Source organism: Pteronotus mesoamericanus, unplaced genomic scaffold, assembly GCF_021234165.1.
Source record: "Pteronotus mesoamericanus isolate MK-2021 breed Mesoamerican mustached bat unplaced genomic scaffold, CSHL_Meso_final contig_20, whole genome shotgun sequence".
In the NCBI taxonomy this organism is placed as follows: Eukaryota; Metazoa; Chordata; class Mammalia; order Chiroptera; family Mormoopidae; genus Pteronotus; species Pteronotus mesoamericanus.
In genome coordinates, this window is record NW_026555085.1 from 73,538,175 (window position 1) to 73,644,458 (window position 106,284).

A 106,284-nucleotide genomic window follows, 5' to 3' on the forward strand; every position below is an offset into this window, starting at 1 on the left:
TAATCATGGACAGAAATCATAGTAAATCTGAACTGAGAAAAATATCACCATCTAACTTCTTTCTCTCAAATATTACTGGGACTTTGGCAAAACTAAGTGCAGGATTCTGGGAACATAGTATTCCTTGGGATCACTGCTCTCAGAGATTGGAATTCACCCATTTTCTAAACTGGGTGAGTATAGGATTGGTGCTCAGATAATGCTTTGTCCTACTAACTCATGACACTTCTTAAGGTAAAGTATATGAAAAATTTAAATGATTTAACTGAAAGACATACGTGTATTTTAGTGAAAAATCCTGGTCACAAATACTTTAAAAAAAAAAAAAGCTGACCCTACCCAATCATAGAGTTAAAAATTGGGGAAGATTTGAATTTCTTTGATTTTAATTTAGCTTACATAATAGAATTTGATTTGAAACTTTAATTTTTTAAGATATTCTTGGAAATTTTATAACTATAAGGCATTTACACACAAATTTGTAACATCTCTGTGTTGATAGCAGTTAATTACAAGAGTATGTTAAATTTTTCATTCAATCTCATTGCAAAACTCAAATACATGATTTAGGACATTATAGTCAGTCAGCCTTGTATGCAAAATGTTGACATAATTAGTATACTGATTATAATTAATATAATTATTTCAGAGCCTCTCGGTGCTAAATCTATCCTGGGAACTAGTGGTGGTAGATGTCTCAATAATTGGTAGGAGGGGAGTGGCCTCATGAAGTGGGAAGCTATCCCAAGAAGTTCATTTCCTCCTGAATAAGGGAGAGCCACACTTCTGACTGACCATAGGCTGACCATAAGTGGACTCATGGGTTAAAAAGAACAAAAGCAATAAATCCATGGAATGTGGCAAATAGAAATTGGGAAAACTCTATGTATTCAAGTAACAAATTTGGGAGCAGAAACCAGGTAGGCAGAGCTGGGAACTTTCCCCTTCCCTCTTCATTTTTGGGAACAATTTGCCTGCATAGAGCACATCCTATCTTCCATCCTTAATACAACCAAAATGTTACAACTCTGCCCTGGGGGAGGAGGCCTGCCAGAGAGTCCAGAGGGCCTGTGGGTGAGAAAGTCTTCCTATTTATGGGATTCTAGGATTTCCGCCCCACACCCAAAATGAGTGTCCCAAAAATTCTGGCAATAATAAAACTTACATTTATGTCCTTCTTGTCTATCTCAAATGAATGGGAATTAAGAGGAAAGATTCAGATGGTTGTTAGGTACTGCTCCTCTGTAAACTCAAAGTCACTCTCGTTCTAAAAGCCCAATCAACACCCTATTGCCCTATATCACCTAGCTCTGCTGTCAGACTCAAGTAGATATTTGAGTGTGCCTTCCGGAGGAAAGTTTATTGAATAAATATGATGGAATTGGATGATAGATTGGTACCGGATTGATAAAAGGAAGGGAACTTTACAAATAACACCAAACTTTTTTTTTTTTTTTTTTTTTTGGCAGGGAGAGTGAGGGGAAGAACCTGAAAAATGATGGTATTGCTCTTAAATGAGAAAGCAAAGCATGGCCTGATATTACTGCTCTCCAGTGTTACAAACATTTACTGAGCACATACTGTGTGCCAGGTACTGTGTTATAAGTTAGTGTTACACAGATGAAAGAGCACAGAAGCAGCTCTTTGCCGATCAGCCCACATACCCCATGGTCCCTTGCATGGTGGCAGCAGCAGCATACAACAACATACAGCAAGACGTAAAGCTTCCTGCCCCAAATCCGTTATTTACATTCATCAAATAACATGAAAAGGAGATCTAAATGCAAAGTCCACACAATACAGTAGAATCCTTCTCTTCTCCCCAATTCTCTTTCTCCCTGCAAGGTTTCCAGAAACAGTCCCCAAACTCTGATTTGAAAACCCAGAATGTATTTGCCTTTGGTTCTTCTCTCTTTGTTTCCTTCACACCTGATGCTCCTGAACTTCTTCGACAGACTGTGACTTTCTGAAGAATATCTTGAACGCCCATGACTTTTCTCCCTAAAAATCAGCCACCAACTTTATCCTCCCATAGCTGCACCTGTTGTCATGTGACATCACAAACAAACTAAAATCCTTTCTGAAACCATCACAGTCTTTTAGGTAGGTGGTTGAGGGAAAGAGGCTAAGTGAGCCTAACCAGATTCCTGTTCAGGGGAAATTACAGGGGTAGAAGTAAAAATCTTTATATAATTGTATTCAATCATAATTATAATAATAAACATAATAAAATATTGAATTTTTATCTTATGCAAGGTGGTATGTTGAGCACTCTTACATGGACTATTTCATTTGATGTACCAGTTCTTTGAGATAATTACAATTACTATTTCTGTGTTAGAGAAGTTAGAGAACTAAGGCTTAGAAGTTAAACATTCATTGTCCAAGGTCACTAAGCAAGAAAGAATGAAGTCAGAAGCGGAGCATGGGTCTGCCTGACTTGGGAATCCTTAATTTTCTCATATATTGTTTGCCATGACAACCACATCTTGCCCTTTTCTTCCCATCACTCTCCCCCCCCAAAAAAAAATCTAATTATTTCCAACATTTTTTAGTGAAAAATAGCAGAAATCTTAAAATAATTGGAGCAACATGATAAAAAAATTATGTACACAATGCCAGTACATTGTCAGCACGCATTGCTCATCCCATTTTTTTCAAGGCCCATTGTGAGACTTCTTTTTCTACATGAGGTCTCAACAGAATGCTGAACCTCAGAGGTATTTTACTTATTGTCTGCACTGTGTATTTTTCACTTAAAAAGTCTTCCTTGAAATAATATGCCCTGGAATGACAAGTTTCTCCAGAAATGTTTATCATAGTAATACCAATACCTCATATTTGTTGAAAGTGGTTTGTTCACAAAATAACTGTACCACATTATCTACATTATAAAGAGAGAAATAGAGAAGATTATAATTTTAGAAACACAAACCTTAATCAAATATTGTCTAAACTTCTGGGTCAATTAGTCATCCAGAAGGAAAAAAAATGCAACCTTAAAGAATTATTCAAATTTCATCTGAAAGGAAGACTTTAGGATTATTTAAACATAGCTACTTCTTTTAGAGAAGCAACCTAAGTTTTTTTTTAACTATTAAAACTCATATTAATAACTAAAAAGTGATTCTGTCCAGTCATACCAGTGCTCATCAATCCACTGTTGTACCATTTTCTGCGAAATGCCTGCCCTGCACTCTCGCTCTTTCAAACAGACATGGAGGAAGGATAGTCCAACCTACAGACGCCACCACATTCAGCCTTCCTGTACCTTCTATTGTTGTGAAGGAAGAGAGGGAAATTGCTTAATGTATGTGAAGTCATGGCAGCAATGCACACCCTTAAGAGCTAATCTTCAATATAGACCTGTTTTCCATTCTGCATCGATAGTTGTATAGTTGATGATGGTCTTGATATTTTGATATTTATCATTCACTTGAAGTAACTGAGAGAAATCTATGTGATGCATCAGAATTTTTTTACTGAGGGCTAAAAATTAATTTTATAATACCAAGAAAAATATACCTATATACCTGCATTTTACAATACTCCAAGCAATTCTTGTATACATGTCAGTATCTCAAAAATATGACATAACTATTACAGTACAGTAGGTAGGTAGAAGATATCTGGTTTTATTCAGATGCAGAATAAAATGCAGGAAGGTTTTAGGGATTTTCTATTGATTTTCCAACGATTTTCTAACATAAATGTGCCTTGTGCACCACCTAGAGGAAAAATGCAGAATTTATATTGAACATAAACACTTGTTTTGGTTATAAAGACAAACTGAACAATCTCATCAAGTGAGTTATAAATAGAAACTTTTTTATCTGATTGAGATAATTTTCATATAATCCTGCTAAAATACAATTTCCAATCTTACATTACTCAAGTCAAATGCCAAATGGAACCTAGCAAGAGTTCTTAGAGTTGCAATTAAAATCCTTCTTGAACAAAACTTAAACTCTGATTTCCCTTGCAAATTGGAGAGCCTACAGCTGGATTTTCTTCTAACATTAAGCTAAAGTCTAGTTATTTGTAGCACTTGTGTTACCAATAAATAATTTAATTGACAAGAAAAAGCATTTTTCTCTTTTGTTCTCCATACCCCCCCACAAAAAAAACTGTATTACTGTCAAGCAAACAAGAAAACTAAAACATAGATCATAAAAAACTCCCAAACCTAAGTGTTTATTACCAGGATAAAAAAAAGAATCAAACTTCATCATCAAACATTTTTACCAAGTATCCTTCTGGGCCTAATAGCATTATGTAGCAAAGTGAGTTAAATTAACAGTAACACTACCTTTCTAGGAGTAAACTTCTTTAATATGCAACTCTATGTAAGCTGAGGCAGATGCTCAGCTTATTTTTTAAAAATAATAATTATTATTATTTATAAACATTTTTTAAATGAGAAAAGGCTTCTTCCTTTTACTATACCATATTAAAAGCACTTAATCAGGACTAACTCTCTATACTTTCATTTCTTCTCACTATATGCTCTTTCTTCTTAATTAGTCTCATTAAAAAATAAGGTCTGTTTGGAGAAGTGTGTATTCAGGTTCTTTGCCATTTTTTTTTCATTGGGCTGTTTGACTTCTTGGTATTGAGTAGTATAAGTTCTTTATGTATTTTGGAAATTAACCCCTTATCAGATTAACAATTGGCAAGTATCTTATCCTATTCAGTGGGTTGTCTTTTCTTTTTGTTGATGGTTTCCTTTGCTGATCAAAAGCTTTTTACTTTGATGTAATCTCATTTGTTTGTTTTTTCCTTTGTTTCCCTTGCCCGAGGAGACCTATCTCCAAAAATACTGCTATGAGAAATGTCTAAAATTTTACTGCCTGTTATCTTCTAAGATTTACCTGGTTTCATGATTTACATTTAAGTCTTTAATCCATTTTGAGAACATACAGATGACCAAAGACAAATGAAAAACTATTCAATGTCACAAATCAGAGAGATGCAAGTTAAAACCACAATGAGATATCACCTCACACCTGTCAGACTGGCTATCATCAATAAATCAACAGACAAGTGCAAGTGAGGATGTGGAAAAAAAGGGAATTCTCATGCACTTTTGGTGGGAATGTAGATTGGTGCAGTCACTGTGGAAAGCAGTATAGAGACACCTCAAAAAATTAAAAATGGAACTGAATTTTGACCCAGCAATCCTACTTCTGGGAACATGTCCAAAGAAATCCAAAACACTAATTCAAAATAATATATGCACCTCTATGTTCATTACAGCATTATTTACAATAGCTAATACCTGGAAACATCCCAACTGCCCATCAGTAGATGAGTGGATTAAAAACTGTGGTACATTTACGTAATGGAATACTATTCAGTGGTAAAAAAAAAAAAAAAAAAAAGAGGAGGAGGTGGGAAGGGAGAGGGAGAGGAGGGGGAGGAGGAGGAAGAGAAAATCTTTCCTTTTGCATCAACATGAATGGACCTGGGGAGTTCTTGCACTAAGTGAAATAAGCCAGTCACAGAAAGACAAATGCTGTATAATCTCATTTATATGTGGAACCTAATGAACAAAATAAACTGACAAACAAAATACAGACAGAAGCACGGATACCTGAAACAGACTGAAATCATATATATTTATATATAGGGAGAGCCAGAGGGAATGAGAGTGGGAGTACGTGAAAGTGAGAAAAGGGTGGGGGAGAAAATGGGGAAGGAAAGGGACTTTGCCTGGGGCCACGGGCAAGCCAGGCAGCATGCATGTGATGTTTCGTTGAGTTGTACATTTGAAAGCTGTAGGATTTTGTGAACCAGTGTCACCCCAACAAATTCAATTAAAAAAATAAAGCCTCAGTTAATAGTTATGTGCCATTGACTTTGTATTAACAACTGAACATAGATCTTACATCCACATATTCAAAAGCCAACTCAGCATCTCTATTTGTTTATTTCAAAGGACGTTTCAACTTAACATGTTCAGAGCCATTTTGTTTTTCTCCCAAAATGTGTTTCCCTTTCAGATCTCTTTTGTTTAGTCTATGGTACCAAGAAACTTGAAAGTCATCCTTGCAAGATTGCTTCTCTCTCTCTGTCCAAACATAATCCATCATCCAGACCACTGATTTGGCTTCTAAATAACTTGTCAATCAGTTCACTGCTGTTTATCTCCACTTCTGAAACCCTCGTTCAAACAGCCAGCACTTCTTACTTGATCAATTGTCATAACTTCCAAACTCATCTCTCTTCGTCACTAATGCCCATGCTCAGTTCATTACATATCAGCCCGTCTCTTCACATTGCCCACCCCCTAAAAGCCCTCTTAGAACCTTTCAGTGGCTTCCCAGTGCTTTTACAGACCAAGACCCCAGTCTTGAGTCTACCTACGAAGGCTCTTTTCAGCAATCTCATCTGACCAGCACCTGCTCCACCTACTTCATGTCACATCTCTCTTCCCTTTGACCTCCATGCATTAGCCACCAGAATTCTTACAGTTCCTCTTCCAAGGCACCTGTGGGCCCCACTGGAAAAAAAAAAAAAAAAGTTGTCTTGGGCCACACAGTAAACATATTGTAATATGTAATCACCAAAAAATCTCATAATGTTTTAAATAAGTTTATGATTTTTGTGTTGGGCTGCATTCCTAGCCATACTGGGCCCCATGAGGCCCACGGGCCGCAGATTGGACACCTCTGACTCTATTCTTTTTTTCAGGTCTGGGACTTTGTAAATACTGTTGCTTTTTCCTTGGAACACCCTTCCCCCCACCCCATTTTAATCTTGGTCCTTCATTTTCAGTTATTTCTTAAGTCCCAATTCAAATTCACTTTCTCAGGGAACTGGTTCCCTGAGATTAGGTCAGCCTACCCTCTCTCATCTGCTCTTTTTGGTGTCCCCATGAGCATATGAATATTCTCTGTTTTTGCTAGTCTTTATATTTTCAGTGCATGGCACAGAGTTAGGAAGCACTTGATAAATATTTTCTGAATAATCAAATATTTTCATGAATAATAATGATCATTTTGTCTTCATTCCAAGGGGAAAAAAAATCAAGGTGAAAGAAAAACAAGCTATGTTTATCTCCTCTCTTTCCCAGTACTAAATGAAAATGATAGGAGAGGTAAACACAAAATGATATGTATAAACCAAAGTGAGAAAAGGAGAAAGCAAGGCAATTGACAAATGATTTCAACAAAATGTTAGGAAGACTAAAAGCAGATGATGAATTAGTGACAGTCAAGTAAGACAAAGTAAAATGCTATAAAATATACATAGAAAGGGCTATAGTAGGAAGCTAATCTTCCCAGTGCCAACTACTGTACCGTGGAGAGTAGAAGTGAGGGTGAGGCATGGGCTAAAAACAGAGAGATTCATTGAAAGATTGCAGAGAAAACACGTTGTCTCTCCCCACACCCATCTCTCTCATCCAACATTTATTTCAGTACATCCAACTGCCTAGCATTTACCCTTATTCAAATGCTGGGTGAAAGAAGAAAAACCAAAAGAGTAAGTGGGGTGGATGAAGGCTAGGAGAGAGGAAAGGAAGGATGGAGGGAGGAAGAGAGGGAGGTTGGAAGGGAGGGAGTGAGAGTGGAAGGAAGGAAGAAAAGAAGGGAGGGGGAAGGGAGAGCAGAAAAGTAGCCATTCTTTTGGATAAAAATTGAATACACTGCTTGGGAAGAAGTAGTGCAGCTTGTGTGGGAGTTGAACGTTGACATTTAGGAGTTGCAAATTATAATGTTCAGCTCCCCTCCCACACACCTTAAAAGAAAGCTTGCCAGTGCAGTAAATGCCTTTGACAGAAATTCACGCAGCTTCTCTATTGCCTCTTTCTTATATATAAATGGACAAGCCAGAACTGCCAAAAAACTGAGGGGAGAAAAAAACCCTGAAATATGAATGAGAAAGATCAAAATAAGCAAAAATAATTTGAAGAAGAGACAATTTACTAACAAAGGGATTTAAAGTACACTTACAGCATCCACAAAGATAGTCAAGAAGATATTCTATCTGTTGCATGTATAAAACAAAAAATAAGAACAGGATGTCATTAAAATATAAAAATCAGAAAGCGTGTGTGTGTTAAAGTGTCAAATTAAAATATGAAGAATAAAAATCTTCCAGAATAATAGAACTAAATGACAAGAAACAGAAAATACAAGAAAAAAAGAAGACATGGATCATTACTCCAAGATATTTAACATTAAAAGAGAGGATTGAGACAATGGAAGAGAGGTTATACTAATAATTATAGAATAAATTTCCTAAAACTGAAGTCCTTCTGTGAAAATCCACAGACTGCAAAAGCCCATGGTGTGCCTGGCTTAATTAATAAAAGAAGGACACACTGAGCCACATCATTGAAAAACCTTAAAACAATAAAGATAATATATTTAAATTTTTCAGTGTGGAAATAAAAACAATTCCTTAAAAAGAAATAAATAACACTCTTATCAGAATTATCAGCAGTACTAGATGACAGAAAATAATGGAAGCATTTTTCAGAATTCTGAGGAAAATGATTTTCCACCTGGAAGTCCGTGTACAGCAAACCCACCAAATGTGAAGGCAGAAAAAAAATACTTCCAGACATGTAAGCAATCCAAAAAAGTTTAGCTACTATGGTGCTTTTGGTTGAAATTCCTTTAGGATATACTCCAACAAAAAGAAGGAATAAACCAAGAAAGAAAACACCAGGAAAGAGTGGATTCTACTCAGAAGAGCAGTGAAGGCAAGTCACGGGGTGGCAGCAGGGCACCCAGCCAGCCACACTCGGTGCCCAGGAGGAAGGAGGGCTCTAAGCAGGAGAACATGGCAGGAAGAAGGTCCACAGTATCATGGTATGCACAATAAGAAGTTTGAACAAAATGTAAAATGTAATGAAGGCAAACGATGCAAGAAAAGAAGAAACCAATGCATATAATGCCATGTACTACTTGACTCTGCAGGAAATAATATTTACATGATCATAATAACCATTAACAGTGTGTTTTAAATTTCATATTTTAGAAACAACTTATAGACAAAACATGAAAGTATTGTGTAGAGTAGAATTAAGTGGTGTGGCCCTCAATAAAAGTAAAAGTACAGTGACAAGAGATGACAGGTAGAAGGAAAAGTAAGGGAGAACTGAAGGGACGTCAGGGCTCCTACCTGCGTTTTACAGAGTGGAGTCAAGAATTACTGTCTATAGTTGGAGAAACAAACCAAGGTAATAAAATTATATTATATAGTAAACTAAAAGAAGATAAAATTATATAGTAAACTAAAGAAGATAAAATGTTGATAGAAATATATTAGGAAGTAGGGAAATATTGAAAAGCTTGGTAATGAGCTATCTATCATAGCAAGAAGTCAATATTGTAAAGAATACCTGAAACTGATGAATCTAGAAATAGATATATAAGCACATTTTTTAAAATATCTCAGAGATTTACTAACTGTGTGACAGCTAAACTAACTTAATCCCACTGTATCTATTTCCTCATTTGTAAAATTAGAATAATACTAGTACATACTTTCTGGTATTTATTTTAATGATTAAATGAGTTAATATATGAAAATCTCTTATAATACTGCCTGGTACATTGAGTGTCATATACAAATATATAAATACTGGGTTAGCGAAAAAGTGTTTTTTGTAAGATTGCTCTAGTAGTGCTTACTTGTCTTTAATTTCATTCAAGACAATTTTGTTAGACTGTATTGTGACAGCTGTCATACCAGTGTACATTAAAAAACTTATCAAAATTGGTGAATTTTTGTGGAACCATTTTAATATTGAATATGGAAGGAAAAAAGCAACATTTTCAGCATATTGTGCTGTGTTATTTCCAGAAAGGTAAAAATGCAACTGAAATGCAAAAAAAGATTTGTGCAGTGTATGGAGAAGGTTCTGTGACTGATCAAATGTGTCAAAAGTGGTTTGCGAAGTTTCGTGCTGGAGATTTCTCACTGGACGATGATCCGCAGTCTGGGAGGCCAGTTGAAGTTGATAATAATCAAATTGAGACATTAATTGAGAATAATCAATGTTATACCACGTGTGAAATAGCTGACATACTCAATATATCCAAATCAATAGAGTTATTGGTGAAAATTAAAAATGTGTCTTTTATTTTATCGACTTTTTGGCCATCCCAATATATATTTGATGCCTCTTGATGAGTAATACGGGTGGAGATGGGGGAGAGAGCCATAGGGCTCTTAATTTTAATTATTTACCCTCCTTATTTTTTATTTTTTAACAAAAATAAGTACTGCTTTGATAACAAAAAATACTTAAATGACTTTTAAAATCATGTTTTACAATTGAATAAGGTCAATTCAAAAGACTAGAGAAGACAAATTCAAAATTGTACAATGAATTCTTTAGCTCTGCTTTAAAAGTACTAAAAATCTATATAAAATCAAATTGAATTAAAGGATTAATGTGAATGCAACTAAGCCAAATTTTCGTTCTTCTACAATCTTCAAAGGAGAAGTGTTTGGGTGCTCTGCTCCTGTTTGCTGTGTACATGGGTTGTTCCTTTCATTTTCTTCTTTACTTTCTTTCGTTCTCCTCTTACCTCTTCTTCTCTTTCATTGTCTTCTCTCCCTCCGGACTGGTTGCCCGGCCTAAGCTTTAGTATGTTCATGGCCTGTATTACAGTGCTTGCTTTTCCCTGCTGGGGTACTAAGTGGATTGGTGACCATGGAAATAGATATTTAAAAGATTAAAATTTGTTGGTCTCTATAACATACTCATTACTGTAAGACATATAAATGCAATTTATTTATTTAATATCATAAATAATGGTGTATGGTTTCCTAAGATCCGAGATTACCACACTGTTTATATTTAAGAAAATTACTTTTTAAAAATACAAATAAATATGAACCATGTTTTAATGTATTCCAAAATTCTATTGGCTTAATTAATCATTGAAATTACTCAGAGAAACAGTGTGTCTTTAACATCATCTAGACGTTTGCTTAGAAAACCATTCCTGCCAACAGAATCACTTGCTGTGCATTCATATCTTATCATTAATTTAAAAAAATACTGCTATTAACCAAAGGGGGGAATCTCATCCTAGATAATACACCTCTCTGCAGTATATTCAGTGACGTAGTTTGCTAAGAACGAGCAATTCTAGTGCTTAGAGAGTGGGCCTTAGGAAAACAAGCATAATAAACACCATTTTTGCTCTTTTTTAAATGATATTCGGGTTTCTTTAATGACATGTTTCTAATATTTTTTTTCCTGCTTTTTTTTTCTTTTTTTTTAAACTCAGGGATCGAAAATAATGCATTTACAGGTCGCAGCAGTGACGCAGCATGAACAGCAGAGGGAGCAAGAGGCACAGGCAGGACGGTGAATGTTCGTGAGGCCAGTATTTCACTCCCTCCAAACCACACAGGAATTTGTCCCAGGCATTCGTGTGCAAAACTCTGCATCGTGAGGGTGTGCAAAACATATTGATTGAAGTAATTGGGAGGTCTCTTTATTCTCAAAAGTAGTATGAAAATGTCAATTCCATTCTTACTAAATATTAATTCTTGGGTAAATAAAATTTAAAAAGATCTCGATTTATTTTTCAAATATTTTAGAAACATCATTTTCAAATATTTCAGCACCTCCATGATCCCTGCTAAGAGTATTTTTGCACCAATCAGCACAGAGTCTGTGCTCCTTACAGGAAGACTTTCCTTCTTGGGGAAGAGAAGCTAGGCCAAAACAAATCATCTCACTCATGACTGACACTAAGAAGGACTTGTTAGGGTGGCCCAGTTAACACACGTATGCCCACAAAAGAGGCATTTTTAAATCCCTATTCACTTCTGTCTATGGTCTCATGTTTTCTCACTTCTTTTTTTTCATATATTTCCTTTCCTTTGTATTTTGTTTTTCCTGTTTTCTGTCATTTCCACAACTCTTTTCCTCCAAGTATTTTTTATTTGTTCTTTCTTATTTTTATTTTATGATCCAATCACATTGTATTTCAGCCCCTGCTTTTTAATGTTCTTTATTTTCTTTTTAATAATTTTCCCTTTTTCCTGCCATCCATCTTTTTCATCTTTTTTCTTCTATCCATAAGTTTTTCTCCTTCTGTAGTCTTAACCATTGCCTCAAAAATTGCTCTTTCTTTTTTCACATTTATTGAAAAAGCTATTTCTTTTCAACTTTCGTAAAATGGAAAGAGCAATGTCTGTGGCCATATTTATTAATTTTCTTGTTTTATAAATGTTTACCACATGTCTATGGCACATGACAAGTACCAGGCACCAGAAGTGGGGTAACAATAAGGAATGAATAAGGACGACAAAAATAAAAATGACATGATTCTCTTCCTCCGTTGCTCATAATATAATAGGAAATAGACACAAATAACTATCAAGGGAGCATAATATCAGTACCATGAGAAAAACATAGTATTTTTCTCTAAGGAGAAGGGATTAAATGTGAAAATCCTTAGATATCAATAGAGAGAACAAGATTAATAATAACATGAGATGAAGAAAGGAATAGTTTAAATATGTTAAAGCATGGATGTATATGGAAGAATAACTGAGAATTTTGCCCATTATTTGTCAAACAATAAGGATAGTTCCTCTGCAATATTCAAAACAGACTGCTTGTCAGCAAGTCTTCTTCACCTTCTGTAGACTCAGTGGGAAAGACTGAGTATCATAATTACTAATCCTCACCCTTTATTTCCCTCTGTCTTCCTTTGTAAAATGGGATAAAAATGGCACTGAATTCATAGAGGTTTTGTGAGAATTAAATGAATTAATAAATATAAAATATTTATAATGGTTCCTGGAACATATTAAGTACTGCGAAAAGTATTTTCTTATTGCTGGCATTGTTATATTAGAGGTTCACTGAAGCCAATTCAAACACTCTATATCCCTTCCATGAATCTTTTTTGAATCTCTCCAACCTACTCTGGTCTTTTATTTCACTGTACTCCAGTCAGTGTTACCAGTTAACATTAATTACTCTCCAATTATTTTGTGCATTTTCATTATGTGTCTTCATCATAAATGTTTTTTTGACAGGGACCATGAAACATTATTGTATATTTATTTGATTTGTCTCTAGAACTAGAATGCATGAGGACAGCTCATAGGCACACATAAAACATTAGCTAATCAATATAGTTCATATCAAATAAGTGAATGAGTCACTACTATGGAATGTACATTTACTAGTGAATAGTAAAAATTATAAATGAGCTGAAAAGACATCTGAGAAGAACTGCTCAAATAAATAGCTCTTTACTGATTCAGGGTTATTTGACAATATCAAAGGACATTTATTGGCCAATCACTATTACACGTCTATTAATTCACAATAAATTAAATATTTAATTAAAATTTTAAACAACTTAATGAGATTTTGTACATGAGTAAGGCTCAGAGAGATCCACAGTTACATTGTTGTCAATAATGACAGAGTTAGGGTTCTAACCCATGTCCAACAAATCCCATGTGCTCTTTCTTCTATAACATCTTCCATTAACATAAGTAAGATAACTTAGAGAAATCACTTGTTTTTTAGAGTGAACAGGTATAATTACATAGTCAGAACAATTATAGAAGCACAAATAACATGATAACAAAAATCAAAATGCAGATGGACCTGGGGACTATTATGCTAAGGGAAATAAGCCAGTGAGAGAAAGACAAACACCATATGATCTCACTTATTTGTGGAATCTAATGAACAAAATAAACTGACCCCCAAAAATAAAAAAGCAGAGGCATGGATACATAGAATACAACAGCTGTTGTGGGGAGGGAGGTGAGTGTGGGGGGAGGTGAGTGTGGGAGGAGGTACTGGATGAAGGAAGGTGAAGAGATTAGCCAAAGAACATGTATACATAAACCATAGACACAGACAACAGAGAGAAGAGGAAGCAGGAGCTGGGGGAAGGAGGACAAAGAGGGGGAAATGGGGATATTTATAATAATGTCAACAATAAAAATAAAGTTAAAAAATTAAAATGTAAATTATCCGCTATCCAAGGAAACCTAGCAAGAGTTATTAAATATTGAAAACTGATTTAAAATGCTAGAATTCTATAAATTGTAATGTCACCAAAATATTAATATTTTATGTTTTTAAAGTTCAGCCTAAATTCTCTCTTGACCCCATGAGTGGGTTATTTCTTTGTTAACTTGGAGTAAAATTAATGCATTACTAAACAGAGCCTGCCTTTATGACAAGTCCTTCAGCCAGCTCTGGCTATCAACATATTTGATAGGGTGTTATCCAAAAACCTGCTTCTCTCATTCATTCATTTATTCATTTTTCAACAGATATCTATGAAGCACTTACAAGCGCTGTTCTAAAACCTAGAGATATGTCAGTGAAAAAATAAAGATTCCCTACCCTGGCAGAAAAACCAAAAGGGTTAGGAACGATGCATGGAGAGGTGATGGCGAAAACAGCTGCAATTTTAAGTAGGCTGTTCAGAAGGGGCCTCATGGAGAAGATGGCATTTGAGCAAGGACTTGTAGAAGAGAGGAAGGAGCTATCCCTGAGGAAATGTAGGAAAAAGCATTCAGGGGAGACACAGCCGTCAGTGCAGAGGTCCTTAAAGTGTGTCTGAAGTTGAAGTTACAGTCCAGCACATCTGGAAAGAAACGAGAGTAGCAAATTGATAAGCTCAGAGGTAAGTGCTAACTGGCTTTTACTTGGAGGGAAATGGGGAGATTTTGCAGGGTTTTGATGAATGTATTTGCAGTTAAAAATAAGTAGCATAGAGCCATGTAATGACTTGTTAAAAGATAATTTAAAAGCACCAGGCTAGCAAAGGGGAGAAGGGGTGGGGATGGTTTGGCTACATCCAAAATATTGATGGTCAAATTCTTTTTTAAATCTTTTCCAGTTAATGACAAATACCACAGAGAAGAAGTAATTTAAATTTAATTTTAATATAAAGGAATTATAATTCATGTAAACAAAGAATAGTGCCTATCTTATCAATGTTTGATTATTAAAAATATTAATAGCCATTAAAAATGCTAGTCTGTTTATCCAGTCATAAATGAACTAAGTTTGTCAACATTTTTAGTAGATTTGCTTTAGTATGCAGAATGGGTCCACTTTTGGGATGACCTGAGGTTTCTGTGGCTGAAGGTCACAGACATCTCCCACAGAGAGCACTTCAGCAGCCTCCGCTGCAGGGCTTCCAGCAGCACCCGTGCTAGAAGGGAAGAGCGCACCGAGCGAGCCAGGGTGGGAGAGGTCGCCTGGCTGCAGGCCAGCTGGGAGCGGATGCCCAGCAGGCCGAGTCACAAGGTTCGATGAGCATGGGGAACTTCTTCCCCACCTGGGCCAGTACTGATACCCCAAAAAGAGAAGCCAAGGAATAGCTGGGTTGCTGCAATGCTCACCTAAAAAATTACAATGGGTTTCCAAGGCTGCTATAACAATATGTCACAGACTGTGCATTTTAAATAAGAGAAATTTATTTTCTCACAGTTCCAAAGGCAAGAAGTTCATGATCAGTGTGTCAATAGATCTGGTTTCTCTGAGGCCTCTCTCCTTGGGTTGCAAGTGGCGGCCTTCTTGCTATGTCCTCACATGTTTACCTTTCAGTGTGTTTGTTGTCTGTGTCTTAATCTTTTCTTATAAGGACACTGGTCATATTGGCCTAGGGCCCATCTATCTGACCTCATTACCTCTTTAAGGTCCCTATCTCCAAACAGTTACATCCTGAGGTCCTAAGAGTTGGAATTTAAACATATGAATTGCAGGGGGTTGGGGGGTCGGGAGGGTGTTAGAATTCCAGCCCATAACAACTAGCATCAATAGCTGAATGATCTATCAGGCTGAAGCAAAAGTCAGGACCAGAACACCTAACTGCCTAAACATCAGGCAAAGCAAAAGAACCTAAACATGTTTTTGTATGTATTTCTTACAGGTTTTATTGTTGTTTATTGCATATTTTTATATTTTCAAAAAGCATCAAAGAAGTCATCATGAAAGAAGAACTTTACTATACTTTCTTATATTTATTATAATAGTCATTATTAGTTGGTCTCTAAAAGTCTTAACTGGCCTATGGCCAACCCTAAGTGCTAAGTAAGCAGCCCAGACAAGTGGGTGCGTATTTGAGTCAGACCTCCGGACCTAGCGTGGAAATTGAAGTGTAAAGCAGAAAGCTGATTGAATCCCATTTATGGTGTCCAGAGGAGTAAAGAGAGTCAAAAGAAGAGCCTACCACTGTGGACTGGAAATGCTACACACTCACTCCAGACATATCAGGTATGAGACTTGGGATACCAAGTGTGATTAAGATTCTTTTATGGTCCTCGAAGGGTGAATTCCCGGTTAAGTGGTGGGAAGACATGGGCTTTAAAGTGAAAAAGTTCCAAATGAAAAAAAAAATATAGATCATATTGGTTGTGAAAGAATGAGAATGTAATCAAATTTCCTCAGAATGGAAACATCTATATTTCAATTAATATCTCTATAACACGAGTTCCTTTTCTTTATTCTTGTTGTTCAGCTGGGGAGGGTGGGAGGAACTAATTAATGATGATTATAAATTTAATCCAGTGAAAATATACCAGAATTCAATAAGGCCAGAAGAAACACGGAATATATTTTCAGCCAACAGTGCCCTTGAAGTCGCATGTAATAAAAGCTACAGTTTCCTGACTTTGCATTAATGTGTTGTGAAAATATCAAAAAAAAAAATAATAATAAGGCATTGCCTTTACTTTTTTATTTAATAGTCAAAACTCCCCCGAGCACCAAATATTAGATTTGATTCTATCAAGCTGACACATTTGCTATTGCCAGAGAAGCATGATGTTGACATTCTGGTTGCTAGGAGTATCACAGTATCGGATACGTATATGATAACATCCTGTTGGTACAACTGTGGGGCTTTTTAATCGGCTGACCATACAGTAATGGAAAGTACCAATTTACCATGTAAATTATACATGAAAATCATAATTCACTAACCTGAAAAAATAAAAGCACAAATATTTAAGGATTATGTTTAAAGTTTTTTTTGCAGCATCTTTCATAGTGAAAAAATAAATAATTACAAGCCTTGAAACAAAGCAGATGCTCACCACCAGTAGCAGAATGGCTGAATATTTTGTGCTGCACAAGCACCACAGAGTACCATGGAGTCATTAAAAGAAGTAAATTATAGCAATGTCAGTTGACTTGAAAGAATTTCTACCATGTGTTGTCAAGTAAGAAAAGCATAATGCAAAACATTGTGTGTATTCAGCAATGTTTATAGCAGCATTATTTACAGTGGCCAAAAGGTGGACACATTTCAATTTTGAAATTCATTAATTATAGTTTATTTTTAATTTTAAATTATATTAGATAATTCTGAATAATTTATACTTAAAAACATAAGCATATAACTTTTTCAAATTTTACAATTATTTTAAATAACTTTTAATAAAATATATTCAATTTGGACTTTAAATACAATTATGCCTTGGATACAATTGCATTTTTAATACTTTGATCACTACCATCAATAGGACACAGATTATGTGAAAAGCTTGATGACAACCTAATAGTTTTGTTAAAATAAAGGCAAGAAAAAAACAATTTTATAGAATAAACATGATTTATGAATTATATATGTCTTTATTTCATTAGTTATTTAAAAAAAAAACACTTCCTAATCAACAGGACATCAGATAATTAAATTTGATCTTTTTGGATATTTTGCAAACTTAATGTCATTTAAAAAATGTAGCTTGACACACATCTTCCAAATTTGTTATTATGAATATATATTTGTCAAGGTATAAAAATAGAACATTATATTCAATGCTTGTTAGCCTGTTTCATGATCTTTAAACATTCTAAAATATGCATGTGAGCCTCCGTTTTTACTTTTGACCCAGGCTACAGAAGTTTTCTGGACTGGCCTGAAAAGTGCTTTGAATAAAGGGCCTGTGAGAATCTAAGGTTAGGGTACCTACAAAAGAGCTTAGGCGACTGGGCTCAGGATATCTTGATGGCCAATTTGGGGAAGAATGAGAGCTCCAATACACTGTTTCTAGTCAACACACATTATCAGGAACTTCATTCATTTCACCAAAGAAACATTCTTTCCATTTCTACTATCCTCTTGCAAAACTTCTAAGATAAAGCCTTCACAGAGTAGGCTTTTGATGAGTTTTTCAAATGTTAACTAACTACTCCTAAAGAAAGCATTCCTAATTAGGGTATTTCAAATGTTAACCAACTGCCCCTAGGTTGTAAATTAAAATGAACTGTCAAACTATGTACCGCTGTTTAAATAGCTGTATTTAAAAACAAATTATAGCAAATGTAACAATCACCATGTATAAGAGCTTTATAAATAAAGACTTTGTTGTTCTTTCAGGTCTTCTTGCGGGTCCTAGATTCAAATGAAGCCAGACTTTTCTCTGAAAGGTCAGAAGTCATCCACTGCCATAGTCTTGCAGTGCTATATTGAACTGCACTTGGAGCACAGAGATTAGGATGTCTCTCTTTCCAGCTGGTCCCTAACTGTTGCTCACGGTACTTGGCTAAAGTTTAAAGAGGTCATAAGCGTTCCAATCATTGCCACCTCTCTCAACACACCTCTCAGATCATGGCACACATCTGAGACAGTGGCTACCTTCTCGGTGAAGCCAATTTCTCCAATTTAATTTTATATTTAAGATACGTTTAAGCCATATGACCCAGTTCATTTCATCTTTGAGGAGCTTTCATCTTCACCATTGATATGAATAAAATCACCTAACCCCACCATACAGAAAGAGTAAGTCCAAAAGTCATCTATTTTGGCAACAACCTCCACCTAGAGCAAGACTAGTCCCGGGGGAATGGAAACTAGTGCTCTAGCATGAGGCTATTTTAGTGGAAATAACAGAAGGCTTATCTGACAGTCTCTGTCACTGATCTGCATTTTTCTAATGCTTCCAGTCCTTTTAAGTTTTCTAACTTTGAGTTTTCTTTCTTATCAACATCTGTTTGCACGGGCCTGGGCCTCCGCCAAGATCTTGATTTGTGGGGTATGTAGATTCCTTCCATCTATCAGCTGGCTGTTCAGGATGCCTGTGAAAATGTACCTCCACCTTGCTTCCAGAGAGGCTAAGAGCTGCATTAAAGTTTTAGTTCCCTCATGTGCACTAGTTGCTATAGAAGTTACCTGGCTTAGCTTAGCGTCCCTGCTTCTTGTCCAACATCAGTAACTGGAAGAGGCTGAAGTTTGGGTAGTCAATCACCCTGGTTTGCTTGGGCTGAGGTAGTACCTGGGGCAGAGAACTTTCGGTACTAAAACCGAAACACCCTGTGCAAACCTTGACTGCTTTGTTACCCTTACTGGGTGAATTCTGGCACAAAATAGAACTTTCGTGTGAGGTGGTCCCAGTGCAAGTCTAGTGCAAGTGGTACTAATACATTTCCTAACTTAGAAAGATCCCCGAGCTAGTGCTGTTTGCATCCAGGCTGTAGCCTTGGAGAAAAATAAAGTACTTTGACCTTAAAAATTTTAAGAAATTAACTTTCACAGCCTCCCAGCTTTCTACTTACTCAACAGCCTACTATAGGGTATTTAAGCACTTTGCTGCTATCACCAAAGAGTTGTTTGTTCAAAGACAAATGACCTCAAGCCTGGAACTCTATGACTTTCCATTAATGCCTGGAATTAATGTCAGGATTCTCATATGTGCTCCACTAATAGCTCCTCAGTCATATGCTTCTTTGTTAAGCTCTCCTTATGCACTCCTTGTCTTCATTTTCTTCACTTAATAACTAAACATTTTATATGCATTGAGACTTAATAAATTGCAAGGAGTTTCCCTAATAGGTAAAAACCAGAGTTTCAAAAACTAAAATTATTCACTCAACAAATATTTATCAAGCAGTTCCTATATCTTTGCTGCTAAAGATAAAAGAGTGAATAATGCAAGCACACCCTGTCAGGCTACAGAGGGATTCTGAGGAGTAAATGGGCAATAGCAATGTGGCAAATACCATGAAGGTCATGTTTCCCTTGCTATGGGAGCACACGGGAGAAACAACTAGTCAAATTTGAGGGTCCTGAAAGCTAAATGAATGGGTAGCACTCAGGTTAATGTATTCATTGATTAATTCAATAAATGTTTATTGAGAGCCCAATGTGCAGCAAGCACTGTAATAGCCATTGCATATGAGCATGACTATAAATATGACTGGTCTTTATGTGGGAGTTTCATGGTCTAACATTAAGAAATACGTACAAATGAATAATTATAATATGATTTAATAAGGGCGGTAATAAAGCTCTCCAAGGAAAGTCTCACAAATAAAGGTGACTTCTGTATGGAATTGTACTTGACCTATAAATTTAGGGAGGAACTCACAGGATAATGGAGGAAAAGAAGAGCTCTCCAAGCAGAGGCAACAGCTTGCAGAAGTACGTAGAGGTGTTAAAGAACATAGCCAGTAAAGCAACTACACACAGCTGGGCGTGGCTGTGGGTAACGTGTTGGTGAGGTGCGGTAGGCAGTGACTGGAATAGTAAGTGGCATAAGGTCACCAAAGGTCTGTTATGCCACATTAAGGGGTTTGGATTTATTCTGAAAATTGTGGGAAGTCACTGAATGGCTTTAAGTTGGACGGTGACCTTTTGAGATTTGTGTTCTGGAAAGATATCTGCAAAGATTGTGGACTGGATTGAAGGAAGAAGTAAATTATCTGACCCTCAGAAACACTCTATGAAGTGAGTATGGCAGGTATTTTCACTCATATTTAATATAGGAGGGTTCTAGAGGTCAAGTGATTTGCTGAAGTTCCCCTAGGTCATCCCAAAATTGAACAAAATCAACACTGCCCAGAAAGAAATGTAGTTGGAAACCTCTACACCATTTACCTTTGGCTTCAGCCATGTTATCCTTAAAAATGATCTTTAAAAGTTCTGTTTGCACTGTTAATTCCAACTATATTTGCATTAGAGATTAGACAGAATTTGTACAGTCTGAATTAGATGCTTTGAAGCATCAAAGTGTTCCATAATATTCTTTTCTATTTTCTAGGCAAAGATCTGGGTCACTCTAATTTTCTAAAGTTCTAAGTTTTCTTAAGTCTTGCACTCCAGGCTACAAATAAGCCATTGAAATATTCCAACATTTTTTATTTGGAGTCAGCAGGGGGTAATTTGCTTTAAGAAAGTGATATTTGTATCCTCTAATAGTGTAAACATTTCAAAATTGTTGTCATGGGCTCAAATTTATGTCTTCTGACATTTGTGGAATAACGTGGATGACAAATAATTTTGACTTAATACGCTTGATTTGGTTTTGCTTCTCAGTTTTATAAATAAGTGCCAAAGAGCCAATAATGATTTTTCTCTTCCCTCCAAAAATGTTTCTAGTCAATAAAGTTTTCAAAAAGTTTATTAATTACCATCAATATTAGGATTAAGTCCATAGAAAAAGGAAATACAGTAGTTTAAATTATTCCTAGAATGTCTGGAATTGTTAAGGGATGAAAGGTAACAACAAGTCTGTATATGTTTTGCAAGGGAAGGTCAGTTTACCTTTTTCCTTAGAACTTGGCTCTTAGTGTGGTCCCAGGGCCAGCAGCATCTGTGTCACCTGGTAACTTGTTAGAAACACAAATTCTTAGTCTGAACCCCAGACCTATTGAATAGAGTAAGGGGAGAAACAGCAATATGCTTTTGCAGAAGCTCCCCAGATGATTCTGACGTATGCTAAAGGTTGAGGCATGATGGTATAAGAGAACAAAAGCTTATGTTTCAGATTACAAAGAACATGGTTTCAATTCTAATTCCAGTCATGGAATTTTACACACATCATCTCTTTCCTGGTGTCATCACCGGATTACCTGGCTATTGGCTTAGCCCCTTAGCTTGCCTTATTAGTATTGTAAATACTACCCGAGTTATTCTTATTCACTTGCTATGTCGGCAGTCTTCCCTCTCCAAGTCATTCGGATGCATGCTTACGTTTGAAAACTACTGATGTATAAGGTATAATGCACTGGAAGCACACCAGCTACATAACCTGCAGTGCCCAGTGCAAAAGGAAAATGCAGCATCCCTTGTCCAAAAATTAAGAATTTCAAGATGTTGACAGCAGAGTATTAAACAAGGAATGGGCCCTACTGAGTATAGGCCAATGCTTGTTCAGGTTAAATGCCCAAAGAGGAGTTTCTGCCTGTATCTAACCACACTTTTTTTTTTTTTTTTTTTTTACAGATGGGAATAACACAATGCAGTGAAAGCAGGCCACATTTCCCCCTCAGACACCACCAATCTTATCCCCTGGGCTGTATCTCTTCAGAGACGGACCATGCTCATTAGCCTCTCCATCTTTGCTCACTGATGTCTGTCTTCCTTTCAGCTGTACAAGTATATTTGTACTTCACGAGCCAATCTAAAGTCTTCATCTTCCCTGAAGTCTTCCCTTCCTACCTTAATTCACTTAACTCTTGTATTCCTAAACTTTTCAAGTACTTGTTTTATATCATAAATTTAGCTCTTATTTTTAAATATTAATGATTGGCACTCATCATGTTCATGTTGTCTCTTGAGTTAGAATATAAGCATCTTACAAAAGGAGATGGTGCCATTATCATACAATGGAAAGAGCACAGGCTTTTGAGGTCTGCATGTAAATATACCTGTCTGATAATCTAATTGTGATGAGAAAAATTAATTCACATTGATCCTCAGAATCTTCATTGGAAAAATAAGGTTAATTGGGCGTTTATGAGGATTAAATGAGATAATACACATATGTAAAGACCTGTGGAATACATAAGCGTTCATCAAATATTAGTTTCTCTATCAATTGTACCCCATAATACATCTGATTTGCTTCAGCAGACAGACCAGTGCTGAACACAGAAATCAGTATTCAATAAATTTTGCTCATTGGAAGTTAAATATATCTTTTTAAAATGTATTATTCTACATGTATCCAGGAAGTAAGCCAATCTTATATTAAATTTTGTATGAAGTGTTATTAGCTTTGACTTGTTATAATTTTATTTTTTTATGTTCAATATTTAAAAATCATGTTTATTCTATTATAGTTGTCCCAATATTTCCCCCTTTGCCCTCCTCCACCTATCCCACCCCCTCATCCCCGCCCCCAGTCAATTCCCACACTGTTGTCCATGTCCACGGGTCATTCATACGTGTTCTTTGTCTAGTCCCTTCCTCTTCTTTCTACCAGCGTCCTCCTTCCCCATCTCCTCTGGTCACTTTGGCATTTTCACACCTACTATGTTATTAATAATACTTTACATGGCTGAAAATAGAGATATTCTTATTCCCAATGAAAAAGAAGGAAGAATGGCATCAACAGATTCAGAGATTACTATAATTTACAAGGTACTACTGCAATTTAATACACACTAAAGTGTCCTTGAATCTGGGACTAAACTCAAATAATGCTAGGTCCTTGTCCAATATTTCTTTCCCCACTGTAAGCAATTATCTCCAACAAATAAGAATATACCTGCAAAACAAGTGTAGGAACAATTATTTTAGTTGTTTAAAATAGTGTAAGACTATTTCTTTTTGTGTTGAGTATATAGTGGGCATTCAATGTCTCTTGAATCAAAGTATCTAATAAAGATGCTGATTCACAGTAGCACATGCTTAGTAAAGAGTGTTATTTAAATTCCTTTTTTTGATACACGTATTTTAAAGGGCCCACTCTCTACTACTTAAAATTTAAGAACAAGGCTTATTATTTTTAAGATAGTTTCAAATTGGGGCCTAACCCATCATGCTTGAGAACTGCTTCCCTCTCCTATCTTTATTATTGTACTCTTTCCTGCTAACTGGCACAAACCACACATGCTTGCCAAACTTATGACTCAGGCTTGTGAAGACATTTTGAGGCCTCTCAGTCACAGCCCAGGAACCCAAAACTGTTCCCACGTGAAACAGCCAAACATGCTCCCTAGGCCAAAGGTCCGCTACAGTGAGGACTCTTGTATAAAAGGCGAATGAGAAAGCAGCACCCCCTTCTGCTCCCACCCCCTTCGCGTCGTAGTATCCAATCGCTTTTCTCTATCGTGTGGTCGGAGCCCAGGATTGGCCAGGAATGAGAAGGGCGCGGGGCCAGTGTGCCCGGGCGGAGCGCGGAGACTTGTCCATCACGTGCGGCCTCGGGGCCTCCCCTACTCGCTGCGCGCACGGCGAGGTTGGGGGGCGGGGCCCGGGAACTGCTGCGCCTGCGTTGTGGGCGTTCTCGGGGAGCAGCTGCCGCCGCCGCCAACGCCACTGCTGCGTTCTGGTGTAGAATCTGGAATCCCTGCGCCGCCTTAACAATGAAGCAGAGTTCGAACGTGCCAGCTTTCCTCAGCAAGCTGTGGACGCTTGTGGAGGAAACCCACACCAACGAGTTTATCACCTGGAGCCAGGTACGGGGTTGGGGTACGGCGGCCTCCGAACCCCCTGACTAACCGCCTCCTTTCTCGCTCTCTCCCGCGGGGTTGTCCCTCGCGGCCTGTGGCTCGACGCCTTGTGCGAGGCCCGTGGGGTGGCGGGACGCCGCGGGCCTCGGTATTCGGTCTCCTAGAGGACCCCTCGTATTATTGTCCCCGCAGGGAGTTGTGGGGAGCTGCGGGGAGCTGCTGGGGTCCTGACTGGCGCCGCTAATCCCAGGCCGCGGTGGGGGAGGGGCGGCCCGCGCGGGGCGCCGCGGCCGAGGAGGCCTCGTAACGGTCCAGCCCGGTGGGCTTTCGGAACCTGCCGGGCAGAGCGGGGGGCGGCCGATGAGCCAAGGGCGCGGGAGCTACCTTACTGCACACTCCTACTCGGTGCTCCCGCTGGGCTCGCGGGTTATGGACAGACAGCCCTGGGCTTATCGTAGGAAATCTACCCCAGCGACCGGATTTTCCTCTCTAAACATAACACTGCACTTTATATCTGGGATTTTTATGAGACGAGCAGAGAAGGAGGCAGGTGTTCAAATGCAGGCTACTGCTTATCAATAGGTTTTTAAAATTATGTAAAAAATAGGACATTTTGAGCCATTTGTGTACACGTATTTTTGTGATTATTTTAATCAAAGTGCTTATAGGTAGGTATTCAGTAACTTAATAAGGAGCTATTTAAAATGAATCACTAAATTTCATTAACAGTTGACTCAGAATGATAGGTGGAATGCCTTGATTATTGTTCTGATCCCAACTGTGCCACTAAACAGAGATGACCTTAGTCAAGCTCCTTATTTTGTGTGGCCTATGCTTCATGTTGGTAAAATGAATGGGTTGCCTAGGTGATCCAAGACCACTTCAACTTACAGACACTAAGATTCTAAGCAGAGTGATTTTTACATGAACAATGTGTGTGCGTTAGAATTCACTTTCAGGCCGTTGGAATTGTTTTGCGAAGGGCAGTGGATGTACCCTGCTTACTATAGGTGATCATCTGTTTGACATATTTTCTTGTCTAGAGGTGTGGAGAAGGGAAAACTACCTGCACAATGCCTGGCACTTGTTAAATGCTGAGTAAATGTTATCTCCCCTCTTTCTCTCCTGTTTCTTGCCTATCATAGGAATTCTCAGTTATATTGTTTACTTTTGTCTTAACGGGGGCACTATGTTGAGTACTTGAAGTTTTGACTGTGCTAACACCGTGTTCTGTCTTACATTACTGTCATTTGTTCTTTTTTTAAAATCTTCCTTCTAGGACTTAATTTTTCTTGATATCATCAACCGAATGGTATTAAGCATTTGATGAATTCTGTACAGTTGTACAAAGAAAGGTGAAAATAGGGAAGCCAGCTGCCTGCATACACTTAAAAATAAACAGATGCCTCATGCTTTCATCAGTCAGAAGGATTAAAAGTTGACAAGGATGGATCAGCACAGGCTTGGATCAGTAACAGCCTTGTGTTCATATTGGATATTGGACGGAGAGTCTCCCTCTCACACGAGCTGATTTTATCATACTTTTTTGGCTTGGAGGGGCTTTCTTGTTTTTATTGCCTAGAAATGGTACATGAATACAGGGTTAAGCACAATAATGCCTCTTTTTAATTATAAAATCTTTTACTACAAAATCATAAGCATGTATTTCTAGTACAGTGTCACATGCAAGCGCACCATAAGACGTTTTAGGTGAAATGTTCAGATTAAACCTGTAAATTATTACACACATATTATTACCCTACCAACCATACTCAAGGAGGCATTATTTCTGCCAGACCCTGTATATTGGCAATTGGTTTTAATTAAAGGGCATTATGTTGATGATGGGTCTAATAAATTCATATTAGCCAAAACATTTTAACATTCTTATGGGCAGTATCAAATGTAGAGAGTTTCATATTAATCCATAAATGCATCATTTTATGAATTCTAAGCCAAATAAGCAACTTAAAATCAGTCTCATTTTTCCCAATATTAAGTCTAAACTGCACATTTTCTAATACATAATGGGACAAGTAAAATACAGATCGAGAGCAAGGACAGTATCTATGCCAGGGATACAGTAGGTACTTAATAAATGTTTGATGAATCAATGAAATTCTTGAAGTATATAATGGGAGTGATAAGAATGATGATAAAGATAGAGTTATGCCTGAACAGAACCTTAAAAATCATCTAGTTTAGACTTACATAGTTAAGGATTTGAAGCTTAGGTTAGACTATTTATTCATAATTACAAAGCTAACTATTATTTGAGGTGGAAATCTAACATAGATGGCTGACCTTCTAGATGTGTTCCAGCCACACCACAACACTTAATACAGGTTGGCACAATGTTTAGTTACCAAAGTCTTAACTTTCACAAGTCAGTGGACAGTTGTGGATTTAATACTGTTTAGGGCTAAAGCTTAGTGGCTTAGGGAAGCTGTCTCACTCTCCCACAGATTTTTCCAAATACAGTGGCAATGAAAGGTAAAACTTTAATTAAACAATGATGTTAGATGGAAAAACCAAAATAAATTACTCTCATGTTTTAAAAGTTGCTTTTTAAAAACAAAAAAGTTATTATTTAAAAAAAGTTGTTTCTGGTTTCCTTCAAACTTTTTTTGCTGAACTTTTGTTGGGTAATTTAACATTTGTACTATTTCAGTGAAAATCATATTAAGACCTTTTAGAAGCAGCAGATGTTTTGGAAAGGCAGTATTTTATGCATTTTTTTTTCACTTGTGGAAAATAATTTATTCCTTTAGCTTGAGTATAAGACAAGGGGAGAAAACTTTTGCCAACTAAAGTTTGGCTTAATATTCCTAAAGACTCATATAACTTTAGTTGTTTTTTTTTTTTTGAAACTTGTAATATGACAGAAATTAAAAATGAAATACTTCCATTTTCATCCTTAATTATAGAAATGTAATATTCCAAGCAATCAGAAAGAAGTATACTAAGTGTATTATTGATTCAAATAATTGAAATGTCTTGAGATCCAGGGTGTCTCTAAAACTTACTGTACTTGTTTTATTTTTCCTATATTTTCCCCATGGAACATTCTTTTTACTTTCCTTTTTGGTTCCTTCAGTTCCTGTAACTTCAAAATTTTATTTAGGTATTTTGGCTCTGGTAGGTAGTCTATTGCTGAATGAAAGACAGATAATGCTATTGGACGACCTAAAGCTGTTTCAATTGTAAAAGAGTTCTAAACAGAGGACACAGATTTAGCTTGGAAGCCCCTGGGGAAACTTGAAATTCAGAGATGAGGTTATGGAAATTGAATGGAAGTTCTTTTCATTGGTAGTAAAAAGCAGCCCTTACTGCTATTGATATTTGATACTTTGTTGATGTGAAGCAGTATAAAAAAAGGAAAAAATTGGAAAGTCATTGTTTTGCCAGTGTTACTACTTTTGTCTCTATTCTTTAGATTGCTCGAGAAGACCAAGAAGTGATTTCCATTGAAGACTTTATATCCACCTTTTTTTGTGTGCCCTTTGGCATTCTGTACATCTGTATCCCTCTCAAATCAGCAGAGATAAATCTGGAAATACAAGGGAAAGAGTGCAAAAACAGAGTGTATTCAGTGTTCCTAGTTTTTTTTGGTTGAGTTTGTTCTGTAGGCTCTTAAAACTTCCAGTGTTCTGGTACTGTTTTGAACTTCTCAGCAACCATTACATTATGGCAGTATTGCCAAGTGAAAACAAATGCCACAAATGTGGCAGAAATCCACCTTAGGTGGACCGACAAATAGTGGAAAGATTCATTGAGGAGTGTTTAGTTTGTATATGTAAGAGGAAGAACTCGAGACTCAGAAGGAATGGTTGGTGAATATTAAGTTGTAGACTGATGATTTAAGAAAGCATTGCTAATTTTTATTCTGAAAAATGTTTTAAAGTAATGGGGCTGAAGTATTAGATTATTAATAAGTACATTTTAGATGTTTTTGACCAAGAGGACCAATCTGAGCAGTAACAACTGTTGCTACTCTTTGGAAACTTGTTAACATTTACGGGCGGGGCCTAAAGAGAAGCTACCCATTTCTCCCACCATACTCAGTAATGGCTTTCTGCACCTTGTAAAGTGTGTAGGGAGAGTTCGGGGTTGTATTGCTTGAGCCTTACAGGTTTAAAACATCAGTAAGGTGGAATGTTTGCATTCAGGTTACTTACTGTAAATTTTAGAGTGGAGACTGCAGGAATACCATAAATGGAGAGACACAATATGAGTGAATGAGGGTTGAGTATGCATGAGAGAGCAGAAATAACCAAGAGGCATTCATTTTCTCATTTATAAAATCCAGGAGTTAAAATTCTAAAAATAAAATTTGATGTACTGTGACACAAATTCATTTATTCAGTCCCTCACAAATATTTGTTGTGAATCTGTTATGACTAGATAGTGTGCCAGTACTACATTCAGTAGTGAACAAAATGCCTTCATAGCGCTTATATTCCAGTGAAGGATACTGATAATTAACAAGTAAGCAAACACAAATAATATAATTAGGGTAAGTACCATAAAGAAAAGAAAGCAGGATGAAAAGAGAATGTATCAATATAGGATCCATTTAGGAGACAAGTAGCACAATATTTTGAATAAGGAAAGTTTAATAGAATTTTAACTATATTAGGTGAACTGGAATAAAGAAAACCCTATAGAATGTAGGAATAGCAATTAAAAGAAGCAGCCATCACTGCTAGGGCTAAGATAGAGTGCCCAAGTTAGAGTGCCCAAGTAAAAGCCCTGCTCTAAGTTTTTGTGGCCATTTTGGAGAGTGTGACCATGTTTCACTGAATGGCAAAGGAGTTATTGGTGCCACACTGATGGAACTTATTGGAAAAGCATCCTTCAGAACTTGTGGGGAAATGTAAGCTCTAGGGTAGAGGTTGGCAAACTATGGCCATGAGCCAGCCATCTGTTTTGCAGATAAAGTTTAATTGGAACATAACCATGCTTAGTTTATTACATATCGTCCATAGAGTTGCTGTTTTGCTGCAGGGGTAAAGTTATGACCCTGTGATCTGCAAGCTTAAAATGGTTACTGTCTAACCTTTTAAGAAGATGTTTATCAGCCCTTGCTCTAGAGCAGGGGTCCCCAACTTCCAGGCTATACACCAGTACCCCAGGCCACACAGCAGGAGGTGAGCTTGAATGTTGCACTTGAATCATCCCGAAACCATTCCCCCCATCCTGGTCCATGAAATAATTGTCTTCCTCAAAACTGGTCCCTGGTGCCAAAAAGGTTGAAAACTGCTACTCTAGAGTACCCTAAAAAGCTGTTCATGGGGAGATGTCTTGTTAGAGATACTCTAATTTGAAATCTCCAAGGGAGAGGGAGTGTCAGGCGAAGCTACCAGCCTTGGGGTGCTCCATGTACTGCAAGAGCTACTAGGTGCTGAAGAACCTTTATGCAGTAAAGATGCCTGTTAAGGACACACTGGAATCAGGAAGAATTTCTTTTAATGTCCCTCTAGTATCTTTTACTGACAAAGCTTAACACCATGCCAGCTAGAAAAAGAAAGATATTTATGGGACCCAGCTCCACATTTGCAGAGCAGACAATGAATTAATTTGGAGTAGTACTTTGATAACTAGCATGTAAAATGACAGATATTTGTGGGTATTTTAGGTAATGAGGAAAGCCTCTCTGAACAGTTGACTTTTGAGCAGAGACCTGAATGATTAGAAAGGATGAGCCAAAGGGAAATGGCAAATGTAAAGTCCTTGAACATGGCATCTTCATATGATTTGAAATGGCGCATGTGGTTAGAGTACCCTTATAAAATATGAGTGGCCAGAAAGGTAGGCAAGAGCAGATGGTTTGTATAGGGCCCTAGGACTATGGTGAGGAGATTGGAGGTGAGGGAACTGCTTAGAAGACTATCACAGTTTTCCATTATGGTTTTGAATATAGTGTGGCTTAGACTAGGATAGTAGCAGTGAAAGTGGTGATAGTTGGATTTGATACCTGCTTTCAAGGCAAAGCTGTAGAACTTACTGGTAAATTGGCTGGAGTTGGAGGAGAGACAGAAGAATTAGTTTGGGTCTGAGTAGCAGGATGAATGATGTTACCATTTGCTAAATGTAGGATGATGTGGAGAAATGCCAGGGAGGGGGGTGCATATTAATTTTGAGATTACAAATAGATCACTAGTATTACTTGAAAGTTATTTTATTTTGATTACATTTTCATTGATTACACCTAGTTATATGGCCACACCTAATTTTAAAGGAGGTGGAAGGAGAACGATATTTCAGAACAGCCTAAATGACTCTACACTCAAAGACATCCACATGGAAATGTTGAATAGGATGTTTGGATGTAAGACTGGTATTCAGGGTGGAGTTTGGATCTTGTGAGTGGTAAAAGCCATGGGAGAAGATGAGATCATCCAGGGATACAAAAGAAGATAGAAGGAACTGAAAGATGAGGTATTGCAACATTTAGAGGGTATTAAGAGAAGAAAAATCCAGCCAAAGAGATTGAGAAGAAACAATGAGAGGAAACACAGGGACTGAGGTCATAGAAGTTAATGGAAGAAAATGGTTCAAGAAAGAGAAGAGATGTAATATGCTGTTATGAATATTCTTATACACTTTTCCTGGTGTATATAAGCAAAATTTTTGTAACATATATACCCCTACGTTAAAGGGTAGAATTGTTGGAAAATAGGGTATGAAATATTCAGTCTCAAGATAGTACAAATTGTTGTCCAAAGAGATCAAACTAGTGTATACTTTTTTAGCCAGATATGAGATTTTGCATTAACACACATCTTTAAAATTTGACTTTATCATTTTTACCGTTCAACTGGATGTGGATGTAAAGTATTATCTCAACAAAGTCTTAATTTATAATTCCCTGATTATTAATGAGTTCAGACACCTTTTTGTATTTATTGACCATTTATGTTTCCTATTCTGTGAAATATTTGACCATTTTTTTCTGGGGTGATTTTTTTTTTATTGTTATTTGTAGGAACTCCGTGTATGTTCTGTATATCCATTTTTTGGATATATCTTCTCTCAGTTTATGGCTTATTATTTTACACTGTTTTGATGAGCAGAGGTTCTTGATTTTAATATAATTTAAAATGTCTTTTTTGTTGTTAATGCTTTTTGTTTCTTCAGAATGTTTTCCCTTACCTGCCCCAAAGGGAGAAAAATACTTTCATCTCCTTTCCTTTTGAAAGTATTAAAGGTTAACATTTCATATCTTAATCACCTTGAATTGATTTTTGTGTCATATGAAGGACCCAGTTTCATTACTTTTAATATAAATATTTAGCTGTCTTAGTCCCTTTATTGAATAGTTTCTTTTTTCCCCAGTGATACATATTGTTACTTTTGTCTTATAGGAAAATGATATATTATGGTTTTGTTTTAGATTCTCTGTACTGTTGCATCAGATAATCACGTATTACATGCCCTTATCACATATCTTAATTACCGTAGCTTTATAAAAAGTCTTGCTTTTGGGAGGGCAACTTACTCTTCAGGGGTATCATAACTATTGTTGGTCTTCGATCTTCTGTATATGTTTTAAAATCAAATTCCATTAAAAAAAAGTATTGTTTTTTTAATTGGAATTGCATTGAAACTATAAATCAGATTGGGGAAAATAGATGTCTTTATAATACTGTGTATTCCCATGTACAAGATCTATTTCTAAATTCATTTCATTATCTAATAAAATTTTATAATATTTTGCGATTAGATCTTGCACATTTTTGTTAGATTTCTTGCTAGGTATTTTGTAGATGTTGTATCCTTTAGTCTAAAATATATCTCTGTTGCTGGTAATTAGAAATACAGGCACCATTTGTACATTTATAATAAACCAGCGAGCTAATCATTTTACTGATTTGGGTTCTCTTAAATGAACATCTGTAAATAACAACATTGTGCTTTCTTTTAGAACCTTTTGCTTTCAGTTTGTTTTCTTTTGCAATGGCTAAGACCTCAGGAAGGGTGTCCAAATAGAAGGAGTGATCATGGGATTCCTTTTCCTTATTTTTAAAGGGAACATTTTTAATATTTCCCTTAAATCCTAGCTGTTAAAATTGAAAGTTTTTAATTTATTTTTTTGTTGTTGATGTCAAACTTAATTGGATAACTTAAAGGGAAAGGAGGAATGCCAGGACGGAGGATACAGGAAAAAGGTGACATTGGGGGAATAGGAAGATATATTTGAAACTGACAGTAGGATAGAACATAGTGAGTTAAAGAGCATTGTGTAAAAATGTTGACAGTAGGAAATCCACATGTGAAATATGAGATGGTCAAGGGCAGAGGTATAGATGTGATAATCATCATACATAATGAAGTTAGTACTTAGATACACTACTGTGGATTAGATTGCTTAAGGAAATAGTGTAATAGGTACCATGGTCAAGGATAGAAACCAAAAACACATTATCTCTTGGAAGGTGGAAGGGAGTTGAAAGGAAATTTAAGAGATAGGATAGCCAATAATGTATAGTTTTAAAGCCAAGAGTAGAGCATTTCAGGAGGGGATTGTTAGTAATGCCAAATGAAATGCCACAGAGAGGTGTAGGAAGATCGGGATTGAAAAGAGGACATTGAATTTGGCATTTGATATTTTTTTTAAAAAAAAAAACAGTTTCAGTAGAGTGAGGGAAACAGAAACCAATTTTTAGTGAAAGTTAGTAGATGGTCCTGAATTGGTGAAGGGGACTTTAAAATGTTTGTTAAATTTTGCAATGAAGGAAAAGGCAAATGGTGGTGGGTGGTTAGATTGAAAGGGGAAATCCTTTAAGGTAGGGAAAAAATCATGCATTTTTAAGTTACTACCTAATAACCAATACTAGTTATTAAAGTTTTTAAATTTTGCCAATCTAATAAGTGAAAAATCATTTGTTTTGCTGTACATTCAATTATGAATGAAACAGAGTCTCCATAAAATTCACATTGTTTTTCTTTTGTTAGAAACTTTAACTAATGCAGTTAGTCTTTTGTCATAAATGTTTAAAATACAGTTTTATGTTAATAGTCTTCAGCTTTATTGAACTTTTTAAAATAACTCTATTATCGGCCTAAACAATATAGGGATGTATTTTTTTAATTATATCTGAAGTTGTCCAGACTCCCTCTGGTTTTTTCAGCCGTACGTAGTTCTACTTCACTGGCTTGCTGGAGCTCTGGCCATTTGCTCCAAGTTCTAAGCAGGGCTATGGAATGTAGAGGTTTTACAGTATGAATCACTCCCCCCCTTTCAGAAGCTTTTCTGAAAGCCCCACTGAATATATTCTACCTTTATCTTACTAGTCAAGTGTGTTTTTTGGCCACCTCTAACTGCAAGGGAGACTAAGAAATGTAATTGCAGCATCAAACAAAATTGTGATTCAGCTAGTGAGAAAGTAGATCATCCTTGTTGTTGGATATGGCAGGATCCTTTTCTCGTTTTAAAGCTGAATACTGTCCAATTGTGGAACATAATGAGGTCTGTCCTGAAGGTACCCAGCCATGCAATAAGAAAAATAGGGACATTTATTGAAGAAGATGCAAGATACAAGAAATGTTACACATGGGACAGTGACACCTCAGTCCTCTTTAAAGTAGGCACCTTGGGATTTCACACAGTTCTCCCAGTTGCCATGCCATCAACTCCCCTGTCATATTTTCCTGAATCTCATCTGTGTTCTGAAATCTCTTCCATTTCAAGGGTGATTTTAGTTTTGGGAAAAGACAGAAGTTACAGTGCACCAAATCTGGGCTGTAGGTGGGCTGAGTTACCTGGGTGATTGGATATTTCACCAAAAAACTGCAAGAGATGTGATGCATGAGCTGGTGCTGTTGTCATGATGAAGCTACCAATCACCAGTTGCCCATAGCTGCGGCCTTCTGAATCATCCAAATAGTTTCCGCAGAGGAATGTTCAAGCTTAATGTTTTCAACTCTTTTGGGTATACCCATAGAAGTGGAAGTATATGGTAATTCTGTGTTTAATTTTTTGAGGAACCACCATACTCTTTTTTACAGTGACTGCAGTATTTCACATTGCCATCAGCAGTGATGCGCAGGGGTTCCAATTTCTCTACATCCTCACCAGTACTTATTTTCTGTCCCTTCTCCCCCCATGTGTTTTAATAATGGCCAATCTAATGGCTATGAAGTGGTAATACTGTGGGTTTGTTTTTCATTTCTTTAATGATTAGTGACGTTAGGCATCTTTTCATGTGTTTCTTAGTCATTGTGTATCCTCTTTCGAAAAATGTCTACTCAAATCCTTCGCCTGTTTCTAATCACGTTTGTTTTTTGCCATTGTTGAGTTGTAGAGGTTCTTTATATATAATGGATATTAACCCCTTGTAAGATATATGAGTTTCAGATATTATCTTCTATTCCATGGTCTGCCTTTCCTTCCTCTTTACACAGAGGTTAGTAAGTCTGAGGTAGCCCCATTTGTTTGTTTTTGCTTTTATTGCCTGTGCTTTTGATGTTGTCCAAGAAATCATTGCCAAATCCAATGTCATAAAGCTTCTCCTTATGGTTTCTTCTAAAATTTTTATAAGTTTAGGTCTTTCATCCATTTTGAGTTAATTTATATATATGATTTAAGGTAAAGGTTCAAACTTCGTTCTTTTGCATGTTAGTATCCAGTTTTCCCAACGTCATTTGTTGAAAAGCGCTCCCTTTCCTCTTTAAATGGTTTTGGAACCCTTATCAAAAATCTTGGAACTGTGTATGTGAGAATTTAACATTTCTATTCTGTCAGTTGTTTTGTCTGTCTTTATGCTAGTACCTTGCTGTTTTGATTACTGTATTTTTTCTAGTAAAACTCAAGTTGTTTATTTTTTATATGGAAGACTACTTTAAATATTATTTCGTAAAGTATCTTATTAAATTCTCTTACAGTTTTTCAATTAATTGTACAAAGATATAATTATTTTTCTTGCAGAAAGGATTCTACTTTATCCTCTCAAATTTTATTTTTTGTCTAATTGTGTTGGCTTTAAAACAACATTAAATATACTGGCCACATATTGTATTTGTTTTTCTTGTTTCTGATTTAATGGAAATTTTTCTAATATTTCATCATAGAGTATGATATCAATTTTACTTTGAGACACACTCGTAAGCTTTTGAAGTTGACATCAAAAGCTTAATTGTGGTTAGACACTTACTTGAAACTTGTTTCTTGTTGCCATTAACAGAAATAAGTTGTTGGTCTGAAGTTACTGTAAAATGATTGCCCAGTTTGGGGGTTTATATGTATCATGTAGAGTCAAGGGACCATAACTAATTGGCTTTTTAATTTTTTCAGAATGGTCAAAGTTTTCTAGTGTTGGATGAACAAAGATTTGCAAAAGAAATTCTTCCCAAATACTTCAAGCACAATAACATGGCAAGCTTTGTGAGGCAACTGAATATGTGTAAGTATGGATAGCAATTTATTTGGACTAGTGTCGTCAGCCACTGATTAAACCATCCCCCCACTCAATTAGGGTGATAAAGAGGAAAATATATTGCATAGCAGTATCATTCATTTTTGAATTTCCTCTGTTTTAGTCATGTGAATTTTGAATGTTTTTCAGATGGTTTCCGTAAAGTAGTGCATATTGACTCTGGAATTGTAAAACAGGAACGAGATGGTCCTGTTGAATTTCAGCATCCTTACTTCAAACAAGGCCAGGATGACTTGTTGGAGAACATTAAAAGGAAGGTGAGCTGTTGTTAACATGATTTAATTAGGGCATTGCCATGTAGCATAGTAGGCCAAGACATATTTCAGCTGTTGAAATTAAGAATGTATAAAAATACACTAGTGCTGTTTGTTAGGATGCCTTAGACCAGTAAAGTTTTAATTATTTCGTTCTGTTTTTCTTTCCTGGTGCTGAACTATACTAAGGGCCCAGACACCTTTACAGGGAACGAAAATGTTTACTTTCTGACAAGGTAGAGGAGTCATTCACATTAGGAAACTCCTTTTATTAGCTTAAAAAATGTAAGCTCCTGCTAGAATATAAGTTTCCTGGAGGGATTATTATATAGTTTATTGCCAAATATCAAAGGCCCAGAATAGGTCCCTTGCATATAGTAGACATGTAACTTAACCTTTTTTTTTTTGCTGAAAATAAGATATTTTTACCAAATCTACAAAAGGAAGCGGGGTGGGGTAAAAGAGTAGTGGACCATGAAAGAAAATGGCCTAGCATGAAGCTATTACTGCATAAATTTAATTAAACATGGAATGTGATAATAAAGAGAGGCTTGGGAAAATTACAGGGAGTTTGACAGAAGGAAATGAAAAATTAAAAAAGCCCCTTAGGTGTTTCTGCCTGTGGAAATTTCCCACATTTAAAAAAAAAAAAAGACTAATTATTTATCCTCTTTCTTTGAGCTGTGAAGTTTATTCTTTTCCCAGAATCCTATCCTGGGTTTTTTGGAACTACATCTCACTTCCTGAACAGACTATAAAAACCTCTTATAATAAGGAAGCTTTGAATTATAATCATGGCATTTAGTATTTGTTTGATATCCTAAATTTGCTTTTTGAAAGGTTTCATCTTCAAAACCAGAAGAAAATAAAATTCGTCAGGAAGATTTAACAAAAATTATAAGTAGTGCTCAGAAGGTTCAAATAAAACAAGAAACTATCGAGTCCAGGCTTTCTGAATTAAAAAGGTAAAGTATTATTTTCAGATATAATTCTAATATGTAGGTGGGTGGGTGGGTGCGGGGTGGGTGTGTGTGTTAGAGGTTGGTCCTTTACTTTTAGGTCATGTTGAATCCAAGATCAAAGACCATTTTTCAGTAAATATTGGTTCCCTTTGTTTTTGATTTGTGGCTGTAGTCTTTACCCCAATATTGTATTTTCAGGATGGTGGTCAAAAGAATATAAAAACCTGGGCATTCAAAACAATGTGATGCAAAAGCCTTACTCATGAAACAGTAGATCTTTTATTTTGTTGTTGTTTTTTTAAAATTTGATCTTTATTGTATTTTTTCCCATTATCATTTAGTCCCCTTATATCCCCCTCCCCCCAGCAGTCACCATACTGTTGTCCATGTCCATGAATCCTTTTATCTTTTTGCTCAATCTCTCCATCCTCTCACCTCCCTCCTCCAGCTGTCTTCCTATTCTCTATCTATGAGTCTGTCCCCATTTTCCTTGTTTGTTCTGTTTGTTCATTAGGTTACACATATGAATGAAATCATATGGTATTTGTCTTTCTCTGTCTGGCTTATTTCACTTAGTATAGTGTTCTCCAAGGCCATCCATACTGTTGCAAGGGTAAAATTTTCTTCTTTTTATGGCCACGTAGAATTTCATCGTATTCATGCCCCATAGTTGTTTTATCCAGTAATCTACTGATGGACATTTGGGCTGCTTCCATATCTTAGTGATTGTACGTAACACTGCAGTGAACATAGGGATGCTTATCTTCTTTCGAATTAGTATTTTAAGTTCATTTGGATATAGTCCCAGAAGTGAGATCTCTGGATCAAAAAGCAGATCCATTTTTAATTTTTTGAGGTATCTACATACTGCTTTCCACAATGGCTGTACCAATCTGCATTTCCAGCAAGAATGCAAAAGTATTTCCCTTTCTCCACGTCCTCACCAGCACCAGCTGTTTGTTGAGTTATTGATGATAGGCATGATGACAGGTTTGAGATGGTATCTCATTGTGGTTTTTATTTGCATTTCTCTGATGATTAGTGACGTTGAGCATCTTTTCATGTGTCTGTTGGCCATCTGTATGTCTTCTTTGGAGAAGTGCCTATTCAGGTCGTTTGCCCATATTTTAATTGGGTTGTTTTTTTTGTGTTGAGTTTTGTTCTTTATAAATTTTGTATACTAACCCCTTATTAGATGTATTGGTGAATATGTTCTCTCATTCTGTAGTTGTCTTTTTATTTTGCTGATGGTTTCCTTTGCTGTGCAAAAACTTTTTAGTGCAGTACCTAATAAGCCCAACCAAGGATGTAAAAGACTTGTACTCAGAGAATTATAAGACACTGAAGAAAGAAATAGAAGAAGATACAAATTTCGTGGAAGCACATACCATGTTCATGGATAGGACGAATTAACATCATTAAAATGTCCATCCTACCCAAAGCAATCTGTAGGGTCAACGCAATTCCTATCAAGGTTCCAGTGACGTATTTCACAGAACTAGAACAAATATATGGAACCACAAAAGGCCTCACATAGCAACAGTGATCCTTTTAAAGAAGAACAAAGTTGGAGGAATCATGCTGCCTAATATCAAATTATACTATAAGGCCATAATAATCAAAACAGCATGGTACTGGCATAAAAACAGACACATAGATCAGTGGAATAGGGAGTCCAGAAATAAATGTGCACATTTATAGTCAGTTAATACTCTACAGAGGAAGCAAGAACATACAGTGGGCTAAAGATACTTTATTCAATAGATGCTGTTGGGAAAACAGGACAGATAATGTGCAGAAAAATGAAACTAAACAGCTTTCTTACATGGCACACAAGAATAAATTCAAAATGGATCAAAGACTTAAATGTTAGGCCTGAAACTATAAATATTGTAGAAGAAAGAATAGGCAGCAAAATCTTGGACATTCCTTTTAGTAATATTCTATAGCATATATCTCCCCAGACAAGGAAAATGAGAAAAAAATAAACAAATGGGAAACAGTAGATCTTTAGATTGGTGCAGGAAATGTGATTCTACATAGGTTAGCTTTTATATGATTAGACACATATGAGGGCATACAAAGCCATAAAAGTACTTCCTACATGTGTTATCCACTGTTTTATGATGGTTTTTAAGACTTTTCTATGTGACCTATCTCTTAGGAAAAAGTAGGACATAAAAAAATAGGGAAAAAAGGACACAGGAGACTTGCTCTGCTTGATACCTATTTTACATACACTGGAGAAAGTATTATTCAAACCTTTTATCTACAGAAAGATGCTTTGATGTGTAACTACAGCTCTTAGCACCATTATCCTAACTGGCTCCACAGTAATAGCTTGTATATAGAGTAGATGTGTACTTGTTTTTTAGTAAGTAGTTGAGATTTTGCTCATCCTAATAGATGCCCAGGTCTTGAGAGTAGTTATTTTGTGTATTCTCTATCCCATTTCAAATATGGGACATTAGTTTGACTATTCTTAAGTATTTTTTTTTAAAGAGTAATACTGGATTTTTATTTCCCTGACTAGGCCTTAATTTTAATTTTCCCCATTTTGCATATTTTATTGAATTTCTTATGCTGGTTTATTGTATCTGTCTTGTGTCTACTGAGGTGCCCTTTGACCCAATTCCTTGAATCTCAGGTTTAGTCTTTAAGGAATGGGATCCCAAATTTATCCTTTAAGTCTTAAGGATAACCGTTCTCCTACTTCCCTTTAGTGGGAAGATGACAGTATCTTTAAATTTATGAGTCAGAAAAAAATACAGTATTTTTCCAGTAAGTATTAAAGAAAGTCTCATTTTCAGTACCCTCTATTTTTGGATTTGTCATATATGAAAATGCTTTTAAAAACATTCTCTAGTGTTTTCCTATGCTTGTGTATGAGACAGGTCTTAAGATACACAGTTTTGAGTCTGGCAGACTTTATCTCTACTTTAATACTTAGCAAATTATCTGTGTGATCTTGGGCAACTCTCCTCAATTCTCTGAGCCTGAGTCCTCATGTATAAAATAGAAAATAATTTCCTTCTTGTTGGATTTGAGAGAAGTTTAAATTACCAATATATATAAAATGCTTAGAATAAGTACTTTGAGCATAGCAAGTGCTAGGTTAATGTCATTTCTCTTTAAGAATTGTTTCCTAAGCACAAGTACTAAATTCACTTGGTAGCCATAGTTTTAGGTTTAGCGTAAATAAGAAATAATGAACCAGATTGTCAAAGGGATAAATTGCCTACTACTGTATGGATGTAGGCATGAGTTTCTGTGTATATACTGCCATGAGCAGAAGCTGACTACAGTTACGAAGGAATGATTCTGGATTTACATCAGGATAATTGCCATTTATATAATTGAGCCATAGATTTTCTAGCCTTATAAAAATATATAATAAAAACTAGTTAAATTCTCTTGTATTTAAAAAAATATTTATTTTTAATTTAAAATTTTTTTTTATTCACATGCCCTCCCCTTTGGCAACCATCAGCTTGTTCTCTATATCTGTGGTGTTCTCTGGTTTGCTTAAAGATATTGAGGCCTGGCTTCCTGACTGAATTTTGTTCTGTTTTTTAATAAATGATATAGTGAGAATGAGTCCCTTTGGAAGGAGGTGTCAGAATTACGAGCAAAACACGCACAGCAGCAACAAGTTATTCGAAAGGTGAGCTTTTTCCCCATGACCGTAATTGTGCTTGTTTGAATACCGTTTGTGATCTAAAGTCTCTATTGAGAAGCCTGACTGATTTTAGTTTCTTACATATTGGGTGTACAGGTAAAAGTAAAACAATGAAATCAAACAAATTAGGACAAGTGTTATATATTCTTTTTAATAAAAAAGCTTCTCATTAGCTAAATATGATGATTCTGTACTCCCAGTTAATAAGTCTTTAAGGACCTTTTGCCTAATAGAACAACTTTTAAGATACTGTATTCTTAGAAGCATACTTAATATATTCCCAAATTCTTACATAATTTTTCCTCAAAAGACAAAGCCTTACTGTGTGGGGGTTTTTTTTTGTTTATTTGTTTTGTTGTTTTTACTATTTTTTTACTCTGAAAGGCGTACACACAGATTCAGAAGGTAAGTGAAGAATATTGTCAAATTGGTTGAGCAGATTATGAGTTTAAAAAATGAGCTATCAATATATGTCATTAATCTGCAGAAAAGTAGTTAACATAGTATTGTAAAATAAATCTTAGATTTTAGTATCTGAGCTGAAGATTACTGGGGCAACTAAGAATCTATCTTGCAGTGTATCCTGGTGATTTAATTTGTTCACATCAGCTTTCATATGTTAATAAGAGATGAAACATAAAAGTAATTAAGGTAGCTATTTTTTGCTCATGAGAAAACTGGACTCTAAGTTTAAGCAACAGTTCCCTTTGTTGGGGGAGGATGGGAAGGCTTCAGCTTGTTCATACTAAAAATAGGGCTATGACTGGCAGGATTTGAATCTAGTGGAACAGATTAAAACAGATGAATGGTAGGTGCAGCCTTTGGTTTATAGTCAAATTAAAAAAAAATTTAGTATGCAAGTGTAAAGGTTGATTGTACATTTTAATTCTAAGTCCAGGTATATATATATTTTCAAAACTACCATAGCTAATTTCAACATGCAGTTCTGTTAAGAATACCTGATTTAAAATGACAATGTATGTTAATTAACCTATACTTTATTTTAAAAATCTGTTTCTTTTCCAGAAAACAGTATTTTGGTTAAATATTAACTTATAATACTCCATAATTTGTTGGGGGTCTTTCCTAATGACAAGAATAGTTTGTAAAATAGTTGTATAACATTTAAGTTTTTCAAGAAAGCTAACATTGTTTGCTCAGATTTGAGTTATGTCTCTGTGTTTTGGTAGGGGTTAGGGAGTTTTATATAATGCATGACGACAGCCAGTAATTTTTTCTCTATTCATGGAATTGATTTTTAACTCTGCCATTTATTTTTTGGCCTTGGATTAGTTGGAAATAATTATGTGAGGTACCTGTTATAGGATTATCAGGTACAGAAGTTAGATGTGGTACATGTGAGATGCCTCATCTTTTTCAGGTTGTAAATTCTGTATGGTGTGATGAAGTGTAAAAAGAGAACTGAGATGTAGAACATTTCAGGAGAAATGTAGCCAGTGATTCATGTTCTTATAAATTTAATTACTAATGCTTTTATAATTTTCTGATAACACCTTTTTATAAATTAACAAAAAATAAATTGAAGTTGAATTTTTGAAAGATATCTTTAAGTGTAAATGTTTTTTGGTCAGCTTTCAGCATTTCTTTCAAATAAACAATGTAGTGTCTAACCTTTTCATACACTGTAATGTTTTCTGACTTTTAATTAAAATGTTTGTAGTTTGAAGGAATTAAGAAAAAAAGAAAATAAGAAAAAAAAACCCTCATAGACAACTGTATGGTGGTTACCAGAGGGAAAGGAGGTTGGGGATAGATAGGAGAGGGGGTAAATAATGATGGAAGGAATTGATCTGGGGTGGTGAACACACAATTTAATATACAGATGATGTATTAGAGAACTATACTGCTGAAACCTATGTAATTTTATTAACCAGTGTCACCCCAATAAATTCAATAAATTTAAAATATAAAAAAAAAATTATTTTTTCCATGGAAAATTTCATATTGATTGTAAGGTAGACTATTTAGTAGCCTCTTTTGGGGGAGAACACACAATATTAAAGCTATACAATATGTATTTTTAATCAACAATTCTTTATTTTAATTATGTAATTACATTTTACAAACCTTGCAAGGAGCTTTTCTGCAGTCTACATTGTCCTCCAAACCCTTTTTTCCTTCATTCATAGCCTCTCAGTGATATACTGTTTTTCATAGTTCATCATGTGATAGCCGTGCTTTTAACTCCTTCAGAAAGTTAACAGTATAATTTGAAGGCATGCCATACCATGTATGTCTCTCATATTCACATTAGTACCACCTGGACAGATTGCTAAACACACAACACTGCTGGACCCTAGCCTCAGAATTCCAGATTTAGCAGTCTGGAGTGGGGCTGAGAGTCTACATATCTAACAAGTTTCTAGGCCAATGCTGCTGCTCCATACTTTAAGAAATACTGTCATAAAATATGGAGGACTGTGGCATGTCGTCATCTGTTTAATAGTTTTCCTCTAAATTTAATCAGACTTAGAAGATTAAACTAACTTCTTTTGGTTGTCAGAAGGAAGCCTTAACAGATGTTTAGTGTTTCAGCAGTAATTTTTATACAGTTAGTCAGTTAATTGTTTCTAACTTGAAAGTTTTATGATATTTTATTTTGAGAGAGTTGGCATTTTTAAATTTATTTTTTATTTTTTTTACTTCTATTATAATACTTGGTGTAAGAGAAATGTTGCCTATGAAACACCATGGTTTGTTTTTGCATCGTAATGTTGTTGAAAGAACTGTAAAATTTGGGATCTGTATTCAGGCTTACTTTATAGATATCGCCAAAATAAATAACTGAATTGAATGTTGGATAGGTGGGTGGGTGGATGGATGGATTTTTCCGGCATCTCTTAATTCTAGGTAGTAGCAACTTTATCACAGGTTATTCTTTTGCCTGGAAGCTGATATATTTCTTTAGATGCCATTTTAAGATGCATATAAATTTCAAATATATTATTATTTGAGAAATTATGTGACTTAGAATAGAGGACATAGAATATTTGAATTTTTTAAAGCCTTGTAATATAGATTAAAGAACTAGGAATCGATAATGGAAAAATTTTATTTGTATTTTCCCTTTTAGATTGTCCAGTTTATTGTTACATTGGTTCAGAATAACCAACTCGTGAGCTTAAAACGTAAAAGGTGAGCTTTCATGTTAAAACATTTTGACCTATTATACATGGACAATCAAAAATTTTAGTCTTTAACCAACCATGTATGGCCTACATTGGATGAACAGTTCTCCCTTGATAATTACTCACAACATTTCTAGAGTGCATTATTTTTCCCTAGTTCTGTCAGCCTGCTGATATTTTTGAGAGATAAGGAGAGCCGAAATGGTCACTTTACAGGCACATACAGTTAAATAACGAATCTGTATTTCAATTCACGTTAATAAGTTTAATGGTAGCATTAGAAAACCTGAGGGAAGTTTCTAAAAAGAGGCCATGGCTTTAAAATTTTTTTTTTTTTTTTACTTGATCTCTCTTAAGTTTATTCTACTCCTAAAGGTCTTTAAAAGCCTGTATGTCAACCATGGTTTTTTATTCCAATAAATGTTAGTAACTACCATTGTCACAACTAATACATAAGAGTAGTAGACAAAAGAGTTTTGGGAGGAGAAAAAGATAATCTTGTAAGGCTAAAATTTTCCCAAACCTTGTTTATGCTCACAGCTTATTCTGTGGCCTTTATTAACTCTGTTTCCACCAGCTCCCATAGTTATTATGATATTACCTATTTATTTTTTTACTGTGAAAACACAGTTCTTAAAGAGTTTTATAGTTTAATCAGGAATGAAGTTTATCTGGGGAGGGCAGTTCATTACATTATAACTAAAGCAGTACAGATAAATTGAGAAATAAGAGTTTTAGACACATTTTATCACCCAGTTTCTATTCCTAAGATAGAATTTTTAAGAGTTCCTTTTGTATCCTTACCAAAATTTTTTATTCATTATTAAAATGATTGTGTTTGTGTGTGGATAAGTTATTAGAAGCCCTTTAAATTTCTTGTATGTTTGCTTCACTGAACTTCATGAATATCTTCTGATTTTCAGGCCTTTACTTCTCAACACTAATGGTGCCCAAAAGAAGAATCTGTTTCAGCACATAGTCAAAGAACCAGCTGATAATCACCATCATAAAGTAATTTTTTAGTTAAATTCTATTTTATATTATCTCAAACTAAACTATTACCATACTATTTCAGGCATTCCAAGAAGTTTATTGAGTAATATTCTCAGTGCTCATCCTCCAGCTTTTTTAATTCATGACTTTTTTCATTATTTGCTTTAGATTATGTTAAGAAATAAACCATTATAAATGTAAGTTATCTCAGTTGTCTGTTGCCAAGTTTGTTTTTCTCCCCCTTTTCAGTCTCTCTTGTCACCTAATCACTATTTTGAATTAGTATTTATTATTTCTGAAGTCATTATTTGTAAGTCTGTGAACAGTATTTGTTATTATTTTACATATGTCTGAACTTATAAATGATACCAATTTGAACATACTATTTTCAAATTGTAGCTTGTAGCTTTTTTACCTTAGTTTTGCTCCTTAGATTTAGTAAACAGAATTAATTCAACTACTATCATATTAATTATTATAATAATGTAATTATGTATTTATCCATTGATTATTTTAAGTTTACAACTTTTATTATAAATGTACACAGACTAGACTTTTACTATAGCAATTTCAAAAAGTATTTTTGTTTACTTTCATTTTTTTCACAGGCTCTCTGGATAATTTGTCAAACTTACATCCAGAGGGAAATTTATCCAGTCCAGAGTCACTTCTTTTAGTATCCGATTATCATTGTTACTTTCAAATCTTAGAATTTTGAATACTGTTTGAGACTTATTATTAAAGTATCAAGCTTTTTCTCCACAGGAAAATTAAGAGTTAAGCTTACATCTGGTTTCTTTTCCTACCACTGTTTTTAATCAAATATAGCAAAATACTTTGTTTTTAGGATTAAAAATTCATGTAAGAGAAAGATTAATTTAACTGGATTTACATATTTTTAAATACTCCACATCATCTGCCTCTGTATTACCTGGTATTAAAATGGATAGATTTTTGCATTAAATTAATACTTCAGTTTGCTTTAAAAAATTGAGTGTTTTTTTTTTTTTGTTAATGTACCTATGGTCCCAATGTAACTAAATTAAAAAAAAAAAATCACTGAAATGCCAGGCTGACATTTAACTTTGGAATAGTTGAAGGGTTTTTTTCTTTCCTATTTTTGAAACCAGTTAATCAGTGTGAATAAAATACGTATCAGGGTAGCTTGAGAGAAAATAGTCCCCGTCAGAACAGTAACCATCTAGTTATGCTTGAAATTTCTGGTGAAATCCTGACTTTTTTATCCTTTGAGTATTAAAAAAATACTTTAAAATATGAAGATCTTTCTGTATAAACATTCAGAGGCATGCTATCTTCAAGGTCCCTTGTAGATTAAAAAAAAAGAAACCAAAAACAGTTAAGTAGGGTATGGAGAATGATATGTCATACCTCTGTGAATTGGCACTACTAGTATAATTAGTGTATAAGTCCAAGAAGGACAGAGAACATACCTGTTTTGCTTACTGTTGTGTCCTCGACATGTAGTAAATAGTAGATGCCAAATTAGCATTTTTTATATAATAATGTTTGGTAGATAATATAATTTCATTTTTTTAATATATTTTCTCCTTGATTCTTTAGGTTCCACATAGTAGGACTGAAGGTTTAAAATCAAGGGAGCGAATTTCAGATGATATCATTATTTATGATGTTACCGATGATAATGCAGATGAAGAAAATATCCCTGTTATTCCAGAAACTAATGAAGATGTAATATCTGATCCCTCCAAGTAAGGAGATTGTAAAATAAAATTTATGAAAATATTGGTTACTTTTCTTACCAGAGAGTTACTGTCATGTATAATGCACACCATGGTCTTAACGCTGTCCATGTATAATGCACATCCTTAGCACTACTCCTGTATAAATGTACATCCTTATTTTTCCTCTCAAAAATTTGGGCAAAATGAGCATTATGCATGGCAAAATACAGTAAATTCAAATCCACTTTATTCTTTGATGAACTAATGTCCAACTCATGTTTGAGTTATTAAACTGAAAAATTACGCCAAATTATCCAACCAGGTACTCCCTTTCAGCCCCAGCAAAAAGACACCCAACAACAAAGTAATAAGAATTCTGATTTTTTAATTTTGTAGTTAAACTCCTTTAATTGATTTTTTTGTGGTCTTATATCATGTGAACTATCAATATTTGTGATTAAGATACTTTCCCAAGAAATTTAAGAATTCAGATATGTGGGTTTGGGAAGAGAATCTCCAAAGAGAATGAATGGATAGATTTAATTTATTGAATTGGTCTGAAAATATAATTGGTTCTTTCTCATATTGCTGACCCAGCTGTAACCAGTACCCTGATATTGTCATTGTTGAAGATGACAATGAAGATGAGTATGCACCTGTCATTCAGAGTGGAGATCAGAATGAACCAGCCAGAGAAACCCTAAGTTCTGGCGGTGATGGCACTAGCCCTCTCATGTCTAGTGCCGTCCAGCTAAATGGCTCATCCAGTCTGACTGCAGAAGATCCTGTGACCATGATGGATTCCATTTTAAATGATAACATCAATCTTTTGGGAAAGTGAGTGCTCATATAGGTGTCCAAATTTATTTGCTTTGTTTACTTTACTTACTCTCTCTCTCTTTGATTGATCTTCCTTTCACAATATGAACGCATATAGTCTATATTTGTTTTGGTCAGGGCCAAGCTTCACAAATGCTATTTTGAGAAGGATTTAATCATCCCAAGAGCAGTCTTGGGATTTTCTTGACAGTTCCTCAAATTTTTTTTTTTTTAATGAAATACTTGTTTTGAATGTCCGTAATGTATATGAGGTTGTATTAAATGAGTTTAAATCAGGACTGTGGAATAACATGCCTCTATTAAGGGACTTATTTCTGGCATAAGAAAATAAGAAATTAGTTGCAATGATAGGTAATAAGAGGTTAAATATTTAATATTTTTTAACATAAAGGAAAGATGAATCAGTGTTTCGTTGCTGAACCTTTTTTCTGTGAGTACTGAAGTTTTTGTACAGGTTGTGGGTTCTCAGTTAACTGAATTTTCAGGAATCTCCAGTATTGAATAAGATCTCTTAAGATTAAAAATTGGTAAGGATTCAGCAGTTTCTGGGAATGTTTTGCCTAGCTGGATTACAATGTATTTTAAACATAAAAACAAGAAAACCTAATTGATTTTTTATTTCAAATTTTTATTTTCTCTTAGGGTTGAGCTGTTGGATTATCTTGACAGTATTGATTGCAGTTTAGAAGACTTCCAAGCCATGCTGTCAGGAAGACAGTTTAGCATAGACCCAGATCTTCTGGTTGATGTAGGTACTTTGAATAATCTTTGTTGTACTTGTAGTTTGTATGTCTTATGTGTATTATTTATAAATCCATACATCATTTTCTTATGTTTTACACTTGTTTTTGACATTGGTTTTGTTTTTGGTTTTTTCCTTCAATCAGTGGTTTTGTGTATCAGAAAGATTGAACAGATGGCTTCAGAACAGTTAAAGAGGGTAGTAACTACCCATCTCTGAGAAGCAGTTTCAGTTAATCCGCTCCATAACAACACATCAACATTGTTCAACAGTACTGTTAAACTTAGGTCTTGTCTGTACTTGCTGCTGTATTATATTTTGCTGTAGGATAAATTGTCTGAATAGAAAATGGTAGAAATTAGTAATGGAGATATGTAGTCAGGAAATAGCATGAATACACTTCTTAACTTTGGAAATTAATGTTTTCCATTCAAATGTATTATACTAGCTATACTTTTAAAATTCTTATGTCCCATACCCTAAAGTTCCCCTGCTCCAGTCCTCACCACCAACTCTGAGAACTTGACTCCAGTGTTGTCTGGTTTGTGAGTCCTTATCTACCATTTCTGGCAATAACCGCCTTTCTCATTCTCTTCCCTTGTGTTCCTGTCACCCCCTTCCTTTCTTTACCTAAGCTTCCTTTGTGGCCTGCTCCCATCCATATGAATCTGGTTCTCTCCCCATGTTCACTTCCTGTTGTGAACATGTTTCTGTCTGTTGAAAGTTTTGTTTGGTCCTTCTTTTGGCAATTTTTTTTTCTTAAAATGCAGCTTATTTCACATCAAGATTATATAGTCTTGCCCTTTTAAGAGCTTCTCAGTGAGGCCAAAGGAATTAGTCTTTTCTTACTCTTTAATCTAAATTTACCACCTACTCCCTCTGCTTCTCATCAGTCTTTGTGTGACAAGACTTTATCATCTTATCAGGGCCTCATGGGATGAATTTCACTGTCTTTGAAGACTTCCTTCCATGCTGACCTAGTTACGATTTTAAGTGAATTCAACATCCATGTTAATGTCCTACTTCAACTGGTTAATAGTAACGTGACTGTCCTTGATTCTATTAGTCTTTGTCCCCACTCTGAATCTGGGACCTTTTAGAATACTTGTGTTTTAGATTACTAAGAAAGAAAGAAAATCCTATAATTTTGACCCTTTACAAACCCTTGCTGTCTTCAACTGAATTATTCTAATTCAGCTTTGGAACATTTATCATAGTCATTTGTCCTCATGACCTTTTCCAGCCAACTGTTTTCACAGAGGGTAATTCACCCCACCCTGGTCCTCTCATAAGATGTGGAATTTCATCTTAGAGGAAGTGCCTACTTCTTCTTTGAAGCCAATTTGTACACTTGCCCCTGCCTGTCTGTTTTTATCTCTATCCTTGCTTTTTCCCCACCTGCCTGCAATAGGTACAGACCTTCCCCCTCTTAAAAACATTTTGATGTGTTGTTCTGCTTGTTTACCATTCTGCTTTTCTAAAAGAATGGCTGTATTTTTTTCTTCTTTTTTACTCTATATTTCTTTTCGAACCCTGTATTGTCTTACTTATTTACTCTAAGCCTATTCTGCCTTGGTTCATTCATAGTGAGTAGGCTGTGATTTTTTTCTGCCCTCCCCCCCCAAATTAGCTCACTGGGCTCGTAGAAGGTTTGTATTGAATCAGATTTGGGTTCCATTTTTGGCACATGTTGCTTACTATACTAGCTGTGTTTTTATTAACTTTGAGAAAGTTAATCTCTTTTCCCAGTTTCCCCATCCTTAAAATGTAGATAATGCCCTGAAGGGCTCTTGTTAGATGTATAAGTAATTAATAGTATTACTACTGATTTTCTACAATAAAACTTGCTCTGTTGGTTTTAGAAGTTCTGGGACCTTTTTTCTCTTCCTATCTTCCTAAACATTCTCCATTTCTTCTAAACACTTCTTTTTTTCCTGTTGGCTTCTACTTAGTCATCCCCAGGTACTTGATCTTTCATCCTCTTTTATTTTCTTCTCCTCTTCTTTTTCTGTCCTTCCTCTCTGGGGGGATCTGTGCTTGTAGGATTTCTGTCTTCTACCTCTTATTATTTTTTAAAGTAAACTTTGCTTGAATTCTAATTCCATGCCTTTGAGAAACATCATTTAGGTCTTGCCTTATATTAATTGTGTTTAGCACCAAACATTTCTTTATTTTCTAAACTAGATACTGTTTTCAGCTTTTTAAATTTCCCACTCTTGCCTTTCTCATTCAAGACCATCATTATCTCATCCTTGAATTATGCTGTATTGCTATAAATATAAAATCCATGCATAGGTTGCCTTGTTCTCTGAGCTGCTGAAGATGATAAGGACATAGATAAGTGTGCTGAAGAGTTCATGGGTTCTCTCTGCAAAGTTTAGTACTGAGGGACCCATTGTGGAGTCAGCAGGAGGGGCCTGGCCATACAGTTCAACCAACTATGTTAGCTCCTCATCTGTAATCGACTTTTTTATAGTTCATACTATACATCTGCTGGGAATATATAAAGGTATTCCTGAGTCAATGTATAGGGGAAGTGGGATAAAAAATGAGAGGGGATCTTACACTGTTGGCCCTCTTTAGATGCCAGTCTTAGTAGGGACAAAATTTGGTCAGTGCAAGCCAAACTGGCAGAGATTAGCAGTCATGGGTAGCTATCTACTCTTAGGAACTCAGTCTTCTCCTCTTCATAGATCAGTATGTGATATGACAGGGGAAACAATGAATGAAAAGGAAGAACTGGGGATATTTTTAGGTACACTATGAATACAGAACTTGGAGAGGAAATCAGTGCCCAGACAGGATAGAGGAATGGCCTGTGGCTTCTGCACTGCATTCTATCCTGTGAACCACTTTGGTGTGCTCATTGTTAAAATGCTTTAATTGCCATTTTTCATTGCTCAGTCCATTCCCAAAGCTCTTAAAGGCAAAAGCACTCCCGATTGGCCATGCTTTACTTTTTGAACCTTATGTATACCACTTACTATTCAACTCAGAGTTTCTGTGTGATTTAGACTGGTCTCCTTTTTCTTTGTTTCTGCTAATGTTGTAACAATGTATTCTTCCCTCCATCCTCTCCTTTCCAGGTCTACAGGCCCCAGGGACTGACTGATAATGTTACATAGCTTCATCCAGGCTTTTTGTTTATCCTATATATGTATGTGTGTGTGTGTCTGTGTGTTTTCCTTCTTTCATTCTCTTCACTCTTTAGTACTTTTGAGCTCCGCCATCCATTATTATTATAATACTGGATTGTATCTGATCATATGTTGTTAATTTGATGTTGTGCTTATCTTGTCTTTTAGATTGTAAGCTCCTAAAGAGCAGGAACAGTGTCTTCATTTTATATTCTTTATGATGACAATTATTTCTTATATGGTCACTTAATCCCTATTAAATGAATGACTTTGAAACTTACGACAAACATAAGTTATATTTGAACTGGCTGGACTGAGGCGAGCAGTTAGCAGTGGTCTTAGCATCTACAACTTCTCTGGCTAGGTGAAGCGAAAAGAAGGTATGCCATTCGTACTTGAGGAGCCATTGTCGTAGAGTAGATTCTGTAAGTTTTTCATAGAATTAGCAAATGGTCAGTGAAGGCTTAGGGCCAGGACAAGGAACTCAGTCCTGTTTGCCACTTATGGCCCAATGTATTCAGGGAGAAAAAAAATGAAGGAAAAGAAGGAGAGGGGAGCTGTGGAAAAAAACACCATTTGTCTCAAGTGATTATAGTTTTATAGAAAAATTCGTACAACATCCAGTGCATGGGCTAGCTTGCTCTGATTCTGTTTGTTTTTCTTTCTGCTTTCCTGCTTTTCTCTTCCAAATTTATTTTATTGTATGGAAACTCCCTAGTGCAGGGACTGTATCTCTTCATCCAACATGGCTGTATAAAAATTTTGAACACAGTTAGTTTTTTAAAAATATTTTTTAAACTTATCTTTCTTGTTTGGTCTTTCAGCTTTTCACTAGTTCTGTGCAGATGAATCCCACAGATTACATCAATAATACAAAAGTAAGTTTTAATTCATGTTGCTCAGGACCCATAGCTATAAGAATCTGAAAACACTCCTCGTGAGTAGAGAGCAGTATCACTCCCAGTTAAAGGCATTTTATATTCTTACCTAATATGTGTGATCAAGATAGTAAAATTTTAGATGAAAAATCAGCTTTTGGTTATGGGGTGAATCATTGCTCAGTTTTACTGGCACTTGTACAATTAAGTACCAGTATGAAATCAGCCCTCAAAGTGCTGGCAGATTTTGTCATTAAACCTGGCATTGTCAGGTATGTCACTGAAATAAATTATTAAAATATTATTTATTTATGTTTTATGTGCTTGATTTTACGTTCTTATTCCTTCAGTAAATTTCTCAGTATTTTTATTTGAGAATTAGCTTGCACCCATATTCTTAAATAAGTATCTTCATTTTATTAGAATATAGTAAAAGTTCAGGGATTCGTACTAATTTTAGATAAGGCAAATTAAAACAAAGTATGGCTTTTAGACTTCTTTAAGTGATGGTTTTTGTTATTTTCTTAAAGGTACAGGAACTCCAGTTGGGATTAACACATGTTAACAAGTCTTTGAAACTGGTTTTTCATGAGTAATAAGGACAGTTTGAGGTTATTAGAGCAGACATTTAGAAATTATTGTTCTATTTTGTGCTATTTATTGTCTTGAAGAGGTATATACTCCATTTATCTTGTATTTATACCAAATTGTTTAGTAATCCCTATTTTTCATTGATTACAAAGGTAAATCAAGTCATCTGAAATTTGTACAAATTCTAGACTAGTAAAATCAAGTATTATAGTCTAAAAATGAACACACATCAAATAAATGAGTGATTACAGAGAGCGGGTGTAATTTTTCTCACTGTTGTCCTTTGTGAGGATAGCCTGACCAGATTTTTTACATTTTTAAAGTTATAGCCCTAGGTAACTTAATAGTTGAAAGAAGTTGCGAACTTTTTGAACCAGAAAGTTTACTATGCATTTAGTTTCAGCTGACTTATATTAGGGGTTGGCGTATTTTTTTTCTGTAAAGACCAGTTGATAAATATTTTTGTCTTTGCAGGCCATGTGTTCTCTGTCACATCTACTCAGCTCTGTGATTTTAGTGCAGAAGAAGCCATAGATAGTACTTAAAAGAACGAGTGTAGCTGTGCTCCAATAAAACTTTATCTGCAAAGGCAGTGAGCATGCTGTATTTAGCATGTGGACCATAGTTTGCCTAGGTTTATATTATAAGATTCTATGGACCACCTCAGCACTGTTTCATCACATATAATACTGAATATTAGACCTGAAGTTGAATGATCCCATAACAGGCATTTATTTAGTGAATGTGATATACTGTTATTTCTTGATTAGACTTTGAGTCATTCTTTATTCTTAGATCTCCTCCCTATTCCAAAAACCAGTAGCTTAAATATAGTTTTCAGAAATAGCTTTTAAACAGCAAATTGCATATTGCTTCAAAATGATATAGAGAAATTAAATTTGAGAATGACTTTTCATTATAGTTCTAGAATCTAGACTGTTTTCAAATAATTGGCATATCAGTTGTTATTCCCTTAATTAGGTACTACATGACATGGATTACAACACTTTTTCCTAGTAAATGGGTATACTTTATACTTCTCAATACAGAAATCTAGGTGGCCACTACTAATGAATAATAATTTGCATGGAAGCTGAACACTATTTGTTATCCTGGTTCTCATATGTTTTTTAGTGACAGCAGTGGCATCCTTGGAAAATACCTATTTTTTTTTAGGAAGTATACAAGTAAAAATGGTGGTATTGATTATTGTTTATTGTGAATGTTAAAAGAGAAATATTTTAATGTAAATTTTTGGAAAGGTATTAAGTTTTTACTACATCTTGGTATTTTCTCTGAATTCTAGAAACTTTACTGCTTTATTTTTTAATGAATATCAGGGGAATTACAGGAATTAATATGTTTATTACACCATATATACCTAACCAGCATGCAGATATCTGAGACTTAACAGCTATTTAGGAGAAATTGTGAACCTCTGCACCTCACTCTGAACATCGTTGAAAAGAGCACTGAAGAATTTAACAGCATTAGAGATTTAATTCACTTACAATCAGATATAAGAAGAGAAGCCACTGGTTGAAAGAAGCAATTTAAATGAGAGAAAAGAACTGAAGTAGCCACATAAAGGAAATGAAGAACCACGTTAACTTTGAGGCTTCCAAATATAGGAATAAATAGTTTTAGGATGCCACCATGTTATCCTCAGCTACTCTAAATATGCTCATTTACTCTGTGAATGAAGAGAAATGTCTTAATACATTTTTAATGAAAACTGTTTAAAATTAGTTTAAAGAATTACCTCTTAATTAGAAGCAATTTTTGACTTATTCCCATCCTTTATCCTTGACAAATTCTGTCTATTCTGTTCAAATGTCCCTTCCTTTTCATACTTACTTTCACTCTAGGTTAAGATATTTGTTTCATCCACTTAATGATAGCAATAGTTTTCTTAACCATTCTTGTTACCTCTACTCAAATCTCTTTCTCTAGTCCATCTTTCCTGATGCTTCTCCTTCCCATATATTTCAGATAATATACCAATATTCACAATATTCATGCACCAGTTTTTATGTTTTGCTATTTTCAGGAATATATAAAATATTAAAAAGTATTTTTATGTTATTTTTCTTTTAGTCTGAGAATAAAGGATTAGAAACTACCAAGAACAATGTAGTTCAGCCAGTTTCAGAAGAGGGAAGAAAATCTAAACCCAAAACAGGTAGGTATAAATGTGATACTAATTTCTATAGAATTTTAGAATTAAGAGTACTGCCCTGACAGCTTATTTGGAGTATCGACCCCATATGCCAAGTTTGTAGATTCAAGCTCCATTTGGGCACATACAAGAAGCAATCAGTTAATGCATAAAGTGGAACAGCAAATCGACGTCTCCGTTTCTCTCCGTCTCTCTCTACCATCAAATAGAATAAAATTAGGAGTCCTACGTAGAAACTAATGCATGCCAATGAAATTCTTGACATACTTAATAATTGAACACAGAATGTGCTGGTCACAGTTCTATGCATAATGTGTCAAGATTCTGACATACAGAGAAGATCGAATTGGTGAGGTAATAGTTTTTAAAATTGGAGTTGTGTTTTTTTTTTCTATTTTAACTTTAGGAGAACAGAAAAAACCTTCATTTCATTTTTTTAAAAGATTTTATTTATTTTTTAGAGAGGAGGAAGGAAGGGAGAAAGAGAGGGGGAGTAACATTCATTGCTTGCCTCTCACACGCCCCCAACTGGGGAGCTGTACCTGCAATCCAGGCATGTGTCCTGACCAGAATTGAACCTTCGACCTTTTGGTTCACAGGCCTGTGCAGAGTCCACTGAGCCACACCTGCCAGGGCAACCCTCATTTCTTAATTGTTGAATAAAATACTAACTTTTCTGACTTGAACATTTTTTAGTTTACTGACAAATACCTGATTTCTTGTTTTGCTGGGTTAGTGATTGCATATGTGCACATCTGTTTCCGTTTATTCTTCCTGTCATCTTGAACTATGTTCAAGTTGGTAATAAAAGAGCTATTTTCTAATTTTTATTATAGATAAACAGCTTATCCAGTACACTGCCTTTCCACTTCTTGCATTCCTTGATGGGAACCCTGCCTCTACTGTTGAACAGGGAAGCACAGCATCATCAGAAGTTATGTCCTCTGTAGATAAACCCATAGAAGTTGATGAGCTTCTGGATAGCAGCCTGGAACCAGAGCCAACCCAAAGTAAGCTTGTTCGTCTGGAACCATTGACAGAAGCCGAAGCTAGTGAAGCGACACTGTTCTATTTATGTGAACTTGCTCCTGCACCTCTTGATAGTGATATGCCACTTTTAGATAGCTAAATTTCCAAGAAGTGGACTCTACATGTATATATTCATCAAAATGATGAACTATTTATTTTAAAGTATTATTTGGTACCTTTTTTTGTAAAATGCTTTTTTTTTGTTGTTTAATTGGATACTGTGGAATCAAAAGCACCTTTTGCTTTTCTCACTAACCACACACACTTGCAGAGCTTTCAGATGTTACTCAGCTATGTAGGTACACAAGATTTAATGCACATTATTGGCATATCTTTAAGTTGGATTCAGATGGGCATTTTTCTCCAGTTGTAGTAAATTTGAATTATTTTTTATATATGTGCCCATTAACCCCAGTTAAACTTCTGTTTTACTTGTTTGATGCTGTCTGTCTGCATTGAGTGTAGTCACTAAAATTAATGGTAGAACTACTAAAGCTTTCTCTGTTCCAGTTACTTTTGACTAAATATTTTTCACTTGGCTTATTTCTAAAACTGGGAACATAAAGTGCCTGTACCTTGTAAAACTTCATTTGTCTCTCCTGGTTCAGAGAAGTTCATTCATGTTCAACAGGAAAGGCAAAGTATACATACATGAGTGCTTGCTGTCTGATATGGTTCCAGTTCTGTACACATAGAAGGGGATGGGATGGCGTCAGCCCAGTCCACCTAGTTGGGCTAGTTTTAAGTACAAGTTTTTTGGTTTGTTTTTTTGAACCATAATATTTAGTAAAATAAATATAATGAATGTTGCATACTAGTGTCTGATATGTGTTGTTTTTGGAGGTGACACTCACATGAGTTACACTATGGTCTTCGTGCCTCATCTCAAAGATAGCCTGTGTATTGCAGTAAGGGATGAGTGTAAAGTCTCTAAACTTAATGTGTTTTATATTTCTTTGTTCAAAAATTATAGTGGCTTTCTTACTATTTTTATAATAAATAACTGAGAGAAGTATGCCTCTCATTGTTCCCAATCAGTAAAGAACATTATCCCTAGATAAGGGCTTACATTTTTGTTCTTAGAAAAGATAAGAGTCAAATCACTTCCCCCTCTTTGGAACAGGTGCTCAGAGGATTATTGAGACTTAATGCAAGACAGGGCCACTTTTTTCTTTTATCACTTAAAGATTCAAGCAGGGTGCTGGAAGCAATATGGTCAATATCTGAATATTTTATAGGGCTACTTGATGAGGAATTACAGAGATGGCTTCCCTATTGGCCATACTCTGTTTCTTGTTACTTTCGAATTTCTCTATGATGTAAAAATTCAAAGTAAAGCCTAGCACAGAGGGATAGTAAACCCTTTCTTAGCATATCCTCAAGTACTTGGCTCATACACTAGGATCTTGGTGAACTAATTAAAGACCTAAGAACAGTTTTCTGCCTATGCATTTCACAGAGGTTTTCAGGTGAAAAGAGTTGAGAAACTGAGAGGAAACATAACTTCAGAGATGTTTTCTTTTTCTCTCCCCTTCCTCTTTGTGGGATAGGATCAAATTTCTTCTCCCTAGGGACATGCTGGAGCTTTGAAAATGATTTTGAAAACTTTTATACACGTAGTAATTTTAAGTTGGCATTTGAAGATTTTTTCATCTTATGTTTGGTAATTCAAATGAATTTAGGATACTAATAACTACTATTTAAAAAAATAATTAGGTTTTTCTTTTAAATCTAACTAAACGAATCTAAATACCATAGTGATTTCATACACATCATCATTCATTTCACTCCCCCAAAGAATTTTACCATTTTTGTTATGCACAGAAGCCATGCGTTAAAAGTATTGTCACACTTCTCTACAACTAAATTTGAAATTGTTTTCTGTACCCTTAAAATTCTAAGCCTTAAAAACGTCTCCAATTATAAATAAATGATCAAAACATTATGAATCTATGTGGCAGAGACTGTTAACTGGTTGCCAAACCATTTCCTCTTCCAGTCGTGCAGTTAGATTATTTACACCTTTGTAAATCACAGTAGCTATATAACTGAGTTCTGATCAATCAAGAGAGATGTGATGACTAGAACTTCCAGGTTTGGTGTGTGAAAACCTCCTCCATGCAATCTTCTTTGCCCTTTACCCCTCCACTAACTTGATGCGGAGGACTATGTGGCTCCCAAGTATACACTCAAGAAGGAAGAAATGTAGCTTCTGGGATCACAGCTTAGAGGAGAGCTACCCATCATGTAGGCCCATAAAGTCTGAAATGGAAAATCAGTTGTAAGTTCTGGTAAGGGGGCACAAACTTTCGTTCTTTCTCCCTCCAAATTTTCTTGGTTTGACCTGTTAGAGTTTTAGTGTTCACTAATATAGAGTCCAAATTTTGAAGTGAACTATTTTTAAACAAATTTTTTTTTTTACCAGAAATACATCTTTTAGTGGGATGAATAGGTTTTGGGGTTTTCCCCCCCTATTTTTTAAAATTTGGAGGAGAATAATATCCGTATAGTAAGAACATCAATTTTATTCCTATTGTTTACTCTATAGATGTAAATTTCTAAGGAACTTACTTTATAACACAAAAATTAGATGAGAATGGACAGATATTTTAAGTGTTGTCACTCAGTTCTTTCAACAACTTCAGAATTATATACCAGAATTCACTATTATGAAGTTTTTTTAAATGATTTTATTAGCTGGTGACTTAATTAAATCATCTTTTAATTTCGTTGAGAGGAAAAGACTAGAAAACATCAGAATTAAAAAAAGGATTTTTTTTTTTTTTGGTTTAAGTCATTTTTAAAAATAAAAGTGTGGTTGGTATGTATTTTAGCTGTATCATATGGTGATTCAGTATTTTGATAAATTTACACTGTGATCACCTAATTCCAGTGATCTTTTACCGTGTTAACTTATCACAATATTATTGACTATATTCCCTTTCACCTTTTTCATCCATTCTCTTATCCCCTCCCCCCAGGTAACCACCCTTTTGGTGTGTTTTTATGAGTCTGTTTATGTGTAATTGTTTCTGCTTTTTTAGAGATTTTATCCAAGTGCCTTGGTAAGATTCAGAATGAATGCAACATCTATCAGTTTTGTCTCATGTGAAAAAAATAATTGTTAAGGGGATAAAGCCTTGTACAGGGGCATATTTTCAGCAGATCAACTCTAGGAAAGAACACACATGGAAATTGAAGATCTGGGAACTGATTGTTTTAAAAATAATTTAGCTTCTGTTTACTAGAAAAAGTTTCTGCGTACTATTTGGAAAACAGGTATCACCATGTGAAGACAGTTAATTCAGAGGCTACCCCCCATCTCTATCCCGCCTCCAACTTTCTCCTGCTTCCAAGAGAACAGGAGGTAGCTTGTGACTTAGAGCTAAATGTCCTTCTTAGGGTGTCACTACAGCAGTTCCTCAAATGCCATTTTGTTCAGTGTGGTTTCACTATAATAGGGAAGTCTTCCCAGCTGGGGCCCCTGTAGAGAGTTTGCATGTTCTCTCCATGAATGTGTGGGTTTTCTCCAGGACTCCAGTTTCCTCTCACATCCCAAAGATGTACATGTGAGGTGAATCACCCAGTCTAAATTGTCCCAGTCGAGTGTGTCAGTGTGTGTGAGGGTGCCCTGCAATGTGTCCTGTCCAGGTTTGGCTCCCATCTTGTGCCCTGAGTTGCTGGGATAGCCGCCTGCCCCTGGCAGCCTGAACTGGAATAAGCGGACTGTAAATCATTTTCTTTACTACCCTTTCCTGAATGTATAGAACATGTTTATTTCAGTATTTGATATTGCAAGTGCTTTGGGTATTTATAAGATTGGTGGTATTTTTGTGACCAGAAATATGCTGGAAGAACTCAACTATTATTTTTATCAATTAGCCAAATGGAAAAGTTCTGTTACATGTCATTTTGCTTCAGGCCAGCTTCTAAAAACCTATGGACATTGAGGACTTACTCTGTTTCATATACATGGTATACCCAGGAGTTGAGAGGCTGAAGTGTGAGAAGAAAGGTCTGTAGAATGGGAAAATGACCAAATGACAGTCATTATGATGAACATACAGACTGCTACATTTAAGAATTAGCACCTAGACTTTTGTTTCAGGCATACATGAAATTTTGAGAACACGTTGCATATCAGGCCTTTAAAGCAGATCAACACATTTTAAGGAGTTGGCAAGACTACAATACAAATAAGCTAGACCTTGATAGTTTTGAGGAATACTGGCTTGATATCTTGTGTCCTCAATTGGGTGTTACCTGATGCTTTTTCCGTGATTAGACCGGGGTTATGGGTTTGGGAAAGACCACAGAGGTGAAGTGCTATTTTCAGCATACAAGGGGGGACCCGCCCAAAAATGGAATTATCTTCTGGAGGGTGGGCCCACTATAGTACAGGGCTTCCCTGCTAGTGTTCTAGGAACTCATCTGTAGCAGGTGAGAGGCTGCATTCAGCTTCAGTGAAGTGTTTTTGAAGACTCTCCAGTGTGTTTGCCCATTCTGTGATAGGTGATCTATAAGCACCCCTGCCCACACTGTGCTATCAGCAGTTTTTGACCGAAAACATGACCCCCATGCCCTGACCTCTGTATTCACCCGATCTCACCTCAGCAACTCTTTTTGTTTCCCTGATTAAAAAAGTCCTACAGGAGAAACATTTTGCTAATGTGGAAGAGGTGAAACAAAAAATGGTAGAAGCACTAAAAGGCATCAAAATCAACAAGTTCAGAAACTGTTTTAAGCAATGAAAAAAAAAAGCCAATATGTGTATTGCATCAAATGGAAAGTACTTTGAAGGTGACTGAAGTTTAAACATTTAAGAATATACAACTCAAATTCCAGTTTTTTTGGCGTCCCCCTCGTGTATCAAAGGTACATGCTATCAACCTGACTTTTCACTGTTAACCTTGACTTAGTACTGATTGGAATGTCAAAAGGAACATATCCATGAGCCCAAAGGTTCCACAGTACCTCCCACGCTGTTTCAAAAACCCATGCGGCCCATGCATCACTGCCTTACAGGCATCAGTCTTACGTGTCTGTATCTGCCAGCGACGGATTTTGGACTTGTCAGCCCTGTAACTGGTAAGCCATTGCCAATGTATATCCTGTTGGTTCTAATACGTGAACTAAAAAATGAACAGAAACTCTATGCTCTGTGTTAGAAAATCAAGGGTTAAGGAATGGAACAGCTTTTGCTCAATAAATGGGGATGCATTTCGGATTTCACAGGACAGTACTAAAAGGTTTATTAACACTGGCCAAATACAAGTCGAACATAGGACAGCAAGACATAATTGAGATATTTAGGGTCTTTAAAAAATTGGTAAATTGAATCTAATCAAAATTACACACTTTCGATCTGCAAAAGGCCCTGTTAAGAGGATGGAAAAACAGAGCTATAGACTGGGAGAAAATATTTGCAACTACATATTTGATAAAGGACAAGTATCTAGGATATATGAACTCTCAAAACAAATAAATCCGATGAGAAAATGGCCAAAAAACATGAATAGACATCTCACCAAAGAGATCATATAGATGGCAAATATGCACATGAAAAGACACTCGACATTAGCCATTTGGGAAAAGCAAATTAAAACCACCAATGAGATCACTTTTCTATAGGATGGCTAAAAGAAAAAAAAAGTGATCAGAAAGAAACCAAACTGCTCATACATCAATGGTGTGAATGTGAAATGCTACTGTTGCTCTGGAAAATAGTTGCCCTGGAGATCCATTCAAGTTGTACCAATAGTTCATTCCTTTTCATAGTTAGTAGTATCCCCAAACTAAACTGGTATACTACAAGGTTCTTTAAAAGTATGACGCCATCTTAATTACCTTTGAGAGATCTAACTTAAGGGGTTACTTTCAGAGGACCAAAAGGGTAAATTATCACCTTTAAAACAATTCAATTTTTCAGGACAGAAAATGGTTGGTTAATTAACCCTCTAGTCCAGGTTCTTTTATATACAAGAAAATAGGTCTGATTATTTCAGCCACCTAAATTTGAGTTGATAAAGAATTAATACATAGCACACTTTCTCTGAATTCATTTATTTAGAGATAGAATACAATCATTCAAATAATGGAACACATCAATACAGAATAAGGCTGGGGAATTAAGCTGTATTGTTACACTGCATTTAAATTAATAAATATCTTGAAAGAAGCAAACAAAGGTTTTTTGAGGGGGTAAGATTAAGACACTAATGACACAAGTAACTAAGAGTTTCTAAGCTGTTAGATACTGCATTTTTAAGATTATAATAATCTATATATTTTAATTAGATGGCAGCAGATACAAAAGCATTTGGAACATCCTTTGAACTGTATAGCGTGCTGTAAGCAGGAGTTTATTCTGCAGCATTCCATCATTCTCATGGCTTCAGTTTACAGGTAGGAGGCAAACCAACATTTTAAGGAATTGTGTTGACACCAACAATCCACAACACATAAATTATCTACCACGACTCAGGTGTAAAATCTATTACACATGTATTTTTAATAGAAATTAGTTTTGAATGCCAGAGAGAATGTCAGTTCTTTTCGGCAGACTTAGGCCTTCTTAGCTTTTCCACTAATTAGCGACCTGAGCTGTTTAAATCTGTGCTTCAGTTGCTTCTTTTTTAAAATGGTAGGATTGGACTAGATTTTGTCTAAGTATCAACTGAAGCCTACTATTTTGCAGTTTCTTGCTGTCCTGTCCAAAGTCTACCACCTTTGATTTCAAAGTGGTTTTCAACAACTTCCTTCTAATTCATGATTATTCTTTTCAAAAACTTTGTGTAAATCCTTCAGAGTTCCTTACATCTCCACTGAACCCATGCTTTTACATGTGTTTATAATGACCAAAACAAAGCTATGTTGCTATGGAAGGCCATCCCTACTCAGGGAAGATTAAAACCTAACTGAGTATTCAATTTAGTACCCATCACCAATCTGAGTTTCCCTGAAGTCTCTGCCTCAGTTTCCCCATAATTCACACTACTGTCCACCAAACACTGTATGTACAAGTTTCCTATCTTTATATCAAGGGAAAAACCTAAAAAGACTTTTCAGACAATAGTCACTTAAGTGACTTGCTTAAACAATTTTTAAATAGCCATGTTCTTTGCAGCCTCCTGCAGGGAAAGGCAGCAAGTGTATCAAAAGGCAGCCATACACTTCCTTTTACACTTGTAAGCTTAAGTGCTAACACAATTTAAAAATCAAACTGTCAAGTAGTCTTGTTTTCACTATTATTTTCACAGGTACAGAACAGGATTAACCTAACAATGTCCACTTTTCCTAACTCACCACCATACTCATAAAAACCTCTGTGATTCATTCTAACACACCTATCAATGTGCTTGGCAAGAATATAATGAAAAACAAAATGGCAAGCAGTAAAATCTAATTCATGCCAGAACACTGGAGAAGTTTCATGGGAAGCACAAACATACACAACTTTACAAAAGTTGGAAATACTGTTAATTTCAAATAAGCAATGATTACATTGGGACTTTCATCATGCCAGAAGCCCTATTCAGTCAAAATCACGATTTGTAAGAACAAGTGGTGCCACCAGTGTCCAAACATACAGTACGATGCCGATCCAACTAGAAGAGATTTTCACCCAGACAGCTGTCCACTGACTTTTCATCTCATGAGAAGGCTCATACCTGAAATGTAAAGAAAACCAAAAGGGGAGGTATTGAATGATCAGCCCTCAAGCTACTCCATTACTCCAGGAGTGTTCTTTGTATACAGTTTGTAGTAACACTGTGGCAGACTAATCTGTTGCCTTGCTTTCCATACTAATTTTAATGACTAATGTGAAGGTAAACATCAGTAACTTTCTCTAAAGGAGTAAAAGACATAGGTATCTAAAAGCTGTTTTAAATACTCAGAGGCTTTTTGTGTTTTTCTAGCTTAGTAGCTATGAAATAGCAGAGAAATAGAGCATGAGCTCTGGATAAGATGTTATAAACACAAAAGACTCATCACTTCTATTCTTTATAAAGAATATAAATCTGTTCAAAGTATCTGTTCTATCCCCTATTCCTGTCTCAGATTTAAGACTAGGAAGGAACTACATCCCAAATTTAGCTGATTTTTGTGTTAAGAACACATACCAAATATATTTTTGGTCTAAAGTCTTAACACTTACTACCTGAAAGCCAAAGCTGTGAATTAATTGAGAAGTATGTGGATTCTTACAGCTTAATATGTTGCATTGTAGGAATTTTTAAAACTGTTTATTTTTCAGTAATAAATGCCAGTAAAGGCTGCTCTGAATGAGGCAGAGATAATTTTTTCAAAATCTTTTACTGGTATTTAAAGTCTTATTACCAGTTAAAGATACTATGCATTAAAAATTATTAAAAACAGAACTGCCCAAAATATACAGTTCACCTTGAATCTCAAAAATCAACTCTTTCATTAATTGGCAGAATTAGAATTTTCAAAACCAAAATAATATAAATTGTTACCTTCCTCTTATTAGAAAAAGATGTGTGAATTAGTTTCGCAAGTGATTAAAAACATAAATTTTTCCCTGGATGGTGTGGCTCAGTGGACTGAGTGGCGGCCTATGAACCAAAGGTTCAATTCTAGTCAGGGCACATGCCAGGGTTGCGGGCCAGGTGCCAGTAGGGAGCACGCGAGAGGCGACCAACACACTGATGTTTCGCTCCCTCTGTTTCCCCTCCCTTACCCTCTCTAAAAATAAATATTTTCTTTTCAAAAGCACAAATTAGCTTTAAAGTATTCTAAGGATCCACCTACATTAATGTCTTCACCCTTCAATTTTAAAGCCTTAATGACAAAGTCTGAACAAAACAGAAGAGGTATCTTTTACTGTGTTTTACTTGGAATTGGTTTCAGAATTTAAAAAATAAGGAAAAATAAACTGTTCAACTATCAAAATGAATTTCTGTAAGAAATGTTATTTCCATGAATACTGTGTTTAACCCCTCCGAGATTTAGAAATAGTTCAATGTTTGTTACTGTAAAAGCATGCAAGTAAAACCTGCATTTCACTCACTGACCTCACTATACATTTAGCTATAAATTTTAAAATACATGAAAGGATTAAAAAATACTTCACACCATGTTTTGCAATGGAATTAAGAAAAAGCTATCAGAATTTCCACATGCAAAGTTTTCATAAAATAGGTACCTGTACCAGTTGGTAAGGGTCATCATGATATAAAGGGAAGCCAGGAAAAGCATGAAGTGAAAGAAGGAATAACTGTAAGTGACACCATCCCTTTCATTATCCACAGCTCGGTGAACATCATCTCCATCCTCAAGTGATCCATCACTTCTGGCTCCGCCGTCTTCTATTAATGTTGATTCATCACTTGTTAGGGTCAGCTTATTAACCTGACTATTGTTTGAAGTACGGATGCTGAATGAAAATGGTTCAGAAAGAGAGAAGGAAAGGGGCATTAAAAAATTATTTACAAACGAATATCTAAGACTTCTTGTTTAAAAAAAAAAAAAATCTGTAATTGTTCTTACCTTGAATAGAACACACACAATAAAAAGAGGATTAGCCCTATGATTCCTTGGGCATGCCACCACTGGACAGACTGCCCCTCCTTTGGGACGGTTCTTGTTGTGTTGTACCCAATTATGCTTAGTAGACTTGGGTTGCAATTTGTTTCTGTAATGTAAATTAAGGTCAAATTAAACTGTTAGAATAAAATAAAAATTTATTTTTCAAGGTTTAACTGTAGTTCTTTTTAACTCTTTATAAGATTTATTATACTTTAGAGTATACTTCTATTTGCCAACTTAAGAATAAAACTCAGGTGTTCTAAACCAAAATGCACCGGCTTTTTACTATATATTGTGACATTCCAATAGTGACTAGTGACATTACGAAGTTTATCAATTTGTCAAAATACATTGCTATAAATGCAAGAGACCTTACACATACCAATTAGAATTCTAGCAAATACTTTATGGAAACAGCCAAATAAGCCATAATGACCTGATGCTTATTCAGTTTCTTAACTCTTCTAAGAAAGAACTGAAGCAGGCATGGTAAAGTAATTAGTAAAATTTCCAAAATGTATTTCTTTTTCCTACAAAGCCAGATATGTCAATCACTATCTTATTAATGAAAAATGGTTCTTACCTTAAAGCCATTCAGATAAGGACATCTCAAAATCAAATTACTAATAATTTTTTCTAACCATTTACCTAGATGAAATTAATAATGAAATCTTTCTCTAATATACTAAACGAACAAAAAAACCCATTCTCCAACTAGTGATAAAGCACCCAGAGTTTGCAAATTCAATAAACTGAGACTCAGCTAACATAAAATTATTTTAAAGAAAAGATTTGGTTCCTTTTCAAAAAATAGTAATTCCTCAACCAATTTGTTCCACTTCAAATGATGTTGGATTGTATTCCAATGAAATGTGGTGTAACTGACATACAAAGAGATTCATTACAAAAGCCCCAATTCACTTGCAAGGGAGTCACAAAAATAACTTCAGTAAAACAAACACAAACTACTGTCTACAATTGAATCAATTAAGTATTGGAACCACTTTTATTTCTTTGTACAATTTATCATATGCATTGTGAAAATTAGGTATAATTTTCATATAATTTCTTAAAAGTTAGTGAAGAAATAAGAAATATAGAGCAAACATGGAAATGTTATTATTTCCATATTATTTATTCTTCTAGGAATACGATTGCCTTCTGCTACCAGTTGACCCCCTTTACCTGTTCTGCCCTCCCCTCTAAGAACACCTTGCCCTCTGGTAACCACCAATCTGTTTTGTCTTTATGAATTTGTTCTTCTTTTATTTTTTATATTCCACAGATGAGTTAAATAATAGGATATTTGTCTGTCTTAATTTTTAAATAGATTCATTTCACAAAATGACTACCTCTGAAAAAAAAGAAAATTGCAGGACTGATTAAAAAGAAATAAGCCCAAGCAAACAAAACATAAAACATACCTGGTTCATTGGTCATAGCAGACCATGTCAAATACATTGTGTAGACTGTAATTACAGAAGACTGTAACAAACCAGATCTTGGCTGTGATTCCTAGAAAAATAAGCAATGGAGATAAATATTCTAACATCTTTCAAGATTTAGGAAAACTCAGAAAAATAGAAGCTTCAATAAACTAATGATATAAAGAGCATACTTGGATTTTTGGCAGTATAGACATGATAGAAGCACCAAGGCAGAGGAGCATGTTGACACTGATGAATGCTTTATTTTCTGAACAACTGGCTGGATGAGTATAGTAAACAAAGAACAGGACGATAGCAACTAAAGACAGCAGATAATTCAGAGCTGTAGCTGATAACAAAGCTGTGAAAGAAATATAATTGGACAATTAGATTTTATCACAAATATTAGAAATTGCGCATAGGCCTTATTTAAAAATAATCTTGTTTTACTAAAAATATATGTAAGCAACTGACATTGTCAGTAGTATGTAGGCTATAAAAGCAGGGAAAATATTAATTCTCAACTTTATAACAAAAGAATTTTATTGTCCTTAAACCTAGCTCACAATTATTATGTTTTCAAGTTAGTAACACACTAATATGATTGTTATTAATGGTAGTGACTATATTAGAGTTTATAAAACATTAACATATGCTAACCAGTATTTTCAAATTACAGGAAAATAAGGGGAAATATAAGGGGACTATATGGTAATGGAAAAAATACAATAAAGATTTAATTTTAAAAAAAGAACTAGAAGGGGAATATTAAGGTTTTTAAAGATCCGTAACTGTTTAGTTATAAATAAAGGCATTTGAAACAAAATTATTTTCATTGCTAAGCTCCAAAATCAATGCTTTTCCTAAACTCTTTACAAATTATTTGTCATGAAAGAGTAAGTCATTATTATTGTATGTAGTAAAGTAACCTAAGTTTCTTCTATCTAAATTTCAACATACACAATGTGTTTTCGTTTCTGTGCTTATGTGTGCTCAATATACATATATTTATGTACATGTGCTTCAAGGACAAGGGACCATCCAACAAATATTTAAATGCCTACAAAGTCCCAGGCCCTGGGGACACAGAAGAGAGCAAAACAAAAATTCTTACATTAGACTTTGCATGAAAGACTGAAGTATTTTACATAAGTGAATTTTCCAAATGACTAAGGCTTATTTCTTTGAATACCATACTCTCCTTTGACCTCCATTGAGATCTAAGATTCACACTACTCGTGTGAGGGAAGTATTAGGCTAGTAGATATGTTGGGTTTAGCTTTCACTGTGATATAAAATATTTTTTTAGCTGCAACTCATATTATTTCACATAAAAATCTAGATTTATGGCTTCTTTTAAAAAAAAAGAGGGAGAGAAATAGGTAACACTGGGGTTCCCATTTCCACAGGGCAACTACCAGATGGAAATGAGCAGTAGCTATGCTCCTTAAATAGGGCCTTCATACCCTCCAATTCATCAGAATCTCTATTTTCATAAGGATTGAATATAAAGTTATATATGTAAAACCTGGCTTGCTTCCCTCATTTTTGTTACCTGCTGTACCTGAATTTTCATGTTTTACAGGACTTAAGTTCATCATTATTAATAAACATTAATTACAATACAGTAAGAATTCTTTTAGTGTTACTGATATACACAAACCTCTTCATAGGAAATTAACCCCATAAAAATGATTTCCCTACAGTCTACATATCTGCTCTCATCTTCAAAATTCAACTATCATGAGGATAATCTGTAACACAAAAACGTACCTGCATACCAACATCTTGAATTTCCTTCTTCCATTTTTTCAACCCATGATTCATTCCATGAGTGGGCAAAATCAATAAGTAAGACTAGCTGTATGAGGATGAAGCAAAAGGCACCTGCCATACCTACATAAAACCACACTAAAAGGAAAAAAAAAAACAAAAAACCAATGAGTGCATTTTTTGTTATTTTATTTTCACAATCACAATACACAAAAGGAAAACTCAAATTGTACATAAATGTTTTGATTTTGCCAACTGTGAGAAAACAAAAGAAACAAGTAGAATTACAGTTCCAGGTAATTTTTTTCAGTTTCTTTAAAAGAAAAAAAATACATCACAAAATTTAAAAAAACAAAAGATTTCTTACCAGTTGTAAAAGTTCCTTCTGGAATGAAGAATGCCCCAATAATAATTGCTACTGCGGCAGCAAATTTAAAGAACCAGAATCTAAAACAGTAAGAGATGTGATTTTTTTATTAATAAACATTCATTTAACAAATAGTATCATATAAAATCTTTTAAAAGCATCTCAAAGAACAGCTAGTTTATGTGATTGTTCAATTTTTTTCTGATGATACTCTGAAAATGAGATGTGAAGCCTACTACGTAAATTGTTTAAGGACAATTTTAAGTCATTTTTTTCATTAAATTCATTATAATTAATTGAAAATATCAGTTCCATTTCACGAACTTATATAATGAGTGCAATAATACATGAAAATGTAAGGTGCACTGTACAGCTATATAGATTTTTTTAAAATTCACAGTACAAAAGTAATAAGCATTATTATCAGTACAGAAAACATACAGTTTATAGCTCATCCTTTAAAACTAGAACAGCCAAGTGAGAAGTCAGTACACACTCTTATTTTTACTTAAGACAATATACTAAATCAAAGCAGACAGATGACCAGTAGAACTGCTTGTTACTTTTGTTATCTCTACTCATGCTGAGCTAGACCAGTGGGACACTATCTTGGTAAGAAGATTCTGACAGAAAGATTTGCATAGCCCATACCCCAACAGAAAACCTCAAGGACTGATTTATGAAACTAATTAAAAAAGGGTTTTAAGCAAACCTGCACAAACACCTAAGATGCTATAAGAAAAGGCTACCTGTTATTTTACTTCATGCATAAGCACATATTCATTGGTGCCCAGTAAACTAGGAGTGTCACAATAAAAAGAGCATTTTTGTCTTCATAGCGCTGTCAACTAAAATGCACACAGCACATAATACTTGGATCTTTAAAAGGGTAATCATAGGAGTTCCAAGGTCATATCCAGTAGGGTAGCCTGAATTTTCATCTATAAAAATATTTTTTCAAAAATGCTTAAAAGAGATTTCTATAAACAGCCTACAACAACAGGACCAGCAGAATACATGGTGATACAAAGACTACAGACATAAGACTAGGAACCAATTTTCACATTATAGTTTTTAGGTGAAGAACATCCATCCCTTCTCAGTTGATTTCCAACCAAGACTAGCTGTGAAAATAGGAGCTCCAGACATCTCAAGACAGGCATCTGCTTGAGTAACAGGCAGATAAACAGTCCCAAACAGTCAAAAATCCCAGTGAAAACAGTTAAAATTGAATGCATGTAAAAACTTCTGAGTGCACAAAAAGACTGGTGCAAAGCCTGCAAGGACAGAGGGCTGGTGATAGTGGGTGTTGACCCACCAACATGTATGCTGGGGAAAGCCCCTCAGGTAGAATATGCCAGATGTGGGCTTGCTCCCGAAGAGCTGGACTTAAAAGCCAGAGAGAGGTGTCTATTTGGGGAAGAGTATCAGTGCTCCTGAACACATAAGGTTTTTCAGGAGAAACAAGTCCCAGGAAGGTCAGGTAATTTTTTGACCCATCAATACTTAACATTAATTAACAAAGAGTTGCAGAACAGATCCAGTTTTTCCAAGATGTATTCTTCCGTCATTAGCTGAAGCCCCTCCTAGCAGATGGGACCTAGCATCACAGACTGTGCTGGGAAGCAAGCAAAAAAGAGGATTCACACAATAAGTCACCACTAAACCACTGCTTAAGTTTAGTTCCCAGCCTTATTTTTTTCTGCTACATAGTCCAGAAACATTTCTTTAAAAGCCCAAAAATCGGTATACGTCCGTAGCATATCAAATACGTCACCAGCCACTTCACCTTTATGGTGCTGTAAAGTTGTGAAAGCCGCCATGTTAAATCCAGGAATCCACTGTAGCAGCTCTTCTTCAACATACTTTTCTACCAAAGAAATGTATTGGTTAAAAACAGGCATGTAGGTAAGTTTATTCTCTTCTGTGTCTTCAGACTCCTGGTAGCACTTGTCCATAAAATTTTTCTGTAATAACTGGAACTCGCCATCCATGATAATGTCCTCTAAATATCCAACCGCAGCATCAAATTCTGCATCAGAGGTGGAAGATGCATCAAAGGTGGAAGGGAAAGGGTGAAGCGCTCTTCCCCTAGGACATCCAGGGCCGCTGTGGTGGCATCCACCTGCATGGTGTGTGCGGGTCCACGAGCCCCTTGGCGGTCAGGGTCCAGACTTCCTTCGGCTCCGTGGAGCCCCAGTGACACAAGGGAAACACCTCAACACAGAGGCCACGACCAACTCACCGCAGCCTCCAGGCCTGGCCAGGTCAGCCCCTGCCTGCTGCTCTGGCCTGATAAAAAGAAAACTGTAGACTAATTTCCCTGATGAATGTAGACACAAAAATTCTCAACAAAATGCTAGCAAAGCAAATTCACAAAATACGATATCCTTTCATGATGAAAACGCTCAACAAACTGGGAAGAAAAGGAATATATTTCAATATAATAAAGGCCATGTACAAAAACCCCACTACTACTATCAAACTCAAAGGTAACAGTACAAAAGCTTTTCTTCCACAATCAGGAACAAGACAAGGGTTCCCACTGTCACCACTTTTATTCAACATAGTAGTAGAAGTTCTAGCAATAAGCAATTAGGTGAAACAAAGAAATGAAAAGCAGCCAAACTGGAAAGGAAAAAAAGTAAAATTGTTTTTATCTGCATATATGATTTTTGTATATAGAAAATCCTAAGGACTCAACCAAAAACCTTTAGGAACTAGTTAACGAATTCAGTAAAGATACAGGATGTAAAATCACCTTACAGAAGTTAGTTTAGTTTCTATACACTAATAACAAAATATCTGAAAAAATAAATTTGAAAAACAATCTCAATTCACAATATCATCAAAACGAATAAAATACTTAGGAATAAATTCAGCCAAGAAAGTGAAAGAGCTGTACAATGAAAACTACAAGACTATGATGAAAGAAACTGAAGACACAAATGGAAATATATCTGTTGTTCATGGTTCTGAAGATTTAATATTGTTAAAATGTCCATAGTATCTAAAGTCATCTCTAGACCTGATGTAATCTTTATAAAAATTTCAATGGTATTTTTCACAGAAATAGAAAAAACAGTCCTAAAATTTGTGTAAAACCACAAAATATGCCAAATAACTAAAGCAATCATGAGAAGGAAGAACAAAGCTAGAGGTATCACAGTTACTGATTCCAAACTATAGTACAAAGCTACGGCAATTAAAACATGGTACTGGTGTAAAAACAGACACACAGACCAATGGATCAGAATAGAGAGTGTAGAACTATGCCTTCAATATATAAGATCTTTAACAGACAATCTTGGGAAAACTGGATAGTCATGTGCAGAAAAATGAAACTGGACTCTTATCTTACATTACTCACAATAATTAACTAGAAATGAGTAAAGACTTAAACCTAAGACCAAAGACCATAAAAGAATACTAAGAAGATACTAATACTAAAAAGAAGAAAACAAGGAAGAAGCTCCTGGACATTAATCTTGGCAATGAGTCTTTGTATGAGACACCAAAAGCACAGCGACAAAAGTAAAATCAAACAAGTGGGACTACATTAAACTAAAAAGCTCTGGCACAGCAAAAAAACAAAACAAACAAAAAAACAAAACACACACACACACACACACACACACACCCACCACACCCCCCACACCCCCCCCCCAAATGAAAAGGCAACCTACAGAACAGGAGAAAATAACTGCAAAACATATACTGGATAAGGTGTGAACGTCCAATGTATATAAAGAATTCATACAACTCAATAGACAAACAATCTGATTAAAGAATGGACAAACTTTTTCCCAGAGAATACAAATAGCCAACCGGTATATGAAAAGATGTGCAATATCACTAATCATCAGGGAAATGTGAATCAAAACCATTATAAGATTCCACCTCACACCTGTAAGAATGGCCAGCATCAAGGCAAGAAATAACGTGCTGGCTAGAGTGTGATAAAAAGGGAACCCAGTCACTGTTTATTGTGATGTGAAATAGTCCGGTCACTATGGCACAGAGTATGAAGGTTCCTCAAAAAATTAAAAATAGAATTATCCTATGACTTATTTCTAGGTGTGTATCCAAAGGAAATAAAAACAGGATGCCAGAAAGATACCTGCACTCCCGTGTTTACTGAAGCATTATTTACAATAGGGAAGAGATGAAAAGGACCTAAGTGACTGTCAATGGATGAATGATAAATTGTAATATACACACAAAAGAATATTATATAGCCATGGGAAAGAAAGAAATCTTGCCATCTGCAACAACATGGAGGGACCCTTGAGGGTATTATATGCCAAGAAAGATAAGTCAGACAAAAAGAAACATATACTGTATATCACTAATATAGAATCTAAAAAAACTGAACTTGTAACAAAAGAACAGAACGGTGGTTAGCAGGGCCTGGGGCGGGGAACTGTTGAGTTGTTTAAGGGTACAAACTTGTAACCAGTAAGTCAGTCCTGGAGATCTAATGCACAGCATAGTGAGTATAGGCAACAACACTGTGTTAGCTGTGTTAGACTTCAAAGTTGTTAAAAGACTGGATTTTAATTGTCTCCATTACACACACAAAAGAATTATGACATGTGGTAACAGAGGTGTTGGCCAGTGTTTTGATGTTTAATACAGTGCAGTATATAAACATATAAAATTAACACTCTGTGCCCCTTAAACCTGTGCAATGCCATGTATCAATTCTATCTCAGTTTTTAAAAAAGCACTAGTAACAAAGATGGCTGTAGGGGTGCTGTGTGCATGCTACCTTGCAAAGTACAGGAATGGTTGAGACTGTCATTCTGTAATGCATTTTGAGAGATGTTCAAAAACCCATTTAAGCCATGGCCACACGGCTCTATAGGTTGGAGCATCATCCCATACACCAAAAGGTTGTGGGTTCAATCCCCAGTAGGGGCACATACCTAGGCTGCAGGTTTGATCCCTGGACAGGGCGCGTATAGAAAGCAACCAGTCAATGTTTCTCTCACATCAATGTTTCTCTCTCTCTCTTCTCCCTAACCTTCCTCTCTCTAAAATTAATAAATATATCCTTAAGTGAGGATTGAAAAAAATAAAAACTTTTAATAAAGATGGCTATTAGAGTCCTAAAAAAATAAAGTAAAACCAATGACCATAGATAAAATAAAATAAAAACCTGTCAGCACATTTTTTATAACTATTTATATTTCACTGGTTCATTCTTCCTGATTTTGGTAGCATATGTTAATAAGTAAGGAATAGCAGATATTCAACTTTTTTTTTAAAATTTATGGGGGGAAAAAAAAGATAAAATTTAACATTTTCAAACAGAGTATCAGAAATGGTGCTCCATCTTAAGAGAGATTAACCAAAAAGGACCACGATGTTTCCTTCTAGGTTGTCCAGTACAACCAAACATGGAGAAAAATAATTAGTAACCCTGTTTATTTTCATTGTGGCTGAATTGTTTGTCTAGGAAACAAAGTTCTATTTTATGTATTTAGGCTGGACTATGAAAAGTTAAGAAGAGAAAAAGGAATAAGCTCTTTATTACTGGTCACAAATGTGGCAGATCCCCTTTTTAGGATGAAAATATAAAACATTATGTATCAGAGATTATACCAATAAATGACCCAATGGCTTATATTTAACATTTACATTTCCAAAGTCTGACATTCTCAAGTAGACACAAGAGGACTTTCTTACCTTATCATCCATGAATAACAAAATAATTTTGCAAACTGTGTAACCTTTTTTCCTTTAATGTTTATTTAGACAGATTCAGAATTACTGAGAAGAGGCTACCCAGACTTTTACATTGAAGTTTACAGTCATGCACCACATAACATTTTGGTCAACAACAGACCAACCACCTATCTAACAGTGGGCCCGTAAAATCATAATGAAGCCAAAAAAGTCCCATCACCTAGTAACAATGTAGCTGACATAGTGTCCTAGTGTGTTTTGGTGATGCTGGTTTAAAGAAACACAATACATAAACTTGATAATGCTGGTAAACTGTTACTGGTTTATGTATTTACTATACTTCTCAAAATTTGTTTTTCAGCTGTAGTTGACATAAAGTATTACATTAGTTTCAGGGTATATTATACTTTTTATTACTATTTTAAAGCGTACTCCTCTCTACTTATTTGAAAAAGGTTTCCTGTATGCTGGCAGCAGCCTCATATATCTCGTGTTTACCACATCTTTTGATTACATCATCATCTCTTGTTTTTTATTTGATCTCATGTTGTTTTATATATTCAGTGTAGCCTAAGTGTACAGTGTTTATAAAGTCTATCTACAGTGCTGTCCTAGACCTTCACATTCACTCATCACTCACTCCCTGACTCATCTGGAGCAACTTCCAATCCTGCAAGCTAACCTCCATTAAGTGCCCTCCACGCTACACCATTTTTTATCTTTTATAGCAATTTTTACTGTATTGTTTTAATGTTTAGATATGTTTACATACACAAAATACATAACACCATGTTTCAACTGCTTATTCACTACAATAACATGCTGTACAGGTTTACTGCCCAGGAAAAACAGGCTATGTCATACAGCCTAGGTGTGTAGCAGGCTACACCATCTAGGTTTGGGTAAGAACACTCCGCGATGTCTGCACGATGACAAAATCATCCTACAGTGCGTTTCTCAGACTGCGTGCCCACCATTAGGCAGCAAGGTTGCATTCAAGGACTTACCCGTTGTGCACTGCAGCTCTAGGGTCACTGCTGCTCTTCACTTTGATCATCAGCAGAGAGAGGAGAAGATAGAACATAGCCAAGCCAAAGCACAAACGGTATACAGCTTTGTAGCCAACCAGAATATTACAGGGGACGACACCTTTCTCATTCTCACAAAATCCAGGAATCTAATATAACGAAAGAAGAATTCGTGAACTAGAATTTTTTAAGTAAAAAAAAAAAAAATCTGTGTAATCAAGTAGTTTAAGATTTATAAAATTAAAATGTGCTTTTTAGTTTATGCTGAATATATAATCAAGGTAAGTCTGGAACATTTTCATAAACAGCAGTTTAATTCTCTTTTTACTTTCCATGAGCACATGACAAAACTACAAATCCAAATGCTAAAGAAAATACTTATTTTGACTTGCAGACTAAGTCTAAATTTTTTATAACTTGCATTCTACTGTGATATGCTGAATTACCTATATCAGAGGAGGAAAACACAATCAGTAAAAGTTTAGAGTTGTAGAGTAACTACGTCAGTTTTTGAACCTTAAAGAGGACAATGACAGCTTTTTCAGAACCAATGCTACTTAAAATTCATGGAGTTTTTTGGGATTTTATTCTACAAGTGTTATTTCTGATAATGAAATTTAGATTAACAATCACTGGGAGTGATTTTATTTTTTAACTTACAATCTTGAAAAAGACTGATGATCATTTCAGAAAGTCACACTGGAATCAGAATACAAAAAATATCTTTAAGTGAAATGAATGGGAGTAGGTGTCAGAGCTATGTACGCTATTTGTATGTATGAGAACTTAAAATTACATTTAAGCTAAGAAGGCGCCATTCCCTTTTGCTAGTTTCTACAGAGACAATAAGCCCTTTCTTGGCCTCAGATAAATCCTATCCTACATTTCTGACCCAGTTTAAACCTTATGGAAATATATACTTACCCATAATCACTTGGCAACATGTACTCACTAGCACCTTTAATTATCCCACTCCCTTGGAGCAGCACAATGCCTGGCGAATTTCCATCATTAAGTTAGTTCAGCCATCTATGTGTCAGGTTAAGCTGGTACAGTAATCACAAAATAACAGCTTAAAACACAAGGTATATTTCTTGCTCGTGTACATGTGCATCATTGGTCCTGAGTAGCCAACTCAGGAATCCAGACTATTGGAGAAACCACCATCCCTAATGATGAACAGGTTGTGATAGAGAAGAGAGACTTTGCATCAGCAAGTAGAGGCTGAAGTGTATCACGTCCACTCACAGCTCTGACCAGCACAAGGGACATGACCCTACATATCACAAGCACTCTAGGAAATAAAAATCTCTGATGATGTTCAGAAAGCAAGAGGGGTGGAAATATTTGGTGATAAGAACTAATATCCACCAACTAAACTCTTAAAACCATGGTCAACTGGATCCATGACAAAACCCTATCACCATCTCTTGGGATGCTTTTTGCTTATACCAAGGACTTGGAATAACATCAACGGAGCATGATAATCATCAAATCTTCCAAACTTTCACCACTGCTCCTCACCCCAAGGCCAACCCCAAGCAGACAACTCTCTGCTTTACAGTGGAGCTTCTCTGACAAATACTGTCAATCTCAACTTTCCTATTATCACTCACCTAGCCTTGGAAGACAGCCAACCTCGATGCCCCTTCTCTTAATCACCTCTCCCCGCCCCCTGCATATCACCCTCACACACACACAGATGAGATCACTTATCTGGGACTACTCTCAAAAGACAAATGATTAAACCTCTCTATTCTAAAAAATCTTTTCCTTAACTGTCTCCAGCTAAGACCACCATCTTACTGAAACAACTCAAATCAGCTGTTTACACCCACGGGCTACATCTCCTCATGGCCAGCTATCCCCCCCCCACTCCCCTCTAGCCCCAGCGCTCTAAAGCAGCTGCCTTTTCAAGACACTCACTAGTCATGGATTGATTGTCCAAAAGTCTTTTCCTAAAGTCTGCACAACAGTACATTCTCTTGATTCTTTTTTCACTGTTTGTTTATAAGTTTCGGTTTTTTTTTTTGTTTTTTTTTTTACCAGCCCCGTCTTTTTAAAGTTACACACACATACATGTTTTCTAATTTCTGCTGGATTCTCTCTTTCACACATAGGTAGTTCAGTACCCCCAAATCGAAATATTATAAACTATAGTAAAATTGTATTTTCCTCATATATTTTTTTTAAACCTAACTGCCTAAAAATTTTTAAAATAAAATACCCTTTCTTTACTTTCCCCCCACCCCTGGGTTAACAGCAACAGTTTTTTCCCAATTATTATTTATAATCCTATCACTGCCAATATTTAAATCCAGACTCAGTCACTTCTGCAGTCAAAGCCTATTTCAGGCCCTCTATATTATATCACTGCAACAGCTTCCACGCATAACTGCTTGACTTCCATCCTAACTAACAGATCACTTTCTAAAGCAAACATACTCTGCTCAGAAAAGCTCTTTATTCTCATTTGGCTTCCGATTTTTCAATCCCTGGATAAAAAAGTTCTACTCATTCTTAGAATGCCCCCTTTTCCACGAGACCCACTAAAACTGACATTTACTTGTTTAGAATTGCTTCCTCTTATTACCATAGCACATTTTCTGTACCACAATCACAGAATTTTACAAGCTTATAATGTCAGTCTTTCCTAAGAGATGAGCTATTAAAATTGGGATTACATATTATCATATTTGTAGATTACTGATTCCAGTACACAAAAATCAGTTTCATACATACACGCTATAGGTTTACCAATTTTAAAAAAAAACAAAAACAAAAAAGGACTAACCTTATTCAGTTGTTCTTCCATTCCCGGTATTAACATTACACAGGCTACACACACTCCAACAAGCAAGAAAAGTGCATAGATCAGCCTCGTTACAGTGGAGTTGTTTCCACTAGGGCAGCATCGGCACAGCAAACACGGGGCACTGCCACACAGACATGGTATCTGAGAAAAGAACATTAAAAATCAGTATAGTTTAAAATGATACAGTGAAAATTCACATTCTATCCATTTATAAAAGAAAAAGAACTGAAGTTAAAGTAATTATCAAGGGATGAAAGGTATTGGGTCACATACATTATCTGTAAATCATAAAACTTAGTAATTTTTGGGTAAAGATGGAGCAAAGTCAAACACAGAAGTGCTTGCCCTTACATTAACAAAAATAAATAAAAATCGGTTAAAACAAAAAAGGGAAAAAAATCACCAGCAGCAATCAGTGTTTAGGGGAAAAAAAAAAGAAATATTCATGATTACTAGCCCACCTCCTGCCCTTTAGCTTCGAGAAATCACACTGGTGAATTCATAAAATTCTGAAAATTCTCAAATACTCTTGAGGAAAAGAAGTAAATTGGTATCCTTATCTTTTCCCTCTTCTGACATGATGGTAGTGATAACAGTAAAAATTACTACTAGAATTAGGCAAAATAGGGTAAGTGAACTGAGACTAGATAACTTTCTCTAACGGAACTGCACATAAACTCAGGCCAAGACAGAGTAACAGTGACTGGACTTACCCTACTGCCTTAATCAACAGAAAAAAATAAATGAAACAATGATTTTCAGGCAATTAACAATAGGTAATGCAGGACAGTAATTTCTAAGTGGAAACAATATGAGCATCTATGACTGGCCCAAATTTCTGCCTGGGGAGTTTCTAGTGCAGGGAGTGTGATCTAGGCTGAGACCAGCAGTCCATCTGAGTTGAGTGTTCAGGGAAGTGAACGTAGCTTCACTGGGTAGAATCTTAGAAGAAAACTACACAAAATAAGTTCTGGAGATATACAGAGGCTTCAATTTGCCTTCAGAAGAGCACTGACTGATGCGTACAGTTCAATAAATTATCAGGAAATAGGGAAATAGGGAGGTAGGAGGAGTTGTTATTCCCATCAGCCAGGGTGAAAAAACCCTTATAATCTATGAGGCATTGAGTAGAGCTAGAAGGGTATTTATTACTCAGTACTAGGGGGAAAAAAAAAAAATCAGCCATCAAACTAAACGTTACCCCAGTCTCACTAAAGGAAACACCGAAGATCAAATTCTCTTCAAGTCACTCTAGCATGTCCAAGCACAAAGTCCAAGAATATTTTTTAAAAATACAAGCATATCCAGTACCAATCAAGGTAAAATTTGCAACTGTCAGAATCAGTTGACTGTATTTATATGGGTCTATTTCTGGGCTCTCCATTCTCTTGCACTGATCTATCTGTCTGTTCTTTTACCAATACCACACTGTCTTGATTACTACTATTACTCTACGTAGTAAACTAATTCATGAAGTCAGATAGCATCAGTTCTCCAACTTTATTCTTTAGTATTGAGTTGGCTATTCTGAGTATTTTGCATCTCCATATAAACTTTAAAATCAGTTTTTCAATATCCAGAGTCACTTCCTGGGATTATGATTGGAATTGCACTGAACCTATAGATCATAATTGAGAAACTGACATCTTAACAATAGTGAATCTTATTAACCTACGAACATGAAATATTTGTCTCTTCATACTTCGCTCATCAGTTTTGTAGTTTTCCTCATACTGACCTTGTACATACTTTGTTAGATTTATACGTATTTCATTATGGGGGTATTAATACAAATTGTATTGTGTTTTTAATTTCAATTTCCACTTCTTAACTGCTGGTATAAGTGATTTACTTTATATTAACCTTGAATTCTGCAACCTTGCTATATACAGTAGTTCCAGTTTTTATATTGATTCTTTTGTATTTTCTACATAGATGATAATTCATCTGTAAGTCTATACACTTTTTCTTTTCCTGTTTTATTGCAGTAGCTGAAACTTCCAGGACAATGTTGAAAAGTGGTAAGAGGAAACATTCTTGCCTTGTACCTGATTTTAGTGAGAAAGCTTTGAATCTCTCACCACTAAGTACGCTAGCTGTAAGGGTTTTGTTGATATTCTTTATCAAGTTGAAGAAGTTTCCTCTATTCCTTGTTTATTGAGAATTCTTCTCATGAACAAGTACTGAATTTTGTCAAATGTGTTCTCTGCATCTACTTATGTGATATGATTTTTAAAGCTTGCTGATGTGATGGATTACATTAATTGATTTTCAGTTGTTAAAACCAGCCTCCCATACCTATATTTGTAGCAGCTTTATTCACAATTGCCTATATTTGAAAGTAACTGAGATGTCCTTCAGTAGGAGAATGGACAAATGAAATGTACATTCAGACAATGGCGTATTAGTGCTAAAAAAAAGGGAGGGGGCATGCTATCTGAAAAGGCTACACACTATATGATTGTGACTGTATGACTTTCTGGAAAAGGCACAACTATGGAGTCAGTAAAAAGATCGGGGGTTGGGAGTGAGTGGAGGGATAAATAGGCGTGGCAAGGAAGATTTTTAGAGCAGGAATCTATTGTGTATGCTCCTATAATGGTGCATACACGTCATTATACAACTGCCCAAACCCACAGAATGTCCAATGCCGAAAGTTCACCCTATGTAAACTACAGATTACGGATGATTATGATGTATTAGTCTAAGTTCATTAATTATAACAAATGTACCACTCTGGTGGATAACACTGATAATCAGAGAGGCTATGCATATGTGGGGACATGGAATACATGGGAAACAAACTAGATCCCTAATGATAAAAATTAGAAAACACTGATGAAAGAAATCAAAGCCCTAAATAAAAGGCACATTAAACTGGGCTCACTGATTGGAAAAGTCAGTACTGTTAAGGTGTCAATTCTTTCCAAACTGACCTAGAGATTCAATCCAATTCCTATCACAATCCCAGAAGGAATTTAGTAGAAATAAATCAGTTGCTTCTAAAATTTAAATAGAAAGGCAAAGAAACTAGAATAACCCAAAAAACCTTGAAAAAGAACAAAGTTGTAATAATCCTACTCTCTGAATTCTAGGCTACTTTCAAAGTTACTTTTAATCAAAATAGGGTTTGATTGGGCAGAAAATGGACACAAATAAACAGAACAGAGCTCAAAAATAGACTTACTCAATGGTAAAGGGATTTTTGATAAAGTTTCAAAGCAAATCACTGTAGAAAGGATAATGTTTTTGACATAGAGTGCTGGAACAGCTAAATATCCGTATTTTTTTTTTTTTTAAATAGAAAGTTACCTTAAGCCACAAGCAAACCATATGTCAAAGTTAAGATATCTTATATACAATATGAAAAGTGTAACCCATAAATGAAAACTGATATATCAGGCCTCATCAATATTAAGTTTTCTTTAAAAGATAGCATTAAGAAAATGAAAAGATAAGCCACAGACTTAAAGATAATATTTGCAAATCAGCTATCTCAAAATTTATTTGTATCTGTAATATATAAGGAATTATCAAAACTTATTAAGAAAATAACTAAAGAAATGGCCCAAACATTTGAACATATTTTTAAAAATATATATGGACAGCAAATAAGCACATGAAAAAGTACTCAATATCGTTAGTTATTAGGAAGCTATCACTACACACATATTAGAATAACTAACATCAAATAAACTAAATATACTAAGTACTAACAAGAATGTAGAACTCTCTTTGTTGGTGGGAATGAAAAATAGTATAGCCATATTGGAAACCAGTTTGGGAGTATCTTGTAAGTCAAACATATGCTTAATTTATGACTCAGCAATCCCACTGCTAGATATCTACCTAAGCAAAATAACTTGTAGTCACACAAAGAACTTTTATGGGAATTCTTATAACTATTTTATCATCAAAATCTAGGAATGCCCCTCATGTGGATGTACTATGTTGCATGTGGAATACCATGCAACAATAAAAAGAAATATCCAACAATAAAAAGAAATAAAGTACAACAATATGAATGAATTGCAAATAAATTACACTAATAGAAGCTAGACTCAGAGGGTTGTATATTGTATGATTCTATTTATACGACATTCTGGAATGGCAGAACTCTAAAGAAAGAAAAAACAGGAGGTGCAAAAAGTGGGACAAGAGAGTTTTTTAAGATAATTATTCTGTCATTGTTACGCAAGTACATGATTTGCCAGAACTCACAGAACTGTATGATACAAAACATGAACTTTATTTAAATTCTATCAACTAAAAAATGACAAAAATGAATATAGAAGTAACAACGTGGAAGGAAAACAGAGGCAATAAATATAACATAAAGGTAACTGGTATCCTTGAAATAGAGATTCCGCTCAATAAAACAAAGGGAAAGGGTGAAGATACAACACAAGGGAAACTTCCTTAAAGAAATTAAACTGTACTTTCAAAAGAAAACTGTTTTCCAAAAGGAGAAAAAAGTTATAAATGACTTAAAGTCAGATATATTTGGTTAATTATTTCAAAGATTAAAAAAAGTCTTCAGTTACCCAGGCAGAAGAAACAAGTCAAATGCACATGTGAGATGTTTGGCAGAGGTTGGATACAGGGTAGTATTAAGACAGAACACAATACATACAAATAACTACAAAGCTGAAGGAAATGAGTATACAGTTGACCCTTAAACTGCCTGGGTTTGATCTACGTAGGTCCACTTATACATGTATTTTCTCCCCCAATAAATACATTACGCTGTTTTCAATGTGCAGGATATGAAGGGCTGACTGTATGCACTGATGTGTCTCATCTTACACAAGGGACGCGAGCCTCCATGGATTTTGGTATCCACAGGGATCCTGGACTCACACCCCTTCAAATACCTAGGGTAGTTAAGTTTTGAGGGAGTCAAAAGTCATACTTACATTTTCAACTGCATGGGGGTCAATGCCTCTAACTGTCTCCCCGTGTTCAGGGGTCAACCGTACAATTATATCAGTCCATAATGACTCTCAAGAATGTAACAGACATTTTTAAATATAAAAGAATTCAGAGATTTCAGCATACATGAATCCTTTTTGACAAATCTATTAGATGACAAAATTTGGTTAATTAGGAGATGACAGTAAGATTTTTAAAAATTTGGTGGAAGCCATGGAAAAAGGCATGCTTTTAGCTTGGAATCCACTGAAGTGCTGGGCTTATTAAAACAATGCTGAGCCCTAGTCAATGTTTCCAGTAAGTTTCCTAGTGTGCTGATGATACTGGGTCTAGGAACACACTTTAACAATGACTAGTTTAGTTCAAAGACTAAGCACCTGAGGCAATTATGGTTATAATACATAATGGCCACAGATAAAAATAATACAAAGGGATTCTGGTTAAAGATGGCAGCCTGAACATACGAATTTACTCATGTTCCCTTCTGAAACACCAGTAAAATAAAGAAGGGATTTTTAAAAGAAATAAATTAAAAAGGTGAAAAGCACAGGATATTACATATGAAAGACAGAGTATAATAATTGACTTAATAGGATAAGAAAGTTGAATCATAAGCCATCAAAGGGAAAATTAAGCAGCAATAAAATTTACAGCAGAATCTCCAAAAAGAGCAGAAATTGGTGCCACCAGATAGCAATACCTTCATAAGTGAGGCTGAAAATAAGACTGGCTGAATGTCTTTTTGCAGCTTAAAACCCCAGATTTCATTCCATTTTTTCCCCTGGCCAAATGAAGAGGATAAAACAGAACTGGCAATATTGATATTTTGGGACAATTATTTGTTGCTGGGGGCTGTCCACTACATTGTAACAGGTTTGGCATTATCCCTGGCCTCTACTACCCACTAGGTATTAGCTCTGCTTACCTCAGATTATGATAATGAAAAATGTATTTCCAAATATCCCTGAAGGAAGCAAAACCATGCCCAGATGACTACTATAAACTCTGCTATAAAAACACTGCCTTAAAAAAATCTTTATAAGAAACTCTCCTAATGAAGAAATGTTTACTTACCATTCAGAAATTCCCTTACTTTTTCTTTTGTTAAATTCAGGAAAAATTAGATTTAATGCTTTGTTTAAAAACATATGTTGCCATGACCAATGTGACTCGGTTGGGCATCACGTCAAGTCGCCAGTTCGATTACAGATCAGGGCACATGCCCTGGTTGAGGGGTTGCAGGCCTGGTCCCGGTTGGGGTGCATGTAAGAGGCAACCCATCCAGCTCTCTCACATATCGATGTTTTTCTTCTTCTCTTTCCCCCTTCCCCTTCCCCTCTCTAAAAATAAATAAATAAAATCTTTAAAAATACATGCTATAATTCCCCAAAAAGTATTTTTTTTTTTTTGGTTTATTGATTCATCCATTTGTATATATGCATTGTAACAGAGTGTTATGGGTGGTGGGAATTTTTTTTGACATTTTAACTGTATACTCTGCATTGCTTGACTATCTGTAGCAACTATGAATTGTTTAAAACAAGTTACTATATTAAAAAATATAAATCTAGCAGAGGCTTGCCAAAACAGGCAGTCAGTAACCATTAGCTCTTTCTTATTAACTAATTACATTAAATGTCTTGGGCAAAAAACGATAGTTATTGTATACAAGGTGCAGTCATCCAAAAAATCAATTCTAGTCACTAACACATTGTTGAGATTGGGTTGGGGAAAAACACCTGAGCAGGTATAAACTGTTGGTAATATAGTTATAGGATTAGGCAGGAGATACAAGATGTTTCACCAAAGAGTCATGCATGAATGAAGGGCTGTGAATTACCTAATTCTTGGGGCCCGTCATGGCAAGCAAGCAAGCAATAAATAAATAAATAATACTCCAATCTCTACACATATGAGCATTAATTAATTTAATACTCCAATCTCTACACAGTAGTACATATAATTTTTCTCTATTATACTTTTTCCATAGTTGAGAAATTTTGTACAGTTGCCTTATTAATAAGAAATACTTTTACAAAGATAAGCACAAAGGAACTTGAGCAAAGGGAGAATGGGTTTATTTAATTCTGCCTTAACTGGTCTAATTTAATGATGTAAAATCATTTTCAAATTGAAAATTTGAAACAATTTTAAATTTAGTAAAACCTCTGCGTTAATGAGCACACTGACGGTTAAAGACCATGGAAGAAATGAATTAGTATATCACAAGGCAAATTCCCCTTTAATTGCTGTGGAACTGAACTACAATTGAACAATTCAAGAATAAAGAGACAAAGGCATCAGGAAGGGAAGGGAAAAAGATTATCTGGACTGCATATTATAGAATCAATGCCTAGACTGGCCACAAAAATCTAGAGCCACGAACAACCCTGGTCACCTAGGCTCTATCTGCCAGAGACCTAATTACTAGGAAAAAAAAAAAAAAAAAACTGCCTCTTTGTTACTACCTTTCCAATGTACCTTGGAAAGGCAGTGTCAATTCTATAACAGTTTTGTAGTCAATAAAGGTGGAGAACTAAGTTTTAAAAACATATATAGGGATATAATTGTCCCCATATTGTTCACTAAAGCTATTATCTTTGATTTAGAACACATACCTATTTAAAAAAAAAATTAAAAAATTTCTTTAACTGTAATTGTCCTTGAGGTAAAAAAGTTTGCTCATCACTGATCTGGAGATGAGAACAAAATGGAAAACATGTACCCCTCCTTTTAAAGCTTTCCTATACACAAAGAACATGCCCACTTTATAAACGGACAAAATCTGACTTTATGAATCAAATGACATGACATTCTCCCCCCCAATAAAAACAATCTTATAATAATCATTTATTATTTTGTAGTACATTTTATGTATTACATTAAATATGCCTCTTTTGCATAAAACATCAATAGGTACAAGCAAATTCTCCAGTTTCTTTAGATAAAAATATACCAAGTTTCCCTGACTGGGAACAGCCTGAGTTGGAGCAAGAACCTCCACTGATTATTTTATTAAAATGTAACATTTATAATTCAAGCTATATCAAGAACTTTTGGGGGGAAAAAAGGGCAAAGTATATAAAATAATCAAAATGCTGGCTAATGTATATAATGAAATCATGTGGGAAGTCAGGCAAGCAATTGTTAGACGTGGAATTGAGAATTCATTAATTAGAGAAATATGATTTGAATCCCAAAATCTTGACCAAAATTACAAATATCTTTATTAACTATAATGTCAATGTTTGGTCTACTTTTATTTGGGAGAGTGTGGTTATTTTAAATAAAGTTTATCTGCACCACCTAAATCAAGAAATCTTGCTACTAAAATGAAAAAAGGATTTCCCTTTGACACCATCTAATCAAAATGCAAAGTACACCTAATTAAACATGAAATTTCAGATTACACAAGAACGCATCATGTCAAAGGACACAAAATACTGCCCCAGTCGGTGTGGCTCCGTTGGTTGTGCATCCTCCCCGAACCCAAAGGTCGCCGGTTCGATTCCGATAAGGGCACAAGTCTGGTTTGTAGGGTCGGTCACCTGGGGTCCATACAGAGGGCAACCAATAGTTTGTTTCTCTCTTACTCGGATGTTTCTCGCCTTCTCTTTCCCCCTCCCTTCTCCTCTCTCTCAAATAAAAATATATATACATTTAAAGAAAGATACAAAATATTTAATACTGCAGAGCTGATCAGCTTTTCCAGATACCCGGTCGCAGGATAGGCCTAGTTATTCCAAAACGATATTACTGCATATTACTATATCAATATTACTGCAAGGCTGTCCCGAATAACGGGCACTTAAATGGAGTCTGAGCGACAGAACAAAGAGGCCGATATGCCTTCAGGGATGACAGTTGCTGCAGTCTAAGGTCGCAGGGAAAAGATGATGAGAAGTGATGGAGTATTTCACAGAGGAAAGGCCTAAGACTTCTGTAGAGATGGCCTACGCAGACACGAAAAAAACAACAAAAGGGGGCCTGGAAGAACGGGGAGCAGCTTTCAAGAAAGACGGGCGGGGCGGAAGACTCCCAGCTCCCTTCTCCACTTCTTCCATCGGCGTCACCTTCCCATCTCTACTGCTCCCCACAGCCACCGAGTCAGCTTTTAGCAAGAATCAGAGCCTCCAGGCTAAGTCGTAGCGACGAGAAGAGAGAGAAAATGGGGATAGAAGGCACTCCCTGTTGGGTGGGGTGCCACGTTCCCGTCGGTCCTCACCCAGCCCAACCAAATCCCTTTCTCTTCCGCCTCTCCAGTTAGCACCCCGAAGGCTGCCCAAAATCACCTTACCCAGCTCGCCATGGAGCACAGTCCCAAGACGCTCCCCATCTCCAAAACGTCGCAGATGCAGCAAACGCCAACAAAATGGAGACAGCGCCTCTCTTGCCTTTTTCAGGTTATTTACGATCTACGAGCCACTTCCGGCGCAGAGTTTACCCCGCCCCTCAGCTTTGCGTCACGTCCCCTGCGGCCTGGGTAATGAGGAATAGTGAAAGCGTCGCGCTGACACTGCGCATGCGCGTTCATGAAACCCGGATCCGTTCCCATAGAGTGGAATTTTTTAATACCCGAGGTCGAAAATGACTGGCTAATACAGGGCTGACTGTAGTTTGCCAAATTAAGAAGACGATGTGAGAAGAAACTCACCTTTAGTTACTTTTTATTTGAATTTGAGTATTAGGAGAGGATAGAGCTGAGGTTCTGGTTGCTCTTTTTCCCTCATGAGTTAGAGAAACCTTTCTTACTGCTTTGAGGGCATTGCTTTCTCCTTCTCGATGTTCATCCCTCCTACCTCCACTTATTTCTCGTTTTTCTGCTTTTGCATCTCTCCCCACCCCCAATTACCTTCTCAAGGTATTCCTGCAGACCACTCCCTGGGACAAGTTTTATTGTAATATTTCTATTGATTAGTATAACTTCTGTGTGCTGTTGACGCGCATTTTAATTTCTTGTCTTATTAAGATGTTAAAAGTTTGCACATCCAATAATTTTAAATTACTAAAGTAAGACATACTAATTATAAAAACTCACTCAAACATACTGATTTTATTGAGGACACATTTGGAACCTGTATCAGATGATAATGGACATCTCCAGGGACTTGTCTTCATTTGAAGTTCTACTTATTTTTATAGGGATTGTTCCCAGAAGATGTTCTAGGATAAGAATTTGGCACACAGTAAATACTTAAACTTGGAATAGTCGTTGTCATAACTAATAATAAGAAAGTGTCTTATAAAATCTACAAAAATTGAATGGGTGAAGGTAAGACTATGTGGCCATTATCTGAGAGATAGCAAAAAGAAAGGAATGGGATTAGGTAAAAGATAATGGGTTTATTTTGGACATATAGAACTTGACGTCTCTGAAATGTTATCCTTAAGCACTTGAAAATACAAGCTTAAAAAATAAGCTTAGGAAAAGGAAAAAGAAAAAAGAATTAATGAGATACAAAATTTACATTGCAGTTAAAGTTAAAGACATAGAATTGATAAAGGTGGCCAAAGAGAAATATTATAGAGTTAAAGAGGCCTTGAAATTAACACTGGAAGAATTATAAGGTGGGGAGAAGCTACTGACTTAGTTTTGCCTTTTCACTTTGGTTGATACCCTCGTTAATAGTATTTTAGCCCTAAGGAGTTGTGAGGACTAAATAATTTCATGTGGTCTTATAAATCAGCACCATGTGGAACATATTATAGGCAATCAATACAAGCGAGTTTCCTTCCCTTTTTTCCTACCAAGATTAACTAGCTTTTATGGCTTGCCAAGCTAGAATAGACATAGCGTATACCCAAAGGCCTACCTCAACTTCTCAGATAGTTTCCCCAGATTACCTAACATTTCCCAGTCCACATCCTTGGGAATGATAGCATATTGTGTCACAACATGGAAGCTTGCATTCTGGACTCCTTGATACTTTTATGGATGAAGTCAAGACAGCATTTCATCTTCATTGCTCATCTAGAGATCTATTTAGCAACAGTTTCTGATCTTGAAGCAGTGTCTTTGCCTTAGGCAAACCTATACTACTTATATGAAATCAATCTCTTGCATAGATCCAACACTAGTGATATATTCACTATAAATATCATAGCTTCTATATTGTTTGCTTCATCACAAGCCTTGGGAAGACATTTTGGGGAATCAAGATTATGGGAGATTGGAAGAGGATCTACCAAATATAATTCAGAAGGAGTGTGTATATAGTAGAGAGTTTCAAGAAAGAGTTCCAGATCCACATTTTTTTCCTCCATGCCTAATGGGCGTTTAAATGCAACATGTCAGAAAGTGAAGTGTATATCACCAAATAAACTATAAACATCTTTAAATTTTGAAATATTTTGACCTACACAAAGGTAAAGAGAATAATGTTATAACCCTGAATTTTCCACTATCCTGAAGAAATAAAACATTAAAATAGAATCGATCCTGATTGCATTGTTTCTCCCTCTCCCCAAAGAGATGATTATAGTGAATGAATATTAGGGGCCAGTTAACAGAAGACTGGTGCTCAATGTCTTCAATCTACTCACAGTTGCAAATTGCTCTTCAAAGTGGTTTTACCAATGTATCCTTTTCTCCAGCAGTGTGAGAGTTGTTCCATATCTTTGCTATCATTTGGGTTTGTCACACTTTAATTTAGTTACATGGAAGAAGTGAAATGTCTCATTATGCTATTAAGTTGCATTTCCCTCATAACTATTGTAGTAAGGTCAGTAAGGTCAAGAACTTTTATTTCTCAACCGCCAAGATATCTTCATATATAAAGTGCCTTTTCAAGCCTTTTGCTCATTTACCAGTTTGGTTATCCATCTATTCTTTATTGATTTTTTTGGTGGTTTTAATGTATGTTTCAATACAAATTCTTATGTGTATAGCAGTTACCATCACTCAGGCTGGACTTATTCTTTCTCTTTTTTTGTGGTGTACTTTAAAATCACAATATAGTTTTAAAATTTATTATAATGTCAAATTTAGAAAACTTGGTCCTAAGTTACATGACTTTGTTGTTGATAATGCCTTCCTAATAAAGACTTTAAAGATATTTTTCTCTGTGTATTTTTCTTCCAAGTTTTAAAGTTTTGCTCTTCGCACTTAGGTTTTAAATCTAATTTTTGTGTATGGTAGAAATCTAGTGATCTGCTCTCCAGTGGGGAAAAATAGCCCTCATATGCAACATTTACTAATTTCTATGGTATTTGTTTGGTATTATACCTATGGCTGATTTCTATCCCCTGATGGTTTAACCATATACAGGTCTTGACTAAGTCAACCAATAGCTGTTGGTGACAGTTCAACACCAGCAGAAATCCCCAATTTGAGGTGCAACGAAGAAGGAAACTTTATTCAGTGCAAAACAGCTCAATTCAGCTGTGATAGAGCATGGCTATGAAAAATGCACAGCTGTAGAATAGCTCGGTTGTGGTTACAGCACTGCCATGGAAATAGCACAGCTGTGAGGCAGCCCTGGGGCCAGGCTCCTCTCTGGCTAGCCAGTTCTCCTCTGTTCCTTGCTGGTCTGCTCTGCTCTGTGCCAGTCTGCTTTGTGTTGCACTGGCCTGGTCTCCTTTGCTCTGGGCAGCCCTGTTCTGTGCCAGTTTGCTGTGCCCTGCACTGGTCTGCACTGCTCTGCTCTGTTCCAGCAAGACATCTCGGTGTTTCAGCTCAGCCAGGGAAACACAGTCTTCAGTCTTCTGTGGAATAGGAAAGGGCACTCTGACTGAAGGGGTGCTGGTTTAAAAAGACAGAAGTCCCTGCCCCTTGTCCCTGATAGGTCCATCCTTATGCAAATAAGGCCTACAGATCCTCACAGTTTGATCTGCCCAAAAGTCAATGTCCTGATTAGTGAGAACTGAGCTGCTCTGATTGGTTGGTGAAGATGCTGATAGGAATATAGCCATGCAGCTCTGATTGGATGTGGAAAACCTCAGTCCCCTTGGTTGAAATAGGATTCCAGAAATTCCTTTTTAAGATCTGGCTCAAATGGCAAAAACAAAGTGCAGGCAGGCAGTTCAGTGCAGAGGCAAGTAGTTCAATGCAGGCTTCTCCTCTCTGAAGAACAGTGTGTGGAAGCCTCAAATAAATATAAATGGAACATAAAATTAAGAGCACCTTAGGGAAATTCATGAATAAGACCAAAGCACAAGTCAGAATAGACATGCACAAAAGCGGGCTGAGAGAATTCTGGAATGTTACAGGCAGGCTTAAGGTTTTCCTCAGAAAACAGTCCAGGTTCATTTTCACAGATGGATAAACAAAGAATTGAAGCTCCCAAGTAGAGCAAGCAGAGCATGACTGTGGTCATTTCAGCCTGAGAAAAATGTAAAGCAAGATTATCAAGCTTATTCTGATAATAGTAAAAAATTCAATAATGCATTCATAAAGTCAGTCTAAACCAATGTAATCTCCAGTATGATTTAGGCACAACATTTGTCCTTATGAAACTAAATAAGTTACTTTGAAATATAGAGTTAACCGTCACTTATTAAGAATTATGAGAATATCTACCTCAGACAATAATTTTGGTTTCAGAACTTACCCATATGGCAATAAAACCATATCTTCAGTATACAAGAAAATATTTAGCTTTATATTTTCTATGACAATCTATGCCTGGCTTTAAGTCAGAAGAGCGGTTAAAACATATCTCTGCTTTATAGCACTCTGGAAATAACTATATGAACAGTAAGAAGTTCATGCCTATTATCCCCAATTCTCAGACTATATTAAAGTACAAGTTTAAGAAAAAGGAGTATAGACTGCACTTCATGTTGAATTCACATAGCGTGGTCCATGATTGATGTTTTTCTCCAGGACGAGTGTGTAAATTAAATGTTTTTTTAAAAGTTGGTTACAAACACACCTAATAATGTTCCACTCTTAATTATAGGGTTATTATTGTAGAGTAATATGGAACTAACATTCTGGACTTCATGGCATTGTACCTTTTGAAGCTATCCCACACTTACTCCTGTGCTATTCTAGTTTCTGCTCATTGAAAATTAGCACTATTGAAACTCTTCTCATAGGTTAAAATTTTTCCTTTTGTACAATCTCTGCAAATAGACTGGGAAGAAATCAGTTCTCCACCTCATGAAAGACTGACAATTTGGGGAAGCATATGGTATGTGTAGAGTTCCTGCTACAGATTGTCAGTGATTACCCATAGGACAGTTTTCATTGATACCTCAGCTGGTTGCTACTGTCATGCTCCTTTCTGTATTGTCTAGACAGCTCTTTCCCTGCTACGTGTTTCTGGAGATGCCTGTGCCCAGAACTGAGTAGTCTATAGCCTTTCCCCCTTTCCTGTAATTCTTCATTCATGTCTTTAGGGAAATGGTTTAGAATCTTACACATTACATTAAAAGTTCCCAGTTTAATCTAGAATTAGTGTCCCTGCATCAAGGTTAACTGAAATCAGACTTACTTTGGTCCCAGGTTCTTCCTGCCTTTATACACATGTCTGCAGAGTCTTTAAAATTAGTTTCTTAATGGACTATAGCTATGAAAATTGTGAGAATAGAACATATTTTGAGGAAAATAATCAGGTCATATTTTGCTCCCTATTAGTAATTATGCTGCTTAGTTCGTCTGTCCTCAGTAGACCAGTAATGAAACTAGTGAGGGCTAAAACATCTTGGGCCTCCAACATAAACTGTCATAAAGGGTGACAGGAATTTGTGCATAGTTTATATTGTACAATATGAGGAGAGAAAGGGCTTATGAAAAGTATTTTATCGCTTTACTCCTAAAATAATTAAGTCCCAAATGTAAACATGTTTAAGTGTTGTTCATAGCATGGTCTGTAAGAATAAGCCAGAAATAAATTAGAACATAATAACCTATAGGGGTCAGTATAAACTTAGAATTGGAAGGGCATATTCTAATTAAAGACATGCTTTTGTCAATCAACACAGATTTTGGTATTTATTTAAAAAAATAAAAAACAACATATAATGTTAAAGGCACACATACTTCCCTAAATTACCTTAATTAAGATAGCAAGTGAACGATGTTCTTTCCACACAGATTTTCTTTTTTCTTTTTTTGCCCAGATATGAGCTAATAATGCCCATGACAGCCAGATATGTTTATACCAGTGAAGTAGATAACTAAAATAATATAATATTTATTTCAGGCAGAACATACATAAATTTAGGGGAAAGAACCAGGTATTTGTCATTTAAATAATGAAGTGGGTAGAGAATTCAAATGCTTCTAATGTTTAATATACTAAATTATAATCATTGAGAGTGACTACTTGAAGAAATGTAATAGCATTTATAAAACATTTTGTACCTCAAGGGCAGTTAGCTAAAATATGTTTAGGATTTATTGACCTCACATAGAAGTTGATAAAATATAATGTTATCATATATTTAAGAACTTCTATTAAAATCAAGCATTCATTTACCAAAAATGTTATTTATTATTCTACAGAAAGGAGCCAGCTATTTTTATTTTGTCATCATCAGATTTTTGAATTCTCATTAAATGTTATTGAGACAGTTTCTAAATAAATGCTTTCCAAAATACGTATGTGAGCCACATTTGTAAATTAAAATGTTTTAGTAGCCACATTAAAAAGATGAAAGTAATTTTAACAATGCACTTAATTTAACCCAGTTTATCAAAAATATTATGATTTAAACATTAATATAAAGGTTATTACTGAGATGTTTTATATTATTTTGTGTAAATATAGTTTCACCATATTGCACATCATCTGTCCTCCTCCACAAACAGTCCTACCTTCTTTAAAGATTTAGTGTCAGCTTTAAAGCTAGTGTATAAACCACCCTCAAGCCATCTTTCATTGACATCTCCTGAAGGGGATTTCCTGCCTCAGTTGGACCATCTTATTTATATTATACAGTAGAATCTAGTCTTCCTGGGAATCATCCAGGTTTAAAATTTCTCTCAGGGGTTGTAGGCTGAGCAGAGATCTCTCCATCTAGTGTCCTTGCCATGGGAAAGAATTTCCAGCACCATAAATATAAATGCTGTGTGCATTTCTCTATCCCAGCATTACACATCCATGTGTTTAGAAGTTATAAAAAAGGCACTCCTTGGTTCAGGCTTGGTGTGCTTTGATCCAGGCATGGTTGGACACTGCACCACAGTTCAGCAGTCTCAAATGGCAGTTTTTTGTAGCAAGAAAACAAAAACAAAAACATAAACGGAGTCAGTTAACAAAATAATAAACGGGAATTATGCTTTGAGGAGTAGCTCTCACATACAAATGGAGTCCAAAGATGAACTTTTCCCATTGGGTCTCCATACAGAAACAACCTTAGATTAAACGGCAATTGAAGGAATTGTTTTAGAGAACTGCTTAAACCTGAAATAAGGCTGCCAGTAATTAAGTGACCTCAAATTAGTTATCTTAGACAAATTCCATTTTCTGTGCTTCTGATTTCTAAACTTCATCCTGGGGAGACTAACAGTACCTTCTTCATAATCTTGCTTGAGAGTTGAATGAAGTAAATAAAGTGCCTATAATAGTGTCTGTTCCATGGTAAGTGCTCAAGAAACATTAGCTACTACTTCGAGATATCAGGAACTTTATTCTCACTCTCTTTTTAGAAATTTATTTAATAAAAAAAATTCTTTTTATTGTATTTTTCCATTACCATTTGTTCCCCCAAAACCCCCTCCCTGCCACAATCACCACTCTGTTGTCCATGTCCACGAATCTTTTTTCCTTTTTGTTTGATCCCTCCACCTCCTAACCAACCCCCTGCAAACTGTCAGCCTGGTTTCTAATTATGTCTGTTTCTATTTTGCTTATTAGTTCAGTTTTTTCATTAGATTCCACATATGAGTGAAATCATATGATATTTGTCTTTCTCTGACTGGCTTATTTCACTTAACATAATGTTCTCTAGGTCGATCTATGCTATCACAAAGGATAATATTTTCTTTTTTATAGCCGAGTAGTATTCCATTGTGTAAATGTCCCATAGCTGTTTTGTCTACTCATCTACTGATGGGCACTTGGGCTGCTTCCATATCTTGGAGATTGTAAATAATGCTACAATGAACGTAGGGGTGCTTATGTTTTTTTTAAATTAGTGTTTCGCATTTCTTTAGATAAACTCCCAGAAGTGGAATTGCTGGGTCATAAGACATTTCCACTTCTAATTCTTTGAGGTCTGTCTATACTTCTTTCCACAGTGGCTGCAACAGTCTCCATCCCCACCAACAGTGCAAAAGGGTTCCCCTTTCCCCACATCCTTGCCAGCACTTGTTATTTGTTGATTTATTGATAACAATTCTGACTGGTGTGAGGTGATATCTCAATGTGGTTTTAATTTTCATTTCTCTGATGATTAGTGATGTTGAGCGTCTTTTCCTACATCTGTTGGCCATGTGTATGTCCTCTTTGGAAAAGTATCTATTCAGGTCCTTTGTCCATTTTTTTAATTGAGTCATTTTTCTGGTGTTTAGTTTTATAAGTTCTTTATAAATTTTGGATATTAACCGCTCATCAGATGTATCAGTGAGTACACTCTCCTGTTTAGTGGGTTGTCTTTTTATTTTGTTAATGGTTTCCTTTGCTGTGCAAAAACTATTTAGTTTGCTGTAGTCCCATTTGTTAATTTTTTTCTTTTGTTTCCCTGGACTGAGGATATATATCAAATAAAATATTGTTATAAGCAATATCTGAGGCTTTATTATTCAACTCAGTACTGGAAGTCCTAGCTATAGCAATCAGATAAGAAATGAAAGGCATCCAAACTGGAAAGGACAAAATAAAACTGTATTTGCAGATGACATGATACTGTACAAAGAGAACACTTAAGATTCCACCAAGAAACTACTAGAACTGATAAATTAATTCAGTAAGTAACAGGATACAAAATTAATATTCAGAAATCAGTTGCATTTTTATATGTTAATAATGAACTATCAGAAAGCGAAATTAAGAAAAAAGTCCTATTCACAATCACTTCAAAAAGAATAAAATACCTAGGAATAAATCTAACCAAGGAGGTAAAAGACCTGTACTTGGAAAACTGTAAGACACTGACGAAAGAAATTCAAGAAGATACAAATAAGTGGATGCACAGAGTGCATTCACAGATAGAAAGAATTGACATCATTAAAATGTCCATACTACTGAAAGCAATCTATAAATTCAATGCAATTTCTAGCAAGACATCAATGATGTATTTCAAAATGTATATGGAACCACAAATAGCAACAACTATCTTGAGAAAGAGGAACAAAGTTGGAGGAATCACACTACCTATTACATTATATTATACTATGAGGCAATAGTAATCAAAACAGCATGGTGGTTGCATAAAAAGAGACTCTTCTCTTTAGTCTTCTTGTTTGCTAATCCATCTCATCTCCTCCCAGATTTTCTTAATCTTTGAAACCCTATGCCCGGTTCTTAGTCAAATGTTTCCATGTACCTAGTTTTCTCCTCAGTAAAACTTAAGGTGCAGTAGGGTAGTAGCTTCAAGTCCCTCTAATTAAACAACCACAAGACAGAGCAAGCCCTTTTCTTATATTAACTTATTAGAGCACAACTTTCCCTCCTTCTCTTTCTCTGTCTAATCTTACCAAATGCCCAGCCTCAGGAGGAGGTGAGAGTGGGGGAACAGAGTCGGTCTTGGAAGACGAGCAGTGCTGGGATTGGTTGATGTAAGCATTTAAGTCTGATAACTTTGAGAGAAAGACCTGGGGCTGTTCTTCAGTCCCTCTCCCTCTCTAGCCATCAGACATTTCTTCGACCTTAATTAAGACCAGAGTTGTGTAACAAGTTGTTGCTTAAAACAATCCATAGGAAAGCATTAAGAGACCAAGATGGGCTTCCTCATCAATATTCTTACCTGGGGCCCTGAAGGATACAGCCTTGGATCATAGTATATACGGTGATGGGTATAACCGTTTTGGTGAGTTGCTCACTATTTCTCTGTCTCTCCAATGTATGCAGGAGGTATACCTGTTATTAAACTTTTGTTTTTCTCCTATTAATCTGTCTTTTTTTATAGGGATGTTTCAGCAAAGAACCCAAAAGGAAGAGAGAAAGTTATTTTTCCTCCCCTGCAGATCAATAGATTATACCATACAGCCTAGGTATGTAGTAGGCTATACTATCTAGGTTGGTGTATGTGCACTCCATGATGTTTGCATGGCAACAAAATAGCCTAACACCATTTCTCAGAAACATATCCCCATTGTTAAGTGGCACATGACTGTATTTTCTGTTTCTTTTATAGAAACCCCCATTTTTATTTATATGTTTGATCTTTTCATATGTATCTTCTTTCTAATCCTTTTAAACTCTGCATGTCTAATTTATTTTGTTGGTTTCTTCCACTTAGTGCTTGACCTCTGCTAACTCACATTTCTTCCAGATATTTCATCATCTTTCCACTATGTTCATATATCTATCTGTATTTTGTGCTGTTGCTTCCTAGAAGTTAATTTGCTTGTTTAAGGTCATGGATAACTATTTTTATTTCCCTTATGGCATTGTCTTTCTGGTTCATGATCATTATCTGCCATTTGCTTTTCTTATTCCTTCTTTTAATTATTCTTTGTAAAGATCCTGTACTCATATTTTAATTTCTTACCTCTAAAGAGTGAATTTTCTCCAGGACTTGGTAATTAAAGAAGATTAATAGGGAGAAATGGCCAACACCATTTTCGGCATATCCCGAAACTTTCCTTTTCATCTAGGAGGAAGGGTGTGTCATTTATATTTTATTTGTCTTCACTGAGTGGAAATTGTTCCCATCCCCACCAAAGTTTTTCTTTTCTTTTTCTATTCTCTTTTCTTCTGCTACCATAAGATTTCTTCTTTCATATGTGCACTTACTTTTATGATACTTTAGGTAACCCTACTTCTGCTTTTCATACCCAAACTAAGCACGAAGCATTGTAACCATTGTCTAGTAATGGTTTTCCCCATTGCAAAGAAGGCATTGTTTCTTACCCCCAAAGTGTGCCCTTTCCCATTGAGAAGTAGGTTTTTCTGGTTATTTGGGGGTATCTACAGCCAAGGCACCTACTCTGTTTCCTCCTGAATGTGCCCTTATTTCATCTCCAGTAATTTTTGTCAGCCTTTTATCCAAGTTCACCTAGGACTTAGCTAGCTGTCCTCTGATTTTGCTGAAGTTGATACTGTGTGGTTTTAGGTTCTGTTTTCTCTTCATTCTGTTAGGATGATTTCCAGGAATAGATTGGGAGGATCACAACTTTCACTTCCATCTTGTAAGCCCAGTGTTGTGACTTGCTTTTCATCTTAGGATTCAACCACTGCATGCTTCTTGGCGTTCACTCAATATGCCATAAATTTGGTCTTCCTGTCTTTGTTTATATTTGTATTTCTACCTGCAATATTTCCAGCACTGTTCCTCATAAATGCTTTTCTCTAGCTGATACCAATTCATTCACTAAAACCCAGCTTAGGCACATCTCCTCTATGATATTTCCCAGACAGCATCCCCTTTTTTTCCTTGGTTAATCCCTAGCATTGTGCGATGACTTAACTACTCCCTCTGTAACTTATGCAGTTTTACATGGCTGCACTTAGTTCATTGTGTTGCTACTCTGTTGTATTTTATTCATCTCCCAGCCATGTTAGGTTCCTTAACAACAGTGACTGTCTTAGGCATTTTCATTTCCTGTGATAACCAATCAGTAAAGCCAGCTGAGTGAAATTAAAAAAATGCATTCTTTAGAAAGAAAAAACCTCAAAATATTGGTATTCTGATATGTGATCAGTAACATCACATTCTTAAACATAAAGGAGTTATTCACTTAGAAATTAAAGTTTTTGGAAAGTTTGATAAGTAATTTTATAGATACTACTATAAAAATTAGCACTTCAGTGTAAGAAGTATAGATTTGTGTGAATAAGATTACAATGAGCATTTCTATTTATTTCTCAGAGAATTCCATAGCAAGTTTACTGTTCAAATGGAAATGTGATTTTTGTTACTTTTAGTAGTTTATACTCCACCTATGATCTGTCAGCAAGTAGTGCTATTTCTTTCTTTTGCATCCTTATCAATAATAATTTTTGCAATTGGATCTTAGCTGACAATTCTCATTCTGCAGTATAAGAGACTTAAATATTCTATTATTCTTTCTGCGATAAACAACCTGAAAGGTAGCTTTTTAGAAAAATTAAAAAGCAAGTACTACTTTCACATAATCAAAAATCAAATATCTTAATGTTAAATTTAAGGGTACAGTATTTCACCTTTAACCATTTGGGAAATATATCTCTGACATTTAAAAATGTAAATCACACATGTATCTTTCTCAGTGTGCACAAGTAAAACTGCACTGAACTTGGTTGTTTAGTTATTCTATAAAACTTTTTGGAAATAAAGATAAGCACATGAAAAACTGCATCATGTAATATTTCTTTTAAAAAATCTTTTAGTTTTTCCTTTGTTTTGAGGGAAAATAATACTAAATAGACTGCATACTATAATAAGTAAATATGAAGGAGCAAATTTCATTATTCAACCAAATAAAAGATATAATAAAACTCATTAAAGACATACTTGTTGATAGGAATAATCAAAATTATGTTGCATGATATGTAAATTGAATGATAAGTTCTAATATGTTTACAGTTGCCTTGATCTTTATTTGCATGTGGACAAATAGAAAGTAAACATGTGGGTGTTTTATATGATGCTTATATAATGTTTATATACTTAGTGTATATATTGTGCCTAAATAGAAGCTTATCAATATACATGCTAAAGAATACTTTTCTATATTTCACTTCTAGAAAAAGATTGAATTTTCAACAAAAAATCAATTAAAGCTTCTACAGTGGCATAAAATCGCTATCTTTATTAAACTGCTCCAACACTTCCATGTTATTTTTTAAATATTGTACTATCTCTACCATCTCTCAAGTAGCTTTGGTTAAATAAACCACATAATCATTTTTCCTTATTGAATTTATTGGGATGACACTGGTTAACAAAATTATACATGTTTTAGGTGCACAATTTTGCAACACATGACCTGTACACTGTATTGTGTGTTCACCACCCCAATCTCAATTTCTGATTATGAATTAATAATAAGTAGTCAATCTGTTCTGTTTTCTCCTGAGCTGGGTTAATGGGAATCTAACCCCTGGAGATGGTTTGGCTCCCCAGGGTGTTCTTTTTTTTTAAATTGAATTTATCAGGGTAACATTGCTTAATAAAATGATATAGGTTTCAGGTGTACAATTCTACAATACATCATCTGTATATTGTTGTGTGTGCTTACTACCACCATTTATTCCACCTTTACCCTCTTCTACCTCCCCCACATTCCCTTCCTCTGGCAATTATCATGCTACTATCTATGTCCATGAGTTTTTCTTTTCTTTTTTTTTCTCTGCTTACTTGTTTCACCCACCCCCACCAATCCCCTCCCTTCTGAAAGCCGTCAATCTGTTCTCTGTATCCATAAGTCTGTTTCTACTTTGTTAGTTTATTTTGTTCATTAGATTTCACATATAAGGGAAATCATATGGTTCTTGTCTTTGACTGGCATATTTCACTTACTATAATACTCCCCAGGTTCATCCATGCTGTCACAAAAGATAAGATTTCCTTCTTCTTTTTTTTTTTTTTACAGCTGAGTAGTATTCCATTCTGTAAATGTACCATAGCTTTTTTATCCACTCATCCACTGAGGGGCACTTGGGTTGTTTCTAAACCTTGGCTATTGTAAATAATGTTTAATTGAATATAGAGGTGCATATATTCTTTTTAATTAGTGTTTTTGGTTTCTGTGGATATAGTTTCAGAGGTGGAATTCCTGGGTCATAAGGCAATTTCACTTTTAATTTTTAAGGTACCTCTATGTTGCTTTCCACAGCGGCTGTACCAATCTGCATTCTCACCAACAGTGCATGAGGTTTCCCTTTTTTCCACATCCTTGCCAATACTTGTTATTTGTTGATTTATTGATGATAGCCATTTTCTCATGTGTGAGGTGATACCTCGTTGTGGTTTTAATTTGCAGTTCTCTGATTATTAGTGACATTGAGTATCTTTTCATGTATCTACTGGCCATCTGTACGTCCTCTTTGAAGAAATGTATATACAGGTCCTTTGTCCATATCTTAATTTTATTGTTTTTTTCTGTTTTGTGTTGTTTTTGGTGTTGAGTAGTTTAAGTTCTTTATAAATTTTGGATATTAAGCCCCTCTCAAATGTATCAGCAAATGTGTTCTCTCATTCAGTGGGTTGTCTTTTCATTTTGTTGGGGGTTTTCTTTGCTGTGCAAAAACTTTTTAGTTTGATGGAGCCCCATTTATTTATTTATTTTGTTTCCTTTGCCTGAGGTGATATATTAGAAAAAATATTGCTATAAGAAATGTCTGAGATTTTATTGTCTGCTTTCTTCTAGGATTTTTATGGTTTTGAGTCTAACATTTAAGCCTTTAATCCATTTTGAGTTTGTTCTTGTGGATGGTGTAATAAGGTGGTCTAGTTACATATTTTTGCATGAATCTGTCCAGTTTTCCCAATACTCATTATTGAATAGACTCTCTTCATTCCGTTGTATGTTTCTACCTCCTTTGTCAAATATTAGTTGAGTATAAAAGTGTGGATTTATTTCTGGGCTTTGTATTCTGTTCCATTGATGTTTTTATGCTAGTACCATGCTCTTTTGATTACTATGGCTTTGTAGTATAGTTTGATATGAGGTAGCAAGATCCCTCCAACTTTGTTCTTCTTTCTCAGGATTGGTGTGGCTATTCAGGGTCTTTTGTAATAAACCACAAAATCTTAACTTTAAATATCATTTGTGTATGGTGGTGGTCCGTGGTCTTTGCACAATTCTGAGAGAAGAGATAGAGTGGCAGATGTTTCACCAAATTCCCAGAAGTGAAACCAATAGAAAATGTTAGAAATGGGATACAGCCATCAAGAAACAAAAGCAACTATATTATGAAATTCAAGCAATAATTCAAATTTATAATAGTGTGAATGTACAGAATTTTCTTCAAGGTATAATAAACTAAAATCCAAGGAAACTATGAGTACTTTGTTAGAACTTTACCATAATAAAATTGCTACTTGGCTGGTATCCTGTTTCAGGTGTATACATTCATTACCTTGCTTGCTCATGAGAAAATCTATTGATGATTAAGGGTGGAGTCTCTTTGAGTTGAGCAAATTGCTTAAACAGTAGTGCCTTACTTTAGGAAACAGGAATAATTATAGTATTTCCATATTTATAGGGTTCTTATGAAAATTAAATGATACACGGTACATTTAAAGTGTGTAGTGGCACCCAGGAAATGTTCAAAAAGATGCTATATTTTTTCCTATTACTACTGTAACAAATTATTACAAACTTAGTCATGTAAAACAATGCAAATTTATCTTACAGTTTTGAAGGTTAGAAGTCCAAAATAGGTCTCACTGTGTTAAAATCAAGGTGTTGGCGGGACTGTATTCTTTCTGGAAGCTTCGGAGACAATCCATTTCCTTACCATCTCTAGATTCCAGAGGTCGCATACATTTCTTAGCTTGCAGCCGTTTATCACTCTGACCTCTGCTTGTGTTGCCGTATCTCTGGCTCTCCTGCCTCTCTCTGGAGTTGTAAGGACCTTTGTAATTACATTGGGCCAACATAGAAAATCCAGGCTAATTTCCCATTTTCAGATCCTTAACTTAATTCTATCTGCAAAGTCCCTTTTGCCTTGTGAGGCAGCATATCCACAGGTTCCGGAAATTAGGATATGACCTTCTTTGGAAGAGCTAGTTTGCAGCCTACCACAGGTGCTATGATTTTGGCAGTAACTGTAGAGTTTGTCATTGCTTGGATATTGAATTTTTATTCTTCTTAATCTTTCTATAATTTTGTTTGTGGAAAATAATCTTTTAAGAAACTATTTCAATATTACTCATAAATAAATAACACATTGAAAATTATTTATTATACATGAAAACTTTAATGAAGTTTCTGGTTCGTACCCTTAAAGTCTTCTCTGGAAAAGCATACTGCTGCCACATTTAAGTAAAACCTGGTCTTTGCTGTACCCCAAATGCTGAACTCAGCATACAGTCACATGATACCTATGCAATTTACTGTATTTACAAAATGTAAACATGCCCTTTACACAGTGTTTTTAAATAAATGTTTGTTAAATTAATTAATGAATTATGGAGCTGGTGTGAAATGAACTTGACAATTTCTTGTATTTCTGTTTCCATGAATTATTCCTGTTTGAATGCCCCACTAAAGTATAAATTCCATGAAGTCATAGATTATTTTATATTCTCTGGAAGTACTGGGCATAACTTTGCACATAGTATACATTCAGTAAATATTTATAAATAAATGAATTTAAGAGTGAATTGATGATGAGGCTATAAGGAGGATTTGGATGACAGAATTGTTACTTAGGGTCACTTTTTTTCCTTTTCTCGATCTTGTGATAAAAATATTTCTTTAGGAGACTATAAACATTTCTTATATCTTTCAAAATTATTTTCTTGGAAAAATCTAAAATATCAAAATCTGGAAGTCATGTTTATTTTTTCCCATGTCTGTAACAGGGCAGAGCCAGGGCCCCCCCCGCCCCCCCGCCCCCCCCCCGCCCCCCGGCCAAAGTGTATTTGTAACGGGGTCCAGAGATTGAGGTGTGCAAGAAAAATATATTCCCCACCCCAGGGCGGGCTGCCATGGGGGATGGGAGCCTTGAGCAGGGCCCTTGAGAGTCAGTTTGCATGTCAATAACAGGATAACTTCGTTCCTCCTTCGCAAAGAGGATTATTTGGCATATCACCCAAGCTAATCAGGAAGGTTTAAAAGACTTAATACTGTCTGTAGGGGAGAGAGAGAGAGAGAGAGACAGGGAGGAGAGACAGGGGCCTGCAGGAGAGAAAAGGGGACACAGACTCTGGGGAACAGTGTAAAGACCACGCAGGAAGAAAGAGGAGAGAAAGGACTCTTGCTAGTGGGCCCGAGAAGGTGCCACATGGTTATGGATTAAGAGCTGGAGATCCAGGCGAGGCATTGGATGGTGCTGAGACCCGCCAGAGGCCTGCCTAGCCGCGCCCCGGACTTCTGTTCTTTTCTTTCTGCTGAAGGACAGTACCCTGACTGGCCTGACCGGCCTAACTGGGCAAAGGGGGGAAGGCAGGACGGTGTGTGTGTGCTGGTGGTTGTTTGGAAGGGATTTTGAGGTTTAAGGGTGACATGTAGCCATTAATCAAACCTGTATAACTTTTGAATAAATACTTCCTTTTCCTTTTCACCAAACTCTGCCATTCACAGCCATAATTCCAAGGGTGGCAGGCAAAGGACCTCCAACCGAGGGGTCCCGGGGAAGGAGGGTGTTGTTTCAGTAATAGCATCTGGCTACCCCCCGCCACGTGTCCTTCTGTTCGGTAACATGTCGATTTATTATTTTCTATTTAAAAAAACAAGCATGTTGACTCCTAAATGAATAGTTGTTGCTAAACCTTATAATATTAACAAATGTAGAGAAAAGCAATCTATGATATTATTGAGAAAATCAGGTTTCCCTTCCTACTTCCTACCCCATCCCCCAAATGCCAGTAAAATAGGACTTTAGGGCAAAACATTAATTTGAACTCTAGCTCACAAAGCAAAATTTCATTTTTTATTTTGTTCTTCCTCAGTGATAAACGTGTCATAAGTGTGGTATTTTATGATGAAATATCTCAACAAAATTTCACTTGTCTACAAATAGGACCTGAAAACAATTTACCTCTTTTTTACTTGCATGGGTAGAACAAGTGACTTTTTTGGAAACAAAACATTCATCTATAGCTTATTTTAGAATTCAATTTAGAAAGCCAGCAATACAAGTTGCCACCAATTGTAACTTTTAGAAAGCCAGAAATATGTGATGCCATGACTTTTAACTAAGGACTACCTTGCAACCTTGAAAAATTTAAAAACTTTTCTTCTTAGCTTATTGAGTTATCAAGCCAGTTTAAAGGTTGCGGGGGTGTCCAACCTGCAGCCTGCGGGCTGCATGTGGCACAGGATGGCTATGAACGCGGCCCAACTCAAAATTGTAAATTTACTTAAAACGTGTAGAGGGCCGCTTTGAGCGGTATCGGGGACTGTAGTCCGATGTAAGCTGGGGCCTGGGGCCTGGGAGGTGCTCTGCAAACCTTGGCCTGAACACTGGGAATGCGGTTGATGGGCAGGACCTGATAATAACCCCGAGGGCCCCCCCGGGGGAAATCAGGCGTAGAAGTAAATTACACTCCTTACAGCAGGCTTTGTTTCTCCCTCAGCCTCTGTTAATCTTATACCAGATAACCAGCTCAAGGCTGGGAAAGAAATTCACAAAATTCCTGGACCCTGACCCAAATTGCATCTAGTGCCAAAATGTTTACTCATCTCAGACCCGAGCAATTCAGTGTGTTCCTGACATTGTCTTCTTTAAACATCACCTACTTTCTGTAAACTTAAGATCCTGTTTTATTAGATTACCTATACATTCCTGCTACCTGTCCCCATGCTTGTAACCCCCTCAATAAAAGGCAGGGAGCACAGGGGCTCAGGGCATTCTCCTTGAGAGAGAATCGCCTTCCCCTTTCCTTGACGGGCAAATGGTGTCTGGAATGACTCTTTCTTCCATCCGCAGAGAATTGGGGGGCTTCACATGCCAGAGTCCCCCATAAACATGAGGTTTTTTGTGATTACATGTCACAATGTATTTAATGTGTGGCCCAAGACAACTCTTTTTCTTCCAGTGTGGCCCAGAGATGCCG

The 106,284-nt window shown here is 35.7% G+C and overlaps 2 protein-coding genes across 3 annotated transcripts; one reads left to right on the plus strand and one right to left on the minus strand.

Moving 5' to 3' along the window:
- Positions 1–24,194: 24,194 nt before the first annotated feature.
- HSF2 (heat shock transcription factor 2) lies at positions 24,195–56,737 on the plus strand. Of its 2 annotated transcripts, XM_054569889.1 has the most exons (13): positions 24,195–24,370; positions 35,661–35,769; positions 35,932–36,059; positions 36,897–37,021; positions 40,607–40,682; positions 43,792–43,853; positions 44,770–44,857; positions 46,421–46,569; positions 47,140–47,379; positions 48,025–48,130; positions 52,086–52,139; positions 54,828–54,912; positions 55,746–56,737. In XM_054569889.1, the coding sequence occupies exons 1-13, from the start codon at positions 24,278–24,280 to the stop codon at positions 56,036–56,038; spliced, it is 1,608 nt and encodes a 535-aa protein (XP_054425864.1). In that variant the 5' UTR covers positions 24,195–24,277; the 3' UTR covers positions 56,039–56,737. The 2 variants fall into 2 exon arrangements, with proteins under 2 accessions (XP_054425864.1, XP_054425865.1); XM_054569890.1 differs by lacking the exon at positions 52,086–52,139 and having other exon boundaries at positions 55,746–56,736.
- Positions 56,738–61,985: 5,248 nt separating this feature from the next.
- On the minus strand, positions 61,986–87,964 carry SERINC1 (serine incorporator 1). The gene is made up of 10 exons (XM_054569891.1): positions 87,821–87,964; positions 78,571–78,732; positions 75,756–75,925; positions 69,058–69,137; positions 68,691–68,828; positions 67,109–67,278; positions 66,915–67,005; positions 65,452–65,596; positions 65,108–65,338; positions 61,986–63,608 (listed from the first exon to the last, which is right to left on the minus strand). Exons 1-10 carry the CDS (start codon positions 87,857–87,859, stop codon positions 63,473–63,475), a joined length of 1,362 nt encoding a protein of 453 aa, XP_054425866.1. The 5' UTR covers positions 87,860–87,964; the 3' UTR covers positions 61,986–63,472.
- Between the last annotated feature and the right edge of the window lie 18,320 nt (positions 87,965–106,284).

Bases quoted from the DNA above. Each gene is read 5' to 3' on its own strand.
- SERINC1 (XM_054569891.1), bottom strand. From the start codon at position 87,859: ATGGGGAGCGTCTTGGGACTGTGCTCCATGGCGAGCTGG. The intron at 75,926-78,570 runs GTTAGTCCTTTT...TCGTTATATTAG, and splicing joins TGGAAGAACAACTGAATAAG to ATTCCTGGATTTTGTGAGAA. The intron at 63,609-65,107 runs GTACCTATTTTA...TTTACATTTCAG, and splicing joins ACCCTTACCAACTGGTACAG to GTATGAGCCTTCTCATGAGA.
- HSF2 (XM_054569889.1), top strand. From the start codon at position 24,278: ATGAAGCAGAGTTCGAACGTGCCAGCTTTCCTCAGCAAGCTGTGGACG. The intron at 46,570-47,139 runs GTAAGGAGATTG...TTGCTGACCCAG, and splicing joins GTAATATCTGATCCCTCCAA to CTGTAACCAGTACCCTGATA. The intron at 48,131-52,085 runs GTAGGTACTTTG...TTGGTCTTTCAG, and splicing joins ACCCAGATCTTCTGGTTGAT to CTTTTCACTAGTTCTGTGCA.